This window comes from Oryctolagus cuniculus, chromosome 9 (genome assembly GCF_964237555.1).
Source record: "Oryctolagus cuniculus chromosome 9, mOryCun1.1, whole genome shotgun sequence".
In the NCBI taxonomy this organism is placed as follows: Eukaryota; Metazoa; Chordata; class Mammalia; order Lagomorpha; family Leporidae; genus Oryctolagus; species Oryctolagus cuniculus.
In genome coordinates, this window is record NC_091440.1 from 70,542,431 (window position 1) to 70,664,326 (window position 121,896).

At 46.9% G+C, this 121,896-nt stretch overlaps 1 protein-coding gene across 4 annotated transcripts; it reads left to right on the forward strand.

Annotated features, from left to right (window-relative positions):
- Positions 1-31,481: 31,481 nt before the first annotated feature.
- Positions 31,482-111,137, forward strand: FAM124A (family with sequence similarity 124 member A). Of its 4 annotated transcripts, XM_070048895.1 has the most exons (5): positions 31,802-36,087; positions 41,153-41,184; positions 67,720-68,453; positions 68,695-68,777; positions 107,820-111,137. In XM_070048895.1, exons 1-5 carry the CDS (start codon positions 35,921-35,923, stop codon positions 108,187-108,189), a joined length of 1,386 nt encoding a protein of 461 aa, XP_069904996.1. In that variant the 5' UTR covers positions 31,802-35,920; the 3' UTR covers positions 108,190-111,137. The 4 variants fall into 4 exon arrangements, with proteins under 4 accessions (XP_051688185.2, XP_051688184.2, XP_069904996.1 ...); XM_051832224.2 differs by lacking the exons at positions 31,802-36,087; positions 68,695-68,777 and adding an exon at positions 31,484-31,786; XM_070048894.1 differs by lacking the exon at positions 68,695-68,777 and having other exon boundaries at positions 31,809-36,087.
- Positions 111,138-121,896: the final 10,759 nt, after the last annotated feature.

The window sequence follows — 121,896 nt, forward strand, 5'->3', positions numbered from 1 at the left end:
AATGCTGAGATTGAAGAGTTGATGGACTTGAGCAAGAGGAAGTATAGGGAGACTGAAGATGGCAGCAGCATTTCTAAAGCAATAACAATGAGAATTGGTACATTTTTCTTTCCCCATACAGTCGGAAAGGAAAAATAATTTCTAGCGTTCTACAGTACAGTAGTAAAACTATAGTTGATAACACTTGTCTACTTCAAAATAATAACAAGAATTTTAAATACTACCATACAAATAATGAAGGTGATAGAAATACCAATTATCTTGATGTGATCAATGCACATTGTATAAATGTATTGAAATGTTATTCTATACTCTATAAATATGTACAACTATTAGGTGTCAACTTAAAAGTTTTTTAATCTTAAAGAAAAAAGAAAGTTGGTATGTAATAACAGGTTCCCTCGGGTATCTACAAGCTGGCAATATACTTATCTGTTATTTTTTAAATGCAACTACATTGTAGATAGAACTTTTTTTCCAATGAAGAAAGGCTCTGTAATTTCTGATCAAAACAAAAAAAAGCACAGGCATTTTAAATAAAGGGGATAATCAATATTAGTGCTACTCAAAAATGACAATGCAATTTTAAGTATGCCAGTATTTATGTGAAAATTTAACACTTTCATTTAAAAGTTTTTGAAGTTAGCATTGGAATATTTGTCCTTCTTAAAGTAGATTTTTAAAAAATTTAACTGGATAAATAATAATTGTGTATGATTTTGTGTGCTCTTTCACAGAGAATAGTGTAATACTTCCATCAATATATACATTTCAAAGTTTTTCATCTATGTATACAGTAAATAAATATTAAAATTATTTAATATAACCATCACCTCATCAATTTACCTTCTTTGTGTGCTGAGAATGCTAAAACTTATTTTAGCAATTTCATAATACATAATACAATATTTTTATTAACTCTGACCACCATGCAATGCAATAGATCACTAAAATTTATTCTGCCAATCTAACTAAAATTTTGTACTCTTTGATGGAATACTTCCTTTTTGTCACCTCAGACTCTGGTAACCACCCTTCTAGTTTCTGTTTCTATAAGATAGGATTTTTAGATTCCATAAATAGGTGAGATCACACAGTATTTGTTTTCCTGTACCTGGCTTATTTCACTCCCTATAATGTCCTCTTGTTCTATCCATGTTGTCACAAATGACAGAATTTTCTTCCTTTTTAAGGCTATATAACATTCCATTGTGTATATGAGGAGCCATTTAAAAGTCTGTGGAAAAATGGAACTAGAAGATAAACTTGTTTTGGCACAAAAAAAGTAGAAATCTATACAGTGCATTTTCCATGAACTTTTTAAAATTAATTTATTTATTTGAAAGGTGGAGTTACAGAGAGGGTAAGGCAGAGGCAGAGACAGAAAGTCTTCCATGCACTGGTTTACTTCCCAAATGGCTACTACAACCAAAACTGGGCCAGTCCGAAGCCAGGAGCCAGGAGCTTGCTCTGGATCTCCCATATGGGAGCAGGGGCCCAAGCACTTAGGCTATCTTCCACTACTTTCCCAGGTGCATTAGCAAGGAGCTGGATAGGAAGTAGAGCAACTGAGACTCGAACAGGTGCCCACATGAGATGCCAGCACTACAGATGGCGGCTTAATCAGCTACACCACAGGGCCAGCCCCTCCATGAGCTTTTGGAAAATCTCATCCATCTGTTGATGTACATTTAGGCTTATTCTATAACTCATATAATGTAAAAATCAACATAGGGGTATAAATATCTCTTTAGCATGATGATTTCAAGTCCTTAGAATATATATATACCCAGGAGTGGGATTCATATACTAGTTTTATCTTTATCTTTTGAAAGAACCTCCATACTATGTTCCAAAAATGATTTCAGAGGTTTACATTCCCAATAGCATTAAAAAATAAAACAAAATATTTAGGATTAGATTTACCCAAAGAAGTGACAAATCTATGTGATAAAAACTATAAAATATTGATTAAAAATTGAAGGTAACAGAAATAAATGGAAAGATATCTTATGTTCAATAAGAGAAAGAATTAATATGGCCTGAAATGTCCATGCTACCCACAGAAATCTACAGATTCAACATAATTTCCATGAAAATTCCAATATCATCTTTCACAGAAGTAGGGAAAAAAATCATAAAATTTGTGCAGAACCAGAAAAGGTTCCAAGTAGCCAAAGTAATCTTGAGCAAATAGAATAACATTGCTGGCAAATCCACACTACTGGATTTCAAAACACACTATAAAGCAATTATAATTAAAGCAGCATGGTTCCGGCATAAAAACACACATATTCACCAATGGAATAGGATAGAAACCCCAAAGGTAAATCCAAGTCTTCATAGTCAATTTATTCCACAAAGATCCCAAGAATACACAAGGGGGAAAGGCCAGTCTCTTCAATAAGAGATGGGTGATGGGAAAAGTGGAAGATGCAGAAAAACACAATTAAACCCTTATCTCATTCTGTGTCCAAAAAGCAACTCAAAATGGACGACTACCTAAACATAAGACCAGAAACCATAAAACTACTGAAGAAATATAGGGCAAAAAGCTCCACACCATCAGTCTGGGTGATGATTTCTTGGACAGGTCTCTGAAGGCACCGACAGTACATACAACAACAGACAAATGAGACTCTCAACTAAAAAGCTTCTGCACAGCAAAGGAAAAAATAACAGAGCAAAGAACAATCCAACAACTGGGAGATAATATTTACAAACCATCCACCTGCTAAGAGGCTAATGTTCAAATATATGAGGAGCTCAAGGATGCAAAGCAAAAGAAACTCTTGTACGCTGCTGGAAGAATCTGAATTAGTGCAGGCATTCTGGAAAACTACATGCTGTTTCCTCAAAAAAACACTAAAGACATAATCACCATCTAACCCAGCAGTCCCATTTCTGGGCATGTATTCTAAGAACTTGAAATCAGCAAGCCAAAGAGATATCTATGTCCGCCATGCTCACTACAGCATTATTTAAGTTATGGAACAAACCTAAGTGTCCATCAACAGATGCATGAATCAAAAAATGGGGTGTATGAATGTGTGTATGCAATGGAAAATCATACAGCCTTTAAAAAGAAGGGAATTTTGGCACTTGTGAGAACATGGATGAAACTGGAAGACATCATGCTAAGTGAAATAAGCCAGGCATAGAAAGACACCTTATCTTCTCACTTATTTGTAAATAAAGAGTTGAACTATTGAAAGCAGACAGTAGAATGGTGGTTACAGAGGCTAGGAAATGTGGAAATTGAGATGTAGGTCAAAGGGTACAAAGTTGCAGTTAGACAGGAGGAATAAATAATGAGTGTTTAAAATAAATAAATACGAAAATTATCACAGATGGAAGGTATGCGACACAAGAAAAAATGAACAAAGATAGTATCAGCATAACTCCAATACATAATAGTTACATAAATTGATAAAAGAAATTATAATTCCTTATGAAGATTTAAAAACATATAGAATTAAAATATACAATAGCAGCATATAGGTCAAAAGGTGAATAAATGGATTTCAAATATTCTAATGTCTCTTTGTCGGCAAAGAGGTAAATGAAAATATTTAATAATATTAGACTTTAATAAGGTAATAATCACATTGTAGTTTCTAGTTTAACCACTAAAAGAGAAAAACAGTATATAATTTCCAAAACATTCCAATGCTAACAAAATAAAAGCAATAAATAGAAGGAAAGAAATATAAAGATTATAGTATAAGCTAAAGACATTAAGAATAATTATAGAAAAGATCAACAAAGCCAAGTACTTTTGATTGGATTGACAATTCACATAAGAAAAAAGACTAAGTATCAGGGATGCAAATGGAAGCACCATTACAGATGCTGTTACTATTCAAAAGGTGCTAAAAATAATTTTAGGACAATAAGTAGTTGAGAAGGACTAGTCCCTAAAATTATGGGCAACCAAATATGACCAAGACAAAAAATAGGAAATCTAAGTGCCTTACAAACATTACAAATGCAATCAGTATCACAAAACCTTGCCACCAAGCTTCAGGGCCCAGATGACCTCACTGGAGAATTTTTAGAAGAAACCATCTACCCAGGAAAGTGCAAAAGAGAAAGAAGAAGTTCCTGTTAGTTTTGCTGTCACATCTAAAACTGCAAAAGTGAATGCCACAACAGGGGGCAGCAAGTGCAAAGGCCCTGAGGTGGAAGCACACTTGTGGACCCTTGGGAAGACTGGCTTTGACCCTGGGGGGCCGGAGCCACAGAGAGTAGGGTCTGATGGCTTCTCGTGAGCTCTCACTTGCGATGGGCAGAGATGGGGAGGTGAGGGCAGAGGAAATGAGGAGGGAGCCAGTGGTTCAGGCAGCAGGTGAGAGCAGACTCGCCCAGAGGCTGGCTGCGGCCATGGGCTGAAGCGGTCAGATTCTGAGTCCACTTGGCGGGTAGGACCACTGGGGTCAGCCAACGGGTCTGACGGCAGAGCAGCCCCACGGTGGATGGCTGGATGGCTCGGCAGCCACTTGGCAGGACAAGGGATTTGTATGCAACAGGAGAAGCTGTCAGGTTCCCGGGGTGGGAAAGATGATACGTTGTTGCTGGCTGCCGCTGGAGGCAGGCAGAGCTACTGTTTAATGGAGACAGAGTTTTAGCTTGGCAAGAAGTGGTGACAGACGGTGGCAAATGTCCCCAACACCCCTGAGCTGTGCTCCTGAAACGGCTGATGGGGGCAGGCGTTTGGCCTAGTGGCTAAGACGCCTGCGTCCCACCCCACCCGACCCTGCTCCTGGCTGCAGCTTGGCGCTCATGCAGACCCCGCCGGCAGCGGCAAGGGCTCCAGTCCTTGGGTTCCCTCCGCCCACGTGGGCAACCTGGGCTAAGCTCCCAGCTCCTGGCTTTGCCCCTATGGTTGCAGGAGTCTGGGGGGTGAACCATTGAGGGGAGCCTGCCCTCTCCCTCTGTGCATGTGCCTCTCAAACAGAAGAATAAATGGTGTGAATGGTTAAAAAAAAAAAAGTGAATGCCACAGTGTACAGTAAGTACTTAGTCACTGGCCTCACTTCATCTCCTCACACAGGCATTGTGTGGTCTCACCATCACCAGAAGTGTGAGTACAGTACAGCAATATATTTTGAGAGACTGAGAGACCATATTCACATAACTTTTGCTGCAGTATATTGCTATAGTTGTCTTATTTTATTATACTTACTGCTATTAAGATCTTATTGCGCCTAATTTATAAAGTTTCTCATACATAAAAATGCATAGCAAGAAATCAATATGTAGGTATAAACAGAGATAGACAGATGATAGATAAATAGATAGATAGAGAGAGAGAGAGAGAGAGAGAGAGAGAGAGTTTGTACTGTCTGCAGTTGAAGGCATTTTCTGGAGGTCTTGGAACATATCTCCCAGGGATAAAAAAAAAAAAAAAACTACTAAATTATACAGATTAGGCTGAAAGAGTTAAGATGATCATTATTTGAAAATTCTTTCATTGTGTGTAGAAAGTCCTAAATAATCTACAAATTATTAAATTAATAAGTGGATTTAATATGATTTCTGAAAACAAGATCAATATGCAAAAATCAATTGCACTTGGACATCTTGCTGTGTGAGACAGAAAAGAAGCACTTATAGACTAATGGGAAAATGTCAAAGGGACACAAGAGGCAGCCTGAAGAGGCTCTCATTGACCAAAACTGGAGACAACTTGAGCATTAACATGAATGATAGTAATTAACTATAAAGCATTTCATAAATAAAAGGGAGAGAAATTTAACAAAAGTACCTGTGACAATGACTGGGAAGCCAGCAGGGACGCGGTAGAATTTGCTGGGGAGCACCTGCATGAATGCTGCCAAACTCAGGGAGCATTTGCTCTCAAGGATGCCGTGGTGTAAATACCACTGTGGCACAGTGGATAAGGCTGCCGCCTGCAGTGCTGGCATCCCATATGGGCGCAGGTTCGAGACCTGGCTGTTCCACTTCCAATCCGGCTCTCTGCTATGGCCTGGGAAAGCAGTAGAAGTTGGCCCAAGTCCTTGGGCCCCTGCACCCACATGGGAGACCAGGAAAAAGCTCCTGGCTCCTGGCTTTGGATCAGCGCAGCTCCAGCCATTGCAGCCATTTGGGGAGTGAAGCAGTGGATGGAAGACCTCTCTTTTTCTCTGCCTCTCCTTCTCTCTCTGTGTAACTCTGACTTTCAAATAAAATCAATAAATCTTTAAAAAAAAAATACCACTGGGTGCCTTGCATGCCAGCTGTGCACGCCTTGAGGAAAAAAAAAAAATGCTGGGAACAAGAAGAGAAGCCACAGCTAATGCAACGTCCCTCCAGGGCCCTCCAGGGACAGAGCCTATCATCCCACCATCTGATGGAGAAGTATGCGCAGGGTCTAGCTACACTGTCACAGAGCAGAGTAAGGAAAGGTGAATTCACCGCTGACAGGCAACACATAAACACACACACACGACTACAACATCGGTGTATTACAGTTATATTTATATATGCTGACCAAGTTAGCTATATTTAAAGTTAAAGTTGAAACCTTTAAATTATATTTATGTATATACATTAGTGTGCTTCAAAAAGTTCATGGAAAATGGAATTAAAAGTTTCTCTTGATGCAAACATTTTTGAAATCCATGCATACTTTTTCATAATATACATTTTCAAGAACTTTTGCAGATCCTTTATATATAATATATTATATATTATATATACATATATTATATATAATAAACATATATATGTATATTTTATATACATGAACATATAAAAGTGGATTAAGATTAGGTTTCAAAATTTCACAAAAATAAATAAAACAGAAAAAGATAAATCTTCAGGTCTATTTTCTTTGGATCACTGACATTTTAAGTCACTTAAGTCACTTTATCAATATTTATTTATGGAGAGAGTTAAAAGCTTTTTTTTTTTTTTTTTTTTGACAGGCAGAGTGGACAGTGAGAGAGAGTGAGACAGAGAGAAAGGTCTTCCTTTGCCGTTGGTTCACCCTCCAATGGCTGCCACGGCCGGCGCACCACGCTGATCCGATGGCAGGAGCCAGGTACCTATCCTGGTCTCCTATGGGTTGCAGGGCCCAAGTACTTGGGCCATCCTCCACTGCACTCCCTGGCCACAGCAGAGAGCTGGCCTGGAAGAGGGGCAACCGGGACAGAATCCGGCGCCCCGACCGGGACTAGAACCCGGTGTGCCGGCGCCGCAAGGCAGAGGATTAGCCTAGTGAGCCGCGGCGCCAGCAGTTAAAAGCTTTTAATAATCATCTCTTGGGGCTGGCGCTGTGGAGTAATGGGTAAAGCTGCCACCTTCAGTGCTGGCATCCCATATGGGCACCAGTTCAAGCCCTGGCTGCTCCACTTCCCATCCAGCTCTCTGCTATGTCCTGGGAAAGCAGTAGAAGATGGCTTAAGTCCTTTGAGCCCCTGCACCCACATGGGTGACCCAGAATAAGCTCCTGGCTCCTGGCTCCTGGCCTCAGATTGGCGCAGCCCCAGCCATTGCGGCCAACAGGGGAGTAAACCAGCAGATGGAAGACCTCGCTCCCTCTCTGCCTCTCCTCTCTCTCTGCCTCTCCTCTCTCTCTTTGTAACTCTGAATTTCAAGTAAATAGATAAATCTTTAAAAAATAATCATTTCTTACTGTTGCATCCATTCAAAATAGTTCTTGCAACTATTTCTTCCCTTTATGTAATTAAGACAGCTCTTGACTTTTGCTCAAATTCAGGCTTTAGTTCACAGTAATAAAAATAAAACAATGGCTGTCTTTGAGTTTTTTTTTTGGAATAGTCACTATAAAAGAAAGAACAGTAGAAATACTTGTGTTTGCTGAACAGTTTCTAAATTTTGGTTAAATAATAACTTCAGATAAATGTGTTTCAGTGAGCACTCTTTTTTTTTAATTTCTCTGAGTTAAAGGAACACAGCCTTGTACAAACACAAATACTGTTGTAATGGTTTGAACAGAATTTGGCTCCCCAGACATGTCAGACATTTAAACCTCAAAGTCTTTGTTAATGGATTACTACTAATGGTTGATTGATTAAGGGTAGAGATTTGATTCAATTATGGTAGCTGAAGGTGGAGACTTTGGGAAGTAATTGGATTAGATTAGGTTGCTAGAGTGGAGCCCGATGACAAAGCACGATGCTTTATAAAGACCCATGGACATGGACGGTGAGTGTGCTTCTGTGTCTCTGCTTCTGACTAACCGTGTGTGTGATTTTCCCTGCAAATGCATTCTGCTCTCATCAGATACCAGACTAAAGGTGCTGCCAATCTTAGACTGTGAACCTCCAAAACCGTAAGCTGAAATAAACCTTCTTTCCTCCTAAGAAGTTTCTCTCTAGCATTTTAAAGTAATGAAAAGCTAACTAATACATGGGCATAATAATTACCCATAAAAAGTAGGAAAATAATGGTCTCATTAATAGATCATGCAGGAATAGTTGGATATGTATATGGAAAACAATTATCTTGCCTCACTTCACTGCTTCAGAAAAATCAATTATTTTTTATTTTTTGATTTTACATTATGTGAATTACTACAGTAACTCCAGAAGATGGTATTGGAGAATTTCTTCATCACTTGGACACATCAAAGAAAAATAATTGACAAATTGGATTACATTAAATTTAAGAGCTTCAGTTTATCAATAGATATTGTAAACAGAATTAAAAGGAAATCCATGGAACAGGAGAAGAAATTTTCAATAAACATTATTGACATTAGACTGACAATTTGAAAGCAGCTAAGATGCCACTTGGGAAACCTGCAAGAATGGCCACAAGTCAAAGAGAAAAAGAAAATCCAATAGAAAAAGTGTAAATGACTTGAACATGTAGTTTGTAACACAAGAAATGCAAATATTGAGTAAATATATGTCGAAGAGCTCAATGTCATTAGTAATTGGGTAAAGCAAATTAAAGCCTCATTGAGGGGCTGGTCCTGTGGTGTAGCAGGTAAAAGCCATTGCCTGCAGTGCCGGCATCCCATATGGGTGCCATTTCAAGTCCTGGCTGCTCCACTTCTGATCCAGCTCTCTGCTATGGCCTGGGAAAGCAGTAGAAGATGGCCCGAGTCCTTGGGCCCCTGCACCATTATGGGAGACCCAGAAGAAGCTCCTGGCTCCTAGCTTTGGATGGGCCCAGCTCTGGTAGTTGCAGTCATTTGGGGAGTGAACCAGCAGATGGAAGACCTCTCTCTCTCTTTCTTTCTCTCTCTCTGCCTCTGCCTTTATGTAATCTGCCTTCAAATAAATAAATAAATCTTTTTTTAAAAAAAAGCATTGAGCTATTGCTACATAATCATAAAATGTCAAAGATGAGGGCTGGCACTGTGGCGCAGTGGGTTAAAGCTCTGGCCTGAAGCGCCAGCATCCCATATGGACACCAGTTTGAGACTCGGCTGTTCCTCTTCTGATCCAGCTCTCTGCTGTGGCCTGGGAAAGCAGTGGAAGATGACCCAAGTCCTTGGGCCCTTGCACCCAGATGGGAGACTGGGAACCAGCACCTGGCTCCTGGCTTCAGATCGGCACAGCTCCGGCCGTTGTGGCCACCTGGGGAGTAAACCAATGGATGGAAGACCTCTCGCTGTCTCTCCCTCTCACTGTCTATAACTCTCTCTCTCAAATAAATGAATAAAAAAACCTTTAAAAATACAAATTTTCCATGAGTTTTTTTGAAGACCTATAACATACACAAGTTTTATATATCCAATAGTAATATGTGGACAAATAGGTATATAAAAGAATATTCAAGCAGCATTATTAGAAGTAACTGGAAAATGGAGGCAACCTCATAATCCTCAATGTGCAAAGGCTTTAAACAATTGTGACTTCTTTATTTTTTAAATTTATTTATTTGAAAAATAGGGTTACAGTGAGAAGGACAGAGAGAGAGAGAAGAAGAGAGAGAGAGAGAAGGGAGATCTTCCACCTGCTGGTTCACTGCCCAAATGGCTGCAATGGCTGGGTCTGGGGCAGGAGCTTTTTTTTTTTTTTAAAGACGACTTTATTTATTTGAAAGTCAGAATTAGAGAGAAAAAGGGAGGGCCAGAGAGAGAGCTCTTACACCTGCTAGTTCACTCTCCAAGTGGACACAATGGCCAGGGCTGAGCTAGAAGCCAGGAACTTCACGCTGGTCTCCTACATGGGAGCAGGGACCCAGACATTTGGACCATCCTCTGCTGCTTTTTCAGGCCATATGGGATGCCAGTGTCAGGAGCAGTGGCTTTACCCACTGCACCACATAGCACAATGCTGGGGACTAGTCATGCAATTTAATACTGCACAAACATGATGGTGAACAGCAGAAGCCAAATGTGAAAGAGTACATACTAAGTGAGTTCATTATCTTAAAGTTCAATAGGCAGGCAGCACCAAACGTTAGGTGGAAGTACTATAAAGAAAGGCAAGGAAGTGGCTATCATAATTGAATATCAAAAGGAGGTGGAGTCTGGGTCAGAGCTAGAGTACTGCCCCTCCTAAGTGTCACGTCATGACATCAGTCCCATGATGGGAGTGGGTATGCCAATTATGGCAATTTCCTTATCATCTCGGACACCCAGCCTGCAGCCATGTTGAAATTTCTGCATCCTGGGCAGCCGAACCTGCCCGGAAGTGGATGAGGATTGGGGAAGCACAGGTGCTGGCAGTCCTCAGTTCCTCTTTGCTGGCTACCTGCTCATATCTGAATGTTACAGGTCTTTCTAAACGTGTTAACATGTGTGTTATTTAAGCTACCTGAATTTCAGTTCCTCCAATAGCTTTCAACCAAGGTAACATCTACAGCTTGGTAAGAGATCCCGATGCCACAACACAGAAGTTTCTTCCCATTTTCCCCCAACATCCAAACATCTGACTCGCCCACAGCGGAGTGCAGGCAAGTTCCTTGAGGAGCTCACAAGGACAAGGATTCTCAGCACCAACCTCGCATCATTTGCTCCACTGTGGGCTGCAGGGAGGGGGTGGGGACCAGATGCAGCCAGATGGGAAAGGGTGGTTGAGGGGGAGGGTTCTCTCCCCTTCTCCGCTAGAGGATCCTCCTAGAATTTTCTCAGAGCAGCTTTTTTGATAAGGGGAAACCTGTGTTTTGCACCTCTCTGCCCTCAGGCAAGGGAAAGGGTTAGGAATGGATTGAGAGGGAGGAAAAAGTGCCAACAAATACCTCAGTACTAAATCCTTGAAAGAAGGAAATGTTTCCTATACAAAGACGGAGTAAAACCAAGAGATTCAGGCCCCAGAGAGCCTGCAAAAGCTATTTCACGGCCCCCCACCCTACCTCCCATGCGATGGAAGCAGCAAGAGGACCAGGAATCCTACCTTGTAAGCTGACTGGCCCAGAGAGGGTTTCTTCCAGCTTACCTGGCTTCTGCCGGAAGTCCCGCCCACGACCGGCAGGAGTACAGGTTCTTCCTAACTGGCTCCCAGTAAGAATTTATGTCTGTGCAGGTGACATCGCTGTGCCGGTGTTCTGGCTTGGCAGGTAAAGCCACCACCTGTAGTGCCGGTAGTCTTAAAGACGCCGGTTCGAGTCCTGGCTGCTCCATCTCCTATCCAGGTCTCTGCTATGGCCTGGGAGAGCAGTGGAAGCAGCAGAAGATGGCTCAAGTACCTGGGCCCCTGCACCAGCATGGGAGACCCTAAAGAAGCTCCTGGCTTGAGATTGGCCCAGCTCCAGCCGTAGCGCCCGTTTGGAAAGTGAGCCAGCGGATAGAAGACCCCTCTCTATAACTCTGCCTTTCAAATAAGTAAATCTTTCCAAAAAAAAAAAAAAAACTTAAAAAGAAAAAGTATGCCAACCCAAGTGGGAGGTGCAAATGAATTCCAGCTGCATTACAGGTTAGGGAATTGGGTGGTAGAAATTAGCCATGGTGAACCTTTTTACAAGGAAAACACTTTCCAGTTTCCAAAATGCAGGACTAATCTGCAAATTCCTCTAGGCACTCATTTAATTAATGTGGTTTCTCATTGTACCTTCTGAAAATATCTGGAGCTGCTAACTAAAACCCATGTAAAGCATACTTATCAAAAATGATCAGAAAAAAATTGGGAGGCTGTATTTGATGTCATCAGGCAACTGGGATAAATTGGCTACTGTAGTTGAGTTCAGAACTACTGCTAAGACTCCCAGCAGCTCAGCGTGGCAAAAGCAGTTTCTCCCATGGTTTTCACACAGGCTAGTGGCCAGAGGACTGGCTGAGAGAAGACTTGCTGCTAAGCGATCCAGCGCAGGGATGGCATTGTGGTAAAACCACTGCCTGCAATGCAGGCATCCATATGGGTGTGAGTCCTAGCTGTTCCACTTCCACTTCAACTCCCTGCTAATGCACCTGGGGAAGCAGTGGAGGAGGACCCAAATCCTTGGGCCCCTGCACCCACATGGGAGACCTGGAAGAAGCTCCTGGCTCCTGCCTTTGGACTGGTCCAGCTCCATCATTCCGAGCCATTTGAGGAATGAACCAGCAGTTGGAAGACTCTCTCTCCCCACCCCACCCCTTTCTGTAACTCTGCTTTTTGAATAATTTTTTAAAAAAAGGAACTCGGGGCACATTTAATTTGTTTAATAACTCTGTGCACCTGTTCTCCTCTGTGAACATGCTGGGAAGCACCAGGTTACATTAAGGTCATTTTCAGTTCTAGAACATTGTCATTTGGCCTTGATTCCCTTGATCCATATTTTAAAATGCTCCAGTTCATTCAGAGAAGCAATTTATTTTTCCTGGTATTGATTCATGGGGGAAATTGGTCACAAAGTTCTTTATATGAGGAACATGTAGTCACCCAACTGAAAATGGGCTTACAAATGATTTGCAAAAGATATAAAACTGTCATTTACTAAGCTTTCCTTGTATCTCCTATAAAAACTGAGGACAAAAAGTTAAACTCAGTGCTTCCTGAAGTTTCTTCCATTAAGATACCAAGACATAGCTTGAAATTTTGAATCAAAAATACTTATGGCATCAAATAGGAAAACTCACAATGTACATTAGATTATCAAGGTGCAATACAGATAGGTAGTAAAGACTTAACTCATTACACCACAATGCTAGTCAGAATATTGGTTTTGTAGTTTCTTAAGTGAATATAGTTCCCCCACACTGTTTTCTGATGATTTAGGCATAGAGTTTGCAACACTCAGATAAAACATGTAACAGCTCTTAGAGGTCTCTCTCTGAAGGATCAAAGCTTTCACAGGGTTCACTGAGGTTGGAAGATGAGCTGGATTGGAGTCAATTTCCAGTCTGAAGAGCTTCCTAAGTGTCAATTCTGGCACATTCTAATTTCCAAAGATGACCACAAAAATATCTCCCTCTCCGCTTACTCCTCTTAAAATGTGACTTCGATCCTACTCCTATTGATTGGTCCGGTCCCTCCTCTTGAATCTGGGCAAGCTTATAATTTTAGCAGAAATTATACTGTTCCCTTATTACAAGTTCCCTCCAACAGAGAAACAAGCCAACAGGAAACAAGCATACATCATAAAAAGCCATAGAGTGTGTATCTGGTTCTCTTGGGATGCTTGCTCTCAGAACCTAGCTACATCCTAGCTAAGCCCAAGCAGCTATATGCAGTGGCAGTGTTGAGGCATTCTGGTCACAGGTGAAAACCAGTGTCAGTACATTAGGTAAACTGTAGATGATTCCAGTCTCCCAGTTGTCAAGTAAACCCCATCCTGACTTGCTCTAGTTGAAGCCACAGTCACATAAGCAGAGATAATCGGTCCCCAGATCTCCCCTGTCCCAATTACTGACCTATGAAACCTGTGAGCAGAATCAAATAGGCCTTTGGTAGCTATTATGTTGGGGGATTTGTTACCAACCACAAGACATGAATATTCTTTGTTGTTAATTATAAAAGATTTCCAGCCTCTCACTATCACCTGGTCAGATGTTAATGTTGACACAAACGAAAATTTGGAAATAAGACCCATGTTTAGAGAGAAGAGTTCTTTTACTTCTGTATAAAAGTAATGTTCAGTGGTATGTTATGGCCAGCACATAACAGCTCACAAGAGCCAATTATGAACGTCCCTTCCCATCTAGCCGTGGGGTATGGGGGGAGGGAGGAGCAGTATTTATACCATAGATATTGGCAAACACTCCGTTCAAATTAGGGATGTTTTTTCCCAGAGAACTGGTTTGCCAGCACACAGTGGTGATGTGGGGCTTCACTTCTTAATAATATTTCTGCTTTATTGCCAAAGAGAAAAAAAAAAGAGGGGAACTTTGGGGAAATTTTTGCTCCAGTTGTGCTGTAAGGAATGTTCTAAGAGCTGCTCACAAGCCTGAGACTCACAGGTTGGCTCCCCCTGCGCTAGGATTCTTAGCCAGGACTTCCACATGGGCTGCGCCACCCCTGTCGCATCCCTGACTCACGGCTATAGGCAGAGGCAGAGCAAGCTCAGGTGTTTTGTGAGGGACTGAATGCGCCTTGGTTCCTCGGGAAAGAGGAATTTCTCTCCACTTAATGTGTGTCAGCGGAAAGCTCTCCTGCTGGCCACAGCTGGGCCACCAAAAGCGTAGCCAGCAGGCTCAGCTGCAGTTTCAGATGGTGAAACCCGCCCGGCTTCCCCTGCTCCTCTCTGCAGCGCCGAGGACCACACGTGGGACTGATGTGCACAAAAGGAGGAAGCAAGCCCAGGAATCGAGCCTTTCATAAAGGCTGTGGAATTGAATTATTAAGTCAATCACTCAGTGCACAAGTGGTACTTACTGCTGCCACATTAATAAATGATATCTCCAGTGTATTATTTGCATAGCTATTAAATATCTTCATTATTACAATAGGAAGTTGGGCAGCAAGGGATGAAGTATCAGCTCAATGTTAGTCTAACACAGTGGGATGCTAAGAGTAAAACCAAGTTTTGAATTCATTCAAACTAGAACTGAAGAAGAAGCGCTTTAAATTCATATCAGCAATTCTTCTTCTAGCAATTTATCTACAAACTTATTTACATCTAGACAAAATAACAAAGAGATAGTATGAGAATTTTCTTCAAGGCATTTGGATCCATCAATAGGTAACTGGTTAAAAATGAGACAACTCATGCAACAAAATATTAAAGGAAAGCTTTCTAAAATAGAAGTTAGAGTAAATTTCAAATATTCTCACTACAAAAAGTGATAAATATTTGAGGTAATGAATATGTTAATTAGCTTGGTTTAATCATTCCACATGTAGACATGAATCATATCACTTTGTACTACATATGTACATACAATTATAATTTATCAACATACAATAAAAATGTAAAAAGTAAGCATATCTGTATGTATTCATACAGGAACATCTCTAAAATATATTAAGTGCAAAACTGAAGGCAGAGCATAGTCTGTATTAAATACCACAAATTGGTGAAAAGCAATACATTTATATATGTGAACATACGCATGGAAAATGCCTGAAAGGATGCAGAAAAACCTGTTAAGGGAGTTAGGCAGTGGAACAAGAAGTTCATGGGGGAAAGAGCATGACTGGGGTTTTTGTTTAAGATTTATTTATTTATTTATTTGAAAGGCAAGCTTACAGAGAGAGAGGGAAAGGAAGAGAGAGAAATCTTCCATCCACTGGTTCACTCTTCAAATGGCCTCAATGAAGCCAGGAGCCAGGAATTTCTTCTGATCTCCTACATGGTTGCAGGGGCCCAAGTATTTGGGCCACACTCTGCTGCTTTTCCAGGCCATTAGCAGGGAGCTGGAGGGGAAATGGAGCAGCTGGGGCGTGAACTGGTGTTTATATGGGATGCTGGTGTTGCAGGCAATGGCTTTACTGGCTATGCCACAACATCAGCCCCTTCAATATCAATGTATAATGTTTGTACTATCTGACAATTTTTCACCATTTGCAAATATTTTGAGCTGAAGAAACCACAGCATAAGGGGCCAGTGTTGTGGCACAGTGTGCTAAGCACTATGATGCCAGCATCCTCTATCAGAGCATCAGTTTGAGTCCTGGCTGCTCCACTTCCAATCTAGCTCTCTGCTAATGCTGTTAGGAAAGCAACAGAACATGGTCAGAATACCTGGGACCCTGCCACCCACGTGGGAGACCTGGGATTGAGTTCCAGGCTTCTGGCTGCGACCTCATTCAGCCCTGGCTATTGTGGCCAACTGGGGAGTAAACCAGTAGATGGAAAATCTCCCTCCCTCTCTGTCTCTCCTTCTCTCTCTGTATCTCTCTGTTTTTAAAATAAATTAAGTAAATCTTAACCAAAAGAAAAAAGAACTTATGTCATTAACTTTATAATACACAGAGTAGGGGAAAGGTGAAGTGTAATTTTAAAAAGGTGATAAAGGAAAGTTTTATTGACAAGTTGATATTTGAGCCTCTTTGACACTTAGTGACATCTTCATAGGTGTCATTTTATTGACCTCCACATGATATTTGTCACTATGGATGACTAACTCCCTTCCCAAGTCGCCCACCTGTTTTGGCCAACATGACATGGTTTCCCATTAGTCTTCAGGGGTCTGCCCTGGTATCCTCCTTCCTGTCCCCTCCCTGCTTTCATTGTCCAGGGTCTGTTTGGACTCCTTGCTGTCTCCCTCTGGTACTAGCTCCCACTGACACTCATACCATTCTCCCTGTGCTAACTCATCAAAAGTAAGGTTATCTCCACCCCGACTCCATGAGCATCACCACTGGAACCTAGAAATAATGTTACCTGCTGGGCAGTGAACGGCAGCACAGGTGACATCGTGGGCAATGTTCCACAATAGAATGACACAAGGAGATCAAGTGCAAATGCGGGACGGACGCAATTTGTGTTTGCCCAAGCCTGGTCTGGCTAACTAGAGAGTAGCTTCATCTCAGAGAGGTGCACTCGAAGGGATCTTTTTAACTTAGGAAGCTGACATCTGAGTGATGGTTCCTCTGAAGAAAGATTAAAAGAAAGGCAGGCTAGGGAAAGAGCCACAAGACAGTGGGGTTCTATCCACATGTCCAGTGCGCAGGTCGGAAGGCAGAGGAGGCTGTGGCCAGCTGAAGAGCTCCCATACCAATCCAGCTTGCCTGTAGCTGGGGAACCTAAGAACCCCATTTTGTGGTGTTTGGGTAAGAAAGGAAAACAGGGAAAGCACCAACATCTCAGGTCCCGGCAGCCCCATTCTCCACCCAGGTGCAGGTGTCCATCACACTAACCGAGGCTTCCCGCAAACACTATGCTGTTGGATCCCTCAGGACGATGGGTCATGGACTGGGAATACATTCTCACTTCTAGGAAGACTAAAGGAAGAGCCTGGGTTCTCAAGACTGAAGTCTGGAATCAAACCACCCCAGTTTATAGCCCTGCTCAGCCAGTTCCTTGGCTACACACTGTCAACCTAGATAACAGAGAGAGTCTCCAAAGATTAGTAAGTTTATTTGGGAGAAGCATTGCAATAAAAATAAAGGTGCTGTAGTAAACTATTTGTATATTTAAAGAAGTTAAGGCAAAGAGACTTTTTAGAAGCCAAACAAGGAGCAGTACATAAATTGTTTTCATACAATAATATTTGGCTGCAAGGATGAAGAATAAGAGTTTCCAGGAATCAAGATCAAGGGTGACATCTGTCCAAGGTTGAGCATACAGTGGTGCACATCCTCACAGAAGTATTTTCCACGTGAGGTCAAGGTGACCTTTGTACAAGGTTATGGTTCTGTGGGATTTTTCACATTTCAGCCCTCCCTTTGTGGCCTCCCTCAGCTCTGTTTGGCAGAAGTTTGACCATGGTGATTACATTTTTTAAAAGATTTATTTATTTGAAAGTGAGAGTTACACAGAGAGAAGGAGAGGCAGAGGGAGAGAGAGAGAGAAGTCCCCCATCTGCTGGTTCACTCCCCAAATGGCCACAAGGGCCAGAGCTGTGCCGATCCGAAGCCAGGAGCTCGGAGCTTCTTCCAGGTCTCCCATGCTGGTGCAGGGGCCCAAGGACTTGGGCCATCTTCCACTGCTTTCCCAGGCCACAGCAGAGAGCTGGATCAGAAGTGGAGCAGCCGAGACTCTAACTGGCACCCATATGGGATGCCGGCACTGCATGGCGCAGCTTCACCCGCTACACCACCATGTCGGCCCCCGGTGATTCCATTTTGAAGCTGACAATTTTGATGGCACTCCAGCAAGTTACCTGCACCTAAACTTTCTTGTCTGCAAATTGGGAGTACATATGGCATCTAACTCACACAGGGCTGAGGATTCACTGAGGTAATACGTGTAAAAGGTGCAGAACAGAGCCTGGCTCAGAGTGAAATTCTCAAAGTCATTTAAAAGGGGAGGCATGGGGCAAGAGGAATCCACAAACCTCAGCAGTTTTGAGCTTAGAACTTTCACTGTGCTTCTCCCAGTTTCTGCTCATCGGAGCAGAGCTTTCTTCTCCTGGGTTCTTTTCCCCCAAGGCATTTTATCAGAAGTATAGTGGTGCTTATCGCTCTTTGGTTATTTTTTTCCCTAAGACCTAAGCAGAAGCAAGGAATCAAATGACTATTCCCTAAACTACTCTGTCTTCCTCAGGGCAAAAGTTTAATAAATTAGAACATTCTTCCAGCTGGTTCCTGTTAAGAGAACAAAGTTACCAGTCAAATTATGACATGCTTTGAGCTAGATATTTCTATCTGAATGCTGAACATCACCAGAGCCTTGTGTTTTCCTTCTGTTAGCTGCTTATTGTTTTGTTATGACAAGGGGTAAAACATTTGTAGATAAAAATTCTCCTGTAGCAATGAAATTAGTTTTCTGTTTTTATCCCAGCACCAGGTTTTCCTAAGTACAGAGCTCTCAAACTCACCTTCTGCAGGGTCTGGAATAGTCCAGACCAATATTCCAACAAGAATCATTTATCTCGCGTTTCTAGTTTGGTTTCTGTGCTCACCAAGAAGCCTTCTGATTATAATCTGTCTTAAAATTTGTCTTCAGGCACAGAATGTCTTTAGCAATGAACTTAAGCCTTTGGGAAATGTGATGGCTGTATTTTATACAATGACTAAATGAACTGACGTGTTGATTGTATCTCAGTTGTTTGGTGTAGACAAAACAACCCCAACAGACTGGTCAATTCCGGGGGCTCTAGCAAGTTGGAATTCCTTGTTTTTTGAAGCCTCAGAAATGCTGTGGGCACACTCATGTGTGGTCCCAGTATGAGGCTCTGATTGGGGGACCTCCTCTTGGATGTCTCCCTTGGGCTCCTAGTTCCTGCAACAATCACCATATTTACATCTTGGTTATGGACTGAGTATTTGTGTCCCCTGAAAAAGTCTTAAGTGGAGAATTGAGTATGGGAAGGTATTTGAAGGTGACTTTTAGGGGGTAATTAGGTCATGAGGGTAGATCCATCATGAACGGGATTGATGCCCTCATAAAAGAGGCAAGGGTCTAGACTGCTCTCAGTATGCCATGTGAGGATTCAAGAAGTCAGCAGTCTGCAACCTGGAGGAGGACCCTCACCAGAACCATCTCAGACTTCCACCCTATAGAACTGAGAGAATAAATTTCTTTTTTTTTAAGATTTTTATTTATTTATTTGAGAGGTAAAGTTACAGACAGTGAGAGGGAGAGATAGAAAGTTCTTCCTTCCACTGGCTCACTCCCCAAATGGCCATAACAGCCAGGCTGCGCCAATACGAAGCCAGGAGCCAGGAGCTTCTTCCAGGTCACCCACGTGGGTGCAGGGGCCCGAGGACCTAGGTTATCTTCCACTGCTTTCCCAGGCCACAGCAGAGAGCTGGATCAGAACTGGAGTGCTGCACGTGGAGGATTAACCTACTGCACCACAGTGCCGGCCCCAGAGAACAAATTTCTGTTTAGGGGCTGGTGCTATGGAACAGTGAGTTAAAGCTGCTTCCTGCAGTGCCAGCATCCCATATGGGCACTGGTTCAAGTCCTGGCTGCTCTACTTCTTATCCAGCTCTCTGCTGTGGCCTGGGAAAGCAGTAGAAGATGACCCAAGTCCTTGGGCCCCTGCACCCAAGTGGTAGATTCAGAAGAAGCTCCTGGCTCCTGGCTTTGGATGGGCTCAGCTCCGGCTGCTGCGGCCCTCTGGGTAGTGAACCAGCAGATGCAAGACCTCTGTCTCTTTCTCTCTTTCTCTCTCTCTCTCCCTCTGCCTCTCTGTAACTCTGCCTTTCAAATAAATAAATAAATAAATAAATAAATAAATCTTTTTTTTTTTTTTTAAATCTGATGTTCCTAAGCCTTTCTGTGTATGGTATTTTGTTCTGGCAGCCCCCAGCCCCCACTGAGACAGTCTCCTACCGAGGACTCTACTCACATGCCCCACAGGCATTTCTAAGATCTCATTCACAGTCCTGCTGAAAACCCATTCTTCCTGCTACTCCTCGGGGGTGCTGGGAGACCACAAAAGAGACCTCAAGCAGAGCAGTAACAAGAGATGGTTTGCCTGTGTGTAAGAATTCTCTGCCTGGTGCGGGAGAATAGTTGGTCAGAGGGCAGGCTTGGATACAGAGTTGCACCTGAGTCCACAATGACCTTGGCCTGAACTGAACAGTGGAGATGAAGGGAAGCCGATAATGCCAGAGATATTTATGAGGCATGTTTACGCTGACTGCGGATGAAAGGCATCAGACATGATTCCATGGTGCCTGTAGATGAGGAAGATCATTTAAGAGGGAGCTCTATATGGGAACCAGAGAGGAAAAGCAGCGGACCTGGGGAAGAACACCTGAATGATGATTTTGAACGCGCTAAGTTCCAACGATCTCTGAGACATCCAAGTGAAAATGCTGTGTAGGGAATTAGATTAGGACTGGAGTTCGGCAGGGAGATCAAGGATGGAAACGCAGAAATCATCAGTTCCATTGATGGCACTTGCTCATGAGAATGCACAGGATCACGGTGGAGGGGGGCGTGGAGCGTGAGAAGAGAAGGTGAGGCACTGGGGACAGAGAGACTCAAATACTAGGAGCCACATGGAACTGTAGGTTCTAGCAAAGAAACCTGAGGAGAAGCACCCCCAGAGATCTAAAAAAAAAAAAAAAAAAAAAAAAAAAAACAAAGCAGGAGTGGCCTCATGGCTACCAAGTGCAGGGGGCACTCCAGGGTGGAGGGCGTGGCCACCTATGCAAGCTAGGGCTGAGCCATCACCTTGATGTCTTCTGGGTCTTTCTCTGGGGAGAAATTCTGTGATAGAATTGGAACATGTGCTTGTTTTGTAAAGCCTTCTGGATATACAATGTGAACTCTAATTACGTTAGTAAAGAGCTTTTCAAAAATTACTTATACAGCACCAAAATAGAAAATTGAAAAAAATAAAATGAACCCCACACTTGTTCATCCAGAAATTCATTATTGCAATGTTAGACATTTGAAGGTTTCAAATATCTCAATATTTGGCATCATGTAAACCATACAGGCAGATGTTTGGCAGGTTTTTTTTTTTTTTTTTTTTTGTCTTCTATGAATCATCCTGGCATTTAGCACCATGTACAAAACAATCTAAAACTTTCCACTTTTAAGATCAGTGGTTGAACCTCGATCTTTTGGATTTATGCAATGTTAGTTTCCTAAATTGCCTAGAACACCACTTGCCAGTGTTTCTAGTGTCACCAATAAAATATCACATGTGTTCCCTGCCACCAGGAAGCCAACTCCACGCACATTTTGAATCAGTAGCATAAGCCTTCCGAGATCCCCATATCGGGCTGTGCCTGTTTCCAAGGTGACGAAACCCTGCAGCTAGTTAGTATTCCAAAGCACACAGCCAGATCCCCACCACTATGATATATACCACTTTCTATTCAATTTTATCCCTAGGAGAAAACGCAGGGGTTATATGGACTTGCGCATTTACACTTACCTCCTGTCAAACGTTAACAAGATCACGGAACCGCAGTGCAGAAAGACACTGAGGGAGCTGGTGCGATCACTCTGCTCCCCTTGAGCAGGGTAGCACTTAACCTAGCCCCAAGGAAGAAGAATCCCTATACTCAAAGACAGCCTCTTTTCTTCCTGCAGAGATCCTATTACCCCCCACAAAGAACTCGCAGTGCTTAGCAACCTCTACCTGTGAGCACACCAGGTGGCACAGCCTCACCACCCTGCACCCTGGGAAGCTGCCAGTCAGTGACAGACTGGGGAGAAAAAGGCCCAATTCACCTGCTGATGACTTAGATGTACTGCTTCAAATTCTGGAAAACATTACGGAAAAGTGAAAGCAGAAAGTACTTGCAAAGCACAGCCAGTTCACTGTATGATGTTTTCCAGATTAGATTACTCATGCCTGGAAGAGACCAGAGGTCACCCAGCATTCACTTGAGTCAATTCTTGAGGGGTTGTGGGAATTGACCATCGTCAGTGTACACTGTTTTCATGCTTCTTCCAGTAAGTAGATCTCCTGGGAGGAAATTTAATGATTTAAACGGTGTCTGTTCTGCTACATAGTCCTCCTTTTCCATGATAAACACTTGAACAAAGCAGTACATTTTTTTTTTTACAAAAAAGAGAATGAGCATCTTTGGGAATTTTTCTAGTTTCCTCCATACAATTGGAAGAAGCATCCGAACATTTCCAGCCCATGTGCTCTGTCACCTTACAGCAAGTTTTGAGGAATCCCTACTGCGTTCTAGACTGGGCATTAGAAGCAAAGAGAGGCGTGTCTGTTGTGAGAGCACCATGTGACAGGTACTAAGTTAGACAGCGAGGACACAATGACAGCAGATAGTCTGGTCTTCATGGAGCTCACACTTAGAGTTGGAAAGAGGAAATGATCAGAGGACCACACAAACGAAAAGCAAATGATGACTTTAAGAATCTCTGAATGTGGCCGGTGCTGCGGCTCACTTGGCTAATCCTCTGCCTGTGGCGCCGGCACCCCAGGTTCTAGTCCCAGTTGGGGCGCCGGATTCTGTCCTGGTTGCTCCTCTTCTAGTCCAGCTCTCTGCTGTGGCCCAAGTGCTTGGGCCCTGCACCCGCATGGGAGACCAGGAGGAAGCACCTGGCTCCTGACTTTGGGTCGGCACAGTGCGCCCGCCATAGCGGCCATTTGGGGAGTGAACCAACAGAAAGAAGACCTTTCTCTCTGTCTCTCTCTCTCTCTGTTTAACTCTGCCTGTCAAAAAAAAAAAAAAGAATCTCTGAATGTATAAAATTAGGGGCTCAATCTAGTAAGAAGGAAATAATGATTGGAAGGTGATCCGACAACAAAGTGGGAGGGAACCAGGTAAAGATGGGCCAGGAAGAGTAAGTATTCCAGGTTGAGTAATGGGCATATGCAAAGGCCCTGTGCCTCTCTTGGAGGTGTGGTTGACCATTCCAGGCATTCAAGAAGGTCAGTGTATTTGGAGCGTAGACAATGTGGACAGGATGAGAGGGGCTGTGGTGATATATGGCTGGAGATTTGCATACAGTTCTCGTCTCTATTATCCTAAGAGCAATGGGAAGCTGTTGCAATCCTACAGACTACAGAAGGAATGATGGTCAGAATTGTCTTCTGGGAAGCGTACTCTGGATGGGAGGGATAGGAATTAATTTTGGAGTTCATTTGAAATAATAGTGCAATATGCTAGGCCAAAAAAGAGAGAAGAATGGACTAAGACAATGGTGATGAAATTAGAAGAGAAACATTGCAGGGCACTTCTGGTAAGCAGAAATGGCCCACAACGCTTGTTAACCCACAACTCAGGAAAAGAATGCTGGATCCCCAGACATAAACTGGAAATTCAAACAAGACTGAGTGAGCTTGCAGGTGTAACGACAAATGTTCTACTACAAAGGGATCTAGGAGAAGAACCCTCGGCCTGACTGAGGGTTTGTGAAGGGTCCCCAGGAGTAGCTGATGGGCCAGCAGGACAGGATCTCTCTCAGGGAGTGAGTGCAAGGAGGACAGAGAGAGAGAGAGAAATGCAGCTGGAAGCCAATGCACTGGAAGTGCCCAGTGGAGCCGTCTGCCTGTGGTCTGCGGGTTGCCAAGGTGATGAAAGTCGTTAAAGCTGCACTGGAAGCCAATGGCTGTCACAGCCAAGATCGCTTAGGACAGTTCCATTTCTAGCTGCATAAATAGAAGCCTTTACGAGGTTAAGGGACAGGTGGGAGTCACAAAGGACTGGAACTGGTGGTCGTCAATTTGTGTCTGGGAGTTTCCAACTGCATAGGTAGAGCAGGTGCAAAATGAAGACAAGGACTGAAGCAGGTAGGATGGTCCTGAGCCAAATGCCCAGGTCCAGAGTGGGAGAAGCCAGATGTCTGTAGTAGCAACACACTAGCACCAGTGAGGATCCGGGCTGGGGGGAGGCTGGATGGCCTGACCTCAGAGAAGCCAGGTTCCTGCCCTTCCCCTCTCGGTCTCTTTGGTGGACTCAACCTCACTCTTTAACATTCAGCTTATCTGCTGGGTGACATCTTTTCCCATCACCTCCTCCTCTCTCTCCTCAGAACCTATTGTTTCCCTCTTGCCCTGGGCTCCCACTGCATCCTGCACCTGTTTCAGAACTAGCGGCACACACCCCAGAGACAATGTTGATTACACCGTATAGAGGTTTGGGATTTACCAGCCTGGGTCTCCTGCTAAGGACTCTTGGGGTTCAAGGGCATGGCCTCTGTCTTATTTGGTCAGGTGCCGCAGGATGCCTGAGTGAGTATAATTTTGAAGAGTGGGTGCGTGAACACATGGCATTCATGTGGAGAGAGCCCAGGAGCACTTGGGCACTCAGATATCTGAGAAGGGCCCTGAAGACTTGGAAACTGGCAGCCGGCAAAATGACAACACCCAATGCTTCCCACACACCCAGCGTGACCCTGGCACTCTGCATGTGACAGCTGCAGGAGCATCACAGAGCACTAGCGTGCCTGTGGTAGGAGCAAGGAAGCTGAGTCTCAGAGAGGTCTCATGTAACCTGCCCCAGGTCACAAAACTAATGGGTGATAGAGGGAAGACTTGAACTTGAGCAGTCTGGCTGGTGTCAAAACTTACAAACTTCTACCCTTTGGAGGATCTCGCCTCCCACCTGAGGCTACCTCAAAGGGAATGTTGGAGGCTGAACTCTGCCCCCACCCCCAATTCATACGTTGAGGCCCTCAGCGCCAGTACCTCAGAATGCGACCCCATTTGGAGATAGCATCCTTAAAGACATGATGAAGACAGCAAGGCCATTAGGGTAGGCCCTTATCCAATCTGAACTGGAGTCCTTGTACGAGGAGGAAATTTGGACACACAAAAAGACCGCAGGGGTGCAGGTACACAGGACAAAGGCCACGTGGGGACACGGGGAGAAGGCGGCCACCTGCCAGCCAAGGAGATTAGCTTCAGGAGAAACCAACTCCGCTCACATCTTGACCTTGAGCATGTGTGCTCCAAACCTGCAAGTAGTCAGTGTCAGTCAGTGCAGCCTCCCAGCTGACCGGCACAGCTGGCAGAGCTGTGGAAGGCTGAGCACCAGGGGAGGCCAAACATAGCCTCCCAGAGGGAAGTGCCAGCCACAATGCCCAGAAGCTGCGTCCATCCTCCCGGGGCCTGGAGGGCAGTGCCCTGGTCTAGGGTTTCCTTCGCAGTCTTACATTTCTGCTTCCAGAGGTCTTCATGGCCTGGTCTCAGTTTACACCCAGCAGCCCCGCCGTTGGGGTGGCCCAGTGGGCGGGGGCAGCAGGGGCTGGCTTGGAATTCATATCTCAGCCCTGAAACTGCAAGCAGAGTGTTCTTTGGGGGGCAGGACTCCTATCTGTGTTCTGCCTCATCAAAGCGGAGTCATTTATACTTTAATGGGATTATTTTCCAACTCGACAGTTTATCTTTCGTTCCATTTATCCCCGTGCCATCTGGTCCCCTTCTGTCTGCATGGAAGGCTAGTGGCTTTCTTTGTCTAAGTAGATTTGTCAATCGCTTATAATTTTTCTTGTCGTGATCATAATATTTATTTTTCACATCAGACAGGCTGTCCTGGAGACTTGGGAATTTAAAAACGATTTTTTTTTCATGCCATTCTTTAACCTGAAATTTTTGTTTCTGGGAAACATGTTATTTAAAATAAAGAAATAAATAAAAATGAGTGAACAACACTGTCCAAACCAACATGTTTTCCAGTTTTCTGTGCTGCTGGACAATCTAAACTCACATTTCACTTAAAGGACTACATTAGGTCCAGCAGGCTTTTTGGTATTTGTATACATTGGTGCCATGGAAGTGGCCTGGCAAATCCCACATCCTGGAGATTTTTGTTTTTATTTATTTTCAGTCTCTTACCTTAAAGTTCTTATCTTAAGGCCACTTGTCTACTGTTTTTCAGAATTTAGACTCCTCTCCATGATTTTTGGCCTTTTTGATGACTAATTTATCACTTTCATCAGCAAAGCTGATGCTTTTTATTTACCATCAGATTATTCTGAGAGGAAGGCATTTAGCATAGTGGTTAGGATACCAGCTAAGACTCCTGTATGCCATATTGGAGCACTGTGGTTTCAGGTTCCAGTTTCACTGTTGGGGTCATGGCACCCTGGGAGGCAAGAGTTAATGGCTCAAGTACTTGGGTCACTGCTACCCATGTGGGAGAGACCCAGATGGAGTTCCTGGCTCCTGATTTCAGCTTGACCCAGTCTTAGCTGTTGCAGACATTTGAGAAGGAAACTAGTAGATGGAAGACCCCTTTGCCTCCCTCTCTCTCTCTTCCCCCAAAGAAATAAATATATTTTTACAAAAATTGCTTTGAGCTTTTTCCTCCAGTAAAGGACTTTGATATTCCAGACCTACTCTAATGGCCAATAGCTCCGTGAACCTGTCAGGTGCCAGGTAGGGCTCTCAGGAGCCAGCAAAGAAAGGCTAGGATTGGTGGGATGGCAAAACTTGTCCATGACCATGCACCATGGTAACTGCCCTGGCCTGACCTCAAAGACTCCATTAGGCCAGGAACTGGCCTATTCCTGATGTATCCTTGGCACCAGCCACTGCCTGGCACACACTGAGTGTTCAGTAAGTAAATGAATGAATGAGTGAAAGAATGGCTTTGTTTTCTGATACACTAACACATGCAATCATATCAGTAGAGATGGAAAGGTGCGTCACAGGTAAGATAGAACCTGAGAGTGATGCTCAGACCTTTCTGAGAAAAAGTTATCAAAAAAAAAATCAATGATTTCTCGTATTCCTATGCTTCATGGCTTCCAAAGGGCTTCGAGTCCCCTGTGAGATTCACAACTGCCTCATTTCCAGAATACAATCGGGGCCAGCGCGGCTCACTTGGCTAATCCTCCGCCTGCAGCGCTGGCACCCCAGGTTCTAGTCCCGGTTGGGGCGCCGGATTCTGTCCTGGTTGCTCCTCTTCCAGTCCAGCTCTCTGCTGTGGCCAGGGAGTGCAGTGGAGGATGGCCCAGGTCCTTGGGCCCTGCACCCCCATGGGAGACCAGGAGGAAGCACCTGGCTCCTGGCTTTGGATTGGCACAGCGCACTGGCCTCAGCAGCCATTTGGGGAGTGAACCAACGGAAGGAAGACCTTTCTCTCTGTCTCTCTCTCTCACTGTCTAACTCTATCTGTTAAAAAAAAAAAAAAAAAAGGGGGAGAGAGAACACAATCGGGAGCCTCACAAGGCTTTAGTGAGAATTTAAAGAGCTCGTGTATGGAATCCCTCCCTCAATGCCTGACATGCAGTAAGAACCGCAGTGCCCATGGATGGGCTGCTCTATCCCTCTGGTGAGTGTGCAAGCATTGAGCACAGGGGGTTGGGGGTCTGGCAGATGGCCTTGTGGCACTCCCCTCTATATCTCAGCACTCCTCAAATGCTGTCTTCAAGCTCTGATGGGAACATCTCTAGGGCAGCAGCAGGGTACCCCAACAGGCCAGTGGCCTTCCTCTGTCCCCACCTTACAGGGGAGAGGACAGAGGATGATGTACCCCATAACCAAAGTGATTCGTGTTAAATAGCTGGAAAACAGAGTGTGGGAGCTGTGGTCAAGGCCAAGGGTTAGATACCCTGTGGTGATGACTGGAAGGTACTTGTGCTGGTTCCCTGTCTCTTGCTTTATTTATTTACTGACTTATTTGTCGCTCCCCCTCTTCGTGGAGGAACGACACAGGACCCTGCGCTGTTCTTTCGTCTGCTCGGCCCTCCCCGGGTTTGCTGCTGGCTCTTCCCGGGTTGGCTACTATCCCTTCCACCTCCGTGGAAGGGCAGTTCCCCCTGGCCACATTCCCCACTTCCGCAGGGGAGCGGCACACCGCCGGCCGGCTCTCTCGGGGGCTGCACAGGTGTTCCTTCAGATAGATGTTCCCCTTAGATGTTCCCTCGTGCATGCCGTCTCTCTCCTCCTTTATAGTCCTCCTCCGCCAATCCCAACTCGGCTGCCCACACACCGAGTACGCTGCTCTCCTCCAATCAGGAGCAAGTCCTACAGTTTATTGGTTGAACTGGAGGCAGCTGTGCGGAAGCTGTTTACTTCTCTCCCAGCGCCATATTGTGGGAGAGCAGATGCATAGAATAAGTCTTAATTCCAGTAACTCAGTCCAGTCCGAGCTGCTCCCCACATTATTTATTTATTTATAAGTAAATTGAGGCTATAAGACCTGGGATCTGAACGAGGAGCCCACACATAACTGGAATGCAATGGTACTGCCCCAGTATACTTGCATCTTCCTAGCAGTACATGCTCACCGGGTTGCCATGGGCATCCACACCAACAATGAAGGAGAACACGTGTGCTCCTTGTGGATGAGGGACACCTGAGGCAGTGCTGCATTTTGAGATGTGCTCCCAGGTTTTGGTCTCATCGGGCCTGCCTCTGTGTATCTGAGAAAAGCTGAAAGCCTCTAAATTGCACCTCATTTTCCAAGATCCTTCTATAGACTCATGCGGACTTTACCCTTGCTTCCCCGGCCTTTTTCTCTGCCAATTTCCTGAGGCTAGAACTGGATGACCCAGTAGCTCAACAGGGAGGTTGCAATCCCATTGGATGGACCACCTGGCTCCCCTAATCCACCAGTTGGAGATTTTGATTCCTCCTCTGTGACACAGAAAAACAAAACTATTTCACAGGGCATCCAATGAGGTGCATGTCTGAATTGTCCCCACACAGAACAGACATAACCAGGTTCCCCTGTGCCTGTAGGGATAACAAGATGGTAGAACATTCATTGTATTTATCCATTTGGCCATTTCTATCACTCTCTTTATTCTGGATTCATTGACACAGCATTTGTGCCTCCACTTTCCAAATGTGCTCTAATGCTTCTGGGTGACTTCCTGGAGCTGTCACTCTGGTGTTGAATAGCATCATTGTCCCCTTTGTCGTTTTGTGTAGCTCAGTCACCCAACTTTCCTTCACGCCCTTCTGACCAAATGCTCCAAGCCTGACTGTGCCTCAGTGCCTCACACATGCTGGCCTCTGTCTGGCACGCCCTCTCCCCTCGCCCACCCCCTAGCGGCGGCTGTGTTAATTTCATTTATTCTAACGCATATTGATCGCTCTGGGAACAGTCCCAGGTGTTGGGAATACAGCTGTGACTCTAACGCGTGGGTCCCTGCCTGGAGCTGGCATTCTGGGGGCAGGTGCAGTTGCTTGTGGGGTCACAACAATGTTCCTTCTTGCTCAGGGCACACAATTATTTTCCTTCCTAGTCAGTTATCTCCTGGAGACACTAATAGTATATATGCCGGGTCTGCTCTGTGGTGTAGTAAGTAAAGTCACTGCCTGCAGTGCCAGAACTCCCACATGGGCACTGGTTTGAGTCCCAGCTACTCCAGTTCCAATCCAGCCATTGAGGCCATTTGGGGAGTAAACCAGAGGATAGAGACTCCCTTCTCTCTCTCTGACTCTGCCTCTCTAGAACTCTGCCTTTCAAATAAATAAATAAATCTTTTTTAAAAAGAACTTTAAAAATACTACATATACATAATAGGGATATATAATACTATATGTAAGCTAATAATAAATAATGAAAATAATAATATAAATAACAGTGTAATAAATAATACTATGCATGCATAATCTATTGTTTAATTAGTCACCCCTCTGGCTCCATGAGGGCAGGAATCTCATTTGTATATGCAGAGTTCACCTCTTGTCTGATGGTGAATGAGCTGACAAACCTTGAATGGCAGTTAATGACAGTATGCAATGCATCACTCACAATGTTCCATGCCCTGTTTAGGAGTTTTCTTTTAGAAATCAGTGCGTGGAGTAGGGGAGGGGGTGTCCTTTAGGAACCACTCCTTTCCTTCAGCAGTGAGCACCAGTTGGGTGTCACACATCCACTTCTGTTGAGTGCAAGCAATGTTACACTCAGTAGGGAGCCCAATTGAGACTTGGGTTGGCATATTTACCTGCATTTCTTCTTGACTCTGAGGCTGCCTCTCTATTCTTCTCTTGTCCTTGGAGTGCTCTTTTTGTGTCATTTATTTAACATAAGAATCAGAAAGAAGTGAGACTTGGATAAGTAGGAAGGAAGAGCAGACAAGGTAGAGAAAGACAAAGACACCGTATTCCTCTTCACGGTGTCACTTGTCACCCAGGGTGGCACTGCTTTGCACACTGAGATTGAGAATGCGGTTAGCTACTGCTTGCAATGTCATGACAGCTGCCTGTGATCCATGCTCGGGGTGTACAAGGACCCTGGCTAAGTGTTTTACATATGTGACTCACTGACCTCACAACAGATGCGGAAATTAAGACCCAAAGAGGTGAATTTGCCTTAGAAGAGAATAAGGCAGAGCGACTGCCTCCCAATGGCTTCAGCAGGGCGGCCAGAATGAGATCCAAGCTGCTCAGGCCACCTTTGCCTCCACCCACCTTACTAAGAGGGAAGAGGAGAGGGAGGCCTCTGCAGCGATCAGGAGCTCACTCTGCGCGGCTGAGGGGGTCCTAGGCAAGCACCCATCATCCCTCTTGCTGCAACATCCCCTGAAGGCAGGTGCATCCCCTGCGCTTTAAACTATTTGTGAGGAAATCGTGTAAAACAATCAGAGTGCATGACAGCATTGTAAACTGGCAAGCTGGGGGGCGGGAGGCAGTCAGACCTGTGCTGAGAAAGGCGACAATGAATTCAGCGTTGGTTGTCCTGAACAAGCTTTCAGAAAACACCCAGGTGTTGGAACTGGTCCCAGCTGGGAAACATTCCCGCCTCCCGGGTGCTGTCGGGTATTTCTCCGGGCTACTGGAAACGTCAGGGCTTGGGGACCTCAAGGCAATCCCCGGGACTCCGGGTTTCCGGACTCTGGGCCCAGGAAGAGCGCAGATCCCCTGTGTGCGCTTACACAGCCACGTCCCATACGCGATCACAGACTCGCACCGGCCCTTCTCTCTGTACGTGCAGAGGTGTTGCAAATGTAAAGACACACCGCACTCTTAGCACTCCAGAGAGAGAGAGGCAGGCGACCGCACACATGTCGCCCACTCACGCACGCACTGCACACAAGCCTGCGAAACACGACGGCTCATACACGCGCGCGCGCACACGCACATACCCTCGTGCACACATACCCGTGCACGCGCGCACATCCTCGTGTAGTTGTACCCGGTGCACACGCCCCGCGCGCCCGCGCACACAGCCGGTGCACACCCGCGCGCACTGCCGGGAGCCGAGGGGCGGGGCGGCCGTGGCCGCTGGTGCCCATCCGGGCGCGGCCGGGAGAGGGCGCGGCGAGGGTGACGGCAGCCGGCGTCCGAGTTGTTTCCCGGAGCCGGGCTGCGAGAAGCTCTGAGGGAGCCGGGCGGACTGGGGTCGCTCTGGCCTGGGAGGCCCGGAGAGAGCGCGCCCCGGGTCACGCCCGGTACCCGCGAGCGGAGCGCGGCCGGGCCGCGCGCCATGGACCCGAAGGCGGGCGGCGGCGGCGGCGGCGGCGAGGAGGATGACTGCGCGGACTCGGGCGCCGAGACCGGAGGGTGAGCCGCGCGGGGCCGGGCGGTGGGCGGGGGCGCGCTCCGAGTTGCTCCGCGGCTCCTACGGGCAGGGAACCCTCCTGATCCCGGCTGTGGAGCCGGAGCTGCTGCGGCGGGACCAGACGCGCACGGGTCTTCCCCTCTTGCCAGGACCCCTCCCGAGCCGTCCCGTGGGGGCCAGAACCACGTGTCTGGTCCTGGCGCGGGCCCCCAGCCCGGGGGAGGGAAGTGGAAGGACTGGAGGATCAGTGTAGTCCCACCGCAGCCCCTCTTGCCGGGCCGTTGTCACGTGAGTGCCAGGCCGAAGCACTGCCTCTTAGCACCGGTGGAGAGAAGCGATGCTCTTGCACTTGTTTCAGCCTTGCGCGGGTCCGTCCTCTAGGAGTCTAGCCCTGGGGTTGGGAAGGCAGGAAGAGCAGGGTGGGACGCCCGGCACCCAAAAGTCTTGCAGAAGTCCAGCAGGAAGAGGGCATTTCCCATTTCGTGTTTTTTATTGAGGGACTTTATCCAGCGCTGCCCAGGCCGCCTCCAGCCCTCCATGGAACTCAGCTCCCAGCGCACCTGTCCGGGCGGGAGGGCGCCGGTGCCGCGATGTAGCCCTGCTTATTGAAGGAAGTGTTCTGTTCGCTTTCTTGGACTCAAACAATTAGTTCAGGCTTTGGGGAACTAATTAGTCCTTTCCCAGTAACACTGTTTTCCTGCGTGGGATAAAGACCAAATATCTTTAAGGAGATGAAAGTGCTTGTCATGGCTTCCACCCGGCCGCTATCTCTGGAGGGCTTTCCTGTGCAGAGTCAGCACCGCCGCCAGGAGGCGGAACTGACCCCGGAGGAAAGGGTGGCTTTTCCTTTCTGGAGTGACCCTGGGGGAGGGCGAGAGCTGCCCGGACTACAGAAAGCCTCGTTCCTGGAAAGCCTGGGAGATTTCGGGGCTTGGCCACTCTGTGAGGGCAGGAAGGGAGTCCGGACTCAGAGGGATCAGGCCCAACCCCCATTTAGGCTCCGCACCTGGGGCCTCCTGCCTCTCAAGCCCAGCCCCCACCGGCACTCCCAGCTCAGATGGGATTTTACATTGTCCTAGCAATGGGCTTTGCCCTGTTATCCAAATTTGGGATCATTCATAGTCCACTGTAGAAGCCAATTGTAACCCAGGGGGGTAACCTGATTCCAAATACTGAACTCCCTTTGCATTTCTCCACACTTTGTATGTGGTATTTATCAATTTTAATTGAAGCTCCTTGGCAATTTTTTCCTGCCCGTAGTTAACTGGACCATGAAGAGAAGAAACAAAGCAAAATTAACCAGCTCTTTTATGGCCGGGTAAACTGTCCACTAGGCCATTCATATTCAGTTTGCAGAGTTTATCTAAGAGAGATATTTTTTCTAAGGGCTCTGTTTTGGAGAAAGGAAAGGGAGCCCTGACCCAGGGGGTGACATCACCCCGGGGTTCCAGGCACCAGCTCAACAGCTGCCAAGGCTCCTGGAGGGACTCCCCGGGCATGCTGACTCCAGGATGTCGGTTCTGTGCTTCTGTCACTAGGCTGTGTATTCATAAGTGGACTGAATTGTCTAAGGATTTCTGATTGCATTGCTGGCATCTTTAAGCTAAAGGTGGAATGGTATGCGTTTAAATAAAATAGATTTGGTGTATGCTTCTTAGTCTTATATTTGCCTTGTAGTCCTACATCCCTTGAATTTTTGTTTAACTGGCAAAAAAAAGTCATTCAGGGTTTCCCTACTTTCTGGAGCTTGTTGCTTCTGCCCCCCATCATCCAGCTTTTGTATGGTTTGCTACCTATTGAGATTGCATAGAAAGCACAAAGAAAACACTCAGTGCTATATGAGGCGAATCTGATCTCTCCTTCAGAAACTTATGCTTCCATCATCTATAAAGTGCACAGACACTAGCGTGGCCTAAACCCCAACATTGTGGAGTCCCTCCTTCTCTCTTGGGCCTTGCTTCTCACCCAGTTCTTCTTTGCACTTTGTGCCTAGCCACACCCAACTCTTTTTTCTGTTTCCTTGCCTTTGTCCGGCCATCCAGGTATGCCCTTTCCACCTGGCACACCTGTGTCCAACAGGTGTAACTCTAACTGTGCTCTTCTTTCAAGACTCAGCTCAAGTGATGCTCTGTTAAGGCAGTGCCCTTTAATTTGGGAATCCATGAATTGTTTCAAGTTGTGTGCAAAATGATGTGCTTTGTGAGTTTTTTTTTAAATGAGAAGAGAACTATTTTTTTTTAAAGCGTAGTCTCAAAGGAGCCTGTGATCCTTTCCAAACCAGGTTGAGGCAGGGGGTAAGGCACTTTATTTTCCATATGTGATTGAGGTCTTGAGAGACATCCAAGCAAAAATGATGAGTCAGCAGTTGGGTATGGCACCAGCTGGAGATCAGAGATCTGCATGATGACCTTGTGTTTGGGAACTGTCTACCTAAAAATGACCACTGAGGCCCTGGGAGAGGTTAAATCAATGCAAAGTAACAGCAAACACTTTGCGTTTGCTGTGTGCCAGGTACTGTTCAGAGACTCGTTGAACCCTTCAACAACTCTGTGCAGCCTCAAGGAGCTGCAGCACTGAAATGTCAGGTAAGGAACACGAGGGGGTGAAGGAGCCTGGGAATGAGTAGGCACACAGTCAAGGCCGCAGGTGATATCGCTGAAGCCTTTGAGTCTTTGAGAAAGGAAGGCACAATCAGCTGTGCCGCTGAGAAACTAATTGAGGAGTGCGAAGTGTCTTTTTTTAAATGGTGGGAATGAGGTGAAGGCAGAGTGGCACCTGACAGTGGGGTGGTGGAGGCAGAAGCCAGATCCGAGTGGCTCTAAGAAGAGAGATGAAGATGAGGAAGAGGAGAGAGCTTTTGGAAGGGGCATGGTGAGGACTGGGGGGTGAGGGAAGGATTTCCGAAACGTTGGGATTGATGGGCAGGCAGTGCTGCTAGGAAGGAGTCTGTTAAAAGGGAAAGGCTAGAGACAGAGGGGGAAAGATGGTCACCTGTACTGTCAGCCTTTGGGAAAGGTGAGAGCAGGTGGACTTGAGGTTGCCTGTGGATGGATCAGCTTTGGATAGGAGGACAGGCAGCTCCCTTCCCACAGCAGGGAGAGGGAAGGGAAGCTGGGGTTTCCACTGGGGGTCAATGCAGCACTTTCCCATCCCCAGCCCAGGAGAATAGAGATCTGAAATCATTGTTTAGGGGCACTGAGCGAGAGCCAGTGAGATTAATGATTAGGAGCCCACCTGACTGTTTTCCCGCGGTAGTGCTCAGCTGCCCAGAGTCAGGCCTAGAGAGCCAGCAGGGAGGTGGAATAATCCAGGATTGGGGGTGCAGCGATTGTTGGGGGGAGGATGAACAGAGCACAGGAGCAAGGGAGTTTAGGGCATTGCTGAAGCTGATGACCGGTCTCCTTATCTGTCAGACCAAAGAGATGGTTCTGAGGAATTTTAGGGGTCTCACCACCGGTGAGCAGACTGTGTTGGGTTATGAAGGCTATGGTTACAAGGGCCAACCTGCTACCGCCCACACTGTGGCTCCTCCACTGGGGAATCGTGGAATTTTGAGCTGGTTCCTTAAGCTCTCAGTGCCCTCAGCTGAAGACATTGGCACCCACCTCACAGGCTTGTGGTAAGGAGTCCATAGTCTCTAGAACTGTACGTGGCATAAGTTAACCCTCGGCCCATTGCCATTTCTCACGGCACCATTGTTATTGCTGCAAAAAATCCTCCAAGTGATAAACTTAAGGTTTCATTATACAATAAAGATGGTGAACTCAAGACCGTAGGTCCTTTATATTCCTCATGTTACATGCTCCAATGCCTTCATTTTATTTTTTTAAAGAATTGACCACATCGTGTGGCATTTAGCACTCAATTTCTTTTTAAGATGTTATTTATTTATTTGAAAGTCAGAGTTACACAGAGAGAAGGAGAGGCAGAGAGAAAGAGAGAGAGAGAGAGAGAGAGAGAGAGAGAGAGGTAGGTCTTCCATCCATTGGTTCACTCCCCAATTGGCCGTAACTGCTGGAGCTGCGCCAGTCTGAAGCCAGGAGCCCGGAGCTTCTTCCAGGCCTCCCATACGGGTGCAGGGGCCCAAGGACTTGGGCCATCTTCTACTGCTTTCGCAGGCCATAGCGGAGAGCTGGATGGGAAGTGGAGTAGCCGGGATCCTGAACCAGCGCCCACATGGGACTCCGGCACTGCAGGTGGTGGCTCCACCCTCTATGCCACAGCCCTGGCTCCGCTCTGATGCCTTTAAATGCCATATGTTCATTTGGAGCATCCTACCGACTGTGGGGCATGCCTCAGTACTGTAAGTATTATTATGTTATGGATGGTGAGATGGAGCCTGGGGGTTCGTGCCTTGTGAGTGGCCTGAAAGGAAGTCCCAGTCTCCAGCATGCTTCCCAGCTGGTGACATTGTGTCCCCATCCCCCGCCACGGAGCCATGTGCGGTGTATGTCATTCTGCTTTTCTACTCAGTTTCTTTGGCTTGAAACGCTGCCTTTGCTGTCGGACCACCTACTACAAGCCACAACTAAAAGCTAGCACATGCTCTGTGTCGATGGAGGGTCATCTTGAAACTCCCACCTCCTAAATCTACTTGAAAGCAAGATTGTGCAGCTTTGGACTTTCTGTTAGAAAAAAACTGGCAAGTGGGCTGCTGAGGGTGATAAATTAGCTGCAGGGACAGAATCCTTTAACAGAGGGGCAGGCAGCTCCTCGTGACCCCAAAGACAAGCCAGTGCTTTATAATGACGGCTGCACTAGTGAGGTGGCCCAGATTTGGCCTCTAAGCCACTCACTCTTTCCAGTGTGAGCAATCCTGACGGGTTGTTTCAATTCAATAGTTTGGTCTGGCATTAATGGACTTGCACTTCTGCGTCAGCTGTCGCTGAGCTTCTGCCTTGGCCAGGGTCGTACCATGTCCTCTGTCTTTGTGTGATATTCAGCTGGTATTTCACCACGGCCTACGAGATCCCAAAGAATTCATTGGCCTAGATTTAAACAAGCGAATGGGAAAGAATAATGGACTAACTTTTAAAATAGAACTTTTTTTTTTTTCTTAAGGTCAAAGAGGGAATCCTGGGTAGAAGACAAGATGATCGATTAGTACTGTATTATCTTTGTGTTCAAGGTGGAGCTGGTTACCCCTGCATTACCAGGCATTCAGTTCAATGCAGTTAACAGATGAGGCCCTTGAGGCCTTGGACTGGCATTTTATAGAAACATCAAAACCATTCTGACAGAAATGCCAAGATCAGTTCTTAGGCCATGATTTTATTGGGAAAGATAATTCAGGAAAGTATTCATTTTATATATGAAAGCACTTCTAAATGTTTGTGGGAAAATGGAGTTAAAATATTTATTTTGGTGTAAAAATACCTGAGTGTCAGAAACTTTATAGAAAAACGTATATTATGAAAAATGTATATCATGAAAAAACTGCCTGGCCTTCAAAAATGTTTTGCACCAAAATAAACTTTTTTTTCTGAAAAACCTTTTATTTAAGGAATACAAACTTCATACATTTCATAATTACAACTTTAGGAGCATGGTGACTCTTCTCACCATACTGGCCCTCCCACCCATACTCCCACTGTTTTCTTCCTCCCTCTCCTAGTCCCATTCTTATTTTTTAACTAAGATCTATTTTAAATTAAATTTATACACATATGATAAACTCTATGTTAAGAGTTCAACAAATAGAACTGGGGGTGGGGGAGCCTTTTCCTCAACAATTAAGAAAAGGGCTGTTCAAAGTCATTGCTTCTCAAAGTTGAACTTCTCTCTTTTTTTATAAGAGATTTATTTATTTGAAAGTCAGAGTTACAGAGAGAGGAGAGGCAGAGAGAGAGAGAGAGAGAGGGGTCTTCCATCTGCTGGTTCACTCCCCAGTTGGCCGCAATGGCTGGAGCTGCGCCGATCTGGATCCAAAGCCAGGAGCTAGGAGCTTCTTCCCGGTCTCCCATGTGGGTGCAGGGGCCCAAGGACTTGGGCCATCTTCTACTGCTTTTCCAGGCTATAGCAGAGAGCTGGATCAGGAGAGGAGCAGCTGGGACTAGAACTGGTGCCCATATGGGATGCTGGCGCTTCAGGCCAGGGCATTAACCCTCTGCGCCACAGCGCCGGCCCCCAAACTTCTCTTTTAATTCCTTTTAGTCATGAACTTTTTGAGGCTCCCTTGTGTGCATCAGGTGTGTTAAAACATATACTTGCATTCTTCTGCTCATCTATATCATGTCTCCAAAACTTTTTCATCCTAAAATTCCTGAGTTCACCTTCAGTGCATCATTCTGGCAGGGTTGGTGTCTTATGCAGCCAGCCAGGTAAATTCTTATCGTGTGAGATCAATAAACAAAGCTCTAGGTAGGTACCAACTGCTGTTCTTCCCACTCTAAGCTGGCACGTGTAGACTTCTCCAGAGAATCCTGATCAAGTACCTGATTTTATCCGGTTGTTTTCTGAAATTGCTTGAACCTATTTGTGCACAAAATTGTTTCAAGCTTAACAGTTTGTCTTTTGCACAATTCCCAGTAAATGATCCTTTAGGGTTATTTGGAATCTATGTTAAGAGCTAGAAAAGTAGGGCCAGTGCTGTGCTGTGGCGTAGCAGGTAAAGCCGCTGCCTGCAGTGCCAGCATCCCATATGGGCACCGGTTGGAGTCCTGGCTACTCTATTTCTGATCCAGCTCTCTGCTATGGCCTGGGAAAGCAGTGGAGCATGGCCCAAGTGCTTGGGCCCCTGCACCTACGTGGGAGACCTGGAAGAAGCTTCTGGCTCCTGGCTTCAGATCAGCGCAGCTCTGGCTGTTGCAGCCAATTGGAGAGTGAACCAGCAGATGGAAGACCTCTCTCTCTCTTTCTTTCTCTGTGCCTCTTCTCTCTGTGTGTAACTCTGACTTTCAAATAAATAAATCTTTTTCTAAAAAAAAAAAAAAGCTAGAAAAGTGTTCATACCTTGACTCAGTCTATATTCTTAGTGATGATAATTTTTTCTAAGGACAAGAGAAAAACGGAAAGCTATATTCGTAATATCTCCTTGCCATGTGCTTTGTAAAAGTGAGCAATCAAGACCAATCATATAGCCAAACCGAGGGAAATGGTTGAATACATTACAGTGCATTACTTCATCTAAAATGATAATTGCAGAATCTAGGTGGCAGCATGGTACAATGGCGTGCAGTGGAAAGATCAGCTCCAAACGAAGTACAGAAACTTCCGATCAGAGGTGGAGAGGCATGTGAGATTTTAGGTGACCCTTCTGGCCGTTTGATTTCTGTTTTGGTGGCGAACAGGGTTGGAAGTTGGGCTGTGGAGCTGGCCAGAGACCATCTGTCCTGGAGAGAGGGGTTTGTGTTTTCAGCTAGTGAGCTTGAATTTCATCCAGAGAGAGAGAGAGAGAGAGAGAGAGACATGATCAGATTTGTGCTTTGCAAAGACTGGCTGCTGTGTGGAGAAGGAATTGGAGCAGGACGAGTGTGACTGCTGAAGACCTACCAGTTGGCAGGCCTGCCGAGGCAGGGCCTTTAGTCTGGAGAGACAGGGACTGAATCATGGAGGGGTGTCAGTTACACTAGCGCCTGTCCTAAAATACTCCTGTTGCACTTTAAGACTCTGGAGCGATGTTTCCCATGTAAATTTCATCCTGCATACAAATCCATCTGCATGCAGATCTTTAAAATGTACACATATGTGAACCCCATCTGCTTCAGGCGTATTTGGAAAGCCCTCGCTGAAAACACTGGCACATTTTTAATAATAAGAGAAATAGTAATGTTGCAGATTTTTAGTGTATGTTGTCTTTGAATAGTCATGACATGTCTGTAAAACCTGGCCATCTTCAAATGATCATATTGTCATGGCATTGTTTTGCTATTGCATCTACCACAGGGAATGATGGGGGAGCATTCCCTGCATTTATATATAGTTACATATCCAAGTACTGTCCCAGTGTCTGTTTATGTCTTGCCTGGTTCTACAAGGAATTTAGTGCACCAGTGCTGGATTGCTGTCTTCTCCATGTCACCACACCCCAGCCAAGCCACCTCCCTGCCAGCGTCTTCCTTGCCACCCTCATTATCCCTCCTCACCTCCTGATCCTCTTACAACTAGTATCACTTCAGTTTCCTAATGAACAAAACAAAAAAATCCCATTTTATATATATACATATATATGTAAATGAGCTTGCAATCAAGGAATGTGCAAATGTTAGTAGTAGCTGTTATTCTTTCCAGTTTTACAATTCAAGGATTCTATGACTACTAAAGTGTTTCATACTAAAATATGAAAAAGCTAAAACCACGTGCTGTCTTTCTTCCATTTTGCTCCTCTCCTAATAAATTCGGGTACCGTCTTGTCTGGGGAATGCAGGTTATTTTAACTAACAAAAGGCAAGCTTCTTCTGGTTTTTTTGAAAAGAGGTTTCTCACATGTGCTTTTTTTAATGCGGTAAGAAGCTCAATGGAGTGAAAATTGGATGATTCAAGAAAGGCAGCGTGAGACTAAGAAGTTTGTATCTGTAAAATTAAACATAATTAAGCAGTTTATTTGCATAACTGCGTCCCCTAACTACCAAGTCAGAATTAGATATAGTTAGATCCCTGTGGGCCTAAGTGATTAATTTCCTACTGGGAATGACTTTGGGACACTGGGGGGGAGAAAATAAACGGCTCCATGTGGAATTCATTGCCAGAGAGGCTCTCCTAAGCCACACAGGCAGGGCAGATCCGTGGCCGGATTCCAGTTCTCACAGCGGCTGGGCACCGGCAGCTGGGTTTCAGCCTGGAAACCGAGTGGGTCCTTTCTCCCTGGCCTTCACCCCGCCTCTTCCCTTTCCCCATCACAGCCCACATCCTGTTCCTCCACTGTCCAGCACTATCCTTGTGCCCCTGTTTCCTGCTGCTCAGCCGTGCCTTGAACTCGGAGGCCTTCGTCGGCCAGGGTTCTCTCTCTCAGGCATGCCCTGCTTATGTCAGCAAAGAAACATCTCCCTGTGGTGCGGTGCCAGCCTCTGGAGGGTGCTCGTTTGCAGAGGCTTAGTCGTCGGAGGAGCCATGGATCTGCCGAGGCGCGTATACAACCATACAGAAATTTGCCACCAAACTCAGATGGCCGAGGACCTCCCAACTCGTGTCAGGGGGTTCGTAGAGCCCACATGAAGGACCCCTGATTTCTAAAATGCCTTCAAAGTTCTGCCTGCACATTCGGACATGACTTGACTTTGCACAAAATGAGCCTCAGCTTTTAATTTGTGATATTCTTTTACCAGTTACATGCTACTTCCCATTGACTATTCCAAAGTCTAGCTTGAGTAAATCACTTAGATGAAGAAGGATGGTGACCATGCTACTAACACTGAGGTCTTGTGTTTCAGGTCTGACTACAGCCACCTGTCCTCCACCAGCAGTAAGTACCTGTTAAATGTCCTGTCGCATTGTCTTAACAGATCCCCACCCCCACCCAGGGCTGTGTCCCACGGAGGCCACCCATGTCGAAACCCTTTCATAGTGAGTAAGAATCGCCAAAGGTATCCTTGCCAAAGGACGTGACAGGATGCTCTCACTCCGGCAGTGGAAGATTTTCTGAGAATGATTGTCCCTTGATTTGTCCCTTGATTTCGGGGCTAGAGGGACCACTGCTTCCCCCCAGGGAAATCCTGCTGGAAGGCTGTGGCCAGGCTTCCTCAGCTGTTTCCAGGTGCTTCTAGGAACACCTGCTCTGAAGAACCTGGGATGACTCATTCATTGAGCTTTGCAAACACCTGCTGCCCGCAGGCTGACAGGAAGCTCAGGCCCTGGAGCTGCCCAGTGCTCCAGCTCACCTGTGGGTCAGTGTTGCCCTTTTACTTCTGCAAATAGCATTCCCTACCCCAAATGGTGGAAACATCCATCCCTGCCAACACCCTGCGAAGTGTGTCCATAGCAATACTGACACAGAGAATTTAGCTGTCATTTCTCCACTTCAATGCAGCTCAAAGGGCTGCAGACAGTTCCCGCTGTCCATCTCCCCTTATCGGTGCTTCCTGCCTTGTAGGTGGTTCCTAGATTCATCCAGTAACCCCTAAGTACTGTGGCTTCCCCTTCTGCAGTTCAGTTACCCAGGATTCAAAAATGTTGGAAAATTCCAGAAATAAGCAATTTACAGATTTTAGATAGGGTGATAAAGTCATCCTCTGTCCTGTTCCGTCCCACCTGGGACATGAAACTCCCCGTTGTCCTAGGTAGGTCCCTTAGTAGCCATCTCAGTCGTCAGATCAACTGCCAGGTAGCACAGTGCTTGTGTTCAGTGCCCCTTATTTTACCTAATAATGGCCCCAAAGCACGAGCATCCTGATACCACAGTTTATTACATTATATCATTATAATTGTTCTATTTTATTGTTAGTTATTGTTAGTATCTTACCACGTCTACTTTATAAGTTACACTTTATCATAGAAATGTTTTTATATGATAAAATGTAGATTACAGGGTTCAGTACTGAGGTTGTAGACATCCGTTGGGGGACCCAGAACACATCCCCCTGGGATAAGGGACACTACTGACTGTGGTTAAAACAATGATTGCTGGGGGTGGGCACGGTGGCATAGTGAGTTAAGCTGCCACTTAGGATGCCCTCATTCCATGTTGAAGTGCCAGTTCGAGTCCCAGCTACTCTACTCCCAACCTAGCTTCATTTTAACGCACCAGGAAGGCAGCAGATGATGGCGATGGCTATGGCTAAAGGGCTTAGGGAGTTCCTCCCACTCCCATGGGAGACCCAGAGTTCCTGGATCCTGGATTCAGCCTAGCTTAGCCTGCCTGTTGTGGGCATTTGAGGGATGAACCGGTGCATGGAAAATCTCTCCCTCTCTCCCCGCCCCCCCCCCATTTCTGTGTGTGTTTTTCTACATCTTTATCACTCTGCCTTTCAAATGATAAATACATGTTAAAAAAGTTTATGAAGCACCCTGAATATTAATAAGGTGCCTATATTTGATATTAAAATAAAGTAGAGGCCAGCGCCGTGGCTCACTAGGCTAATCCTCCTCCTGCGGCTCCAGCACCCCAGGTTCTAGTCCCGGCTGGGGCACCAGTTCTGTCCCAGTTGCTCCTCTTCCAGTCCAGCTCTCTGCTGTGGCCCGGGAAGGCAGGGGAGGATGGCCCAAGTGCTTGGGCCCTGTACCCCGTGGGAGACCAGGATAAGCACCTGGTTCCTGGCTTTGGATCAGCACAGCACACCGGCTGTAGCAGCCATTTGGGGGGTGAACCAATGGAAGAAAGACCTTTCTCTCTGTCTCTCTCTCTCACTGTCTAACTCTGCCTGTCCAAAAAAAAAAAAAAAAAAAAAAAAGTAGAAGTAAGTCTTTATGGGGAATTCTGTTTCACATCTAGAAAAGATTTATAGTGATTAAAATCACAACGTGAATGTCCAAAGCCATTCAGACTGCTGAACACTGACTTTAACAAAAAATAACCTTCTTACAGTAAAAGTTTGGATTTTGTGAATCAGTAAATACTGACTTGTTTTTGCCCTTTGCAACTCTCCTGTTAAACTCTCAGTTCTAACTCAGTCCCAAATGGAGGAGCCCTTAATTGGATTATTCTGTTGACTGAGGCCCTGGCTTGGCTCCCCTCTGTAACAGGAGACTGGGGGAAGCTGCAGACCTGGAATTGTCATTGAGTGTCAAATTATATTTAGTTATTAGTGTAACTGCAGTGAGCAATTTCTGAGTGTTCAGCCACCTGGAGGCCTCCCCCCCCATGCCCCTTAGTTTATTAAGAACCATTAGTAATAATGAGAATAATGCTCGGGTGATTCACGCGCGCTCCCTGAAGCTTTGCATTCCTGAAATCACAGACAGCTCCTCGAACCGCGTCTCGCGGTGCCGCCGTTCTCATTCCACTCCGTTTCGCCCAGAGGCTACATTTCTTGAAGAATGATTTCTCTAACACACTCGTCTGAAGCCTTCGCTCATTTTGCAACTGTCAGATCTGTCCTCTGGGGTCACAACGAAGCACCTCTCCCATCCGTGAGACCGGTAATTTGGTTTGGGACGGCTTGCTCTCCATTATTTTAATTGCGGTCTCCAAGTTAGCATTGCTCATGGTGCAGCTGGGATCGATACTCTGTTATTGCTCTGCCTTTTCCCTTCAAATAGGTGGTGGGTCCCACCTCGGCCTCCAGCGATGGGCCTCTTGGTGTGTTCATCTCTCTCTCTCAGTTAGGAGGTGTAGCTGGCTACATATAATAGAGACAGGATTAACCAAGCGGGAATTTGTTTTCCTCTAACATAAAAAAAAATGTTTTTTAAGTCCAGAAGAAGCAGTGCAGCTCTTATGTAGAAGATCCTCGAATCGTTCGGCTATGCCGTTCTTGGGTTTTGTCTTCCATCCTTGAGGTTGTCTCAGATTTACAATATGGCTTCCTCCATCACCGCCATCACATCATTGTTCTCAGCAGGAAGAAGGAACAGGAAGTACCTGGTGACTAAGCTATTTTCACTTTTTAAGGTGTTTTTCCACAGATCCTACCCAGGAATTTCTTTATCCCTGTTGGCCAGATCTCGGTCACGTGTTTGTCCCTGGCTACAAGGGCGTCTGGGATATGCTTTCTGTGGCTCCACTCCACCACTCCCATGGTTCTGTTACTGAGGAAGAAAGAGGAGGGGGTCCTGCTGGGCCTCAGGGGTACCTGCCTGGTGCGCCTCTCCTCCCAGCCAGGGACAAAGACCCCAGCCCCACCACAGTCGGGAGAAGGCACCTTGAGCAGTCAGTGAAAGAAAAAAATAAATGCATCTGGCCTTGAAAGCAGGGGTGGAAACATCCCGTGGCAAAACCACGTGGCCCAGCCAAGGCAGCGGCCCTCGGCAGAAGGAAGCCTCTGTACCCCTGCTAACGCGCGGGTCTCACTGTGACATTCAGGAACGGTATTTGCCCAAGTAGGTGGTGAAGCTAGCCTTTCGCTGCCAGCTGGGGCACCACGCTCACAGCTGGCTGCTCGGTGCGGTGTTCAGCCCGAGTGGTTCCGTTTCAGGTCGGCCTGCTACTGCAGGGGCCCTGTGTCGTGACCTCCGTGCAACCAGCAGGACCCAGGGCTGCCCTCCAGCTGCCTTGGCCTGGCCCCCTCATTGTCATTCTGCTGCCGTCCTCAGCCTCTCTCCACTGCACCGCTCCCTTCTGAGCCATTCCTGACCCCTGGTCGGGAGTCACTCCTCCACGGGCTTCTCGGCGCTCACATCTGCCCCTCTGCGCGTCCGTGCCCGCGTTCACAGGCGGGCTCGTGCTTCCCCTGCGGCAGCCTGAGCGTCCACCTTGCTGCGCCTTTGTCTGCAGCTGGGTTTCATCCCAGGGGAACTGTCCCGAGCGCTCCCTCTGGGGAGCGCCAGTCGCCCCGCGTAGCCGCCATGTTTCCTCTCAGAGCGCAGGGCTGCCTCCTCCTGCGGCTCATCCCCAAGGGTAAGGTACAAGAACAGTGCGGCCAATGGTCAGGTGGACTGTTCTGGGCCCGCTTCCACCATGAACTCACTGTGTGCTCTTGGGCCAGTCGCTTACCCTCCCTGGGCCTTGTTTCCTCCTCTGTAGAACAAGGTGGTTGGGCCGGATGACCTCTGAGGATGCTTCCGGAAGATCCCGGATGCACAGATGTGTACGTCTTACAAACTCTTCTGAAAAGAGAGAAAGGGAGGGAGAGATGCAAGAACCTGTGTCTTTTCTCTCTGCTCTTTCGTTGACCCAAAATAAAAATGCAGACGACGAGACACCCTCTCCAGGGGCCTCCAGGGTCAACCTGGAAGCCAGGGCAGCTCAGAGTCCACACTGGCCTCTCTGGACTGAGAGCGCCCTGTCGGCCACGGCCACGGGGAGAGAGCCTGGGGTGAGAGGCCACTGCTGACCGGGGCAGAGGAGGACACGTGGGTAGCTGGGTCACGTTCCCTTGACCCCTGTGATTCCGGAAGCACTTCTGTGGCGGTGTCCTTGCCGCCAGCTGACTGTGGGAGCCGGGGCTCATGGGCTTCTTGGGTGGCCGGCTGGGTTTCAGTGGGCGAATGTCTTCTCTCTGCAGTGGGTGCCTCCTTGCCTTTTTTAGCCCGACAGGCCAGGTAGTCTCTCTTCCGAAAAGTGCCACACCTGTTGGCACACAGGAGACCTTGGCTCAACCAGACTGCTTTCTACAGCAGATAAATTTAATTTAGACTCTCAGAATTTTAGTTCGCTATTCCAGAGGTCTGGAAATCTGCTTAGAAGATCATTAAGCCACTACGTACGATTTGCATCCTTGAGTGATTTCAATAAAAGGGGAGAGATTTCTAAACAGGATAAAAGAAAAACAATAATTATGCCAGGGAAAAATAGTCAACCATGCCGAGTAATGCTAATGACATCCCCATCATGTGTGATTGAGTATTTCCATTCAATTAATTATAATCATACTTAGAAAATTACTCTTAGGAAGTGCTGGGAGTTGCAAAGTTATGTTTTTTCGGAGAGGATATTTAGCCCCAGGAAAAAGTGTCAATAGGAAATGATCACCGAATGAACTCCTTGTCTCTTTCAGATTATCCTGTAGAACTCTCTCCTTGCTGTGCTAATTTTGGCTCTAAAAGAGACTTCCTTCTCAAAACCCGGGACAGTCATGAACACCACCGGGTACCTTACACGCGGGCTGGGATGGCAGGAATGCCTGGCAGTTTAGTGTCATTCCGGGTGCCAAGGGACTGCTTTCACTGCCCCTCCTCCAACTGCCAGTAGACGGGGAGGAGCAAGACTCCACCCACTCTGGAGTAGGGCACCGGAGTGTGCACAGAACAAAGTCTTAGACCTGGTAAAATTGAAATTGGGCAGATACTAATGGTCGTTGCCCTTCAGTGAGCACCTGAAAGTAGAGGCCCTTGTAGAGCCCAGTGGCCCCAGTCAACCAGATTTTTATCACAGCCAGTATGACCTGTGGTTGTTTGTAGCAGCCTTGGGCTGAAAACCCACCTCAGCAGCAGGCAGCCCAAAGCAAGTGGGCTTTGGCCCCACCCTAGGCAGGGCTGGTCTTGGGAGGTGTGGGCTCTGTGTTCTAAAATTGCAACACTGGCAGCCACGGGATTGCTCATTCGGTACCTAAGTAGCAGAAGATTCAGAGAGTAACTGTCTGGGTGGAGGACACAAAGATTGGCTGGTGTCAAGTCAATGCACAGAGACCTGGGGTGAGCACTGCAAGGGTGCACGTGTCCCTGCTGGGCTTTGCACGGGTGTGAAGCGCTGCACCCAGTGGGGCTCCAGGCCAGTGCTCCCGAAGCCGCCTCCAGGTGCCCTGTGATCCTGGAGCCTGCCCCACAGGTTGCTGCACAGACCCATCCCCCCACTGCTGCAGCCATCAACTGCTATGGAGGAGGAAACAGGGAAACAGGACTATGCATCCAACTAGAAAGACAGCCAAAAATAACCGACTAAACAGACATCACAAGACACATTCTCAGCAAAGTCACTTTTTTCCCACTAAAGTCTGTCATTAAAAGTGACAGAACCAGTTAATCTGACAGACACACAAATCCCAGTGTAGGGGCACTGGCAGTCTGCAAAGGCAAGGCAATATGCTGCCCACAGAGGAACACAATAATGCTTTAGGAAGAGACTTCAGAGAAAAGGAGACTGCTGAAACCCCTGACAAAGAATTCAAAAGAATGATTGTAAGGACGCTCAAACAGGGGAACACAGACAGGCAGGTAAATGAAATCGGGAAAGCAATGTATGCTGCTAATAAAAAATCATGAAAGAGATAGAGATCTCGCTGAAGAACGCAATGCGCCAAATAACAGATAAAGTTGAAAGCCTCAACAACAGACTAGACCAACCAAAGTTAAGAATATCTGAAGTTGAAGGCAGATCTTTCTTCCTTCCTTCCTTCCTTCCTTCCTTCCTTCCTTCCTTCCTTCCTTCCTTTCTTTCTTTCTTTCTTTCTTTCTTTTTACAGGTAGAGTTAGACAGTGAAAGAGAGAGAGAGACAGAGAGAAAGGCCTTCCTTCCGTTGGTTCACCCCCCAAATGGCCGCCACGGCCAGCGCTGCGCCAATCCGAAGCCAGGAGCCATGTGCTTCCTCCTGGTCTCCCATGCGGGTGCAGGGCCCAAGCACTTGGGCCATCCTCCACTGGAAGGCAGATCTTTTGAAATATTCCAGTCAGACCCCCAGAACCCCAGTCCCCCATAAGATAAAATGAATAATGAAATCTCCTCCAAGGCCTTTGGTACCCCATTAAAAAAATATATGAATTATGGGAAGTCCTGAAGGCAAAGAGAAGAATAGATGCTTATAAAACCTGTTCAGGGACTGGTTTCAGACACAGTGATTGAGATGCAGCTTGGATACTTGCTGTTCATATCAGAGGGCTTGGGTTTGAGTCCTGGTTCCTCTTATGATTCCAGCTTCCTGCCAATGCACAGCCCCTGGAAGGAAGCAGATGATGGCTCGAATACCTGGGTCCCTGTCATGCATGTGGGAGACCCAGACTGAGTTCTGGGTTCATGACATTGGCTTGGCCCATCCCTGGCCATTGCAAGCATTTATAAACCAATGAATGGAAGATCTCTGTTTATCTCTGTCTTCCAAATATAAAATAATTAATTATTTAATTAAAAAATACTGGTTCTTACTGTATCAAGGGTAGTGTGCTGTCAATATGAACCCCTTAAAAAAATCTAGTCAATGACTTAATAGCTGAAAACATTCCTGATCTAGAAAAGATATGAACATTCAGATACAGAGGTCCCTAGGCCCCCAAACAGATATGACCAGAAAATAGCCTCACTGTGATACATAAAGTCTCAAAAGTACAGCACAAAGAGGGAATTCTAAAATGTGCAAGAGAAAAGCACCAGGTCATTTTTAAAGGAACCCTCATTAGATTTACAGAAGATTTTTCAAGAGAAACCTTACAGGCCAAGAGGGAATGGAATGTTAAATAAATTCTTATCAGGAACAACCTTGCATGTAAATACACCAAATCCTCCCCAAAACAGATTAAAACTGGCCAAATGAATAAAAAAGTACCCAATTGTATGCTACCTACCAGAAAGTCAGTTCACCTGTAAAGACACATGCGGACTGAGAATGAAAGTATAGAAAAGATACTCCATGCAAACAGAAACCAAAAATGAACAGGAGTAGTTATATTATGTCAGACAAAATAGACTTTAAGACAAAAACTGTAATGAGACAAAGAAGTCATAATTGATGCTGAGAGTGTCAATTCAGCAAGAAGATTTAACAGTTATAACTATATACACCCCTAATGTTAGTGAATGTAATTAAAAATTATCAGATCTAAAGGAAGTAATAAGCTTCAATACCATAATAGTGAGGGATTTAACAGCCCACTTACACCAATGGACAGGTCATCCAGGTTAAAAAAAAAACAAAGATATGTCAGAGTTAAGCTGCCCTATAGACCAGGTAGACCTAATAGACATTTACAGAACATTTTATTCAACAGCTGCAGAATGCACATTCTTTTCATCAGAAACTAGAACATTTTCTAGGATAGACCAACTATCAGATCACAAAACAACTCTCAACAAATTAAAAAGTAATCAAAATCGCATCATGTATTGTTTTTCTGACCACATTAGAATAAAACTAGAAATTAACAGCAAAAGAAAGTCTAAAAAGTATGCAAATACATGGAGACTGAACCACATGCTCCTAAATGAACAGCAAATCATAGCAGAAATCAAAAGGGAAATTTAAAAACACTCTGAAACCAATGATATTGGAAACATAGTATACTAAAACTTGTGGGATACAGCAAAAGCAGTATAAAGAGAGAAGTTTATAGCAGTAAGTGCCTCCAGAAAAAAAATAAACAACTAAACCATGTATCTCAAAGGCCTTAAAAAAAGAAAGAATAAAGCAAATCCAAAGTTAGTATATTGAAAGAAATAAAGATCAGAGCAGAGATAAATGAAATATAAACTAAAAAAAAGATAAATGAAGTTCTTTTTTGAAAAGATAAAATCAAAAAAACTTCCAGATAAACTAAGAAAGAAGATATTATAACTGATATCACAGAAACACTAAACATCAGCAGGAATTATTATAAACAAATATGTGGCAACAAATTGGAAAACCTAGAAAAAATGGGTAAATTTCTAGATACATGTAACTTAACCAAAATTGAACCATGACGACATAGAAAACCTGATCAGATCAATGACAAGTAATGAGATTGCAGTAGTAGTAAAAAGTATCCCAACAAAGAAAAGCCAAGGACCACAGCTGAATTCCTCCAACTTTTAAGAAAGAACTAACACCAATTATTCTCATACTATTCCAAAAATCTGAACTGGAGGAAACCGTTTCAAACTCATTCTACAAAGTGATCGTTACCTTGATTCCAAAACCAGTGGAGGACACAACCCAAAAAAGGAGACTATAGGCTAATATCCCTGATGGGATTGAATTGAATCTAACAAAACATGAAAAAATCATTCATCCTGACCAAGTGGGATTTATGCCAGAGGTGCAGGAATGGTTCGGAATACACAACTCTTGAATGTAGTACATCACCTCAACTGTGCATTTCTATAGCTGCAGAAAAGCATTTAATAGAGCTCAATAGCGATTCCTGATAAAAAAAAAAAAAAACAAAACAAAAAAAAAAAACCTTGAACAGGGGCCAGTGCAGTGGTATAGTGGGTAAAGCTGCCGCCTGCAGTGCCGGCATCCCATATGGGCACTGGGTCTAGTCCCGGCTGCTCCTCTTCTGATCCAGCTCTCTGCTATGGCCTGGAAAATCAGTAGAAAATGGCCCAAGTCCTTGGGCCTCTGCATCCGAGTGGGAGACCCAGAAGAAGCTCCTGGCTCCTGGCTTCAGATCGGCGCAGCTCTGGCTGTTGCGGCCCACCATGGAGTGAACCAGCAGATGGAAGACCTTTCTCTCTCTCTCTGCCTCTCCTTCTCTCTCTGTGTGAGTCTGCCTTTCAAATAAGTAAATAAATCTTAAAAAAAAAAAAGAAAAAAGTCTTGAACAACTTATGTATAGAAGGAATATACTTCAACATAATAAAGTCTATAAATGACAAATCTACAACCAACATCATATTAAATAGGGAAAAGCTGAAAGCATTTCTTCTAAAATCTGGCACTAAATATGTTTACTGTGCTGCTTTTATTCAATTTGTTACTATTAGCCAGAATCATTAGGCAAGAGAAAGTAATAAAAGGCATACAAATAGGAAAGGAGGAAGTCAAACTACCTGTGTTTACACATGACACAGTTCTGTAGAGAGGTGCACCTCCAAGAGAGGTTAAAACTAATAATGAACCCAGTAAAGTCACAGGATACAAAAGTCAACACACAAAAATCCCCTTCATTTTTATATGCCAATAACAAACTGATAAAGAACTTACAAGCGTAGTTCCATTCATAATAGCTATTAAAAAAATACCTTGAAATAAATTCAAGGATGTGAAAGTCCTCTACAAGGAAAATTACAAAACATTAATGAAAGAAAATGAAAAAAGCACAAATAAGGGGATGCCCTCTTGTGTTCATGGATTAGGACAATGAAATATTGTTAAAATGTCTATATTACCCAAAGCAATTTATAGGTTCAATGCAATCTCCATCAAAATATCAATGACATTCTACACAGAATTAGACAAAACCATCCTAAAATTTATATGGAAGCACAAAAAAAAATAACAAACTGTTTTGAACAAAAAGAACAAAAGTGGAAGCATCACAAGATTTCAAGACTGGGGATGGTGCTGTGGTGTAGAAGGTTAAGCCTCCACCTGCAGTGTTGGCATCCCATATGGGTGCTGGTTCAAGTCCTGGTTGCTCCACTTCCAATCCAGCTCCTTGCTAATGCACCTGGGAAAGAGGCAGAAGGTGTCCCAGGTACTTGGGCTCATGCACCCATGTAGATCTGGAAGAGGCTCCTGGCTCCCAGCTTCTGCCTGGCCCAGCCCTGGCTGCTGAGGCCATTTGGGGAGTAAACCAGTGGATGGAAGATTCATTCTCTCCTCCCCTCCCCTCCCCTCCTCTTCTTCTCTCTCTATCTCTGCCTTTCAAAAAAATACAGATTTCAAGACTTAGTACAGGGCTACAGTGACCAAAACACTGGCCATAAAAACAATCACATAGACCAATGTAACAGAATAGAGATCCCCAAAATTAATTCACACATCTACAGTCAACTGATGTTAGACAAAGGAGCCAAAAACATACACTGTAGAAAGGACAGCCTCTTCAATAAGTGGTACTGGGATAGTCAAATACAGAAGATTGAAACTTGACCTCTCCCCCCAATTCTTACACTATAAAAAAAGTCAACTCAAAATGGATCAAAGATCTAAACATAAGACCTGAAACTAATAAATTATTAGAGGAAAACAGAAGAAACATTCCAAGACATTAGCATAGGCAGTGCTATTTTTTTGGATAAGACCCCAAAGGCACAAGCACCGAAAAGTAAAAAATTGACAAATGGGATTATATCAAACCAAGAAGCTTCTGTGCAGGAAAAGAAACAATCAACAAAGTGAAAAGACAACTAATGGAAAGGGAAGGAGCCGGTGCTGTGGCGCAGCAGGTTAATGCCCTGGCCTGAAGCACCAGCATCCCATATGGGCACTGGTTCTAGTCCCAGCTGCTGCTCTTCTGATCCAGCTCTCTGCTATGGCCTGGGAAAGCAGTGGAGGATGGCCCAAATGCTTGGGCCTCTGTACCTGCATGGGAGACCCAGAAGAAGCTCCTGGCTCCTGGCTTTGGATTGGCGCAGTTCCTGCCATTGCGGCCAATTGGGGAGTGAACCATCGGATGGAAGGCCTCTCTCTATCTGCCTCTCATCTCTCTATGTAACTCTGACTTTCAAATAAATAAATACATCTTTTAAAAAAAGAAAATATTTGCATCTCACAAAGAACTAATCTTCAGAATATATAAGAAACAAACTCAATTAAGTAAAAAAATAAAGGAATGAAGGATCTGATTAGTCATTTCTCAGAAGAAGACATACAAATGGTCAACAAATACATGAAAAAACTTACTCAATATCCCTGGCCATTATAGAAATGCAAATCAGAGCCACAATGAGGTATCATCTCACTCCAGTTAGAATGGTTATTATCAAAAACACAAACAGTAACAAATGCTGATAAGGTGGGAATGCAAATTAGTGTGGCCTTTATGGTAAGGATAGTATAGGAGTTCCTCAAAAAAAGTAAAAATAGATCTCCATGGCCCAGCTATCCCATTTGTGGGAATAAAACCAAAGGAGATAAAATCAGCATGTAGAAGAGATACCTGAACTCCCATGTTCACTGCAGCACCATTCACAATGGCCAAGAAATGGAATCAACCCAGGTGTTCCCTGATGAGTGAACAGATAGAGAAAGTGTCACACATGTGCAATAGGGTAGTCTTCAGCTATAAAAGAGAATGAAATTCTGACACTTGCCACAAAATTGATGGAACTGGCAATTATTACATTGCCAGTCGGAGAAAGACAAATACCATATATTTTTTCTCATGTGGAAGTTTGAAAAAAAATAGTTGCTCTGAACTTAGAGTAGTGGTTACTAGAGGTTGGGAAGGGTGGGGGTGAAAAGAGAGAGGATTGGATAATGGGTATCAAAACACAGTGAGATAGAAGAGTTCTAGCATACCACGGCGTGATGGGGTGACTGTGTTCACAATAATGTGTTTGTTGTATGCTGTATAAAGAACTGGAGGAGAGGAGCCAGTAGGCTCCAAGCACAAAGGAGACATAAGAAAATGAGAAAGGTGGTTGTAAATTTTGATTGGATCATGCTATGTATACATATATATAAAACACTGCATTCCATAAAAATGTACAAAATTGCATATCAAAAAATTTTAATTTTAATAAAAAGAAATGCAGAATCCCAGGCCCCACCCTGGATCTCCCGAGGTGTTGGGTTCTGTACAGACTGAAAGTGTGAGGAGCCCTGAGCTGGCCCACCTCCCCCTCTAAGCAAAACTGCCCTTAAGTCATCCACGATGGATGTGGTTCCTCTGCATTCATTACATGTGGATTCTGATGTTTAATGGTATAACCCATAGGCTCTAGAATCCATATGACGAATCATTTTTCCCTTGATAAAAAATTATTTTATTAGTAACTTAAAAGAAATGGCCGTGTTCCTCCATGCAATGTGGTTCATCATAAAACGCGGACGGTGTTTGGGGATGTTTTAAGAGGCAGGGGCAGCGGCACTTGTAGGATGGTGGACGTAGTAAGTGAAACCTCTGAGATGAATGAAACTACCGAAGCTGCAAGCGTGTGCACATTTAGAGTGTTACTCAATGATGTGGGGCCTGTATTTTCAGTCTTCCAAATGGGAGCCTGAAAAATGAGACCATGTTTCTGTTGACAGTTGATAAGAAAAATGCAATAACAAAGATATCCATCAGGAAATTGAAGTGTGAGGACGGTATACCACATGGGCACGTCCTTTGATCCTTTGCTACACTGACATCTGCTTCCCCCCCAAAAAACGTGATATAGTCCTGACTACACAGATAAGTTTTCATTGTGCTACTGTAGCGGCACAGAGGCTGTTGATTTCTATGCAGGATATGAGAGAAAAATGGAGTCAGACTTCTCATGACAGTCTTTCCCCTGAGAAGCTGAGGGGACACACCAGGGACATCTGGTTCCCTGGGGTTGTGAGGCTGTAATGGACAAAACAAAGAGGGCAGCCAGCACTACACCTGCCTGTGATGTGCACCTGGTGCTTTTCTCAATGACAAAATGAGTTGTAATACTCAAAACATCCATAGTAATTATAGATGCATGAGAAAATACAAATTAGCAAAGAAGACAAAAACTCACAATCCAGTCATCCAGAAACAACTAGTTTTCATAGTTTGCCTTTATTGATTTTTTTTCTGAGCATCTATATTTCTTTTTTCTTTTTAAATGTTTATTTATTTATTTTAAAGTCAGAGCTACAGAGAAAGAGGGAGGAGAGAGAGAGAGAGATCCTCCATCCGCTGGTTCACTTCCAAATGGCTGTAACTGCCAAAGCCAGGAGCCAGGAGCTTCATCCAGGTCTCCCACGTGGGTGACAGAGGCCCAAACAGTTGAGTCATCTTCCATTGCTTTTTCCCAGGCCACCAGTAGGGAGCTGGATGGGAAGTGGAGCAGCCCAGACTCTAACTGCTGTCCAAATGGTATGCCGGCATCTCAGGCAGTGGCTTTACCTGCTATGCCACAGTGCTGGCCCTTGAGCATCCGTATTTCTATAAATATATACTATTACCAAAAATGATTTTTTATATATTGTTTATAGTCTGATTTTCCAACTATATTGTGAACATCTTTATATGTCAGCAAAGCTACAGCTGCAATGGTTTGAAAACCTGTGCAGCATCCCATCTGTTTCTACACTGTGCCATATTTGCCAGTGCCCTCGTGTTGGCCGTTTAGGTCACTTTCACTGTTATAGGCAGCATTGTCAGGAAGATCTGTGTACTCAGTCTTGGGACACATCCTTCTTTATTAGGATAAATCCTACAAGTAGAATTGTGATTAAAAAGTGTAGGGATCTTTTAAAGTTTCTGATCCTTTTGCCAGGTTATTCTTCAAAGGCGTCATTTCACTCTCTCACTGGCATGGATGAGAGGGTTGGGGGGGGGCGTCTCATAAAAATGTGGTTTGTGGCTGCTGTGCTACAGCAAGTTAAGCTGCATCTTGGGACATCTACATCCCATGTTGGAGTGCCTGGGATTGAATCTTGACTCTTCCGCTTCTGATCCAGCTCCCTACTAATGTACCTAGGGAAACAGCAGTGGGTGGTCCAAGTACTTGGATCCCTGCCTCCCATGTGGGAGACCTGGATGGAATTCCTGGTTCCTACCTTCAGCCTGGCCCAGCCCTGGCTGTGGTGGGATTTTGTGGAGTGAACCAGTAGATGGAAGATCTTTCTCAACCTTTCTCTTTCCCCCAGCCCATTACACTGCCTTCCAAATAAATAAATTTTCAAAAGAAACTTTAAAAGGAGGAGATAGATGGATTATGGACAAAAAGGGAGATAGAGAGACAAGCACAGATGGTATATGCATAAACCGTGTGCAGACTTGCTCTGTGGAGTAGCTTCTAAGTAGGGAGCGTCTCAGGTTGTGGAGACCCTCAAGTTGGAGGCTTTCCTGTATCTCTCATTCAGTGTGCATGGAATGGGTTACATTTCCCACTCCAACCTCCAGCAGAAGCAACAGCCACAGCAGCACTGTCACTGCTTTGCCCAGACTTTATGGAGAGTATTTTCCATGGGAGTAGACAGTTTTTTTCTTTATTAGATGTCCACACTGCTGCCTTTAGTATCTCGTGGGGTAACAGGCTGAAAGTGCTGGGAGATACTGTGCAGGAAGCCAGCTCATCGCCTTAAAGTTTCCCAATATTCAGAGCTGGCTGAGAGTCCCACTGCTCGTCTTGTCTGCATGCTAACCACGTCTCCCTCTTCCACATTTGTTACACTTCTGCTTTGTCCAGAACACTAGTTATGGACGAGAAGGAATCTTCCTTTCTCTTCTCATTCCTTCTTGTATTTCATCTCACCCTAGCATCTTCTGACATTATTACCAGCTCAAAAATGTGAGGATGCACTATTCTACTTGAGCTTGGAAGGATGAATTTTCCCTTTTTTTTTTTTTTTTTTTTTTTGCCTCAAGAACAGTGGCAAGAAATCTTTGCTCAGAATCGGGCTTTGTCTCTGATTCCGTGTTTAAAATTTCATTGCCTCGGGCTGGAGGACGGTGAGGCTAAAGTGCGTGGAGTCACAGATCTGCTGGACTGAGCAGTTGGCAGTCCCCTCTGAGACTGGCTGTTCACGTGGGTCCCGTCAACCGCCTTGTGACTCGCTGGGCTGTCCAGAGAACTCGGGCGAGCACCTCCCGTGACGGTGAGTGCAACAGACTCATATGTAAAAGCAGGGCTGTGGTGTTCCTCTACAACTGAGCTGAACTTCACGCTGCCCACCCCTCCCACCCCGACGCGGGAAGGCACAGGGAGCTGCAGGGGCACCCAGCGGTGCAGTTCTCAGGACACATCTGATGGGTGCCTCTTTCTTAGGCAGACTGGAGCCAGGTCCCTTCCAGTCTTCTTCCTCCTCCCACCAGGAGCCAGAACGTGGCATCTTCTGAGCTGCAAAAGCCACCCTGACCCCTGTCTCAGGTGTGAACCTTCTGGTCTGTTTGTAGCCTGGAAAGAAGTGTGTGTCTCTGGGAGCCCAGATCTTGTAGCAAGAGCCTTGCCTGGCAAGAGTATTTTCTCTTCTGTGAGTTGTGAAGAAAGAAAGAGAGAAAGAAAGAAAGAAAGAAAGAAAGAAAGAGAGAAAGAGAGAAAGAGAGAAAGAGAGAAAGAGAGAAAGAGAGAAAGAGAGAAAGAGAGAAAGAGAGAGAGAGAGAGAGAGAGAGAGAGAAAGAGAGAGAGAGAGAGAAAAAGAGAGAGAGAGAGAGAGAGAAAGCATCAGAAACGAGATTAGTGGGTCCATTAGGACCGGCACCAACCCTGAAGCGGGGAACAGTCTGACTGCAGGTGGAGGACCACAGACGGGCAAGAACACTCTGGGGACACTTGGGTATTTTCTCCGAGCTTCACCCTCTACATCACTGAGGTTTTTCCGTGTCTCATTTGCAGCTATTTTGTATTTGTCCCATGTGTGGCTGTCACTTTCTCAATCAGGTTGTAAGTTCCCCCAAAACGGGACGCTCTGTGTCTCCGTCTGTTTTGCAGTCCTGGGGTCCTGCAGCAGAAGTGAGTACTTTAGAAACAGGGGCAGCTGTGGTAAGAAGGGAGGGCCCCACAGCGGGGGTCGGGAGATTCGTTCCTTCTCTTTCTAGACCTGCGTCGTCTGATGGGTTGAGCTCATCTGTAAAACAAGGGGCTGGACTCACTGCCCTGGCCACGACCGGTAAGCTTGCTCCTCAAATGAAATTCAATTCACATGTGATCTGAGATTTGCAAACACAGACCAGGGGTATGTCAGTATCATACTCAGAGTGGCAACACATTTGAGTCTAGTGCTACACAGTGAGTCTAGTGTTCTAGTGTGAGAGCAGGAGGCCTGGGGTTCCTGGGTTACGAGTCTCCTCTTTTGTCTTTTTTGCGTTGTCACTCCCCGTCTTCGTGGAGGAACGACACAGGACCCTGCGCTGTTCTTTTGTCTGCTCGGCCCTCCCCGGGTTTGCTGCTGGTTCTTCCCGGGTTGGCTACCGACCCTTCCACCTCCGTGGAAGGGCGGTTCCCCCTGCCACATTCCCCACTTCCGCGGGGGAGCGGCACACCGCCGGCCGGCTCTCTCGGGGGCTGCACAGGTGTTCCCCTTAGATGTTCCCCTTAGATGTTCCTGGTGCATGTTGTCTCTCTCCTCCTTTATAGTCCTCTTCCACCAATCCCAACTCGGCTGCCCACACGCCGAGTACGCTGCTCTCCTCCAATCAGGAGCAGGTCCTGCAGCTTGTCAAGTTGGTGAGAGGCAGCTGCGTAGAAGCTGTTTTCTCCTCTCCCAGCGCCACATTGTGGGAGAGCAGATGCATAGAATAAGTCTTAATTCCAGTAACTTAGTCTAGTCCGGGTTGCTCCCCACAGCGTTGTCTTGGTAGACTCGTTTTATTTCTCAAAACAAGGTGAATGTTCATTCGAATCCTGTCCCACTGCGTCCTCTCCAGATGTACAGGATCCCATTGAGATCCTGGCTCTCAGGATGATTTTGCTGCCGACGAAAATGACAAGCCCATCACAATGCTAAGAAAAAAACGGAAATTGCTGCATAGAAGACAGGAGTCTGTGTAAAACGTCATCATCTCTTCAGGCATTTAGAATCCTTGAGTTTTTCGACAAAAGGGGGTCTTAGTACCTCATTAAGCAGGGGGCGTTGGTGTGCGGCAGCCCTGGCGCATCTTCTCATAAACTTTCCAAACCACTACATTCTTAAGGACTTACACAAATGGTGTCGAAGCATTTCTTGTTGCATTTATGCCTCATCAGATTAATTCTCCATCACCCGCCTGGTTCTCTTGAATTTATGTTGAGCTATGCTGGAATTTAAAGCATGTTTGTCATTACTCTCTGGTTAATGTCTGGCTTTTCTCCCCCTCGCCTTCCCACCAGGAGAAGGTGTTTCAGAATGATGGGCCTGACTGCATGTGGCTTAGGAATACATTTAAAGAAAAATGCATGTCCCACTTTCACGTGGAAAAAAGTGCAGCCTTCCTGACTTTCTGTATTATCTCTCTCTTAATAATGACCTGGTTTCAGAATGAGCTCAGGAATGCAAATGAGCCATCCAAGCTCCTGACATTGTCTCTGCAACAGATGATAAAAATGGAGACAGCAGGCGCATAGTTGCCGTGATAGCAAAAACATCCTTCTTCCCAAAGCTTGGGAGGGCTGAAGGATCAGAAAATTCCTTCTGACTGTCCTCTGGCAGTTGAAAATATAAGTTCAGGCTCAACCATTTCAGCCTATGTTCAAGTCTTCAATTACACAAAAGTTCTGTGAATTTAGGCTGAGGGAGGAGGACTGTTTTATCTATGCTATGAACACAGTTTGGATCCCCTAAATTTATGTGTGACCTCATTGCCATCACATTTCACTGTTCCCAACTCTGCATCTAATTCCGGCTTCCACTGGGGACCCCTATGAGGGGACCAGCCTTGCCACTCCCACAGCCTGAAGCTTCAGTCTAGCCAGTGGCCTTGTTGAAAGTATTAAACCGCTAAGAATTTTACAAGTCTAAGATTTTATCTTGAGTAGTGGCTGGCTAGGGGGGTTGTTTATAATTTTCTCATTAGTGCAGAGGGCTGAAGAACTGGCTTTAAAAACCCTGTGAAAGGCGGCAAAGGCAGGTTATTCATTACATGGATGAATGGGCTCTCCCGGGAAGAATGTGGAGCCGCATTTCTCGGGGCATTCAGTTCTGGCATTCTGGGAAGACCAGGCAGCTTCCTAGGGAAGGGCAACCCTGTCTGTGGATTTTACGTCCCTGGCTGCTCTGGAGCCCTTTCCCTCCTGTCTGCTGGCCTGATCTTGGTTCACAGTCTCCACTTGTTCCCTGGGCAAGCCTTCCTTGGGTCTGACCCACCTGTCACCTGGGTTTTCTGCCAGTGGGTGACTGTATCCAAGCTGAGGTGCTACTCAGTGCCCCAGAGTAGGGTTTTAGACATGCAAATGAGAGGCTTATTCAAACTGAGGCCTGTGAGGTTAGAGGCTCTGAATCCAGGCTCCTGGGCGGGCTGGATTCCCCAAATCAAAGGACCCACAGCAGTGGGAATGCCCTTTTTTCAGATCTGTCAGCTTCCTGGAGGCCTGGGGGAGCACTGGGGTGTGGGTAGGAAATTTAGCGCTTGGGATGGAGCATGGTGGTTTGTTCAGTTGATGGTGAAGGGTTACAGCTGCTGCCTTGGCAACCTCTTATTATAGCCGCGGTGGAGCCTGTGTTTCTCCAGGGAATCTCCAGCTCTCCGCTCCCAGCCTGCATCTCGCCTATTGTTTATCATCCGTCTCCCTCACCTGGATCATAAGCTCTGTGAAGGCAGAGACGTTGTTTTACCCCACTGTGCCTGGCACATAATAGGAGCTCAGTAATCACCCCTTGATTGAATTAATGGTCGTGCCCAAGTTGCATGCTCACAGTGACAACTTGTGGATGAGATGACAGTGATGTTAATCATTGCTCAAAAATTCTCAGGAGTAACTGAGCTTGTCTACCTGAGACGTGCCCAGGCATTACGTCTGGGATGAGTGATCTGGCCGTTCTGCTGGACATACCCACTGTGGGGAGAGGGTCCATGGAGACGCACCACTTTGCCAGTCTGGCAGGTATCGGATGTGTGAGACTGTGTAGGCCAACCTGGTGCAAAGTCACAGGCTGCAGGCGATGGTGGTGAGGGATCTTGATGCAGGTGCCACTGAGATAGCTGAGGGGAATCCAGAACCCCAAAGGACGTCCACAGGCAGAAGTGCCTCAGTCCACCCTCCCCTACCCTTCTCCATGCGACTGGGGCTTCCGAGACCTGCCCAGGTGAAGGGTCGGTCCAATCCAGCAGAGTCTCTCACCCAAGCAGGCTGAAGGAGCCAAGCCAGGGTTGCAGAGCTGCACCAGGCTGGCCAAGGGATAGGCAAGAAACCAACAGGATGATGCTAAGGACTGTGGTCTTGGGAGGTGACAGAGTACATTGGCCAGGAGCACAGACTTGGGGCTCAGGCAGCCCCTACCCTTCTCAGCCTTGGGCAAGCTAATTAACAATTCACCTGCAGAGTAGTGGTGGTGGTGGGGGGGATACACCGCTTTGGTGGCGTTGTTCTAAAAATGAAATTAGATGGTATATGTAAAGCTGTCAGGGCAATGTCTGGCAAGACCATAAGAGCTTAATAAATGATGACTATTGTCTAATTTTTTTCCTGTAAAATATAAGTGGTCAGAGGAAGGATATATAGGACAGGTGAAATACTGGGACAAATATAACAAATACCCAGGGTAATAGTGCACTGTCTGCCTCCTGGAAGACCCGAGCTTATTCTCCATCCTCCTGAAAGTTGTCTTTGTCTTACATTATCAAAGGAAAGCAACTGTCTCGGAGAAAGACTCTGTCTTCTCCTGTTGGGAAGTGCCAGCTAACTTGGAAGCCTCCTTAACATGGTGGGGACAGCGCCAGCCTCTCGGCCACCGTGGGGAAGCCCCTCCCCCTGTCTGGTTCCCTTTGGGTCTGTGTTTGACTCTGACTCAACAGGTGCTGTCTGGGGCCCTGGGCAGAGATGTGTAATGGATATGATAAAGGAGAGCCCATCCCTCAGTTGTGTCAACTCTGCCACTCCAGGGAAACCTAGAGGCTTTTCATGATAATGAATTATTCACATTTCCTCTCCTTCCCCTCAAACACTGGGTTCCCTATCCAGCTGCACAGAAGCAGGTTTCTCTGGGCTATGTGTAACCCTAGCCCCCAATGACAGTTTGGAACCGCATTCTGTGGTCTGCGAGCTTGTGCGTGGTTTTGGATCCCGTGCAGTGGACACCTGCCAGCCATGGCTGGAACACATGAATGCCCCTGCTCATTCCCCTTCGCTCTTCTGGGGCAGAATTGCAACCCCTTGCACCTCCCTGGTCCGTGCAGTGCCAGGGGAGCACTGGGGGTCCTCGTCCCCCTGGCCCGGCTGCATCCTGAGCTGCCAGGAGAGCTGCTGCTTGGTCTGATGCCTTTCAGCCCAGGCCTGCTCCGCGGCCGGGCACCTCGCCCACTTGCTGAGCTGTAAACATTCACTCAGCCACGCAGGCCTCAGCGCAGCCTTTGTTTCTGCTCCCTGGGAAACCGTTGTGTGACTGCTGGAGGTGGTGCAAGGCTGAGCACCCGATGAGTTTGGGAAATTCAGCTGCTACCTTCCCCGGAGCGCTCCCCACCCAGGCCTCCCTGTGGGTGCGGCCTTCCTCTGGGTCACGGTTCTCCTTCTCTCCCACCAGAGCACCCACATGTAGTGCTGGCCTTTGGGCACTGCCCTTGAGGGTAGTGCTGAGATGTAAGGACCTGGGTGTGTGCCCACTGGGCGGCAGTTTCTGGCTTGTTCTTCTCAGAGACCCAGGGCCAGACAAAAAAAGACGCAAATGAGTGTCCAAGACATGAAGCTCTGGCTGGTAGCCAGGAAGGCAGCCAGCTGGAGGAGGCAAGAGAGCCATGGAGAAGGAAGGGTAGTGGCAGCCTGGCCAGGCCTGGCTGAGAGTAGCAGCTGATCACCTTGCTGTGAAATGGGCGCCATAGACAGGGCAGGGTGGCAGTGTACTCGGACCTCAGATGCTGCAGCCAAACCCAGTCTGTGTGTCTTGGCAGGTTATTTTACTTCTCTGTGCCTCCATTTCCTGCTCTCTAAACTGGGGACAATCGTAGGGCCCCCTTCCAGGGTTTGTGTGAGGATTCAGTGAGCTTTATCTAGGATAATGTCTTGGGTGAACTGGTTTACCCCAGGTTGCTCAAACCTCTCTCTCCTTTTCCATGTATACTGATCATTCACTGATGCTTGGACAAGTCATGTGTCTTCCTGTTGGAGTTTAAGGTGCAATCTGCATTTGTGGTGACAGTGGCATCTCCCCTGGTTACTGACTGGTGGAAAACTTCATTGGTTTGCATGTTCTCTGCTGCAGTTTCAACTGCACTTCCGCTGATAATGGTGTTCATGTTCAGTGAAATGGAAAGAACCCAGGAGAGCAGAAATGGCGAGCAATGAAAAGGTTTGAAATATCCCATGAATTCCAATTGTTTTCTAAGCCATCATGATGAATTTCCATGATTCAGATCAATAGGGAGGCACACATTTATCAAATAACTACATAAGAGCAAAAGGGTGCCTGGCCAATCCTTAAATTCAGCCCATCACCTCAGCAACAGACAGTCTGCTCACCGCAGTCAGGTGGCCACCCTAGAACTCCTTAGCCTTCCCCGCAAGCCCGCCCTCTTCTGTTCCCCCTCACAGTTAAGCATTGTGTCATACCAGTGCTCAAGCTGGAAACAGCTAGGTGCATGACTCTCCTGCTCTCTCAACAAAGCACCCCCCACGCCTGTGGGCTCCACTCTGTCACTTGTCGTCTTAACCAGCCTGGGAAGCCGTCCATGCCTCTTCTGCTCACCCACTGATTCCATCTGTACCTGTCAGCACTGCTGTAACAACTACCCACAGACTCCCTGGCTTGAAACCACAGTCATTTATTATTTCCTACGTCTGGGTCAGCTGACCCAGCTCAGACTCCGCTGGCTGATGCAGGTTGGGCTCAGTTAGGGGGCTCTGCTGCACGTCTGTCATCCTCCCCCTGGGATGGTGGGCTAGCCCCAGCGTGTTCTTCCCCAGGGAAATGCCAGGTGCGCCAAGAGGGAAAACAAACACATATCACTCTCTTCTGGCCAAAGCCAAGCATCTGGCCTGGTCCAAACTCCAAGTGTGGGGAAATCCACTTCCTCCATTTGTTGGGAGGAAGTGAAAAGCAACATGGCAGATAGCACAATTAGAGAGCAGGAGAGAGACTTAAGGCCAATGATGCAAACCCTTGTGCTGCTCTGTCCTGATTTTTTTCTTGTCTGGTTTGCCTTCAGTGAACTTCCCCTCTGTCTTGACCTCAACATGACAGCTCTTTATTAAAACCTTCCATCACCTACCACATGGTGCTGAGGCCCTGCACACCCTGGCTCCAGTCCATTTTTCCAGGCACATCTGTTGCTATAATTAAGAATTACTCACTGCCTCCTCTCGGATGTGCTTGGTTTTGCAAAGTTCTGGGCCTTCATGGACTGTCTCCTTCTTCCTACAGTGATCACTGCTACATAGGAAGTTACTATAAGTGAGATGCTATTTACCTTTCAAGATCTACAGGACACCATCCTCCAGGAAGCCTTCTCAGATGCCCTGGAGAGAAAGAGTGGCTCCTTCATTTGCTACATAGTAGCTAGTTGGAATTGCATCTGGCTCCTATTGAGCTCTCCAAGTTTGCAAATCCATGCTCCACCAGAGAGAGTGATGAGAGGGAGAGGAGAAGTTCAGTAGTTCCACCCCCGCCCCCATCTGCTCCCATTGTCGCAGGAGAATGAAGGCTTCACTCTGCTCTTACCCTAGTCATCCTCAGGTTCCAGAAGCCTCTCAAGTTCCCAAAAGCTTCTTGTAGAGTGAAGGGCATGATTTTCCTAGTGGGGGTCTGGTGTTTAAAGAAACAGACTGTTCTTTTCTACAGGGTCCTACAGCAAACCGGTTATTTCACCTCGTGTTCAATCAAAGAACCAGCACTCTGGCTGTGCAGTCTTATTGCAAGTCAGAACCACGCAGGACGTGATTGGAAATCCAGCGAGTTTTCAGTGGTAGTGATTTCTATCTACGGGCAACCCTTACCTTGTATTGATTTTATTTTTGAATTTGAGTAGCTTGCTCAAAACCTGTTTCTTTTTAAAGATTTATTTTTTATCTAAAAATCAGAGTTACAGAGAGAGGGAGAGACATAAAGAAAGAACTTCCATCTGCCCGTTCACTCCCCAAATGGCCACAAAACAGCTGGGGCTGGGCCAGCCCGAAGCCAGGAGCCAGGAGCTTCCTCCAGGTCTCCCACATGGGTGCAGGGGCCCAAGCACTTGGTCCATCTTACATTGTTTTCCCAGGCTATCATCAAGGAGCTGAATCAGAAGTGGAGCAGCTGAGACTCAAACTGGTGCCCACATGCGATACTGGCACCACAGACAGTGACTTAACCCACAGCACCACGGTGCTGGCCCCTCATACTGACTTTTTTTTTATTTATTTATTTGACAGATAGAGTTAGATAATGAGAGAGAGAGAGAGAGAGAGAGAGAGAGAGAAAGGTCTTCCTTCTGTTGGTTCAGCCCCCCAAATGGCCGCTACAGCCGGCGCTACACCGATCCGAAGCCAGGAGCCAGGTGCCTCTTCCTGGTCTCCCATGCAGGTACAGGGGCCCAAGTACTTGGGCCATCCTTCACTGCCTTCCCAGGCCACAGCAGAGAACTGGACTGGAAGAGGGGCAACCGGGACTAGAACCAGCGCCCATATGGGATGCCGGCACCACAGGCGGAGGATTAACCAAGTGAACCATGGCACCAGCCCTTCATACTGACTTGAGAATCTAGCCTCTGCCCCAAGTCTGTTGCATTTCTTATAGGCATAGATCATATTGAATTTTAATTCTTTAATGTTTGCTTATACATTTCTGTCTACTTGAAAGTCCGAGGGAGAGATCTTTCATCCACTGGTTCACTTCCCAAATGTCCACAACAGTCAGGCCTGGACTAGGCTGAAGCCAGGAGCCAGGAATTCTAGCCAGGTCTCCTGTCAGGTGGCAGAGGCCCAAGCACTTCAGCCATCATCTGCTGCCAGGCAGGTGCATTAGCAGGAAGCTAGACCAGAAACAGAGTAGCTGGGACATAAACCACCATGAAGCAGCCCAAACTGCAACACCACAGTGCCCACCCCTGATTTTAAATTTTTCTGCCTGTGTTCCCACCTAAATTGTGTAGGTCTCACCTGTGGCCACAGTTCTTTAGAGGGCTGCTGCCTGTGGCTGTGCAGGATGTACACTGCACAACTATAGAGGAACACTTCATACCAGAGTCGGTACAGACTCCCATAGTTCTCAGCGGTGCCGGCTTCCTTGCTTCCCTAGTACCTGGTACCTACTCACAGTGCCTGCTCCAGAAGTGTGCAAATGAGTGAATGAAAGAGAGAAGGTAACAACAAGTTGAAGTATTGCAGTGAGATGTCTGACAGTCAGAGCTGGGGTGAAAATTCAGACAGATTTTGACCCAACAAAATCGAAGCTGTGTTATTATAGGTGCACTTAGTGAAACTAGCCCATAAGCCCACCTGGCGTATCTTGCTTACCTACCATGAAGATTACCTTTCATCCTGTGAACTGAGGTCATGGTTTTCAAGCACATCACATTTCTCAGACATCACGGACCACATGGTCCTGCGGTGCCAGATACCCTTAGTGGACAATGTGAAGACAGGTCTAGATTCCAGACACCGCCCATCACAGTTAGCCTAAAGATGCCTTATTTTCCCTGAAGTGAGTCATATAATTTATACAAAGGCAAATAAAGCCATCTTCTTAAATGTTTTTATATTTTTTTCATCTACTTGAAAGGCAGAGCGAGAGAGACAGAGACAGCTAGGAAAGAAAAATCTTTCCATCTGCTTATTCACTCTCCAGGTGCCCAAAACATGCAGGGCTGGGCCAGAATGAAGCCAGGAGACCAGAACTACATCAGGTCTCCCTTGTGAGTGGCAGACACCCAAGCACGTGAGCCGTCATCTGCTGGGCCCCAGGGCACATTCCCAGGAAGCTGGATCAGAAGCACAGGAGCTGGGCCTCAAATTTCCCCTCTAGTATTGGATGCAGGCATCCTAAAGTGGTGGCCTAATGCCTGCCCCAAGCCATCTTTTAAAAAGAGCAAGCCTTTTACCAAGGATAGCTAATCAGTTAGAAATATGCCAGGGTGGCCAGCAAACTATGTCACCCATGGGAAGGTGTTGCCAAGGTAAACAGGAAGCTTGACACTTGCAGTCCAGTGCTTCCAGATACTCTGCCAGAGACCACAGGGCGGGGAACTGCCCCATTCAGGAAGGGTGGGCTTCCGGGTGGACATGAGCCAGGAAGTGGCCCAAAAGGCAGCCCCACGCGGGCAGTCATGGGCCTACCAAGCTTTCAAAACCGCACCCCAAAGCACAGCCCCATAAACTTCAACAGCAAGAACACTGCACTTGCGCCCACCAGGCTGTTGTCCCTGTGACTCCAGCAGCGAGATGATCATGCCAGGGAGGTACTATGGGCAGGACACCTTCCTAGGCTGGGCTTGAACTCTCAGCTGGAGTAGCTCCCAGGGAGCAAGCACAGGTCTCTCCATCCTGCACAGCAGGCCCCATGGGTCAGTGCCAGGCATATAGGAAGGAGCCCATAAGGGCTGGTTAAATGAATGAATAGAACAGCCCAGTGAACTAAGCAAAGCACAGGAGCGCAGTGGTACTGGGGGAGTTTGTAGGGAAATGCTGCAGTTCTTTCAGGAAATACTGAATGGCATGCAGGTGGCAGTGCAGCATATTTTCCAGTGGGCCCCTTACCCCTTTGAGACTTGACTTTCTGTCCTCTAGTAGATAAACAGGAAGTCAAATGTTCCCTACCCGGCTGCACCTGCTCAGATGCAGGACCAAGGTTTCCTAAAACTGAACAGCTTGGAAACCATTCCTAACCTTGGCCACTAGGGAGCTGCCCTAGTAGTTCTTGCACCTGACCTTGAAATCAGAAAATTACAGATCGTGGAGTCAGTTGTATTAGAATTTGGCTTCTCTCCCTGCCAAGGCCACACGTGTCATCTCTGAACACCTTAATGCAATAATCACAATTTCATTGGTTCATGCATCCATTCATTCTGTGTGTGTGTGTGTGTGTGTGTGTGTGTCTGTGTATGCTCCCAGGTGAGCTTTCGGTGGAGGAGGCACAAGACCCGTTCCTGGTTAGCATCCACATCATCGCGGACCCAGGGGAGTCGCGGCCCCTGCAGGAGGCCATTGACAAGGTCCTGGCCTGGATCCACCCGGACCTCCCGCTATTCCGGGTGTCAGAGCGGCGCTCTAGCGGGCGGCGGCGGAAGTCCCCCAGGGGCACGCAGCCGGCGCTGGCCGTGGTGCTGTTCCTGCAGGAAGAGTATGGCGAGGAGCAGATCTTGCAGTTGCACCGCACGCTGCGGCGGCCGCCCTGGCGCCACCACCACACGGAGCGCGTGCACGGCAGGTTCCTGCCCTACCTGCCTTGCAGCCAGGACTTCTTCACGCTGGCACCCGGGACTCCTCTGTGGGCGATCCGGCCCGTGCACTATGGCAAGGAGATCGTGCGCTTCACCATCTACTGTCGCCACGACAGCTACGCCGACAGCCTGCGCTTCTACGAGCTGATTCTCCGTCGGAGCCCCAGCCAGAGGAAAACCGACTTCTGCATCTTCCCCATCTTCTCCAACCTGGACCTGGACATCCAGTTCTCCCTGAAAAGGCTGCCCTGCGACCAGAACCCGGTCCCCACCGACTCCTCCGTGCTGGAGTTCCGAGTAAAGGACATGGGCGAGCTGGTGCCCCTCCTGCCCAACCCCTGCAGCCCCATCAGTGAGGGGCGCTGGCAGACGGAGGACCACGACGGGAACAAGATTCTTCTGCAGGTACCCCGGGGCGCGTGTTCATCCGTCCATCCCTCTGTTTGTCTGTCCGTTTGCCTTTGGGAGCCTAGAAGCCAGTAGGTTGGCTCTGCCAGCAACCTTCCCACTGGCTGCAGAGTGAGCCTTAGGACAAAGGGAAGATGGGGACTTCTGGGTGGCTCCCAGGCCAGGTCAAGCTGTCCACACCGCATCCACAACCCGGAGGGGCTTGAGAGGCCTTTCCAGCTGGTACTTTGCATTTCAGGTGTCCCTCGGCAAAGCCACGCCCAGTTCTCTTCTGTCACCCCTTGATGGAGCAGCGCAGACCCCAGGGCTCCTGGAGATTGAGTGAGCTTCTAACCCCCTGGGTCGAGTACTTATTAAGGGAGCTTTCCAGAATCTAGCCCCTCCCCGTAGGGAGTTGGCACCAGGTGTTCTTAGGACGCCCATGGGTTTGATGACTGGGAGCCAGTGCATGTTCTCCTCCTTCCCACACCGGCCTGTCCTGCCTCCCACCATTATATTCCTAGGCAGAAGGCTGGGCTCACTTGAAGAAGGAGCCAGTGAGGGAGGCATGGGGAAGGAGTGTGTGGATACATTATAAGGAAGCACACTGCCCCAGGTCTTCCACAGCTAGCACCTTGGCTTATTACCAGCCCTTCCCTCTCGTCTCCTTCCAGGGGTTGTCCCAGACTCATTAGAGATCACGAACTACTCTGTAGAATAGAATTGAACAGGTGGATGACAGGACCTCTCACCCCTGGCCCTACCTGAGACACGCCTTCCAGACCCACGCCTTCTGGAATTAACAGACAAATCCATTCCTTTTTTTTTTAATATTGTTTTTATTTAGTAAATATAAATTTCCAAAGTATAGTTTATGGATTACAAAGGCTTCCCACCCCCATAACTTCCCTCCCACTCGCACCCTCCCATCTCCCACTCCCTCTCCCATTCCATTCACATCAAGATTCATTTTCAATTATCTTTATATACAGAAGATCGATTTAGTATATATTAAGTAAAGATTTCATCAGTTTGCACCCACACAGAAACACAAAGTGTAAAATACTGTTTCAGTACTAGTTATAGCATTACTTCACATTGGACAACACATTAAGGACAGATCCCACATGAGAAATAAGTACACAGTGACTCCTGTTGTTGATTTAACAATTTGATACTCTTGTTTATGGCATCAGTAATCTCCCTAGGCTCTAGCCATGAGTTGCCAAGGCTATGGAAGCCTTTTGAGTTTGCCGACTTAGATCTTATTCCGACACGGTCCTAGTCAAAGTGGAAGTTCTCTCCTCCCTTCAGAGAAAGGTACCTCCTTCTTTGATGGCCCCATTCTTTCCACTGGGATCTCACTTGCAGAGATCTTTCATTTAGGTCTTCTTTTTTTTTCCCAGAGTGTCCTGGCTTTCCATGCATAACTACTCTCGTGGGCTCTTCAGCCATATCCGAATGCCTTAAGGGCTGATTCTGAGGCCAGAGTGCTATTTAGGACATCTGCCATTCTACGAGTCTGCTGTGTATCCCGCTTCCCATGTTGGTTCGTTCTCTCCCTTTTTGATTCTATCAGTTAGTATTAGCAGACACTAGTCTTGTTTGTGTGATCTCTTTGACTCTTAGACCTATCAGTGTGATCAATTGTGAACTGAAGTTGATCACTTGGACTAGTGAGATGGCATTGGTACATGCCACCTTGATGGGATTGTATTGGAATCCCCTGGCACGTTTCTAACTCCACCATTTGATTGAGCATGTCCCAAATTGTACCTCTCCTCCCTCTCTTATTCCCACTCTTATATTTAACAGGGATCACTTTTCAGTTAAAATTTAAACACCTAAGAATAATTGTGCATTAATCACAGAGTTCAACCAATAGTACTAGAACAAAAAAAATACTAAAAGGGATAAAGTATTACATTGTACATCAACAGTCAGGACAAGGGCTGATCAAGTCACTGTTTCTCATAGTGTCCATTTCACTTCAACAGGTTTCCCCTTTGGTGCTCAGTTAGTTGTTGCCGATCAGGGAGAACATATGATATTTGTCCCTTTGGGACTGGCTTAATTCACTCAGCATAATGTTTTTCAGATTCCTCCATCTTGTTGCAAATGACTGGATTTCATTGTTTTTGACTGCTGTATAGTAATCTATAGAGTACATGCCCCATAATTTCTCTATCCAGTCTACTGTTGATGGGCATTTGGGTTGGTTCCAGGTCTTAGCTATTGTGAATTGAGCTGCAATAAACATTAATGTGCAAACCGCTTTTTTGTTTGCCAATTTCATTTCCTTTGGGTAAATTCCAAGGAGTGGTATGGCTGGGTTGTATGGTAGGGTTATATTCAGGTTTCTGAGGAATCTCCAGACTGACTTCCATAGTGGCTTAACCAGTTTGCATTCCCACCAACAGTGGGTTAGTGTCCCTTTTTCCCCACATCCTCTCCAGCATCTATTGTTGGTAGATTTCTGAATGTGAGCCATTCTAACCGGGGTGAGGTGAAACCTCATTGTGGTTTTGATTTGCATTTCCCTGATTACTAGTGATCTTGAACATTTTTTCATGTGCCTGTTGGCCATTTGGATTTCCTCCTTTGAAAAATGTCTATTGAGGTCCTTGGCCCATCTCTTGAGTGGGTTGTTTGGATGTTGTTGAGCTTCTTGATTTCTTTGTAGATTCTGGTTATCAACCCTTTATCAGTTGCATAGTTTTCAAATATTTTTCCCATTCTGTCAGTTGCCTCTTCACTCTCCTGACTGTTTCTTTTGAAGTACAGAAACTTCTCAATTTGATGCAATCCCAAATGTTAATTTTGGCTTTGACTGCCTGTGCTTCTGGGGTCTTTTCCAAGAAGTCTTTGCCGGTACCTATATCTTGCAGGGTTTCTCCAATGCTCTCTAATAATTTGATGGTGTCGGGTCATAGATTTAAGCCTTTAATCCAGTTGAGTGAATTTTTGTGTAAGGTGAAAGGTAGGGGTCTTGCTTCATGCTTCTGCACGTGGAGATCCAATTTTCCCAGCACCATTTATTGAATAGACTGTCCTTACTCCAGGGATTGGTTTTGGATACTTGATCAAATATAAGTTGGCTGTAGATGTTTGGGTTAATTTCTGGTGTTTCTATTCTGTTCCATTGGTCTATCCATCTGTTTCTGTACCAGTACCATGCTGTTTTGATTACAACTGCCCTGCAGTATGTCCTGAAATCTGGTATTGTGATGCCTCCAGCTTTGTTTTTGTTGTACAAGATTGCTTTAGCTATTCCAGGTCTCCTTGTCTCCATATGAATTTTAGCATCATTTTTTCCAGATCTGAGAAGAATGTCTTCGGTATTTTTATTGGTATTGCATTGAATCTATAAATTGCTTTTAGGAGAATGGACATTTTGATGATATTGATTCTTCCAATCCATGAGCATGCAAGATTTTTCCATTTCTTGGTATCCTCTTCTATTTCTTTCTTTAAGGTTTTGTAATTTTCATCGTAGAGATCTTGAACGTCCTTGGTTAAGTTTATTCCAAGGTATTTGATTGTTTTTGTAGCTATTGTGAATGGGATTGATCTTAGAAGTTCTTCCTCAGCCGTGGCATTGCCTGTGTATACAAAGGCTGTTGATTTTTGTGCATTGATTTTATATCCTGCTACTTTGACAAACTCTTATGAGTTCCAATAGTCTCTTAGTAGAGTTCTTTGGATCCACTAAATAAAGAATCATATCATCTGCAAAGAGGGATAGTTTGACTTATTCCTTCTCAATTTGTATCCCTTTAATTTCTTTTTCTTGCCTAATAGCTCTGGCTAGAACTTCCAGAACTATATTGAATAGCAGTGGTGAGAGTGGGCATCCCTGTCTGGTACCAGATCTCAGTGGAAATGCTTCCAACTTTTCCTCATTCAATAGGATGTTGGCCGTGGGTTTTTCATAAATTGCTTTGATTGTATTGAGGAATGTTCCTTCCATACCCAGTTTGCTTAGAGTTTTCATCATGAAAGGGTGTTGTATTTTATCAAATGCTTTCTCGGCGTCTATTGAGATAATCATATGGTTTTTCTTCTGCAGTCTTTTAATGTGTATCACATTGATTGTTTTGCGAACATTGAACCGTCCCTGCATACCAGAGATAAATCCCACTTGGGCTGGGTGGATGATCTTTCTGATGTGTTGTTGCATTCTATTGGCGAGAATTTTATTGAGGATTTTTGCATCTATGTTCATCAGGGATATTGGTCTGTAATTCTCTTTCAGTGCTGCATCTTTTTCTGGCTTAGGAATTAAGGTGATGTTGGCTTCATAGGAAGAATTTGGGAGGATTCCCTCTTCTTCGATTGTTCTGAATAGTTTAAGAAGAATTGGAGTTAGTTCTTCTTTAAATGTCTGGTAGAATTCAGCAGTGAATCCATCTGGTCCTGGGCTTTTCTTTGTTGGGAGAGCCTTTATTACTGTTTCAATTTCTGTCTCAGTTATGCGTTTGTTTAGGTTTTCTATGTCTTCCTGGTTCAATTTAGGTAGGTTGCATGTGTCCAGGAATCTATCCATTTCTGATAGATTTTCCTGTTTGCTGGCATACAAGTCCTTGTAGTAATTTCTGATGATTCTTTTTATTTCTGTGGTGTCTGTTGTTACATTTCCTTTTTCATCTCTGATTTTATTGATTTGGGTCTTTTCTCTTCTTTTTTTTAGTTAGTTGGGCCAATGGGGTGTCAATTTTGTTTATTTTTTCAAAAAACCAGCTCCTCGTTTGACTGATTTTTTGAAATGTTTTTTTGGATTCAATCCTGTTGATTTCTTCTCTGATTTTAATTATTTCTCTTCTCCTACTAGATTTGGGTCTGGTTTGCTGCAGATTTTCTAGATCCTTGAGATAAATTGAAAGCTCATTTATTTGGTTTCCAATTTCTTGATGTAGGCACCTATTGATATAAACTTTCCTCTTAACACTGCTTTTGCTGTATCCCATAAGTTTTGGTATGTTGTGCTGTTATCCTCATTTATTTCCAGAAAATTTTTGATTTCTCTTTTGATTTCTTCTATGACCCATTGTTCATTCAGGAGCATGTTGTTCAATCTCCATGTGTTTGCATATGCTCTAGGGATTCCTGAGTTGCTAATTTCCAACTTCATTCCTTTATGGTCTGAGAAGCTGCATGGTATGATTCTAATTCTTTTGAATTTGCTGAGACTTGCTTTATGGCATAGTATGTGGTCAATCCTAGAGTAGGTTCCATATACTGCTGAGAAGAATGTAAATTCTTTATGTGTAGGATGAAAAGTTCTGTAGATATCTGTTAGGTCATTTGGGCTATAGTGTTGTTTAAATCTAATGTCTCCTTGTTGATCTTCTGTCCTGTTGATCTGTCTATTTCTGAGAGTGGAGTATTCAAGTCCCCCAGTACTATTGTATTGGAGTCTAAGTCTCCCTTTAAGTCCCTTAACAAATCTTTTAAATAAACCGGTGCCCTGTAATTAGGTGCATATACATTGATAATCGTTATATCTTCCTGTTGAATTGATCCCTTAATCATTATATAGTGCCCCTCTTTGTCTCTCTTAACAGTTTTTGTGTTAAAGTTTATGTTGTCCAATATTAAGATGGCTACGCCTGTTCTTTTTACCTTTCTGTTGGCATGGTATATCTTTTTCCAGCCTTTCACTTTCAGTTGGTATGCATCTTTGTTGGAAAGATGTGTTTCTTGTAAGCAACAAATAGATGGGTTTTGTTCCTTAACCCAGTCAGCCAATCTGTGTCTTTTAACTGGAAAGTTCAGGCCATTAACGTTCGATGTGATTATTGATAAGTAGTAACTTTGCCCTGCCATTTGCCAAAGATATTTTCTAATATGTGCTTTGAACTTCCTGTGATCTTTTGCTGTGAGGTTTCCTTCCTTTACCTTCTTTCATACTGATGACTGTGTTTCTGTGTGTAACTCATCTTTTTTTTTTTTTTTTTTTTTTTTATTTTTGACAGGCAGAGTGGACAGTGAGAGAGAGAGACAGAGAGAGAAAGGTCTTCCTTTGCCGCTGGTTCACCCTCCAATGGCCGCCGCTGCAGCCGGCGCACCGCGCTGATCCTGGCAGGAGCCAGGAGCCAGGTGCTTTTCCTGGTCTCCCATGGGGTGCAGGGCCCAAGCACCTGGGCCATCCTCCACTGCACTCCCTGGCCATAGCAGAGAGCTGGCCTGGAAGAGGGGCAACCGGGACAGAATCCGGCGCCCCAACCGGGACTAGAACCCGGTGTGCCGGCGCCGCAAGGTGGAGGATTAGCCTATTGAGCCACGGCGCCGGCTCGTGTAACTCATCTTTAAGCATCTTTTGCAGGGCTGGACGAGTGGCTACAAATTCTGTCAATTTCTGTTTGATATGAAAGGTCTTTATTTCACCTTCATTCACAAATGAGAGCTTTGCAGGATATAATATTCTGGGCTGGCAGTTTTTCTCTCTTAGTACCTGTGCTATGTATCACCATTCCCTTCTAGCTTGTAGGCTTTCTGATGAGAAGTCTGCTGTGAGTCTAATTAGAGATCCTCTGAGAGTAATCTGACGTTTTTCTCTTGCACGTTTTAGAATCTTTTCTTTATGTTTCACTGTGTTGAGTTTGATTACAACATGTCGTGGTGAGGATCTCTTTTGGTCATGTTTACTAGGGGTTCTATGAGCTTCCTGTACTAGGATGTCTCTGTCCTTCTCCAAACCCAGGAAGTTCTCTGCAAGTATCTCACTAAAAAGGCCTTCTAATCCTTTCTCTCTCTCCATGCCTTCAGGAACTCCTAGAACCTGAATGTTGGGTTTTTTAATAGTATCCTGTAGATTCCCCACAATATTTTTTAAATTTCTAATTTCCACTTCTTTTCTTTGGTTTGACTGTATCCTTTCCTGTGCTCTGTCTTCTAAGTCCGATATTCTCTCTTCTGTTTCACTGACTCTGTTTTTAAGGCTCTCTACTGTGTTTATTATTTGATCTATTGAGTTCTTCATTTCATTTTGATTTCTCTTCACTATCACACTTTCCTGTTCTACTAGTTTCTGCGTTTCCTTTTGATTCCTCCTTAACATTTCATTTTCTTGAAGGAGATTTTATATCCTGTCCAGTAAGGAATTCCTTAGCTCAAGCATTTGTTTTTGAAAACTTCTAATTGTTCTTATCATAAATTTTTTGAAATCCGTATCTCTCATTTCTTCCATCTCATCATCTTCATAATCTTGGCTTGGGGTGTCTTGTTCATTTGGGGGTGTCATAATGTCATAATGTCTTCCTTGTTCTGGTTTCCTCAGTTTCTGCGTTTGTTGCTTGGCATTGTGGAGATATTCTTTGGATTCTTCTTCCCTCACTGTGGTGTTTTTTCTTGTTATACTATGACTGTATTAAGTGGACTGTCTGCTTTTGATGGAGTCTTAGAGGCTTGAGATGGGTGTGGCCTGAGAGCTCTGTTTGGTTCCTCAGGGTTAAGGGTGTGCCAAAGGTGACACTCCCAGGTTAAGCGTGGTAAATCTCTCTCTCTTTATTTTTTTGATTCAAAGGGGAAGTAATTCCGCACAGCTGAGTGGAATTGGAGGTAATTAGCAGGTGAATGATATACCCACAGGAGCCAGAGATCAGAAGCTCTTTCCCAAGGACCTCACAGGGAATCTGTGCTGCCCTCAGTTGTGGGCTCAAATTCTCTTGCAGTCTCCCACTGGGTTGCCAAGGTTACCGAATTGTAGCATCTCTGGAGAGTACTCTCATGAATTCCATGAGTTCTCTCCCCCACCGTCTCTTTTTTCACAGTCTCAGTTCATTAGCACCACACATTCACTAGGTCCTAATCTCCTGTTATTTCACCCCTCCAGAGTCAGGTTTTTCTGCTTGGCTTAGGGCAGGTGCAGACCTGAGGTTGCCCCGCTTATGACGTATGTTCAAAATGGCACCTGCTCTTTGTCTTTCTCATCTTTGAGAGGTGAGTGGAAAGAGAGAAACTCATGTCCGTATCAGTCACTTTTTTTTTTTTCCTCTCTCTTCTATTTAGCCTTGTGAACTTTTCCCCATGGGGTTTCAAGCCTCGTTCCCTCTAGTCTCTTCTTTCCACTTTCCCGCCAGTGTCTCAGGCTATTGAGGTTCCACTCACCTCACGTTCCAGCGCTGGTGTGTTGATTCTGCCACTGGTGTCCTGAATCGTGGGCTCCCACGCTCTCCACGCAGGTCCACTGTGAATCACTAGTTCCGGAAGAGTTTCCTCTGCTGTTTCTTCCCTTACTCTTCCTTGAACCTGCAGTATCTCCACTTTTATTAAACTGTCTTCCCGGACTATCAGTGTGCTCCCTTCCTATTCCACCATCTTGCCACTCTCCGACAAATCCATTGCTGACACGCAAGGCTTTGTTTTCTGAAAAGCAGAGACTTTTTCCCCCCACCTTTGGTTACCTTAAAAAAGAAAGCTGATAGTGAATTGGGGACATTTACAGGCATTGATTGTGGCTTATCAAATCACAGGTAAAGTTTCCTAGTTTTTGTTGGTTTTGGCTTTAAACCCCAGGACGCTAATCCACATATCATGAAATGAAGCGAGAATGTGGCCCCTGTGAGATAACTGGTTCAGACTTTAGGCAGCCTATTGTCAAGTCAGAAAGGTCACCCTAAGATATTTAATATTCATGGAAATTATCTGACCTGCAGATTTCCTTTTGAGGCACACATATACTACACTAAGTATTATTGCTTTATTTCTCAGTAAACTGAGTGCTAGCATTTGCTCTCTAATCCCTTTTGAAAAGTGAGAAAAATTTCCTTCTGTGTTTGAAGACTGCCAGTTCTTGATCCAAAGCACAATAGAGTTGTGCCAAGTAAAAGTCAACGAAATGCAAAGGATGTTGTTTCTACAAAAAGAACAAAATGAGTGTGATTGTTTCGGAAGTGATTTCTTCCTTTTTGCAGTAATTGCAAGACTTTTTTCTCTTGATCCCTCTAATAACATAAATGCAAGAGCAAAGTACAAAAGCTTGGTGTGGGTTCTGCTCAAAGGAACCACTGAGAGAATATTTCAAAGGAGAGTCACACATCTAGATGGTTATGAAGTTTACAAAGGTGCAGGCTTTTGAAGTTAAGGGATCAAAGTGTAAAAAGAATAAGAAGAAGGATTTCTATCTTGGGACTTAGGAATGCAAGCCTTTGCCTGAATGTTGAGGAGTTAACGTGGGCAGAAATAACAAATGGTGCCCACAATTCTTGTCAATGGCCACCAGAACAAGTGATTATTCACCTGTATCACTGCAGAGAGCAGCCTTCTGCCATAGCTTGAGCTACACACCTGCCCATCAATTTAAGTTGCTTTCCAAAGAAAACATTTATATTCCTGTCTTTAGAAAAATTTAGGTATTTTAGGTCATGGGGAGTGGAGGAGTTGAGAGCACCCCTACTTTCTTAAAGTCTCTTTTTTGAGAATTGATTATATTGTTTGAGCTTAACAATATTTTTTATGATTTTATTTATTTATTTGAAAGGCAGAGTTACAGAGAGGCAGAGGCAGAGAAAGAAAGAGAGAGAATTTTCCATCCATTGATTCACTCCCCAAATGGTTGTAATAGCCAGAGCTATGCCAATCCAAAGCCAGGAGACTGGAGCTTCTTCCAGGTCTCACATGTGAGTACAGGGTTCTAGGGCTTGGGCCATCTTCCACTGGCCAGAGCAGAGAGCTGGATCAGAAGTGGAGCAGCCAGGATCCCATATGGGTGCTGGCACTGCAGGCAGCAGCTTTACCCACCATGCCACAGCTGGCCTTACATTCTTTTTAGTACTCAGATTTCCCTAGGTTCCATTTCAACCATAATTTTGAAGATGAATGTTTTTGTTCAATTGGATGGAGTTATACTTTTTTAAAAAAGACGTTATTTATTTATTTGAGTGGTAGAGTTACAGAGAGAGAGGGATAGAGACAGAGAGAAAGGTCTTCCATCTGTTGGTTCACTCCACAAATGGCTGCAATGGCTGGAGCTGAGCTGATCCAAAGCCAGGAGCCAGGAGCTTCTTCCAGGTCTCCCCTGTGGGTGCAGGGGCCCAAGCACTTTGGCCATCTTCCACAGCTTTCCCAGGCCATAACAAAGATCTGGATCTGAAGAGGAGCAGCTGGGACTCAAACCGGCACCTTTATGGGATGCTGGTGCCGCAGGTGGAGGCTTAGCCCACTATGCCACAGCGCCAGCCCCTGGAGTTATACTTTTTAAAAGGATTTTATTAATACATTAGATTCTCAGGGTCACAGCAAATTCATGGTGATTACTACAACACAACTTTCATCAGTCCTCATGTGAATGTGATATTAATACAAAGAGAACAGATTCAGTGTGGTTCATAGACACAGTTGCAAGAATGTAATGATACGTCCTTGCTCCCTCCCTTCCTTCCTTTTTCTTTCTTTCTCTCTCTCTATTTCTTTTTTTCTTTTTTTCTTCCTTCCTTCCTTCCTTCCTTCCTTCCTTCCTTCCTTCCTTCCTTCCTAATATTTGAGATAGTATATTTTTAATTTACACTGTAGTCAAAGGCTTAATGTAATGATGGCGTTGTATTTGGAAGAAATCTTGGTTGGGTGGTTTTTTGTTGCTTTGTAAAATGTCAGTTGTATTTTCCTTCCCCATCCTGCACCATTGACTTGATGTCCCATTTCTTAGAACTCTTCCTTCCATTTTAATTCCACTGTAGGAGAGAGGCCATGATGGTTTTCTCCCCCTTAGTGCTTGTAACTAGGATCTGACAAGATGGAAAGAAAGGTGCCCTCCTCCTCTCTACTGCTTTCTTGGCATTTTTTGGTTCAGGGCAGAGGTAGTGAGTTGGGTAGGGGGTCACTGGCAACAGGAGCTGCCTGAGATTTCTCTGGAAAGTGCATCATAGAAATTTGCACTGATGCCTCATGCTGCCGAACTACAGCTCCGTCCAGTCAAGGACTGTCCTTTCCATAGCCCATCGAGCTAACCCGACACTGGGTTTTGACTAGAGTGGCTTCTTTTTATATGTTTTTGTTTGCTCTGTATTGAAGATGAGTATAAATAACATACGGTGGGAAAGTGCACAGGTCCTAATTACACAGCTCAGTGAATTTTCACAAACTGAGCATTCATATACGTAACACACGGAGGCAGAAACCCGACAGAGACAGAAAAGGCTGTTCCTCCCCTATCCGGAACTCCCTTCCCTTGAATCAGGGGTGGAGGACTGCAGCCAGCAGGCAGTATAAGACCTGTATGAGAAATCACTGGGCCTGGCCCTGCCGAGGCAACCACAGGCAGCACTGAAATTCAATACATCTGTAGCAGGCTAATTTTTAAACTGATAATTTTATATGGTCCCCAGATGATGTTATAAAATCTAAATGGCCTGTGGCAGAGGAATATCCTCCACTCCTGTAAATGAACATATTGATTACTCTGTCTTGTATGAAAGTGTCTGTAGCTAGAAGAAGAAGGAGGAGAAAAGAACATTGAAAATATGACTGGTATCTTTTTTTTTTAACTTTTATTTAATGAATATAAATTTCCAAAGTACAGCTTATGGATTACAATGGCTTCCCCCCCATACCGTCCCTCCCACCCACAACCCTCCCCTTTCCCACTCCCTCTCCCCTTCCATTCACATCAAGATTCATTTTCGATTATCTTAATATACAGAAGATCAGCTTAGTATACATTAAGTAAGGATTTCAACAGTTTGCTCCCACACAGAAACATAAAGTGAAAAATAATAGATGATTTTTTTAAATGATGATGAAATCAGATCAGACCTATTGTCATGTTTAATCCCAGTGAGAGTCAAGTTGGGAGTTGATAATTTCTTTTTTTTTTTTTTTACAGAGGATCAGTTTAGTATGCATTAAGTAAAGATTTCAACAGTTTGCACCCCCATAGAAACACAAAGTGAAATATATTGTTTGAGTACTCGTTATAGCATTAAATCTCAATGCACAGCACATTAAGGACAGAGATCCTACATGAGGAGTAAGTGCACAGTGACTCCTGTTGTTGACTTTACCAATTGACACTCCTGTCTATGGCATCAGTAATCTCCCTATGCTCCAGTCATGAGTTTCCAAGGCTATGGAAGCCCTCTGAGTTCTCTGACTCTTATCTTGTTTAGACAAGGTCATAGTCAAAGTGGAGGTTCTCTCCTCCCTTCAGAGAAAGGTACCTCCTTCTTTGAAGACCTGTTCTTTCCACTGGGATCTCACTCACAGAGATCTTTTGCCAGAGTGTCTTGGCTTTCCATGCCTGAAATACTCTCATGGGCTTTTCAGCCAGATCTGAATGCCTTTAGGGCTGATTCTGAGGCCAGAGTGCTATTTAGGACATCTGCCATTCTATGAGTCTGCTGAGTATGACTGGTATCTTTTTAAAAAATCTGTACGGAGGGATTACATTTTTTAAAAAGATATATGGTGGCTGACAAAGATACATAGTGTGTAAGAAGATTAATAAAAAGAATTAGATACATAAGGGGTTTGAAGTAGAAGGCATTTGTTGATAGGAAAAATCAGATGAACCAAGAGTAGCATCCAAAATCTATTTGATTCTCTCTCTATTTTTTTTTATTATTTGTTATTTATTTTTTGACAGGCAGAGTTAAACAGTGAGAGAGAGACAGGCAGAAAGAAAGGTCTTCCTTTTCTGTTGGTTCACCCCCCAAATGGCCGCTACGGCCAGTGCGCTGCACCAATCCAAAGCCAGGAGCCAGGTGCTTCTCTTGGTCTCCCATGCGGGTGCAGGGCCCAAGCACCTAGGCCATCCTCAACTGCCTTTCCGGGCCACAGCAGAGAGCTGGACCGAAAGAGGAACAACCAGGACAGAATCTGGGGCCCCGACTGGGACTAGAACCCGGAATGCCGGCACCGCAGGCGGAGGATTAGCCTAGTGAGCCAAGGCGCTGGCCTCTCTATATATTTTCTAGAGCTGAGCTGTTCAATTGTAGACAGTAGCCACATGAAGTCTTTAAGTACATTACAGCTAAATATAATTTAAAGTGTCATTCTTCAGTCATACTAGATGTATTTGGGCTGCAGACGAAGGACATGGGCCATCAGGGGGCTCTCAGATGGGTCTGCAACCCCCTTAGCCCCTCTGGGTGCTGACAATGCTGAGGGAATCGCCATTGGCATTTAGCAGGCGAGCCCTGTGTGCAGGCCCTGCCTTTTACAGCCCCCTGGAGGCGTTGCCAATGCCGTGAGTGTCATGGCTTCAGAATCACATGTATCTGGGTTGGATCCGGCTCTTCTACTTACTGGTTGAGTGGCCCTGGGCATGTCCCATTGTGTTGGGGACCTCGGTTTCCCAATCTGAAGTGCAGGATCCCAACACATTTGGCAAGAAAGTCTTTGGAGCATTCCCTGGTTGGTACCCAGCTGTTATCCCTGCAGGTGGTTGGTCAATGCTGGGGAGGAGGGGGGGTGGCGAGTTGGTCTTGAAAGGCTGCTGAGAAGAACCAATACCTGAGCTGAGCTGCAGATGGGTGCTGGCTCCAGAGAAGCCCCAGGGGAGCAGAAGCACCAAGGTGTGGGCCAGGGCTGTGGGCCAGGGCAGGGGCAGGGTTCCAAGCTACTGTTGTCTGCAAGACAGCTGGGAGGAAGCAGCCCAGGAGAGGGTAAACCATCCCCGAACACCTGAGTCATCTCCAAGTTCTCCCTTCCAGAATCCACAGACTCCTACTGCCCCACTCACTGCAGCCACCGCCACTGCTCCAAGCCTCCTGGGTCTCCTAACAGTTCCCTGCTGTAGCCCTGCTGTGGGAGGGCTGAGGGGCTCTTCTAAAACCCAAGTCAGATCCTGTGACTGCTCTGCTGCACTGCCCCAGCGCCTGCCCTTTATCCCCAGGAGACAACCAGTTCCTTCTCCTCCAACCCCTCTCCTCGCCTGTGCCCCGGCTCTGACCTCACCGCTGTCCCCTCTGCCTGGCTCTCCTCTTGGAGGGGATGTTGTCTGTCCTACCCACTGCTGTATCCCTAGTGCCTGTTACAGGGTCTGGCATCCATGAGACACCCAGGAAGTACAGTGGATGAGCGAAGGAAGGAGAGAGAGGAGAGGAAAGGGGGGTGTGCACAGTAGGGCAGGCTGAGGGTAAGAGAGCCTTACTGGGGGAGGGTGCAGTGACGAGGGCCCCACAATGGGACATGGGAGTGTCTGGAGGACTCTCCCCAGGTCACGGTGTCTCCTGACTGGCTGTGAGGAGCCCCTTCCCCTCGAGCCAGCCATCCAGCTATGGGGGAGGAGTGGGCCCAGCCAGTGCCTCTGGGACAGCCAAGGACCTATCACAATGGTCCACCCTCTGACTCAGCACCCCTGCCTTGTGTTCTCAGAGATTGGCCAGCCTTCTCCAGTGGGTCAGCCTTTTACTGAGGTATGAACCCTTGCATGCAAGAATTCCCTTAGGAACTAATAATAAGATAATGCATGTCCCTTGCATACTTGGTAGTTTCTTTGGGGCTAAGGGCACCCTGGTATCTTCCGGAGCTCTCAGTATTTCTACAACCCAGACCAATCTTCTCCCCATCGTGCAGATAGAAACACCAAGGGTCAGGGCCCAGAACTGCCCACCCTGCCGTACGACCAGCAGTAAATGTAGGGGCTAGGAGTGGACTCGTGAGCCAATGGGGACCTGGGCAGCTCTAGTCACTAACTTCTATGGCTTAGCAGCATCCAACCTACCTGGAGGGAAACCTGATGGAGCAGGTCCAGCATGGGGCCCAGGGTTCTGCATTTCTTTTTGTTTGTTTGTTTTTTGTTTGTTTGTTTTGACAGGCAGAGTTAGACAATGAGAGAGAGAGACAGAGAGAAAGGTCTTCCTTTTGCCGTTGGTTCACCCCCCAAGTGGCCACTATGGCCGGTGCGTTGTGGCTGGCGCGCTGTGCCAACCTGAAGCCAGGAGCCAGGTGCTTCTCCTGGTCTCCCATGCGGGTGCGGGGCCCAAGCACCTGGGCCATCCTCCACTGCACTCCCGGGCCATAGCAGAGAGCTGGACCGGAAGAGGAGCAACCGGGACAGAACCAGCACCCTGACCGGGACTAGAACCCGGGGTGCCGGCACCGCAAGTGGAGGATTAGCCTAGTGAGCCACGGCCCCGGCCCAGCGTTCTGCATTTCTGACAGCTCTCCATGTGGCTTCTGGGAGTGCCTTCTGCAGGCACAGAGTTTTCTAAAGGTAGGGGCAGCCCTGTGTCACTTTAGGTCCGATTCCCACCGCCTTCCACATGGCTGCTTTTTAAAGTAGATTACCATCAGAAATCCTAACAGAACATCACGAGTATAAGTTGCAAGGGCTGTTTGGAGTGGACAATATAGACTTGCCTCAAGGTGCATTTCTCCAGCCCCAAGCGCCAGCTCCTCAGTAAGCATGAGCTAGCCTCACCCTCTCTCTTGGCATCTGGTTTTCTCAGCACAGTGACCCAAAGCACAGGCGTGCCCGCTGGGCAGCAGGAAGACACCGTGTGAACAGCAGGCCATGATGCAGCAGGGCGCTGGGGGCAGAGAGGCCATGGAAATGATGCTGACAGCCCTTGGGCAGCTAGTGAGCCGCGCTCACTCTGGGCTTGCTGGCTCCCCGCCGAGACTGAAGAAATGACTGTTCTCAGTGAACCGTGTTGCCTGCACTGGGCTGTATCATCTGAGCCGATTGCCCAGGGAGGTTGGCAGTCACCTGTAAAAAATCATTTCCCAGTGCATCTTCCGGGTTCAAGACACCTCCATGTGTAAGCGACACCACAGCCCTCTTGGGCCCTGAGGGAGGAGTCATTTTCCTTCAGGAAAACAGAAGCAAACAATGATCACAAGGCTTGGCAGGATTTGGAATCCAGAGGCAGGAACGCAGAGTTTTAGGCAATGGTTTCTGCTCCCGGTCTCAGAGCCGCCTTCCTCTTGGCCTGCCCATCTGACTTAGCTGACTTGGTTTGGTCGGTCCAAGGCTGTGGCTTCCCAAGAGGTCAGGTGCAGCGTTAGACCTGGAAGCAAGTGCTGTTGTTGCTCCAGGTGCTGAGGGGCGCCTGGTGGGTCCGGCCCATCCCCTGCAGGCCGCGTGCCAGGAGCAGCCAATCCAGCACTCTCCGGGGCCGTCCGAGACAGGAAGACACAGGGCTGGACAGGGACGAGAGTGAGCCAGAGAGTCCCAGCGCCCCAGCTTCACACTTGGTCTAGACCATTCCATGCCGTACGGTGGGTGTGAGCCGCCACTCAGCGACGTGGGTGCTGCTCTGGAGGGGCCCCTCCTGGGCTTGGGAAGCAGACAGAGTACAGCAAACCTCTCAGGGAGGCAGCAGCAGGCAGGGGCCTGGCCTGCAGAGCCCACAGAGCAGACCAAATCCTGTTTGCCTGGTGACCTGACCACCAGCTTTGTCAGGTTGGCCTCACCTTAAAGCACCAGATCAAGCCCTACTGTAATTTCCAGTGAACTTTTCCACTGTATATTTTTTGTTACTTTTCAATTAGGCTTCCTTTGATGCTTTCATAATTTTTTTAATTAGAGCGTAATAAAACCAAATTACCCAAAAAATGTTTGGAAGTTAAGAGATGATATAAAAAATATTTCACTCAGAACACTTGGATACATCTTCTTCCACATTTTATCGTATATGCTACGTGTGTTGGTTTCCTCAAACTGTGGGTTTTTTTTTTAAAGATTTATTTATTTATTTGAAAGGCAGAATTACACAGAGAGAGAAGGAGAGACAGAGAGAGGGAGAGGTCTTCCATCTGCTGGTTCATTCTCCAGTGGCCACAATAGCCGGAGCTGTGCCGATCTGAAACCAGGAGCCAGGAGCTTCTTCCAGGTCTCCCACACGGATGCAGGGGCCCAAGGACTTGGGCCATCTTCTACTGCTTTCCCAGGCCATAGCAGAGAGCAGGATTGGAAGTGGAGCAGCTGGGACTCGAGCTGGTGCCCATATGGGATGCCGCCATTACAGGCAGCGGCTTTACCCGCTACGCCACAGCGCCAGCCCCTTAAACTGTGTTTTAAAGTTCCACTTTTACTTTTTCATTTGACCCCAAAAATGTAAAAAATAAATAAATAAATAAAACCCTTTTGCTAAATGGGCTCAGACCTTTTAGTTACTTTTCTCTTTCCCACTACCCACCTTCTCCCCACCCCGATGTGAAATCAAACATTGCTCTGACTTACGGTGTTTTCCGGAAGCCTGATTCCTGGCTTCATGCTGAGAGAATGAGCCCCTGGGAGCCCTGGAATTTTTATGCAAAGGGAACCCCCCTCTTTCCCTGCTTGTACTCAGATATGGCTTTCCCACCAGAGGCCTTAGGTTCTATTAGTTTGGACTTTTGGCACCTTAAACTGGCCACTTTCTTCCGGAGGCGGTCTGGAAGGTGACGGGGTGAGGATCCAGCCAGGCCCGTGCAACTATGCCAGCACCTGCTTGTGGCAGGCTCTCAGTAAAGACAGCTCCACACTGCAAGCACTCAGCAGGCCAGAGGGACAAGGAGAGGGCTCCTGGGCCCACCATGGTTCCTGTTGCAGTCAGTAGTAGCTGGACAGGCTGCTGGCCCCAGGCAAGGAGCTATAACTTTTCTGAGAGCTCTCTGGCTATGACCTTTCCCTCTGCAGAGTAGGCAAAGAGTGGAGAGGGACAAACAGGCCAGCCTCAAGGGAGGTGGGAGGCAGGGAGGGGCTGACCCTAACCCTCAGGGCTCTCGTCCACCTGCTGCTGGAGCCCACAGTGCCATGGTGCCAGGATGCCAGCCCTGCTCCCAGATGACTGAATGTGACTCTCGAGCAGGCAAAGAGCATTTCCTCTTCTGTTTCCATGGAAACACCTGCTCAGACCAGAGAGGGCCTGAAGGATTCCCCATGTCCTTGCTCACCTCCCTGCCTCCTGGATCCTGCCACAGCCTTGCCCTGCACAGGAGAGCACCGCACAACCCTGGCTAAAGTGGGTTGTGATAAACAAGTGATGGAGCCTCTCCGGGCAGGGCTTCTGCTCAGCCAGGTGAACCTTCAGCTACATGAGCTCTGGTTCAGTGGCTTGTAAGTAGAGGGAAACCTGGTGGAAATAAGTAGAGTGCTCTTCCCTGGGGCACCCACAGGCTCCGGGGCCACTTTGGGAAGGAAGCAAGTCAGTGGTCTCCCACCACTGCACACCTCACTTACCAGGAATTTTGTGCAATGCTCTGAGTTCGAGTTTTATTTCTTTAGGACTTCTTAGTGCATGTATTTGGCATGTATGACTTCTATACTGCCTTACTTCTAAAAATATTTAGGCAAATGTATACATAGCAGATTGGTTGTCCTAAGAGATCTGGAAACATAGAAAGCAAGGACAGAGAAAGGCATTGGGGGTTAAGTGCCAGGCTTCCTGGAAGCCAAAGCAGAAAGAATCATGCAGTTTTCATTCTTTGATTTAAAGAAAAAAAAAAAAAAGCAATCCAGGCCTAAAACCCAAACCTTTCTGGGTGCGGAATCCCACCCAGTAGGTTCTGCTTATGAGACACATTAAAGATAACAATAAGTGTCTTCCACCATGACTAGAAGGTGCAGACATGTTTTTCAAGTGGGCTTAGAGAGGGAAGGGTGATCCATGGCATGAGCAGCCGTAACCACTGTGTCGTTAGGCCACAGCGCTGTCCTGTTGGGAGCAGTGCCAGAATTTGGAAGAGTTTGTGAAAGCTCATTACAGGATGTGAGTGGCCCCTCAGGTAGACTCAGGTGATGCCTCTCATTTCCCGGAGTTCCCGATGTTCTCATGAGGTCCCACAAATCCTTGTCACTCTGCATCCTCCGGGACTCAGGCTCGCCACTCTGTCCCTCTGCACCCATGGACTCAATGAGCTGGGTTTTGAGATGTTTCAGCTGATGCTAGAGAGATCTTTAAAATAGCATGCACTGTATTACCTTGCACGGCAAGTGCTCTGTTTATTAAGCATGCATCTACATCTGTCACGACCCCGACACTTTGCATACGTCATCTTTAATCTCTGAAAGTGCAGATCACTTTTTTTGATTTCTGTGTATTAGAAAAATGATGATCAGAGACAGACCTCGGAGCCAGGGTTTGCATTTGTATCTCACCTCTCTCAGATTCTAGCTCTGTGACACTGGACAAATTATTCTCCCTCTCTCTGCCTCCATTTCTTCATCTGCAATATGGAGGTCATGGGATTGATGGGGAGGCTTGGAGATGCTGCAGTCTGAGGACTGCACACAGCCACAGGAGCTGGTGGGAACCACTGTGCTTCTGGAGCTAGGCTGGTCACCTGGGTCTGTGGCCCAAGATCTCCCCAGATCAGCTTGGCCAAGAGTCAGGAGGGGCCGGCACCGCCATAGCTCAAAAGGCTAATCCTCCACCTGCGGCGCCGGCACACTGGGTTCTAGTCCTGGTCGGGGCACCGGATTCTGTCCCGGTTGCCCCTCTTCCAGTTCAGCTCTCTGCTGTGGCCCGGGAAGGCAGTGGAGGATGGTCCAAGTGCTTGGGCCCTGCACCCCATGGGAGACCAGGAGAAGCACCTGGCTCCTGCCTTCGGATCAGCGCGGTGCGCCGGCCGTAGCGGCCACTGGGGGGTGAACCAACAGAAAAAAAGGAAGACCTTTCTCTCCGTCTCTCTCTCTCACTGTCACTCTGCCTGTCAAAAAAAAAAAAAAAAAAAAGAGTCAGGAGGAAAGGCTGCTGGAGAGCCGGGGAGATCAGGGACGTGATGGAGCCCCTGTCTCCCTGCCTCTACTCCAGTGATGTGGTGACCTGAGAAGCTGGCACCCCTTGCAGTGGACCTAGAGCACAGAAGAAGCTAAGAACAGGGATTACACAGAGCTGGAGGGACTGCAGGCCTGCAAGTGACCTCCTGCCCACAGGAGAGCCAGCAGATCAGCGACAGTCCAGCTCCACCCTTCAGAGTACAATATCGGCTGCTCCTGTGTGTCCACCTTCCACATCCGGTGCACATTTCGCTCATGACCAACCCTAAGGGGGAATGGAATCTTGGGAAATGTAGTTCCAGTGTAGCTACTGATTCAGTACAAGTCCATGAGATGAAATTAGTAAAATGTTAATAAACCATTCAAACAATAAATCCAGGCACACAGTAAGAACTGTGAAATATTTGCTATGCTGTTTTTCAAAAGATTTATTTATTTATTTGAAAGAGTTAGAGAGGCAGAGGTAGAGAGAGGGGGGTGGCCTTCCTTCCGTTGGTTCACTCCCCAGATGGCCACAGGGGCTGGAGCTGCGCCGATCTGAAGCCAGGAGCCAGGTACTTCTTCCCAGTCTCCCATGCGGGTGCAGGGGCCCAAGGACTTGGGCCATCTTCTGCTGCTTTCCTAGGCCACAGCAGAGAGCTGGATTGGAAGTGGAGCAGCTGGGAGTAGAATCAGCGCCCATATGGGATGCCGGTGCTGCAGGAGGGGATTAACCTACTGCGCCACAGCGCCAGCCCCTCCATAAACTTTCTAAATGCTTTGTATTTGAGTTATAAACATTGGAGAAGGTTCACATATTCATCTTTGTAGCCATTTTTTAGAGGATAGTTTCTTGGAGGCTTCCATCTGCAGAGCCCACTGCCTACACATTGCAGGATTTTAATTTAGACTATATGAACTCTCTCATCTAGTAGGTAAAATCTACAACAAACACATTTGTCTCTCAGCTCCTAAATTGAGTATCTAAAGCTGCATTTTAATGTGGCCGTGAATCCACCTACTCAACTCCAAAGCCCCTTCAGGTAGCAGGGACTCAGGAATGCTCTGAGGGTGCCTGTGTGGGTGTCTGTTCATGGCGGAACTTGATAACCAAATCCTGGCTATGGGGCCCCTCCTGAACCATGCAGACTGAGTGGCCAATAGCAGACTGCAAGTGCAGAGTGGTTATCGAGGTGCCTGGAAATGTCCAGGGCAGGTGCTTGGGCATTGTCACTGTAAAAGATGTGTCCACATACCTGGGAAGAGGAAGCCATGTGTCCTGGCCTCTGCTCACACACGGCCTTCTGGCTTCCTCCGTGTGCCTCTGCCCTGGGACCAACACTTAGAAAGAGGAGAAGTCCTACCACAGCATCTGCTGCTCTAATTAATCTGTATGGCAGCTGGTCTCCTCGCAGGCCTATGGTCTTTAAGTCATGAGGCATTTATTTCATGCCTCAATTTAATGAGTTGTTCATTCAGCTGCTTTATAGGGTGCCTGCGCTCTGCCAGGCACTGGGAGCTCAGAGACATCAGTAAACAACACACACAACAGTCCCTGCCCTGGCGAATGTATATTCAACAGGGGGAGTCAGATAATAAGCAAAAGACATAATGGAAACCACACACGCTCCTTGGCCCGAGATGGGGTTACATCTGATGAACTCATCATTAAGTTGAAAATACATTTAATATACGTAACCTCTGCTCAGCCTCACCTACCTAAAACGTGTTCAGAACACTTACATTAGCCTACAGTTAGACAGGATCATCTGACACAAAGCCTATTTTGTAATAAAGTCTTGAGTGACTCTTGTAATTCAATAAGTATTAATACTGGAAGTGGAAAAACAGAATGGTAGTAGGATATTCTTTTGCACCATCAGAAAGCTGAAAAATCTTAGCTGAACCATGATAAGCAGGGAACCATCCTTACATAGCATGTTTAGAGGTTCTAGGAAGGGCTAGCGCTATGGCACAGTAGGTTAAGCCTCTGCCTGCAGTGCTGGCATCCCATACAGGTGCCAGTTCTAGTCCTGGCTGCTCCTCTTCTGATCCAGCTCTCTGCTATGGCCTGGGAAAGCAGTAGAAGATGGCCCAAGTGCTTGGGCCTCTGTACTCATGTGGGAGACCCAGAAGAAGCTCCTGGCTCCTGGTTTCAGATTGGCCAAGCTCCAACCTTTGCGGCCATTTGGGGAGTGAACCAGCAGGTGGAAGACCTTTCTCTCTGTCTCTCCCTCTCACTGTCTGTAACTCCACCTCTTAAATAAATAAATAAAATCTCACACACAAAAAAAAGAGGTACTGAGAGCGGGTGGTGTATTCAACCTGCTTTGTCAAACTTGTAACATGAGGCTGATTCTGTTTCTGAAAATCTTCTAAACTTTCAAATCTGAAGATTTTTAGTTACTGTCCTCAAGCAAGAATTGTCCTCACACATGCTAAGCTTCATGGGTAACACAAATCAGAAACTTCTGTAACCATGTGGGTAAACCTCCTCTGCAAGAAATTACCAGGTTGATTTTCAAATGCATTCTTTTGCTTTTGCATTGTATATAGTTTACAAAATATATATCGTATTTTGGAAATTCCAAAACATATGACATTTTGGTCTGATTCTAGTGTACTGTTTATCTGAAATATTTATTGCTGGAAACATCAAATAGATTTGTCTTCCTTGGATATCAAGAGATGAACAACTTCCCAAAAATAAAAAACAAAGAAAAGAACAAGAAAACCTAGAACTGCAAAGCTGAAGTCACACCCAAATCATTAGGCTATTGGCTCCTCTTCATTTCCTATAAATTTCCAAGAAACTAAGTTCACAGATTTCTTGTCACAGCTTTCATGTAAATATGACTTTTATTTTTAGTGTTCTTCTTCTCTGATTCAAAAGGAATTCATACATTGCAAATGAGAAATGTAATTTAGTCACTGAAGAGAAATTGCTACTATCAAACCATCTACACAATGTCCTGAGTGCAGGTGTTAGCTCCATAAAGTACATCCTTCCCAGAGTTCCCTTCCCCATTCACGCAGGCACAGCCAAAGCTCCATGTGAGATAACCCAGTCCTGCCTCCCTGGCTGTAGTTGATGTCAGGGATATCACACACCTGATGTCACATTGGCACTGGGGAACTGGCATGGGATGGGAAAAGGTGGTCTTCCTCCAGGTGGCTAGAGCTGTAACATGTAAAGATTGAGAGTGGTCGGCAGCTGTTTTCCACCAGGGAGAATGTTCTGCCTTGACCTTCAGAGAGAAGAGGAAGCGCGGGTCTCGTTGCGTCCGAATCCTTAGCTGCACCTGTCCTGTGGCCCAGCTCCCTTTCTGCAGCTATGAGTATCCCCCTGGTATTCTTACCTTAGATCTCTCTTCTTGATAGTATCCATTGGCGGGGGGGCTGGGGGGTGAGTTGACCTTGAGAATCAGGATAATAACACACTTAGTTCTAGGGAGCAAAATTCAGTTCTGATCCCCATCTTTGGAATGAGTTACAAGAAAGGAGTAATGAAAAACTTTGAGGAAATAATAAGCAGATTATAAAGAACATTTCCAGGGCTCGTCATTACTAAAGAAATGGTTTTATAACTTTCTCCTAATGTTATAAAAAGATATTTAACCTCTTCTTCACTGGAGGAAATGGGGTTAAGTGAGAACCAGGAATTTTTCTGTAAGACACAGTCCCAGACCTGTGCCGCACTGTTGGCGTGACCACCCACCTTCAGCCACGTGTCTCAGTTCAGGAGGGAGGGTGTTGGCTCGGTCAGTTCCATGGCAGGGGCAAGACCAGTGGTCCTAACGTGCCCACCTGGGACCCTGGGAGGGAGCAGAGGCTCTGGAGGCCTGGGACCCGTGAATGGCCCCAAGAGGATGCCATGTCGCAGGGCCGCGGAAGCCAGTGAGGGAATTGCTTTCCAAGGTCCCCTTGAATCTAACGAGGTTAATGGCTGAGTGATCCGCAGCCTGCTTTGCTTCAGTTGGTCAGCGGGTGTGAGGTTACTCCTCTAGAACCACATTCGAGCGGGACATTTCAAACAGCTGGGCCTTCCAGGATCAACTGGGCCCTCTCTTGCATCACCCAAGAACACGTGCCTACCAGGAGGCCGCAGAGGGAGAAAAGCCTTGAGAGAGCTGTAAAGTCAGCAGGATCCAATGTCAGTGTCTTAGGAAAAACAACGGCCGGCAGAGCCAGCGAGCAGTGGTGAGTACGGCTGCAGAAGTCGTCAGTAGAGAGGAATTAGGCCGTGATTCCCATCCAGGGCCATGGGCCATGGCCATGGGAACAACCCCTTCAGTTCTGGAATCCCTGCTATAGCAACCGCAGCAGAAGGCTCTGCTTATCCCCCCTTGTCTGGACACCTCCCAGGCAAATTCACTGTCCATGCACGACCCCACTCTGGTGAGAATGACATCATTGCCTCCTTAGTAGACACTTATTTAAGCCCAGAAAAATCTAGAATTAAGAACAATCTAGTAAACAAACTCATACTATTAAAAATTTTGTGTTAGATTCAGAAACGATTTGTGCATGCTTGGTATGTTAAGAATTTGTTGTGTTTTAGAGAACTTGACCGTTGAGAACAAGAGGTCAACCTCATGATTCCAGTTTAAAATATCGTTTAGAATTAATGTATATTTGCACTTTTATTTTTTTTCTAAGAGTTATTTATTTATTCAAAGGCAGAGTTACAGAGAGGCAGAGGCAGAGAGAGAGAGAGAGAGGTCTTCCATCTGCTGGTTCACTTCCCAGATGGCTGCAGTGACCGGAGCTGTACGGATCAGAAACCAGGAGCTTCCTCAGGGTCTCCCACATGAGTGCAGGGACCCAAGGACTTGGGCCATCTTCTACTACTGTTCCAGGCTACAGCAGAGAGCTGGATTGGAAGTGGAGCATCCGGGATTCGAACTGGCGCCTATATGGGATGCTGGCACCAGAGGTGGTGGCTTTACCTGCTATGCCACAGCACCAGCCCAGATTTATACTTTTTTTTTTTTTTTGACAGGCAGAGTGGACAGTGAGAGAGAGAGACACAGAGAAAGGTCTTCCTTTGCCGTTGGTTCACCCTCCAATGGCCGCTGCAGCCAGCGTGCTGCGGCCGGTGCACCGCGCTGATCCAATGGCAGGAGCCAGGTACTTATCCTGGTCTCCCATGGGGTGCAGGGCCCAAGTACTTGGGCCATCCTCCACTGCACTCCCTGGCCACAGCAGAGAGCTGGCCTGGAAGAGGGGCAACCGGGACAGAATCCTGTGCCCCGACCAGGACTAGAACCCAGTGTGCCGGCGCCGCAAGGCAGAGGATTAGCCTAGTGAGCCGCTGCGCCAGCCCCAGATTTATACTTTTAAGATGAGCAATGTTAAGTATAAAATTTATTAAGTTTTTAACATTGAAACATTTATGAAAGTTTATATTCACCATACTTTTGTTCAATTAATTAGATTTTAAGAATTATTTAAGTACTTCAAAAGTTTTGTTTATTAATTAGACCCCTGAACTACTTCGAAACAAAATCAATTAGATTAAATGTATAAGCACAGTTTAAGAAGTTAAAGGAAATTGAGCTACCAAAGCTGTTTTTAAAATAATTCATTGTTAACATTTGGTAGCTTTATTAATACAATAATAAGATTTGGGTACTGAACTCAAATCAAAAAGTATAAGGGGAAATTGGGCTTGAGATTAGCGACTTTAATTAATTGAACATTAATATTTAAAAGTAGCTTTTGGATTTTTTTTTCTGGGCATAGAAGCAGTTCCAAAAACCTACATTGGTACTCCAGAATTCTAACAGATTAAATGGCACCCCACTCTGAGCAGTGGAGGGTCCATTTGACCCCAGCCAGCACCAGCTTCCAGCCAGAATCTAATCTTCAAGACAGTGGAAGGTCCAGGTATCCTGAATGGGTGGGAAATTGAACATTAGTGAGACAGTACTGGGGGCACATTTTTTTAAAAGATTTATTTATTTATTTGAAAGGCAAAGTGACAAAAAAAAAAAAAAAGAGAGAGAGACAGAGACAGAGCGAGAGATCGTCCATCTGCTGATTCACTCCCCCAAATGGCTACAATGGCCGGAGCTGGGCCGGTCTGAAGCCAGGAGCCAGGAGCCAGGAGCATTCTCCAGGTCTCCCACATGGGTGTAGGAGCCCAAGCACTTGGGCCACCTTCCACTGCTTTCCCAGGCTTATTATTAGCAGGCTGGATCAGAAGTAGAGCAGCCATTGAACATCTACCCAGCTTCCTGTCTTCAGGTCTTCTGTGTCTTCAGTAGTAAGCCCTTCAAAGACAAGATTTTTTTTTAATTGAGTACATCTTCCTGCTGCTTGCCACTCAAGAAAGCCCACACATCATTCTGGCCAGGAGAGCAGCTGAGGACATGAGGATTGCAGTCTTGCCGATAACAGTGACAGTGAGTTCTTGACATACTCCTGGCCTGGTTCTTTTTAACACTAAATTCTGCTTGCTTAGTAGACACATTGTTATTCCAAGGCTCATCTTGACCATCAGCCCTTTGCCCTGGTTAGGCAGATTCATGCAACAATTAGATCTGGCTTGGCTCTTTAGAGGCTGAAATGGTGATGACGTCCCTGTGTTCAGAGGAAGGCTGGACAGAGCTTTTGTGCAGCCTGGGTCTTTGTTCCATGTGTGGGTTAGTTGATCTCTTCTGATGCAGGCAGCCTTGTGTTGCTGGCATCTGCATTACGGGTGTGTTCAACAGTTCTCTGTTTTAAGTGAGTTCACAGATAATAGTGTGAGAGCTTATGTAAGCCACAGAAGTGGTTGGAACTGATGAGCATTCAAAGCTGAAAAGCCAGTTCGGTTATTAAAACAGATTTGCAGATAAGAACAAAGTAAAACAATTATTGGGAAGGAAATGCGCCGTGGAAACTCGTTCTCCAGAATTTCCATTACCTGTGACGTTTTCCAGACAGGGGTGAACTGAGAGGCCAAGTTCAGTACACTTTTAGTTAAAACACTTGTATAAAAAAGAGGGGAAAAAAGTGACTGCTGAAGGAACCAACTTGGGTGGGGGGGAGACAGAGAAGAGGATCCTGCTGTCTGTTGCTGTCGCCTCTCCTGCTAGCTTGGTAGAAGTTAGATATGGCACGGTTTTCTGGGGCTCAGCTTTCACAGCCTCCCCAAATCACAGAATTTTGGAGTTGAAAGGTTGCAAGAGTTTCATTCAGAGTGAGCAAGAAAGAGGTTTTTAAAGTTCAGAAGAGCATATAGTTGGGAAATATAGAGTAGGGAGTCGTGCACAATGTCATGACCTCAGAGGCCATAAAAGCAAAAACAAGCAGGCTGGGCACCAGGGGGAAATGACAGGTCGGTCTGAAGCAGCGGGCCGTTCTCGCACAGTGGAATCCCCCAAGGAGCAACGTATGCTCAGCACCGGGGCTGCCCAAGTCCTGGCTCCACTTGGGATTCGAGCTTCCTGGGAGGCACACCCAAGGAGGCAGCAAGTGATGGCTCAAGTGGTTGGGTCCCTGCCACCCACGTGAGAGACCCGGATTGAGTTCCCAGCTCCTGGCTTCAGCCAGGCCCAGCCATGGGTGTTGCAGTCATTTGGAGAGTGAACCAGTAGATGGGAGATGTATGTGTGTGTGTCCCCCTCTCTCTGCTCTTCAAATAATATTTTTTAAATTCTTTTTAATCACCTGGGGAGTTTTTTCAGGGTATTTGTTTAAGCTTCCCAGTTGATTCTTTGGTGCAGCCAGAATTGTGAAGAACTGGCCCAGTCCCTACAATAAATTCTGCTCTCTTCTGTTCTCCTGTGGTGTGTTCATGACCATCTCAGGCTTGAGAACTCCTTACATCACCTTTTCTGGGCAATGTGTGTGCTTGCGGATCCTGATGGTGACGATGATGTGGGTGGCCGGGAGGGGATGGTGAGGATCCACTGTTGTCAAGCAATAGTATGGACTTGCTAAGCCCACTGGAGGGTTGTGAAGATGTTGGCCTAACTCATTGGGGTTCCTTGGTTTATGTGTGGTGCCATTTTCAACATAATCAGCTAGCTTAGTCTTGCGATGGTGCTGCTTTTGAGTTTTGCTAATCCATTTTTTCCTATATCAGATGGTGGTGATGGGTGCCTAGTTGTCACAGAACTAGTCCTTGGACTCCAGGCCAAAATTAAGCAAAGAAAAATGCTAAGTATCCCACACATGAAGTTCAGAGGAGCTCCATAAGCCCAACCACTTGCCTCTCAAGGCATGTTGTTGGAGCAGTTCAGCAGAACTGGACCTCCATCCACCCTAGATCTCATAAAAGGGGAGCAGATGAGGTCGGTATATCACCTCTGGAAGAACACATCCGCTCTACTCCCTACAAGATCAAGAGGCCCCAAAAAGTCCTCCTTTCCTGCCCTCACTGAATGTCTCTTGCCTTTGTCATTTGGAGCCACTGAATGGCCAAGCTAAATGGAAGAAAAGTAGAGTACATGCACAGTGCTTTTGCTTCAGTGAATGGAAGGTAAAATTGGAAAGTTGACTCAAACATTTGTATAAAAGGTGACAGGAGTCAACAAATTAAAGATCACAGGCCAAACCTGGTCTACTGCCTATTTTTGTAAACAGTATTATTAGAAAACACATATAGTTGAACCTCCAGACAGTCACTTACTTTGTAAATAAAGTTTTATTGTAACACACACTCATATAAAGCAGGTAAAACCCTAGACTGACACCTATTTTGTGGGTAAAATTTTATTAGAGCACATATGTGCAAGGCAGTTGGGCCCCAAAATCAGCTCCCCTTTCCTCATCCTGCCAGAAGACTGAAGCTTATTCTACAGAAAGATGGACCAAGTGACCTAGACCTACAATACCAAGCACAGTGGAGGCAGGGCATGCCACACTGAGCCCAGGAGAAAAAATGCAGTTCTGTATTGCATTTCTGGGGTCACCATTATCCCACCAGCCCAGCCTTTTCCCAGACTGACTAAGAACACAGCTGCCAGCTCCCTCACCCTCGCCCAGGCAGGAGATTGAGGGGTCTCTTCTGGGAGAAGTGACAGGCTGGCACTCCCCTGTGGGATGGTACAGGAGCTGAATGTCCCCACCACAGCCCTTCTCCAAGAAGTGAGACTCAGAGGAAAAGGCAGAATCCTCCCACCTCCCTGAATAAGCTTTGTAGAACTACCTGATTTTGAAAACTCTGTTGACATGTGAGTTTTAAAGATGACAGGGAGAGGCTGGCGCCGTGGCTCACTAGGCTAATCCTCCACCTTGTGGCACCGGCCCACCGGGTTCTAGTCCCAGTCGGGGCACCGGATTCTGTCCCGGTTGCCCCTCTTCCAGGCCAGCTCTCTGCTGTGGTCAGGGAGTGCAGTGGAGGATGGCCCAAGTGCTTGGGCCCTGCACCCCATGGGAGACCAGGAGAAGTACCTGGCTCCTGCCATCGGATCAGTGCGGTGCGCCGGCCGCGGCGGCCATTGGAGGGTGAACCAACGGCAAAGGAAGACCTTTCTCTCTGTCTCTCTCTCTCACTGTCCACTCTGCCTGTTTAAAAAAAAAAAAAAAAAAAAAAAAAAAGATGACAGGGAGAGGTCCCCACAAAACTCTGACCCCAGAGCTGATGCAAGGGCATGCAGTGTCCCCGACACAGAAGGTTAGCAGTGGTTCTCCGTGAGTGGCACTATGTACCTCTCCCCCACAAGAGACATATCACAGCGTCTGGAGGCATTTGGGGCTGTGCCAGCTGGGAGATGGGGGGGAATGGGGGTGTGCTACAGGAATCTGTGGCTGGACACTGCTAAGTTCTCCACAGCAGAGAACTCTGCAACCTAAAATGTCGATTGTGCTGAGACAGAGGAGCCCTGGGTGAAGCCACATGTCTCAGTGCCCCAAATATATACATGCACAATAATCCTCTGGTCTAGATTATAGTAATTTGCCGAAGTTCAACCCAGCAGTAGCACAAAACACAAATGCACAAGCCAGCGGTGTGGTGCAGCAAGTTAAGCTGTCTCCTGCAATGCCAGCACCCCAAATGAGTATTGGTTCAAGCCCTGACTGCTCCTCTTCCAACTCATCTCCCTGCTAATGTGCCTGAGAAAAAAAAGCAATAGATGGCCCAAGTGCTTGTGCTCCCCCAACCCATGTAAGGGATGTGGATGGAGTTCTAGGCTCCTGGCTTTGGCCTGGCCCAGCCCCAGCTGTTGTGGCCATTTGGGAAGTAAACCAGTGGATGGAAGGTATCACTATCATGTGCTGAGAGTGCTGAGAGAGGGTCTCTCCCTCTTTCCAATTCTGCCTTCCAAATCAATCAATAAATATTAAAAAAAAAAAAAACTCAAATGGGGGCTGGCGCTGTGGCATAGTGGGTAAGGCCACTGCCTTCAGTGCTGGCATCCCATATGGGCACTGGTTCAAATCCAGCTGCTCCACTTCTGATCCAGCTCTCTGCTATGGCCTGGGAAAGCAGTGGAGGATGGCCCAAATCCTTGGGCCCCTGCACCCATGTGGGAGACCTGGAAGAAGCTCCTGGCTCCTGGCTTTGGATCAGTGCAGCTCCAGCCGTTACAGCCATCTGGGGAGTGAACCAGCAGATGGAAGACCTCTCTGTCTCTCTGCCTCTGCCTCTCTGTAACTCTGCCTTTCAAATAAATAAATAAATCTTTTAAAAATATCCTCAAATGCTGAATTGAAGAAAATATCTGGATAATTCAAACCGCAAAACTCTGCCTCTTGGTTATTGTTCAAATGCAGTAAGAATCAGATTTTTACCAAAGTTTCTGCTCATTATCAGTCGTTATTGAAGCATGTCCAGGAGTATTTCTCATTTGAAATTCCTTCAAATCATGGCACTTCATGAAATTCGGATGAGCCCTTGTTAATATAAAAATCAATTCTGTCTACTCTTGTGTTTTACAGCCGAGGGGTACGGAATTTACAAATCATATTGAAGCATAAATGTTCAGGGAAGATGCAGCTCATACATGAGGGTATTTCAGAAACGTCATGGAGAAATAGAATCAAAGACAAGTTTATTTTGGTGCAACATTTGAAATCCATGCATACTTTTTGCATATTATGCTTTTTCTATTACCTTTTGGAAGACTCCTCATATGCATGGATTTTTTTTTTTTTTTTTTTTTTTTTTTTTTGCACCAAAGTAAACTTCTCTTTTTACTCCATTTCCGCCTGGCTGTTTGAAGTACTCTCACACATTGTGTTCTTTCTCGAGTTCTTTCTCGATCATTGGATCTGTCAGCCTCAGCTCCCTCTCCTCATATATAACCTTGATTTTCTCTGTTGTTCCTCCTTAATGGATATCCTTTCAATATGCTGGGTATCGAATCAATAACCTGGGTGTTTCCTGGCACCGCTAGGTGCTCAATTTCTTCCTCCTCAGACTTTCCTATGATACCTGCTAATTTTCCCAAGAGCTGCTACTGTTAATAAATAAAGCAGGTTGCAGAGGCACCTGAAGCTATCATTAAATAATGCTTTCCCCCAGAATCCCGGAGTCCTCATAGCTTTGTTCATTTTTGACGTATGATATATATATATGTTTACACATATATAAAAGTTTGTGGAAAATGTGTATTATGAAAACACTATGCATGGAGTTCAAAAATTTTATAAATATTATTTATTTGAAAAGCTGAGTGAGTGAGATAGAATGAGAGAGAGAGAAAGATCTTCCATTCCCTGGTTCACTCTCTAAATGCCCACGACAGCCAAAGCCAGAAGCCCAGAATTCCAATCAGGTCTCTCATGTGGGTGGCAGGGACCCAAGAAGTACTTGAGCCATCATCTACTGTTTTGCCAGGTGCATTACTAGCAGGGAGCTGGTCCAGAAGCAAAAAATCTGGGACTCGAACCCAGTACTGTGATATGCAACATGGATGTCCCAAATGGCAGCTTAATTCACTGTGCCACAGTGCCTGCCCCTTCAAAAAAATTGTTTACCCTGAAATAAACATCTTTTAATTCCATTATTCCATAAAATTTTAAGATTTATTTATTTATTTGACAGGCAGAGTTACAGACAGAGAGGAAGAGACAGAGAGAAAGGTCTTCCACCCGCTGGTTCCCTCCCCAAATGGTTGCAAGGGCTGGATCTGAGCTGATCCAGAAGTAGGAGCCACGTGCACCCATGTGGGTGCAGGGGCCCAAGCGCTGGGGCCATCTTCTACTGCTTTCCCAGGCCATCAGCAGGGAGCTGGATCAGAAGTGGAGCAGCCAGGACTCTAACTGGAAGGGGTGCCACAGGCAGAGACTTAACCTACTTCACCACAGTGCTGACCCCATCCATGAACTTTTTGAGGTACCCTAAAATAAGCACATTAAATTTTTCTGCTAATAAGCAAGTTTAGAAGATCTCAGCTGGAGTTTATTTAGTATCTGTTAGGTGCAAACGAGATCATTTGGGTTTTTTTAAGATTTATTTTATTTATTTGAAAGAGTTACACACAAAGAGGAGAGGCAGAGAGAGAGAGAGAGAGAGAGAGAGAGAGAGAGAGGTCTTCCATCCACTGGTTCACTCCCTAATTGGCTGCAACTGCCAGAGCTGTGCCTAGCCGAAGCCAGGAGTCAGGAGCTTCTTCCAGATCTCCCAGGCAGGTGCAGGGGCCCAAGGACATGGGCCATCTTCTACTGCTTTCCTAGGCCATAGCAGAGAGCTAGATCGGAAGTGGAGCAGCTGAGACTCGAACAGGCACTTATATGGGATGCCGGCACTGCAAGCAGCGGCTTTACCCGCTACGCCACAGCGCTGGCCCCAGATTATTTGTTTTATATACATAATTCCAGATACCAGAGGTCAGCCAGCACAGCTCCTAAAAGCTTCATAGCACTAAATGAAGATTTTACAATGGACCCTGTAGACGTGTAAAAGTCCATTTCTGCTGAATGTCTCATTTGTCTGCAGAGGCGTTTGGTAGGCCCAGGTCCAGCTGAGGATCACACATAGTGGCGTAACAGAGCTGGATGCTTCATTCCTTCCTCTACACGTGCTTGTTCTCAGGGACCCAAGCCCTTGGCTACCCTGGCCCTCACCCCTGGACTCAGAATAGCCACTCAATGGGGTAGGAAAGAGTTCTTACAGCAGAGCCTTAAAAGAAAAGGAAAAAAAAAGATAAATGACTATGTTAAAAATAAGAACTTCTGTTCATCAGATTATACCAGTTAGAGAATAAAACGGCAAGTCCTGGATTGGATGATATTTGCAATGTGTACATCTTAGAAAAGAATTAAGTCTAGAATATGCTTGAGTATAAAGAGCAGGTGCTTCAGGGGAAAAAAAAATGTCCAAATTGCCAGTAACCGCACAGAGAGACGCTCTGTATCCTCAGTACAAAGAAAATGAAACTGATGCTAGGATGGGACACCATCACCCACCAGAATGGCAAAGATGAGAAAGAATGATGACACCAAACATTGGGTGTGGAGCAACTGGGATACTTACAAATTCCAGGTGGAATTGTACATCAATACCATCAGTTTGGAAAATTGTTCAAAAGTCTCTCCTAGAGCCAAAGGTACGCCCACCCTTTGGCCCAGCAGCACCACTCTTGTGATGTACCTCTGCGGGTCTGCTTTTCATTCCTATCACAGCATACTTGAGGCTGGCTAACTTCATAAAGCACAGAGGTTTATTTAGCTCACAGCCTGGGAGGTTGAAAGTCCAAGCAGTGTGGCACAGGCTCCTGCAAGCATGTGCAAATGGCAGTAGGTGTGGCAGAAGAGATCCCATAAGCAGGGTCGGGCCTGGTTAGTACTTGGGTGGGAGAAGAGATCACACATCTCAGAACAGGAAGCCCGGAGAGAGGCTGGGTGCGACCAGAGGCAGGCTCTTATGACAACCCTGCCTCAGAAACTAACCAGGGTCCCTGCAGAGATACTTAATCCCTTCTAGTGCCCCTAATTGGCCAAGGACTTCCCACTAGATCCCACCACTTAAGGGCTCCACACCACCTCCCAACATCACCGTTCTGGGACCAAGCTCCCAACACATGGATCTTACAAGATAAACCACTTCCATATAACAGTACCAAGAGAAAAGAGCGACAGACCAGGCTTCATAGCATCACCTGGAAATCTGTCTCAAGATGGGCATGTACTCTCGAAGCAGACATTGGGATCACCTTGAAATGTCACAGTTACAAATGAACCTGCTGTGTTTGGGAACAACAGAACCTCCCCACAGCTGGAACACTTGGGTTAGGATCCTGGAAAACATAAGGTCACAGGAGCAGGGGTGACTTACAACACTTGCTGAGGAGTGGGGTTTGCCAAAGACATGTTCAGGTTTGGACCAGGAGGAGATCACTTGGAGTTGTGTGGGGTGCAGCCAGAAGACTGTGGAATTGTTGGCAGTCAGGATGGTGCTCACTTTGCAGCCATTCTCCTTTTCTGGAGAGAAAGCACTTTGAGTTTACCCTGCATCGTATGCCACTTTCCATTCTATGAGGAGTGCAGTTGGCACATGGCTCTGATGCTTCTCCAGAAAGCCTTCCCTTTCCACAGTGGCAAAGGGGAAAGCAAGGTGGGCACATGGCCATCCAGCACAGGCTGCTCCGCCAAGCCCCCCATCGGTAAGGAGTCCCAGTGGCAACTGTCAAACCTCTTCCTAAGGATGTCACTGGTATAAAATGCACACAGGCTCTGTCCAATTTTAAAGTGAACCTTGTCTTTCTCTTCCAAGTCTTCCTCATCTCTTTCTACTGACCATTCAACAAAAGGCAGCCCAGGCTCTGCCCAGGGGACAGGATCCTTAGCAGGTAATATAAAAACCACACAGAGCAGAGTGAAAGGACAAGCAACATGGGGTGTTTTTCTTTGTCTTCTTTGTGTGTTTGTTTGTTTGTTTGTTTAAAAGGCAGAGAGAGCCAAAGAGAGATCTTCCTTCCACTGGTTCACTACCCAAATACATGCAAAAACCAGGCTGGGCCAGGCCAAAGCCAGGAACTTGGAACTCAATCCAGGACTTTCATTTGTGTATCAGGGACCCAAGTGCCTCTCAGGGTGTGTATTAGCAGAAAGCTGGAATCCAAACGGACTCCAGCAGTGATGCAGGCATCCCAAGCAGCCACTTAATCCCTGTGCCAAATGCCTGCCCCTGGCTGTTTTCCTCTGGAGCAAAAGTCCCATGGGTGCACCCACTGCCCAGTATCCTTGAGACAGTCCCTAACTGCTTTGAGTCCCTGCATGGAAAGATCCACCACTGCATAATTATATGGCAGACAGCACCACCCTGGTCATGTTTGTGCCAAAGACAGAGCAAGAGGAAATGGCCTTACTATGCAAGACGAGGGATGGGGGTGAGGCTGACCATCAGTGAATCTGCTGGGGTTCCTGGGGCAGGAGCAGAATCCCCTTCTTTAGAGATGTAACAAGAAAAGATTCTGGCTGTGCACCAGGGAATGAGCACCCTGATCCCTGAAAAAGATGCTTTGGCTCAGTGGCCACACCAGCCCTCTTGACTTCCCCAACTGGCTGTGCTCAAAATTGCAGGAAAGCTCGTGGGCCCTTTGCTGAATTCCAGTTTCCTGGTGAGTGCAGGAACATAACCAGATCTCCCTGGCTGGGAGCCCTATGCAGATTAGTTTATGGAACACTCTTCTGTTCCTTAGAGAAAGTTCCTTAAATAGCCAGAAAGGGAATCCAGTGAGGCAGCCGGCCCACACTGCTTCCCAGGGGAAGCAAGGAGCCCTCTCCATGGGCCACTGCTGCTGGCGCCGGGAGGAGCCCAGCAAGGCCGTCCCCGAGAGCTTCTGCGTGAGGAGGAGGCAGGGTCTTGCTTCGCTCTGGAAAGCCAACTCCTCTGCCACTGGGCACAGCCAGAGATTGCCAGCAGGTCTGCTCCAAGAAGATCCCACAAGCACAGGGGCCCTTGGTCTAGCTTGGGAGCTGCAGGAATGGGGGCTCTGCACCTACCCCCTTCTGGCTCCCACCTCAAGGTTCCTGCCCTTATGGACAGCACGGGGCCAGCCATGCCTTCTGCCCACCCCGCAGACATCACCACTGTGCATGTGGGCAGCCCTTCCTGTGAAAAAGATTGGGTGTCACCTCTCCGTTAAGCAGCAGAGTGCAGGGTTCATCTGGACTCCTGCCTTCATCATGCAATAAAAATAAGACCAAGTCGAGGTAGGTTTCTGTAACCAAGCACAGTCATGAATCTCTGCAGAGCCACCACCAAGGATTTGTCCTCTGCCGGTTGTGCCTGACTTGAAGCCAAATTTAACACCAGCCTGTTCCCTGAGCCTGGGAGGATTTAAATGTTCCCCAGCAGGTCCTTGCAGGAGAACCTTGCCCTTTTGCTTCTTACAAAGCAGTGCCCACAGAGGCATCCCTTTCCATGCGGGTGCAGACTGTCAACATACTCACCAAGAGCAAGCACTCAAGGGCAGACGGTACAAGGGGGCGTACACTTGTCAAGTAAGAAAATGACATTAGGACACCCAGAGGGATCGGCCTTTGGGAGAAATAAGGCAGGTATTTTAATTAATCATCATGGTGCCCCCTGGAAGCAGCCTGCATATCCAAAGACTTCCTTCTCTAAAGAGCCTCAGGCCTTAGTTTGTCTCCTTCAGCCAGACTCAGCTGTGACACCTGGCACACCTGGGCCTTCTGGGGCTGCTCCTTACCCCGTGGTGGAGAGGTGGTTCCTCCTGGCGCTTACCCTCCTGTTAAGGCTCAGGCACTGGGCAAAGCGTGTGCCAAGCAGGATCTTCCTGGTGGAGCTCGGAGCCTTGCAGAGCAGAAAGACCATCCAACCAGAGCACCAGCTGTGTGGGAGTGTAGGGGACCGTGGAACACATTCAGCAAGCCCTGGTGAGAGGGTCCTACTCCAGGCAGAACCTTCCTACTCCTTATCAGCGAGGTGCCCATGGCCATGTAACCTGGAGCTGCCCCAAACCAGACCTGAGAGTGGAGAGTGACCTGGGGGAGCACGAGTTCAGAGGAGCCTCACCTTCTGCACTTGCTGCCTGTTCGAAAAGCGTTTGCGTCACATCCTTTAAGGCTCCGTAATTCAGGCTCTCAGAAACCTGAATTGCTGCTCTTCACCTGCAGCTCTGAAAGCCACTCTCAGGAAAACAACTTGCGGTTTGCAATATGCTATGCTGGGAGGGAATAGGATCAGCAAGTCACCGGGGCGGAAACAGAAACCACACACAGAGAGAAGGTAGAAACCTAGGATTGAAGAAGCATCAAAAATTCCAAACAGATAATTCATGGAGAATCCTGAGTATCTGAATCCATGGGAGAAGAAAAGGAGCAATTGTGGATTCCGAGTTAGACAGTGAGAGAGAGAGACAGAGAGAAAGGTCTTCCTTCCGTTGGTTCACCCCCCAAATGGCTGCTATGGCCCGTGTGCTGCACTGATCCGAAGCCACCAATCGGGACTAGAACCCGGAGTGCTGGCGCCGCAGGCGGAGGATTAGCCTAGTGAGCCACAGCACTGGCCTGATTCCTGAATCTTAATACATGAAAGAGTACAGGGCTATTTACTAAATGGTCTCCCTGCCTCCAGACTGACCTCCATCCGACTCATTGTGCAGTTCTGACTGTGCGCTATCTTGCTACAAAACCAGGAGCTTCGTCCAGGTCTCCCATGCGGGTGCAGGGTCCAAACACCTGGGCCACCTTCCACTGCTCTCCCAGGTGCGATAGCAGGGAGCTGGCTCAGAAGCAGAGCAGCCGGCACATGAACCAGTGCCCATCTGGGATGCCGGTGCTGCAGGTACCAGCTACACTACCATGCTGCCCCCTCTTGGGCATCTTTAATAATCCACTGAAAGCTGAAAACCTAAGCACACCCATCAAGCAGCTCTGCTTAAAAGACCCCCAGTTAACGATTGAAAGGATGAGTCAATTCAATTGCTACAGTATTAGGAGATTTCAGGAATTAGACAAATGATAGAAATCAATGCAAGGAAGGGCCATAGAGAGGAACCATAATCAAGAGCATGACTTAGTGGAAGGATAATCAGCATGTGCATTACTTACCCAGATGGCCAGGATCCTCTTGACCAATATGGCTCTGGACCCCATTCCCAACTTGACCTTCCACACACCTGCACCCCAGCCAAGCTAAACTGCTGCTGCCCCCTACAGGCCCCTGGCTCTTCTGCCAGCACCCAGCCTCTGCTTACTTCAGCCTCTCCCCAGCCTGCCGCTTTCTCTCAGGCCCTCCATCGGGAGCGCAGGTACCCATCCTCCAAGACTCACCTCTGGCCATCTCCACCGAAGACTGCTTTGCCCCACTGGGCGACGTGATCTCTCCCTCAATTCCCTTTACTGTGTCCCTCGTCACAGTCTCTTGTCTCAGTTATTTGTTCCCTTTTTTTTTTTTTTCAATGAATTATAAGTGCCGTGTGACCAAAGACTGAAATGTTGGGAGCGTAAGCTTCCCTTCCTTTGCCCACAATAGGTACCCGACAAACAAGAATTTGATCTCGCTGAATTCCCTCCATGCCTGTGGGGAAATCGACTTCTTCTTTAATAGCAAGGTAGGGGTGTGTGTTGCTAAAGGCAAAGCCCGTGCCTGGTAAATACAGTAAGCCCAGTCAGAACCCTCTTCTTGGGCCCTCTCACTCGTTTTCTCTCTCTCCCTCTCTCTCTCTTTCCTTCTCTTTCAAATAAATAAATCATTTAAAACATTTCTTTTTAAATTTTTGACAGGTAGAGTTATAGACAGTGAAAGAGAGAAACAGAGAGAAAGGTCTTCCTTCCCTTGGTTCACTCCCCATATGGCTGCTATGGCCGGCGCTGCGCCAATCCGAAGCCAGGAGCCAGGTGCTTCTCCTGGTCTCCCATGGGGTGCAGGGCCCGAGCACCTGGGCCATCCTCCACTGCACTCCCGGGCCACAGCAGAGAGCTGGCCTGGAAGAGGGGCAACCGGGACAGACTCCGGCGCCCCGACCGGGACTAGAACCCGGTGTGCCGGTGCCGCTAGGTGGAGGATTAGCCTAGTGAGCCACGGCGCCGGCCTCAGACCCATTATTTAACTGAAACTTCGCATCGTAAGCTTGACCAGTAGGCTTGGACACAGACTGCAAGGAGAATCTAGGAGACCGGGGCAGGGGGGTGTGCATGGGAGGCTCCCAGTTCCATGCAGCAGAGAGAGGGAGCTCCTGGGGAGCCGCAGTGAGGGCTGGGTGGGGGGGGAGGCCTGGGGAGTGGATGGGAGGACAGAGTGGGTGAAACTGTTCACCCAGGCCCACCGGGCTGCACAAGATTACTCAGTGGTCGCGTTCCCATACAGAATGTTTGCAAAGCAAAATAGAGAAAGGCAGTAGTTGCTCCTAACAGCAAGTTGGTAAATGCTAATCTCTCTCCATGGAGAATAGCTGGCCTTGGGCCATGGGCCATTGTGAGTTGAAGGTGTCTCTGTGCGTCCAGTCCTGATTGCTCTCAGCTCCCATCAGTACCATTTCCAGCGTCCCCAGGGGAGGCACTGGATAGCTTTGGGTGGAAGGAGACTTACACCCATCAAACATGCTTTTGGCACTTCCTCGTAATTCTTGTCTCCAGTGCTTTGCTCGGCCAGGCCCTCATCCTTTTGGATGATTTGCGGAACCCGGTATGTGTGTGCATTTAAAGCTGTCATTCCCTGCTGGGATGAGGAGTTGCATCTCCCCAAGCTCCCAAGACGCAGGAACTCCTCAAAGCCCCACTGCCCATCTTGGCTCTAGAGTTGGGAGAATGAGGTTCCTGGTGCCGTCATATCCAGCAGTCTCCCGGTGATGGTACAGTGTGTCTCATGCATCCACGCCTGGCTAACTAACGTGCGGTGCCCTCTCCACCCATAGGTGCCAAGGGTACACAGGAAGTTTCCCAAAGCCGGCCGAGCGCACCACTCCTCCGACAAGAAGCCTCGTTCCAGTCCTTCTCCAAGCATCACTGCCCCGAGCTGTGGCGGCAGCCCGCAGTCCCCGCTCGACTGCCCACTCCCAGGACCCAGCTGGACGCACCTGCCTCCCATGCACCAGCAGGAACTTGCCAGCAGCCCCCAGGGCCCTCCCTGGTGTTTCCAGCGAAGCAAGTCCTTGTTCTGTTTGCCCACGGGAGGACCCTCGCCAGCCACCTCCTCCGAACCACAGTGGTTTTCCAGCACAGGTGCCCCAGGGCCCAGGGCGGCCGAGTGGAGGCACAGCCAGCCCCTCTCTGTGGATGACTTAGAGGGGGCCCAGGAGACGGATGTGGACACAGGCCTGCGGCTGTCCTCCTCGGACCTGTCTGTGGTCTCCGCATACTCTGCACCCAGCAGGTTCTGCAACACGGCAGAGGCATCCCTCCCCTCCGAAAGACGCAGCAGCCACCGGCCAGGGCACAAGGGGTCCAGAGAAGCACCACTGCCCGCTGTCAGTGAGGCCCCCGCGGGCGCCTCCCAGGCCTCCCTCTCTTTCTTCATCCAAGGGTCCTCCAGCTCCTCAGGGACAGATGGCACTGCTGCCCCGGCTTCCAGCACCTCCTTGCTCCCTAAGTCACCCCCAGAGCTCTCTTGTGACGCTCCTCGCATCACCCAGACCAGCAGAGCCATGCCACCACCCGCCGTGTTGCCTGGCCCCGGGGATGATGACATGGAAGAATTCTACATCTGACCGCCTCCGCCTTTGTCGTTCAGACGCACGGATGCAGACGCGCAGGCTCAGGCCTCCCTGTCCCTCTGGTCTCGGAACGCACCAGCGTTCTCTGCCCTGCTCCCCAGGTCTGTCTGGGATTTCATTGTCTGCTGCCTGGGGACCGTGAGCACATTTGCCAGTCTCTCCATTCTTAACTGAGAGATGGTGTATTTTAGGGACTCGCCGTAAAATACTGACATTTTATGCAAATAAAATAAGCCGTAAAATATATATTTTTGAATGCTCAATTTGAGGCATGGCTTAGTGCACTTATACCACTTAAATGTTTCATTAGAATTATTTGAGATGAAAAGAAGATCCAGTCAGCCAGAGCTGATTTAGCACATTTTCCTGCTGAGAAGGAAAACAATTAAAGCCAAAATGTCGAATGTGGGAAGGATACTAAGTGACTTGCACGAGCCAGCCGTGCACAGTAACAGAATGTGCACCTTCCGGGATTCTTTGTGTATATGTGCAGTAGCCCGAGGAATTTTCAAGTCTTGCTTAGAATGGGGAGAGTCAGCTCGATAAGACAGCTGTGGACAGATGCCTGCCTTTGAGGCCATGCGGCTTCTGAAAATCTGAATTTACACTAAAGTGGCTTAGAGATTTTCTAAGGGTTTGGCACAAGTAACAGACTCATCATGCATTGAAAATTTGATTTGAGTTCCAAAAATTAGATTTGCATCTATTTTCCAATAACATTCACTGTAATGAATGAGAGCCCCAGACCACCTCTCCACGCTCTTGAGTTTATTTAGATCACTGAGTAAGACTCTCCTTGGAGTTAGAGAATCATAGAATATTAGACATACTGGGTAGGTAATCGCAAGAATTTTCAGTTTTCAAAAGCACAGTCTAAGGACAATAGGAGCTACATTTTCTACTGCTTTTTCCAGTCAGCATGCCTGGCCACAGGTCCTACATTTTTTATTTTTAAGTGACTGGTGACATTTTAGCTGGCATTTTGATTGCACAGATTAGCAACTGCCCTCTCCCCAAAACCAGGAACCTACCTACCACACTGTTCTGACCAAATACTTCCAAAAAATGCTTGTGGGCTTGGGGACGGCTGCAGCTGGAGCCCAGCCTCGGCTCTCCCTGCCTGTGGCTGGCTCTGTCGCAGCATGAGTGGCACTCAAATCTCACCCCCAGGAAGGGCATGTTTACAACTGCAGCCTCAGCAATGCCAAGTGTGACATCAGGGGCAATGCCAAGTTGTCTCCCAGATGCGTAAACATTTATCTTTGGGGAAGGAGAACATGGATGTGTGTTGTTCATGTCCCAGGCTGGTGCTCTTTGTCACAATGACTCATGGCACAGAGTTCAGCACTCCCAAAATGCCCACACCAGCCCAGCCGGCCTCCGAAATCTTTCCGACACAGTCATTCACGCAGCCCTTACTGATCTCAGACTCCCACTCAGGTCTACACCGTCCTTGCAATGAGAGCCTTAGATCCTGCCTCAAACGGCCTGGACATTGTAGGACTTCAAACTGTAATATTCTACTCCAATGTAAATAAATGAAAATATGGTCTCTTCTAATTCATTTTCTGAAAAGGGCTACGTAATAAATAGGGTAGGCAGTCATATCATAACTACTGCCGCTGTGGCAGGAAAGCTGCTGTGGATAAAATGAAAATGAACGGGAGTGGCAGAGTTCCAATAAGACTTTGGTGGGCCAGACAAGGTCCAAGGGTGAAGGTCAACCAGCCCTTGAACTAGACTGCCTGGGGCTGATTCGAGACTTAAGAACTGAGACTCTGAAGTGTGTACCTTGGCTGACTGTGGTTGTGATGCCAAGAAATCAGGCTGCTCCCGTCAAGCCAATGACTACAGAACTACAGGCCCAGAACACCAAAGGGCTTCTTTCTACAGAACCAGTTCCTACACCAGCAGTGCCCTCCTGCCTGGAAACGTGACTCAGGGTCAGCCGCTGGCAAGGGAAGGCAGCGGTGACATCAGGGAGGAGGAAAAAAGTCACTCAGGCAATGGCACAGCCCCCAGGGAACAGGGGCACAAGCCCAATAGCTACAAAAGCCAACGAGGCAAAACATGAGTGGCCCAGCTGGCAAGGGATGGCCCTGTCTTCGTCCTTAACCCATGCCCTTCTTTTATTCTTCTCGCATGTCCTCCAGGATTGCCTCAGAGCCCAGCGTCTTCTCAGCGCCACCCTCATCACAGTCTGGTCCAAACTGAGTGACCCCCAAGGGTCATCTGAAAGCAGGAAAGGCAGATGCCCCATAACACAAGGGGGGAAGGGGCGGGAAGACCGCATTCAGGCGCCCCAGTGCCTATGTTGGGGAAATGGGAGTCACTCTGTGGAGAAGGAGCCATAGGGTGGGTTCCAGAGGCCTCGGCTTCCCTCCTGGCTACACAACCAGCACTTCCTTATCCTGGAGGGCTCCTGACACCCACTAGGGAATCCTGACCCTCTTGGATATTGTTCTTGTGAAAGATGCTGGCCTCTTACAGGTGCTCAATAAATTTTTCCATAAAAAAAAAGAGTTGTCTCATTTATTATTTCTTTGCTAACCTAGGCTCTGTGAGGTAGGCAGTCTCAGTTTTAACCCTAGCTTGATAGAACGTAAAAGATCACAACCGCTTAATAGAACACAGTTTCTTGTCTCCTCTGCCCCAGCAATGCCTGGGGGGCTGTATCAGCAAGTGCCCTGATCAAGTACACATCCAAATCAGATCCCCCATATTACTGCTCGTGATCCTACACTGGCCAATACTGACCACCACCAAGTGTGTGCTGCAAGCATCAGATGTTTCTCAGTCCACTCCCACTGACCCGGCAAGCCCTACAGAAATGAGCTTGCATTGCCTCCGTTGCTTAACACGAGCATGAGAGGGACCCTTGGGGCAAGGGTTGAGCCTTTTGGGACACACATGATAGGAAGAACTGGACTGTGGTGCTGCTCGATTCCAGGGCCTGAGGGCAGGGGGCAGTCACAAGAGGGTGTGTCAGGCTGCACTGACTGCAGGTGGGACCAGGTGTTTGCTTTGGTTGGGATGTCTTAAGCCCATGGCTGATCGCTTCAGGCCCAAGTAAAGTAGAAGTGCAGGGATCTTCCTGTTGCCTTGCTTTCGTTGGGTGAATGAATTCTCCAGTCTGTCCACCAAGAAATACTCGAATAGACGCACAAGTCCAGAAGAGATTTTTTTTTTTTTTTAGAGGCAAATGAAACCAACCAGAGAGAGCGTCTCCCTCCCCAAACCCTCACAACTGTGACAAGGACCCGTTCTGGCCAGGGCTCTCCAAGATCAGGGTTGCAGCAGAGTAGCACAGTGGCTGAACAGCCACCTGCTCTTTCTCTGCCCCAGGCGTCTAACTGACCATAAGTATCACCTCATTATTTCTACACTCTGTTTCTCTTTTAATCCCCGAGAACACAGTTAGATGCTGCAGAGGCTGGAGAGGCCAGCATGAGAAGTGAACATGAATGCTGTGGACACTCAAGAGAAACACCTTTTGTCACAACTGTTACACCTGATGGGGACAGTGTTAGGTGCTGTTGTTAAGACACCACTCAAGGTGCCTGCATCCCATGTTGGAGTGCCTGAGTTTTGAGTCCTGGCTCTGCTCCCAATTCCAGTTTCCTGCCAGTGTACACCCTGGGAGATAGCTAATAATGTCTCAAGTACTTAGGGTCCTGCCAGGCAGGTGGGAGACACAGAATGAGCTTTGAGCTCCTACCTTTGGCCTGGCCCAGCCCTGGTTGTTGCAGGCATTTGGGGAGTGAACCAGTGAATGAAATTAATTCTCTCTCTCCACCTTCCAAATAAATAAAAATATTATAACAAATGTACTCATGAGGAGTCAAGACCCTGATATAAAGATCATATTTGAGTCATTCTTCAAGCTCTCATGAAGCCTATTTCTAATCTGGGGCTTACAGTTTTGGTTACAAAATGGCTTTAAATGATGTCGTTTCTCTGAATGAATTGCAGAGCCCGCCATGAGTGGTGACATCAACACACCTGGGTCTCCACCGTTCAATCTTGGCTCTGTAGGTGGTCATAGCTACTGTCCAGTGATGTGTCATTATCAAGGGCAGTATGTCCATTTCAGCTGGGAGTCACACTAGAGCATTTGTGGAAGAAGACAGGGCTCTTTCCCTGTCACCGTGACACCCTCCCTGGACTCTCCATTTGTGACAAAGGTCACCCATTCAGCAGCCAGGGATGGTGTAGACACACACAGCTGCCTCACAGCCCTTACGGTCCTGATCTAGGTGGGGAAGGTCTTGGAAAGTTCAGGGTCTTGAAGAAGCCATCCCAACTCCTGTAGGTCAACTTTTCCAGTCCCTAGAACCAAGTCCAGAGCATTTTGGGTTGGAGCCACTCTGAGTGTGTGTGGCACAGTCCAAGAAATGGCCGGCTGAATAGAGACACTTGCAGGCCAAATTACCACACTGAAGATGGCCGTGGGAGAGCTTTGGTGCCACCTGGTGGCCACTCTGCCCAGGAGGGTCTGTCACTGCTCTCTTCAATGAAGACTACCTCAATAACAGGAAGGAGGGAGGCGCTTCACATCCCTGTATTATTTTGCATTTAATTTTCCATTTAGCTTATTTCTGCAAAGCATTGAAGCAACTAACATTATCATGAAATGAGGCAATACAAACAGAAGCAGAAAATCTTGGTCAAGGAAAAGGAGTCTTGCCAGGATGTCACCTGGAAAGAAGGACAACGTTAGTTGGATTTCCTGAAAGTTACAGCAAAAAGGGAAAGACGGGTAGCTCTGTCATTCCCGTGATTAAAGAATCCACGGACAATGTCTCGTTTCGTTGTAATTTAAGTGGCTTCAATGTAGTTCCTCGGAGAAAATCGAGTTTTTCTTAGTGCAGATTTTGAAAATCAGCTCATCAGGGGATGTTCCTTTTGGGATGTTCTCCATAGAGTCACAGATTTGGTCCAAGGTTGTAGCTTTCTGGCTTGGAGGACAGAATTGATGACACGTGGAGGGAGCACCCACGAGCTTCCCATGAGCCCCCCTTGAGGTCCTTCGCTGCAGGACTGTAGTGAGAGGCGGCAATGTTGTCCCTGGCAGAATGCCTGGGGAGCTGGCTTTCCCCAGCTCTTTTGCTCTTGAGGTCACCTTTGCAGTTTGGAAAGCAGAGGGCAGCCAGGTGGTGAGCCTGTCACCCTACTGGGACCCTAGGAGCTTCTATCCACCCTTCAAGCCTGCTGCGACAGAGAGTCCCCCATCTACTGGAGCCCACTTCATCCACACCTCGCAGTTGCAAAGTCAATTCCAATGTTCTAATCTCCCCCAGCTCCAAGAGGCCTCAGGCATTTTGAAGCCTTTCCAGATGTCATAAATTCCCCTATCGTGGAGAGTGATCCAACATGGGAAGTGAGATACTCAGCAGACTCATAGAATGGCAGATGTCCTAAATAGCACTCTGGCCTCAGAATCAGCCCTAAAGGCACTCGGATCTGGCTGAAAAGCCCATGAGAGTATTTCAGGCATGGAAAGCCAAGACACTCTGGCAAAAAGATCTCTGTGAGTGAGATCCCAGTGGAAAGAACAGGTCTTCAAAGAGGGAGGTGCCTTTCTCTGAAGGGAGGAGAGAACCTCCACTTTGACTATGACCTTGTCTAAACAAGATAAGAGTCGGAGAACTCAAGGGGCTTCCATAGCCTTGGAAACTCATGACTGGTGCATAGGGAGATTACTGATGCCATAAACAGGAGTGTCAATTTGTAAAGTCAACAACAGGAGTCACTGTGCACTTACTCCTCATGTAGGATCTCTGTCCTTAATGTGCTGTACACTGAGGCTTAATGCTATAACGAGTACTCAAACAGTATATTTCACTTTGTGTTTCTATGGGGGTGCAAACTGTTGAAATCTTTACTTAATGTACACTAAACTGATCTTCTGTTAAAAAAAAAAAAAAGAAAAGAAACTATCAATTCCCAACTTGACTCTCACTGGGATTAAACATGACAATAGGTCTGATCTGATTTCATCATCATTTAAAAAAAATCATCTATTATTTTTCACTTTATGTTTCTGTGTGGGAACAAACTGTTGAAATCCTTACTTAAGGTATACTAAGCTGATCTTCTGTATACTAAGATAATCGAAAATGAATCTTGATGTGAATGGAAGGGGAGAGGGAGTGGGAAAGGGGAGGGTGGTGGGTGGGAGGGACGGTATGGGGGGGAAAGCCATTGTAACCCATGAGACGTACTTTGGAAATTTATATTCATTAAATAAAAGATAAAAAAAAATAATAAAAAATAAAAAAATTCCCCTATCGTACCCTGCCCTCCACCACAGGGATGGGGAACATTCAGCTTGTGAGCCATATGAGGCCTGCAAAATCATTTGGCCTGACCCTGCCAAGGCAACTGAAGGTGGGACTTGAAATTCAATAAATCTATAGCAGTTTAATTTTTAAGTTGATCATTTTGTATGGCCTGTGAATGATGTTATCAATATCCAAAAGGTTCCCCAACCCTGCTCCACTGAGATGCCTGAAAATAGACAGGAATTCAGGTCCCTGCACCTGTTTCTCCATTGCTCTGGGTGCATTTGCTTATCCTCATTCAACATTTGACAAGTAGTCGCTGAGTCCTGGCTGTGTGCCCGCAGCTGGCTACGAGCTGAGGCACAGGACTGGCACAGCCTTGGCACTCAGGGCACAGACATGCTCCCACCACTATCATTACTATTTACCATTTACCCATAGATTTCAAATCTTCCTGATAGAGCTGATGGAACAAACCTCTGCTAGAGTCAAAAACACAGTCCCAGCTTTTGGTATCAAAGACTTGGTTTCCAATCCTGCCTCCATCATCCACAATGACGACATGGAGGTCAAGGTTCTCTCATTTCTCTCAGCCTCTGCTTCAGCATCTGTCACATACGGACAGCCTTCCCTACCAGGGAGGGTCACTTCCAGAATTCAAACAAAAGACCCTATCCTGCCTACTACCTACCAGATGATTCATGAATGTCCTTGCTTTTTCTCAAGCTACAGAAAGGCCACAGTTTCTGGATAGAAGCCCAGAGGCCTCCTTTCCCAGTTCCTAGTGAGAGGTAGAGCAGAGCAGGTTTTGCCTGAGGTACTCTTTGCACCAGCTGTTCTACACTCACTGCTCAGCCATCTCTAGACAGAATTCCACCACGCAGGAAACCAGGCACATGGTGACCACCCCGCACGCCATGCCACCCCCCCTCCCTGTGAGTTTCCCTTCCACCACTTCAAGCCATCACCCCAAACTGGACCTTGCTGCTTGTTACTGCTCAAATACACCCTTTTTCCCAGAGATTCAGCTCTGGGCTTCCCTTCCCCAGCGACTTCCCTCTTGCTGTCTCCCTACCAATCTCTAGAACCATGAGACCCGTTCTGCCTTCTTTGGGCCATCTCCTGACCCTGGAGCCTGAGCTTGGCCATGGAACCGCTGCCCTCAGTGGTATCTTGGCACCTTGGCCCCATGGACTTTGGTGCATCTCATCTGTCGACCCTGCCCTCTGATGTAAGTTGCTCTGATTCCATTCTATCATAAGCGCCAGACCATGCTGTGCCAAGTCACTCCCGTTCACTGACACATGACCAACTTGCATTCACCTCTGCAGTTACCCAAACCTATCCCAACTTCCCAAGTGCTCCCTATACCCTGGGTTGCTCCACTCCCAGAAGCTAATCTTGTCCCTCAACCAACCAAGGCCAAAACTGTCCAATCCCTCCTCAGTGTTCCCCTTAGCAACCACGATGCTTAAGAAGCAAAAAGAAACTGATTAGCAGACTGCATCTACTACCAGGGCCTTTGCCCTAGGCAGTGGTCTAAAGACTGGCAGAACCAAGGGAACTGGTTTGTGCAATGGGCCACTCCTCATCCTATTTCTACTCCAAGAATTATGTTCCACTTCCTGTAAGATGAGACTCTGGTGCCCGATGCAAGTGAGATCATCTTCTACCATGCGCTCTGGAGTGCTCAGGAACTGTCTGAGGCTGTGGTCCTCACTGGGACAAGACCTGCAGTGACCTCTTTAGCTTCTCTGGTTCCTTTCAGAGCTTGCAGCCCTCCCCCCTGCTCCCGCTCTCGCTCCCTAAGAGTGTCTCCTCTGCCCAGCTTTGCCCTTGCTGGAAGCAGTGAACTGGCTGCACTCCCAGGCACCTGGCAGCAAGGTCAGCACTGTGACCCAACCGCACGTGACCATCCCTGGGCACTCTGCTTGTCACGTTCTGTTCTGGTCTAACCCGGATAAACACCAGAGCTTTCCATTCGGTGTGCCCAGCCCTCCTTTCCTGTCCTGCATGCCCACTCTGGTGGCTCCCACATGCTGGGCTACACTCTTTTCGGAGGGCTAGACCTGAATTTTCAGATGCACGCCATGATTTGGGGTTTGCCATGCCTCTGAATCAACCCACATCTACATGGAAAGAACCAATCCTCCTCTTTTTCTGGAATTTCATGGTCCTGTTCATATTTTCTTTTCTCTGCTCATCAGTCACATTTTAAAAACGGAAGAAGTGGTGCACCCAGACAGCCTAGTAGAAAGGAACGGGGTTTTGGAGTACATGGCCCTGGGTTTGAATCCCACCACTGGAACCCTAATCAAGTTAATTTATTTCTCAATCATAGTAACCTCATTTGCAAAATGGGGACATGGGGCCAGGATTAGGGTGAGGTGCCTGAGGCACTCGCCTCAGCAAAATTTAAGAAAATACCAAAAACTCAGTCATTGAGAGTATCGTGTTTTAAGGAGTGAATCCTTTATAGGGTCGTTCTGAAGAATATCAGAGATTAAGAGGCAAACCCAGGCACAGTGAAACATCACTGCCACCTTTCAAATTAGCAAAGGTTTCACAAATATTATAGACTTCATGTTCATACCCAGATCTCAACAGCAATTGGTGCAGCCTTCTTGGAAAGAAGTAGAACAATCAGTAGCCTTAAAAATGCATGTGTCTCTTTATTCAATTTTCAGGACTCCATCACAAGGAAATTATGCAAATCAGAGATATGGATGTATGCATTGGTACATCACAGCACAGTCTGTAATAGCAAACCACTGGAGAACAACCTGGATATGTAGATAATTAGCAAAGCAAGCAAGAAAAATAAATTGGGTGCCCATGCAATGGAATATTATGCAGCCATGACAAATAATAATTGAAAGCATATTTAATGGTGAAGGGGAAATTTTGATAAAAATTTAAGCTAAATAATCAAGACTGTCAAATTAGAATAATTTTTGCTTCTGGGTGGTACAATGATGGGTGATATTTTTCTGTTTCATTTCCCCTTTTGAATTTGATGTATTTTCTTTGGTAAGTGTTATTAACTTTGTAATTTAAAAAATTATTTAAAAATTATTATTATTTCTTTTTTTGACAGGCAGACTGGACAGTGAGAGAGAGAGACAGAGAGAAAGGTCCTCCTTTTTCCATTGGTTCACCCCCCAATGGCCCCTGTGGCGAGTGCACTGCAGCCAGTGCACTGTGCTGATCCAAAGCCAGGAGCCAGGTGTTTCTCCTGGTCTCCCATGGGGTGCAGGCACCCAAGGACCTGGGCCATCCTCCACTGCACTCCAGGGCACAGCAGAGAGCTGGACTGGAAGAAGAGCAACCGGGACAGAATCCGGCGCCCCGACCTGGACTAGAACCTGGTGTGCCGGCGCCGCAGGCAGAGAATTGGCCAAGTGAGCCACGGTGCCGGCCCTAAAAAATTATTTTTAAAACAGGTTGGAAACCCCACCTTTTTTGAATTTCTTAACCTTCACAGCAAATCTGTCCCCACTCTTGCTTATTCTTGCTCTACAGGTTTTAGGGGCTTGTTCCTTCCTCCCCTCCCACTCTTGATACACAGATGGTGTAGACTAGTGGTTACAGCAGGGTCTCCTAATCCTTAACCCATGGCAAGTTCCTTAACCTTCTGTGATTTGGTTCCCTCACGTGTAAAGTAAGGACATTCAAATGCTCAGTTCTTCCTGGTGTAGAAATGGCCTTCACGGACCACCACCTGGAACAGCAAGGAAGTAGGCAGTAAAACCCCAAGACACCAGAGGCCCCATCCCTGTGCTCACCTTCCACAGAATCCTCCTGGCTTTTGATGAGTCCCTCTTTGGGATAAGGGGTTCCCAGTTATGACTGCGGTAGAGTTTCCCAAGGACACACAGGATGATGACTTTGAGTCAGAATTAGTTTGATTTACAGGACATGAAGAGGGATTCCTGGCACCCCTGACTTGGCGGCCTGAAAGCCAATGCCCCCTGTCCAGTGTCTTTATGAGCTGTTATCTTCCTCCTAGTCTGTAGACTCCCAACTGGTTTCCATTGTCCCAGCATCAATCCACCCCATCCATACACACACTAAGTACCAAGTATTTTGGTTTTTGAGAGGCAGAGAGAGAACATGCACTGCTACATGCCGGTTCACTCCCCAGATACCAGCCACAACCCAGGGCTGGGCCAGGGACCAAGCCTGGGACCCAGGAACTCAATCCAGGTCTCCAAGCAGGAAGCAGAAACCCAACTACCTGAGCCATCACCACTGCCTCCCTGGGTCAGCATTAGTAGGAAGCTGGAGTCAGGAGCCAGAGAAGGGTATCATATCCAAGTACCTCAATATGGGACATGGGCATCCCAGCTGACGCCTTAACCGCTAGGCCAAGTGCCTACCCTAATTATTATTATTTGCAACAGTGTCTTATACAGAGTCCTGCCCAAGACGCTCCCTCCTGCCAACACGCTGTCGGGGACCTCTCCCCAGATGTGCCCCCAGGCCTTCACCACCTGGCCTCATCACTCTACGCCCCAGCCAAACAGGCTCTTAACTCTCCACCACACACGTGCCTTCTCACATGTGGGCCAAAGCTCAAGGTATTCCTCCAACTCACTCTGCCCACCAAACTCCTACTGTCAAATTCCAGTCCAAACACGGCCTCCCTCAGGAAGCCTGCTGGGTTATCCTACCGCTGAACTGCACATGAACTTGGTTGTCCCTGGCTGGGGACAAATCACAGACTACTTAGTCTTGCAGTTGCTTAAGCATGAGCCTTATCTACCTGGGCAAATTACAAATGAGCCCTTCATCCAAAACAGCACTGGGTAAATAAGCCGTGCACGAACGCATGCGTGTGCAATCTGTTTGTGTGTGGCGCGGTGTCTTAGCTGGCTGGCACCCTGCTTTTCTTGGCAGCCCCCATCTTCACATTCCCAAGTCCAGGGCCCTGACCCTGATCAGGCCGCTTAATGGCACTCGGTCCAAATGTCCCAGGGGACCGTGAATGTGAAACTGCGTGCAGAGAAGAAAGCTCGCGAGGTTGCTATTTCCAAGCAGGTCCGCACGTACCTTAGCCACTGTGGACTCTGTCTAGGCGTCTACCCTCACTGACATCTTCCTTCCAGATTGCAGTCCTGACTTTTCTGGCCCGTCCACATGGAATTCTCTCTCCCTGTTTTCCCCTCACCACTTTTTAAATTTTTTAAAATAGTTTCATTTTTAATTTGTTAAGTGGTATTTCCTGCATTTAATTTTTACTTATTTATTTGAGAGGTAGAGAGAGACCGGCAGAGAAAGATGTCCCATCCACTGAATCACTCATTCCCTAAATGCCTGCAATGGCCAAGACTGGATCAAGCCAAAGCCAGGAGCCAGGAGCCAGAAGCCAGGAACTCGACCGAGGCCTCCCACGTGGGTGGCAGCAACTCAATTCCTGGGCCATCACTGCTGCCTTCCAGGGCCCGCAGTAGCAGGAAGCTGGAGTTGGGTCCCAAACCCAGGCAATCCAATGTGGGATACAGGCATCTCGACCAGCATTGTAATTGCCATGCCAAAGGCCTGCCCTTCTTTTACAATTTTAATTATTTAACATATTTCTGAATCACTCTCTCTACTCCCACATATAGATCCAGACACTCTGGCTGGACCAAGAGTAATACACGGTTGTTAGTTTGCTCTCTTGTCTTTGCTAACACTTGGGGCCAACACTGAGGCACTTGCTTACAGAACCTCTTTCCAGCTTAGCATTTACCTCCATTCCCCTGCAGACTTCCTACGTGTACCCAGCTATTTTTAAACTTTTCACCCACAAAACTCTCGGCAAAAACACAAACTGAATGTTCTCCAAAGCCAACTGACATGGATCCATATGTTTGGGAAGGAAAATAAAAATTGCTTGAATGTACTATTTGCTCTCTTCAAGGTTTGTCAGGGTAGAATTATAACATGTCAGGGTAGGACGGGGAGTTCAGACATAGCACCTGATTCTTTGCCCGAGACTGGAAAACATTTCATTGTCACTCTCTGAAATTTCCCTCCGTGTTGACTTTTCTACTTCCAAACCGCACGTGTGACATAAACAGGGATCCCCTCGGATGGGTGTGGGGCCATGCACTGAGAGGGAGAGCAGCCACTGCTTGATAGTGCTGCAGCTCTCCACTCTGTCATTTGCTTCACATTTTTGCCATATCTGTGCATTGACTGCACAATTTGTTTTTTTAAAAAAATCCAATGGAAAATCAGAGCAGATTCTTCAACACCAGGTTTCCTGGGAAGTGTGGAGCCAGACCCAGCCGTGGAAGCCCAAACGTGGATGGAGGAGGGTGGTAGCCGGCCTGGTTCCAGGTGTGCTGCCACCTGCCTGTGGTCAGTGCTCTGGCGACGCCTCTCAGCACATCCACCTTGCTCAGACTGCTGAGACCTCCGGAGGACTAACGTGCCCCAGTCTGTCCTGGGAGAAGAGGCACCTGCAACGGTATGGAAGAGAACCTACCTATGAGAGACAGATGCTGCAAGAGCCCCTGGAGCAGTCCCACCTCACAGGGAAAATTAGAGATGAAGGACTAAGACAAGGTGACAGAATCCGTGAACTTGGCACTGTCCTGCTCAAAGTCTTTCAGCAGACTCCTCTTGGCCTGGTATATAGTGCAAATTGTCTGTCCTGAGATGCCAAAGTCCCACCCCATTCAGCTCCCCAATCTCAACCCAGCTTCATCGCTTACACCATCTGCTTTGCTCTCCCTGTCTTCCCACCCCATCGACTTCCTGTTGTCCATCAAACACTCCATGAGATCCTCGCACACGAGCCGCCCTCTGCCACCAGTGCTCTCCTCCCTGCTTTTGTGCTCCAAAATCTGCTTAACCTTTGGTCTCCATTTATATGCTGTCTCTTCTAAAAAGCCTTCATTAGCCATCCATCTATCATCTATATAACTATTTATTTTCTAAGTAAACCTGTCCAGCTACCTGCTTACACACACACACAGATGCATCCTCTTCCGTCCATTCCTTTT

Coding starts and splice junctions, on each gene's coding strand:
- FAM124A (XM_070048894.1), top strand. CDS start 35,921: ATGGGAAGTGGAGTAGCCGGGATCCTGAACCAGCGCCCACATGGGACT. Junction 36,088..41,152: donor GTGGGGCATGCCTCAGTACT/GTAAGTATTATT, acceptor CTTGTGTTTCAG/GTCTGACTACAGCCACCTGT. Junction 41,185..67,719: donor CCACCTGTCCTCCACCAGCA/GTAAGTACCTGT, acceptor GTATGCTCCCAG/GTGAGCTTTCGGTGGAGGAG.